The 144,179-nt window shown below is 40.6% G+C and overlaps 1 protein-coding gene across 4 annotated transcripts; it reads right to left on the reverse strand.

Annotated features, from left to right (window-relative positions):
• Window positions 1-44,795: 44,795 nt before the first annotated feature.
• Window positions 44,796-116,494, reverse strand: CHD1L (chromodomain helicase DNA binding protein 1 like). Of its 4 annotated transcripts, none has more exons than XM_040230876.1 (23): window positions 116,328-116,494; window positions 93,522-93,634; window positions 90,821-90,927; window positions 90,135-90,249; window positions 89,524-89,555; window positions 85,020-85,101; window positions 81,204-81,366; window positions 79,770-79,925; window positions 79,034-79,126; window positions 76,212-76,308; window positions 74,236-74,309; window positions 73,855-73,965; window positions 70,426-70,540; window positions 69,651-69,804; window positions 65,640-65,805; window positions 58,104-58,252; window positions 57,209-57,372; window positions 56,463-56,659; window positions 54,970-55,068; window positions 47,110-47,180; window positions 46,889-47,003; window positions 46,050-46,158; window positions 44,796-45,161 (listed from the first exon to the last, which is right to left on the reverse strand). In XM_040230876.1, exons 1-23 carry the CDS (start codon window positions 116,458-116,460, stop codon window positions 45,095-45,097), a joined length of 2,682 nt encoding a protein of 893 aa, XP_040086810.1. In that variant the 5' UTR covers window positions 116,461-116,494; the 3' UTR covers window positions 44,796-45,094. The 4 variants fall into 4 exon arrangements, with proteins under 4 accessions (XP_040086810.1, XP_040086813.1, XP_040086811.1 ...); XM_040230879.1 differs by having other exon boundaries at window positions 81,204-81,396; XM_040230877.1 differs by lacking the exon at window positions 116,328-116,494 and adding an exon at window positions 93,752-93,843.
• Window positions 116,495-144,179: the final 27,685 nt, after the last annotated feature.

Below are 144,179 nucleotides of genomic sequence, written 5' to 3' on the forward strand. Positions count from 1 at the left end.
AAAATGAATGAGACTTCCAAACTACGCAGCTTCCAAGGAGGTGACTTGAGGCCTACAGTAGACGTGTGTGAAGGTACAGGTGGAGAAGTTCCCTCTGTTTTCTCCATGCAGTGGCTGCTCTTTGCCCTCCAGGTGCCCGTTACACGGCAGAGGGTCTCATTTTTTTGTGGACACCAGAATCCATGATGCCATGGTTAAAATTCAAATTCCTGGGTCCAGTCTTAACAATTCCAATTCAGTGGTTTGATTCAATATCTAGGAATCTTCATTAAATTTTTTTAAAATTTTTATTGGAGGATAGTTGATTTATAGTGTTATGTTAGTTTCAGGTGTACAACAAAGTGATTTAGTTGTACATATGAATATATCCATATACAAATTCATATTTCCATTCTTTTTCAGTTTCTTTTCCCACATAGGTTATTACAAATTATTGAGTTGAGTTCCCTGTGCTATACAGTAGATCTTTGTTGACTGTTTTATATATAGTAGTGGGTAGGAATCTTCATTTTAAACAAGTACCTCGGGTGATTCCAGTACATGAAATCCTTGAATCACACTTTGAGAAATTTGGCAATGCCAGTTTGATGGCAACTTTCAGGGTTTTAAACATGCAACCAGCTAAAAATCAATCCTTCAAGCTATATTTAACTCATTTTATATATCTACATACATCAGATTATTTCATTTGTTGACTCAATTTTGTATTAAATACAAAAATGTCTTTTTTTGCATGGTGTTCAATTTCAATGCTGTTTTCTGATTTCACACCCAGCATTGAAATTGCTCCTGCTTAATAATTCTTAATGAATGTTACTGACTCTGTCCTCTGAGCAAACTTTTTTCTTTAGTAAATGATTTACTGCTGGTGACAGTCTGGTGATCTTTGCTTGTATCACTTGGCTAACTTAGTCATAGAGGTAGGAAAGAAATGTTTTGCTTTTTAACCTGTTACTTCTGTGCTTTTTAGGTCAGGCCTGCGTGCGTGTGTGCATGTGTGTGTGCTAAGTCACTTCAGTTGTGTCTGACTCTTTGCGACCCCATGGACCATAGCCCGCCAGGCTCCCCTGTTCATGGGATTCTCCAGGCAAGAATACTGGAGTGGGTTGCCATGCCCTCCTCCAGAGGATCTTCCTGACCCAGGGATCAAACCTGCATCTCTTACGTCTCCTGCATTGGCAGGCAGGTTCTTTACTATTTAGGTCAGGAGCAGGGCATAATAACATGCAACAAACAAAAATGTTAGGGTAAGTATGAAACTGAGAACCAGGAGTTCCAAATTATCTGTTTATCCTGAAAATAATAAAATCCCAGAATGCCAGAACTGGTAGAGATTTAGAGTCAATCCATCATTCAGTTCAGTTCAGTCATTCAGTCGTGTCCGACTCTTTGCGACTCCATGAACCGCAGCACGCCAGGCCTCCCTGTCCATCACCATCTCCCGGAGTTCACTCAGACTCACGTCCATCGAGTCAGTGATGCCCTCCAGCCATCTCATCCTCAGTCGTCCCCTTCTCCTCCTGCCCTCAATCCCTCCCTGCATCAGAGTGCTTTCCAATGAGTCAACTCTTCGCATGAGGTGGCCAAAGTACTGGAGCTTCAACATTAGGTTGGCTGTAATAATATGAACTGTTTATTAAGTAACTTCTATGTGTGGGGAATTCTATGTGCTTTGTATGTATTATTTCATCTAATCTTCGCAGCAACACTTGAGGAAGGGATCATTATTCCTAATCGAGCCAGGGTTTTAAGAACATCTCAATAGGCTTGATCAGTGAGGACAGTCAATTAATAGGGATTCATATAAAGCCATTTACCTGGCCTCCAAACGTGGCTGTGCAAGTTTGGGATGAGTGAGATTGGACTCCACAGAATTTTGCGTGAAATGACATGTGTGTTTTCACTGTGGCTGTAAGTTATTAATAAATAGGCAATAGAACCACTGCCAGAAAAGCTGTTTTCCTAAGCGTCAATAGATGGACAGAAATTTTGTCCACCCTTTTCTCTGCTCATTGTTCTGTGTGGTTGATTCCAGACTCCGCAGTTTATGAGAAATTTTGACCAACTAACCTCCAAAGGAGAGATACAGGGTCCTGAAAGACATTTCCTCTGAAGAACATATAAGGGAATGGAGGTTATTTAAAACCCTCTTAACATGAACCTACTTTGAATCCTTGAAGAGCTATGAGATGCACTCAGGAAGGGACAATGTGTGGTTCTGAGAACAGCAAGAAGTATGATGGATGGCCCTCATAGGAAGGTGAGTTTCAGCACAAGGTAAGGAAGCACTTTCCAACAACAAGGACTGTACAACAAGAGTATGGGGCCCTGTGTGAGGCAGCAGGCTCCCCCTCCCTGGAGCATCCATGAAGATGAACCACTTACCCGGGAAGTTTGGGAGGAGATCCATTCCAGGATGTGGGATTGGGTCCTATGACTTCTCAGATCCCTTCCAATTCTGAGAACTTATTATTCTGGTACCACAGATAGGTTTTAGAAAGTTACCGTATAAAAGACACTGAATCAGTGCTTTGAAGCACAGAAAATACGGCATGATTCTTCCATTCAAATTACCACCTAATGGATAAAAAGGTTCAAAAGTAAATATAAAAATGCATAGTTCCTATCTGCAGGAAAGGAATGGAGATGCAGAGAATGGACTTGTGGACACAGTGGGAGAAGGAGAGGGTTAGGCAAACTGAGAAAGTAGCACTGACACACACGAATATATACACTATCATGTGTAAAATAGAAAACTAGTGGGAAGTTGCTGTATAACACAAGGAGCCCAGCCTGGTGCTCTGTGATGACCTAGAGGGGTGGGATGGGGGGGGGCACAAGAGGGAGGGGACCTATGTATAATTATGGCTGATTTGCATTGTTCTATGGCAGAAACCAATACAACACTGTAAATCAGTTTTCATCCAATTAAAAATTAACACATATATATGGAATTTAGAAAGATGGCAATGAGAACCCTGTATGCAAGACAGCAAAAAAGACACAGATGTGTAGAGCGGACTTTTGGACTCAGAGGGAGAGGGAGAGGGTGAGATGATTTGGGAGAATGGCATTGAAACATGTATAATATCATGGAAGAATCGAATTGCCAGTCTATGTCCGATGCAGGATATGGCATGCTTGGGGCTGGTACATGGGGATGACCCAGAGAGATGTTGTGGGGAGGGGGGTTCATGTTTGGGAATGCATGTACACCCGTGGTGGATTCATGTCAATGTATGGCAAAACCAATACAGAATTGTAAAGTAAAATAAAAAAATTTAAAAAAAAATTAAATTAAAAAAATGCATAGTTCAACCTCCTTTTACAGCTGAGGTTAAAGTCAACATCTTTGTAGCTTCATTTATTGATGAAAAATTGAGATTGAGGGATAGAGTGGATATTGGATCAGGTGTTATACATAATAGAATGAAGATTCTATTATGGGGTGACATTAATACTATATTAAAGTGATATTTTATTCCGGGGTTTTAGGGATTCTGTATAACCCTTCCGTTTAAATGATTCGGATGGTTATAGACAAAAGATGAAGTAAACCAGAGAAAGAAAAGTAATATTGTGCAATGTCTATAGACTAGTCTCTAAATTCCAGTGGTCTAGGCTGTACTGTTTGGAGAAATTATTTCTCTAAGTGGGTTGGTTTGAATTGCATGGAAACAAAGCAGGCTGTTGGGCCCACTCTTTGTAAATACCTTCCACAAAACTAAACCCTCCTCCCTGATCCTACAACTATAGCAGGCAACAAGGAAAAGACAAGTACCAGTTGCAGTTTGCATGTGGACTTGACCTCTGCTACCTGCCATGGTTCTTCTCACTCCTGCGCACTAGATCCTGCCATCACGTGGGAGAAGAGGAGGAAAGATTGCCAAGGCTGCCCCTGGTAGGAAACAAAAGGAGAGAAGAGGAAACAAGAGAAGAGAAGAGAAGAGAAACAAAACACACTGAGACTGTTCTCTTTAAGAGCTTTACCCGCTGGTAACTGGCCGATCCAAACCTGGACTCCTCCTTTAGGGGAGAGTCTCCCACTGTATCCCAAGTCATCCTGTGAGAGGGCAGGAGACAGGGAAGTATTGGGCGAAAGAGAGCCCAAGAGGGTCTTGGACTTTATTCTCCTAGAGGTCAACATTGCTGTTTTATATCATGAAGTTAATGATTCCTGTTTCTAAGTTACCTTTGGTGTGTTCATCACACCTTTTTAAAATTAATTTTTATTGGAGTATAGTTGATTTACAATGTTGTTTCCACTGTGCAGCAAAGTGAATCAGCCATACATATACATATATCTCCTTTTTTTTGGATTTCCTTCCCACTTAGGTCACCACAGAGCACTGAGTAGGGTTCCCTGTGCTATACAGTAGGTTTTCATTAGTTCTCTATTTTATACACCATATCAATAGTGTATGTACATGAACCCCAATCCCCCAATTCATCCCACCTTCCTTACCCCACTTGGCATCCATATGTTTTGTTTCTACATTACATCTTTTTAAGGGCTATGAGCTCTTTGAATAAATGTTAACGAGTGGCATGGCTTAAGACTTGAACATTAGTTGGAATCTCAGAGAATTTTTTTGAAATACCTAGACAAGAATTTAATGATTATAAACTATGCAATAGGCATTCTGCATAAACTAATAAGTTACAAAATTTATTATAATAACCCTGTGATTCAAGGATTATTATTAACAAAAGGTTTTGTTTTCCATCACACTGAAGTTTCACACAAACATACTTCTGTTCATTCTGCGGCAAACTAAAAAATTTCTGAGAGTATAGTTCTTAGTAATCTGAGGTGTGTTTATGTTTCACATGTTCCTTCAATCTTGTGTCTTCTTTGCCAGTACCCAGCCTTGGGTAATTCCTCATGTAATTCTTCATGTTTGTTCTCTCTGCTGCCACCCCTAGGCAGCACAAAGAATTTCTGTGAGTAACAAATAGCTCAGTTGGTAAAGAATCCACCTGCAATGCAGGAGACCCTGGTTCGATTCCTGGGTCAGGAAGATCTGCTGGAGAAGGGATAGGCTACCCACTCTAGTATTCTTGGGCTTCCCTTGTGGCTCAACTGGTAAAGAATCCGCCCACAATGCAGGAGCCCTGGGTTTGATCCCTGGGAAGATTGCCTGGAGAAGGGAAAGGCTACCCACTCTGTATTCTGGCCTGGAGAATTCCAGTACAGTCCATGGGGTCACAAAGAGTCGGACATGATTGAGCAACTATCACTTTCATGGAGCCACACTCCTAGGGTTCACTCTGATATATGCACACTCTCCTGGGCAGGAGTCTCATTGCTCTTCATGTAATCACTTTACTCATCACTGTTAACTCCCTGATACATCCCTCTTAATATCAATTCTATATTTTTCCATACTCCCTAAACCTTCCACCTTTGACCCAACTCTTTCTCCACAACTTCATTCTTAGCAGATGGCCATTCTACTATAATCTGCACCCCCCCTCAAATGGATGCTCCTTGACTTTTCTTCATAGAGACTTGATCACCATAGCAACCACTGCTGGCTTTGGTTCATTTCCTCAGAAGCCCCTACTGGCAGAGATAGCTGAATCATGGAACTTTTGCAAGGAAATGCTGGGAACCCTTGTTTCTGAGGGCTGAAATCTCAAGGGCAGCTCTAAATTCAACTAACCAGAAAGAAACAGATCCAGAAGGACAAAGGGAAAGCAAAAGGGAGTCTAGAAATAGCCATCTCTTGTCCTGCCAGCTTCTTGAGGGAAGTCATAGGTTCTGTGAAAAAAACAGAGGTAGAGGTGAAATTTGAGAGCCTAATATCAAAAGACATTATGCCTTGTTTCTTGCATTGCTTTGAATGCATTAGTGTGAACTTTAAAGAAAAAAATGAATATCTGACACTGTTTATCCCTTCAGACTTACAGAGTTAAAAGATGGAGTGATAGTTTAAGCCTATTTAACAAACATTTGTTGTGGTCCTCTTTAGATAATGAAAAAGAATTAATCTAATATAGAATCTGTCCTAATGGGAGATATATACAGCTAGGGGAAAACAAAAAAGTTTCCAATTAGACTTAAGTCAGTTCTTACAGAGGCATTTCTGTCACAAAGCAGAAGCCTACATGGAATCTCCATGCATTTGGGGAATGCTGTCCAATAAAGAAAGCATTTAGCCTTTATAGCACATCCAAGTTACCAAGGCACTTCATTCTCTTTTGATTTAGTTCACCATGAGACAGTAGCTTCCTTTTAGGGGGCTCATCAGTCACAGTTCTTGGGTTTTTGAGTTTTCTCTTTCCTTCATCACCCTTATCCTTACTTCTACAGCAGGTGAGAAAGAAGCATTCTCTTGGCCAAATTTTGAGGACAAGTTTAGGCTACACAACAAAGCACTACAATAAAATAGAGTCACACTGTACCCACATAAGAACAAAGTACAGTGAAAACACAAGACGGGGCAATTTATGTTGTCCTGGGGACTTGAGAGAGGAAGGGCTGGCAAAAGCTTCATAAAAGAGACTATTTCAGCTGTATTTTGTCCTCCTCCTTTATTCCTAGGTAACATTTTAAATCATATTATCTTTTGGGGGAAATTTTTTTAAAATTTATTTTGATTGGAGGCTAATACAATATTGCAGTGGTTTTTGCCATACATTGACATGCATCAGCCATGGGTATACATGTATCCTGAACCCCCCTGTCCTGAACCCCACTCCCATCTCCTCCTTATCCCATCCCTCTGGGTTGTCCCAGTGCACTGGTTTTGAGTGCCCCGCTTCATGCATTGAAGTTGGACTGGTCATCTAATTCACATACGGTAATATACATGTTTCAATGCTATTCTCTCAAACCATCTCACCCTCGCCTTCTCCCACAGAGTCCGAAAGTCTGTTCTTTACAGTGTCTCTTTTGCTGTCTTGCATATAGGGTCATGTTACCATCTTTCTAAATTCCATATATATGCGTTAATATACTGTTAGTATACTGTTTTTCTTTCTGACTTACAGAAATTTTTCTTTTTAAGTTGGGAGAGAAGGGAAGCTATCCAGAAAGCTAATTCCTTTAAAATTCTTCTCAGCCTCAGTCTAGACTTGCCAGGGTCTCTGCTAGGTTATGCTCTTAGGTGGTGTTACTGAGGGTTGTGTGAGATATTCCCTCTCTATCCCAGAAGGCAGTAAATAGTTACTGATTCACTCTCCATATCCCTTAAGCTTGCATTACTTAATTTCTTTCTTCCCGTTAAATTATTGATAGGGAAAAAAAATCTCTTATTCTTTTCCTCAAAGTGTTTTGAAACGATCAAGGAAACTATCATCTTAAGAGTGCTGGAAACCTTGGGGACATATGGCATTCAAATATTAGAGAGAATCTCTAATGATATCATTTTAAAAATGTCTTTCATTATTCTGTCATGTCCTGAAATCCCAATCCCATAAAAGCATAACAGAAATGGGGTTGGGGATTTTACTAAATTAAAATTTGTAAAGGTTTGTCTGGTTTTCCTTACTTTCATTATTGTTCATTCCACATTCCAGAAAAAAAGTAAACTATTAGTTAAGAGTCACAGTTAGATAATTCTATATAGGAAGCCAAGGCTAGAAGTTCAAAATTTAACAGGGCTGATGAAATTAGAAAAGTATCAGCCATCAAAATCTCATTTCCCTTTGGCAGCACTTTCTATGAAACCCCCCCAAAAGTTTCTAGGGCTTCACCTATTATACTTAGAGTCATCAACATTACTGAAAGCACTTTAAAGGTATTAATTATCTTACTTACTTTCCTAATTAGTGATGGAGCACACCTCTGAAGAATCGGAAGGGGATGGGTATCAGGAACCCCTCCTTGATGACAGGAAAAGAGAGTTGATTTGTCCCAAGATATCTAAAGGCAAATTGGAAACAACAGCTAGACTCAGGTTTGGTTCAACCTGAAAAAAGAAAAATGCTACCTGATTCACTGACACCAAAATATTCACCTTCACTTACAAAATGATTTTCTTCCTGGCATAATTTTTTTTCCTCCATTCAGCCTCAGAGATAATACTAATGATTACCAGAGATGGTAGTGAAAGCCAAACTTAATCACCATAATTGACAATTAAGTTGGGTAACAACACAGAGACAGGTGATTTCACACAGGGCTAATGAAAATGGGCTATTAAAATCTGCACACGTTTGGCAGCAATTATGAGCTCCTGGAACCATTTGCTTTGAAATGTGCACATTTCACAGGCGGCTGCTTGCCAATGAGACAGCTCTGAGCAGGACCAAGAAAGAAAGAGGAAAAGGCAGAGTCACCAGAGATTTTTGTAGGTGCCATTTGCTTTCAGTGGTTTGCTGGATCTTTATTATTACATACCTGGTATTTTAAAGCCAAAGAAAAATGCTCACTTCACAGTTTTAGGGAATTATGACCCATTTTCCTACAAAACCGCAAGGGGACTGGCAGATGACAGGGAGCAGGCATGGACGAATGCCTAAGAGTTGAGTAGAATAGAGGGGGTCCGCGGAGTTTTCAGTGTGGGCTCTGTGGGAGAAAGCTGGGTTTCCTGTCTAGAGTGCATCAGAGACCCTTATTTTAACGATTCTCATAAAATGAAAGGGCTCCGACTAAAGGATCTGCCTGCAATGCAGGAGACCCGAATTCGATCCCTGGGTTGGGAAGATCTCCTGGGGAAGAGAATAGCTACCCTGTACTCCCGTATTCTTGCCTGGAGAATCCCATGAAGAGGAGCCTGGTAGGTGTTATAGTCCACGGAGTCACAGAGTCGGACTTGACTGAGCGACTAACACTTTCACATTTTTACAAAATGTAAAGTAGAAGTAATAATCCCTGCTTCCCAACTGACAGAGAATAGTCATCCTTAAAGGCACTTGGATTAAGAAGGTGAGGTTACTTGACTGGTTCAACACTATTACTCCTTTATATTCAGTCTGCCACCATTTTGCTAAAAGCCTCTCTCCATGAAGTTCATACTATCTGGATATACCAATTAGTAGGGAAGCTAATTAACTATTTTTAATAACAGGAAACCAGATGACAAAAAGAAGTTGTCTTAAGGCAATCTGGGAGTAACATCTATATTCAAATATGGTGATTGAATCTTATTTTTTATCCACTCTGATAATCTCTCTTTTAAATGATACATTAGGACCACTCATATTTTAAGTGATACTCCTTAACCTAATCCTTAATCTAAGTGATTATTGATATCACTGGATGAATACCACTATGTTTATAATTAGTTTATTGAACTTGTTCTTTTTATCTGCCCCTCTTTTTCTGCCTACTTTGGTTTTAACTGAGTATTTTGCATGATTCTATTTTATCTCCTCTGTTAGCATACCGATTACACTCACTTTTTGTGTAATTGAGTGTATTTTTTAGTGGTTGCTCTATAGTTTGCAGCTGCTGCTGCTAAGTCGCTTCAGTCATGTCTGACTCTGTGCAACCTCATAGACGGCAGCCCACCAGGCTCCACCATCCCTGGGATTCTCCAGGCAAGAACACTGGAGTGGGTATAGTTTGCAGCACACATTTACAATTAATTTGACTGCTTCTTCATGCTTAGTGGAGGTATCTTATAACAAAGTATTCCCAATTCCTCCCTCCCATCTCTTATAAAATTTTTCTCTTGTGTTTTATTTTTTATTTACTAAATTGATATATGTTGCTTTTTGTTTAACCCTTTACATGCCTCTCTGGCTGACATGCACAAAAGAAGAAAAACTGGAAAGGCCCAAAGCTAATAGAGTTATCAAAGACAGGTGAGAAATTTCTAGAAGTAAATGGTATGGTTCTGATCTAGAATAGCCTTAATATCAATAGAATTTAAAACTGTTCATTTGTGCATCACTTGAGAAGGCAAAATATGTGACAGTTCATCCATTTCTGAAGGAAGAACTTGGTGACAACAGATCTGAAGGAACAAAACATACATGCTGCTATCAACATTTCAGACTAGCTTTTTATGAATCAGTTATTTACCTGTTAAATATAGAATATACTGATAAATCATGGGCCCTAGAGATAAAAATTGCCTAGATATTCGATTATACCCGCACTGAGTGCATACTACAGCTTTCTTAAACGGCAGAGCCCTGTAAGTAGTATGCTGGCTTCCCGTCAAGCTCGTAGCCTCTCCCCTCAGCAGTAGCCAGTTTACCCTCAAAGGCATTATTCACTTCTCTTACAGTGTTTTTGATTTATGATTTATAGCATTTATAGCATTAATAGAAATAAAATATTTTTTATAAAAAATAAGGTTATAAAACATGATTTATAGCATTCCCTTTGATTCGTAGAGTTTCTTTCTCCTTGCTTATATTACTTATCTGTTATTTGCATGTTTTCCACTTTCTCCACTAGAATCCTTAACCTATAAATCAATTATTTTAAGTTCCTTCTTCAATAATTCCAAAATACATATAATATCTGAATCTGGTTATGTTGCATGCTTTGTCTCTTCAGATTTTTAAATTTTTTTGTCTTTTAATGTGTCTTGTGATTTTTGTTGAAAGTAGGTGTCTTTTTCTAGTTGATAAGTTTTCTAGTTTTCAGTAATCTGATTGTGGTATGGTATGTGTGTTTTGCTTAAGAGTTCACTGAGAAAAAAAAAAAGAGTTCATTGAGAGTCTTCATTCTGTGTGTTTATTCTCCACTGTCCCCCCCATTAGAAACTTTGAACCTTCAAATATTTTTCTGCCTCTTTATCTGTCTTTGACACTACAATTTTGGATATACTATACTTCTTTAACATTGTCCCACACTCACTACAACTTCTTTTTTCAGTCTTTTTTTCCTCTTCGATTCATTTTCGATAAATTCTATGTCTTCAAGTTTAATGAAAATTTCTTCTGTACTCTCTAATCTTCTATTAACCATATCTAGTAATATTTCTATTTATGATATTTTATCATCTTTTGGAGTTCCATTTATATTATATCTTCCATTTCTCTCCTTCTTATGTTCATATTTCTTTTCCTTTTTGAACATGTAAGAATAATTAAAATACATGTTTTAACGTTTTTGCCTCATTCCATCATCTCTTTCATTTCTGAATTTGTTTTGATTATCTGAATTTTATCCTGGTTCTCGGTCATATTTTCCTGTCCTTACTGTATTTTGTTTTTAAAGATTGTTGAAATTTGTTCTCAGAAGTTACTTGTGTTCAGTTTGATTCTTTTGAGAGTTGTTTTAAAATTCTTTCAGGATGAGTCTATAGTAGTCATTGCTCAAGGGCACTTGGACCCACTTTTAAATCATGGCCCTTCTCTTCATTTTCATGACTGTAACGATCTCCAGCCCAGTGTGATCTCCTAGGAATTCTTTGCCTTCTCCTAGTCACTGTTCTTTGCCTGGTATCTGTTCTTTCCCATTACCCTACCATACACAGACTTCTATTCAGCTATTGATTCATGAGGCCCATTATATATATTTTGGTAACTCTTCTGTGTGTCTTCCTCCTGTCAGTTACTCTGTGCAAAAATCCAAGATTCCTTGATTTTTTTTTAAATTTAACTCAGCAGTTTTCCATGCCTTTTTTTGTTTCTTCCCTGTGCCATATCCCAGGAATTGTCTCTAAGAAGAAAACTTAGGTGTGGTAGATTTCGCCTTATTTCTTTCAGAGATCACAGTTCAGAGCTTCCTGTTGTCCGATGTCGGAAAAGTTTTTTTCCTATATTTTTTCCAGTTTTCTAATTGCCTATTCTAGCAGCATAATTCTGGACTCAGTTTCTCACTCATGAACAGAAGCAGAAGATGCCTCCCAGTTTTTGGAGCTATTTCTCTTAAAGCTCATCTAAGAACTTCTACCTATATTATTACTAGCCAGAACATGTCATTACATGGCTGTTTCTAACTGCAAAGGCCGTTGGAATGTGTAATTGTTTAACTGAATACATTATGCACACACACAGATTCCCAATAAAACAGTATTCTGTTACATGGAGAAAATAAAGGAAAGGAAGAATTAATATTTTGGCAACTAGTAGTTCCTGCTATAACTCTTTATCTTGTTTTTATCAGTAATATAAAACTTTTAAATGGCTGCAAAATGTTTTACAATGTGAATATTATCATTTATATGTCCATTCCGCCTCTGTTAGTGGACACTTGTCTGTAGTTTGGGTTTTATGTTTTTGTTTGTTTTTTGTCACTACAAACCTAATTTACATACATACATTCTGTCATATATATACATGTATCTGAGATATTAATGTCTGATCTTACAACAACAAAATTCTTGCCTGGAGAATTCCATGGACAGATGAGCCTGGTGGGCTACAGTCCATGGGATCGTAAAGAGTCAGACATGACTGAGCAACTAACACTTTCACTTACTTTTACAGCAACAAAGAAAAGGGACGATTTTCATGAAAATACTAATTACCAAAACCTTGACCTAAAAAGAAAGAAGTAAAGAGCTAGAATAAACAGGACTAAGAAAGAAGAAAGAAAGAAACAGTGCAAGTCATGTCCAGCTCTTGCGATCCCATGAACTGTAGCCTGCTAGGCTCCTCTCTCCATGGGATTCTTCAGGCAGGAATACTGGAGTGGGTTGCCATTTCTTTCTCCAAGACTAACAAGACTAGGAAAAAAAGTAAATAGAAAAAAGAGCAAGTCCAAGTGGTTAGCAAATATATAAAAAGTCTCTGCCAGCACTGTATGTGTGTGTGTGTGTGTGAGAGAGAGAGAGAGAGAGATGTACAAACTGCTGGCAGTAGACATGATCACTCTAATTTCTGGTGAGATTATATTATAGTGTTGGTTGTTCAGTCATGTCTGACTCTTTGCGACACAATGGACTGTAGCCCACCACACTCCTCTGTCCATGGAGTTCTCCAGGCAAAAATACTGGAGTGGGAAGCCATTACCTTCTCCAGGGGATCATCATGACCCAGGGATCGAACTCGGTCTTCTGCTGTGTGGGCAGCCATCTGAGCCACCAGGAAGGTTTTACTGGAGTGATGTTAGAAACAATAGTAATCAGTATGACATAAAACCCAACCAGCCAGAAGTTTTGCTAACTCTAATAGAATAGATACTAGCTGTACACAAACGGTATGATCATTCTCTTGTTCAGTGACGAAAATCATCTGTGCATACATATATGTAAACATATCATTATGTATTTGTGCTCATATCTATGTAACAAATTCCACAGATTGGGAACATGCAGTATGTTGGGTGTGTGTACAGATGAGAAATCTGACACAAGTCTCATCTTTTCATTTTAAGAACAGTTTGATTTTTCTCTTTGGGAATTTATAAGATTTACCTTCATGCCTGGAGTTCAAGAATTTTAGCTCAGATGGTAAAGCATACGCCTGCAATGCAGGAGACCCAGGTTCAATCTCTGGGTTGGGAAGACCCCCTGGAGAAGGAAATGGCAACCCACTCCAGTATCCTTGCCTGGAAAATTCCATGGACAGAGGAGCCTGGCAGGCTACATTCCATGGTGTCAGGGAGTCGGACATGACTGAGTGACTAACACACACACACACCCTTTTGTGCCTGGAGTTCAAGAATTTTGTACTAGAATGTATGTCATCTTTTAATATAATATCTCTGAGTTTGGAGTATTTCTTTCATTTGATCTTACAGGTCATCCTATCCTTTAGTCTCATCCTATCCTAAAATGTATTATAAAATTTCAGTTCAAAAACCCATACTGTTAGTTCCAGGAAATATTTGGGGGGCATTCTAATTATTTTTATTTTCAAATTGTTGTCTATCTCTTTTGGCTGTTGCAGTTAGTAAGGGGCTTATTCAGAATGTTTACTTATCCTTCCCTCTCTCTGGCTGCTGGTCCCTCATAGGTATGATGTTACTTCTCTTGTCTCCTTAAACTAGCTATGTTCATCTGCCTTAAGTGGTGGAATAGTAGAAGGCATGAGTATCTGTCCCTGTGGGTCAGTAAGACAGGTTGTTGTCTGATTCCAGTCAGGTTACTATGAGGAAGCCTCTTTACCTTGCTTTCCTTAAGCTTTCCAAGTCTTAGGTATGGAAAGAAATCAGGAACTCAGTCACTTAATTCAATAGCCACTCAGTTCATTCTTCTTCATTAGTTGAACCAGTTTTAAAAAATTTTATAGCTTCATATTACTTCATTGTATGGTTGTGCCATAATTTTTCATTCTATATTCTATGCATGAATATTTAGGTGGCTTCAGTATTTTTCAGTTAAAAATAATGATTAAATGAATCACAAGCATTTATATTTTCTTCAGACATATATCTTCAGGGTATATTTCTAGAAGTAGGATGAATTGGTCAAAGAGTAAATGAATATGTAGTTTTGTTAGATATTGCCATATACAGGGAATTTGTATTTCCACTAGCAATATAATAATAGTGCCTATTTACTTATATCTCTAAAAAAGCTTGTCATCAAGCATTTGAAGTTTTGCAAATCTGGTAAGTGAGAAATGGTTTATAAGAGAGTGTTGAATTTCACTAATAATGCATGAAGTTGGGTATCTTTTAGGGTTATTCGTGTCTGACTCTTTGTGACCCCATGGACTGTAGCCTACCAGGCTCCTCCATCCGTAGGATTTTCCAGGCAAGAGTACTGGAGTGGGTTGCTGTTTCCTTCTCCAGGAGATCTTCCCAACCCAGGGATCGAACCCAGGTCTCCCGCATTGCAGGCAGACGCTTTACCATCTGAGCCACCAGGGAAGACTCAATAAAATTCTTGTAAGTTGTCTGCTCATATCTCTTGTCCATTTTTTTTTTGTCATTTCTTCCCTGGTATTTAAGAGTTTTTGGTATATGTCTATCTCACAGGTATTATTAATATTTTTCTGCCACTTTATCATTGTTTTGATTTTGCTTATTTTTTGTCATGAGTGGTTTTAAGTATTTGAATTTATCAATATTTATCTCTTTTGGATTTTGAGCTCTAGTTAGAAAGACTTTTTCAAAACCCAGTTTATAGAGGAACTCTCTCACATTTTCCTAGTATTTATATATTTTCATTTTTTTCTAGTTGTATTAACATGTAATTATTATATAACACTATGTAAGTTTAAAGTGTTCAGCATAATGATTTGATTTATACATATCATGAAATGATTATCACAGTAAGTTTAACGAACAACTTTCATCTCCTATTGATACAAAATTAAAGAAATAGTAAGTTTTCCTTGTGATGAGAACTCTTAGGATATACTCTGTTAACAACTTTCATGCATGGCATGCGGCAATGTTAATTAAATTTATCATGTTGTACCTTACATCATTGAAAAAAAAAAGATGCTGAATTAAAAGACGCCTGTTCCTTGGAAGGAAAACTATGACAAACCTAAACAGCATATTAAAAAGCAGAGACATCATTTTGCCGACAAAGGTCCATATAGTCAAAGCTATGGTTTTTCCAGTAGTCATGTAGGGATGAGAGAGTTGGACCATAAAGAAGGCCGAGTGCCAGAGATTTGATGCTTTTGAACTGTGGTGCTGGAGAAGACTCTGGAGAGTCCCTTGGACTGCAAGGAGATCAAACCAGTCAATTCTAAAGGAAATCAACCCAAAACATTCATTGGAAGGACTGATGCTAAATCTGAAACTCCAATACTTTTGCCAGTTGATGTGAACGGCCAAATCACTGGAAAAGACATTAATGCTGGGATAGATTGAAGGCAGGAGGAGAAGGGGGTGGCAGAGGATGAGAGATGGTTAGATAACATTACTGACTCAGTGGACATGAATTTGAGCAAACTATGGGAGATAGTGGAAGACAGAGGATCCTGGCATGCAGTTCATGCGGTTATAGAGTCGGACACAACTTGGCAACTAAACAATAACCTTACATCCATAGTGTTTATAACTGAAAGTGTATCTTTTGACTCCCTTCACCCAATTCCCCCTTCCTCACCCAACCCCGACCTCTGCCTCTAGTAACACATCTGTTTGCCAGATGGAAGGGTTCTGCTTTGTTATGTTTGTTTATTTTTTTAGATCCCACATGTAAGTGAAATCATACAGTATTTGTCTTTTTCATCTAGATCTGATTTTTTTGTGTGTGAGATATGCTTCCAATTTTCTTTTTCCAAATGGTTATCTGGTTGTACCGATACTGTTTATTATAAAGTTCATCATTTCCAGTAAGTTGAGATTCTACTCTAATCATACAAATTTTCATTATATTTCAAGGACCTACTTTTAGACTTTCAATTCTATTGTCAAGTAACAGTAGGACATTTATTTATAGAAATGTTACCCTATACTTTAAAATCTGCTTTTCTTATTTAGGCCTTCTTCACTAAATACTAAATACTGTGAAATTCAGTATGAAACTCTAAGATAGGTGTTAGCTCTTCTGTAAATTTTTGGTAGAATTCAGCTGTGAAGCTGTCTGGTCCTGGGCTTTTGTTTGCTGAAAGATCTGATTACAGTGTCGATTTCCATGCTTGTGATGGGCTTGTTAAGATCTTCTATTTCTTCCTGGTTCAGTTTTGGAAAGTTATACTTTTCTAAGAATTTGTCCATTTCTTTCAAGTTGTCCATTTTATTGGCATATAGTTGCCAATAGTAGTCTCTTATGATCCTTTGTATTTCTGTGTTTTCTGTTGTGATTTCTCCATTTTCATTTTAATTTTTGTTGATTTGATTCTTCTCCCTTTGTTTCTTGATGAGTCTGGCTAATGGTTTGTCAATTTTATTTATCCTTTCAAAGAACCAGCTTTTAGCTTTGTTGATTTTTGCTGTGGTCTTTTTTGTTTCTTTTGCCTTTATTTCTGCCCTAATTTTTAAGATTTCTTTCCTTCTACTAACTCTGGGGTTCTTCATTTCTTCCTTTTCTAGTTGCTTTAGGTGTAGAGTTAGGTTATTTATTTGACTTTTTTCTTGTTTCTTGAGGTAAGCCTGTATTGCTATGAACCTTCCCATTAGCACGGCTTTTACAGTGTCCCATGGGTTTTGGGTTATTGTGTTTTCATTTTCATTCATTTCTATGCATATTTTGATTTCTTTTTTGATTTCTTCTGTGATTTGTTGGTTATTCAGAAGCATGTTGTTTAGCTTCCAGATGTTGGAATTTTTAATAGTTTTTATTTTCCTGTAATTGAGATCTAATCTTACTGCATTGTGGTCAGAAAATATGATTGGAATGATTTCAGTTTTTTTGAATTTACCAAGGCTAGGTTTATGGCCCAGGATGTGATCTATCCTGGGGAAGGTTCTGTGTGCACTTGAGAAAAGGGTGAAATTCATTGTTTTGGGGTGAAATGTCCTATAGATATCAATTAGGTCTAGCTGGTCCATTATGTCATTTAAAGTTTGTGTTTCCTTGCTAATTTTCTGTTTAGTTGATCTAGCCATAGGTGTGAGTGGGGTATTAAAGTCTCCCACTATTATTGTGTTATTGTTAATTTCCCCTTTCATACTTGTTAGCATTTGCCTTACATATTGCAGTGCTCCTATGTTGGGTGCATATAATTTATAATTATTATATCTTCTTTTTGGATCGATCCTTTGATCATTATATAGTGTCCTTTGTCTCTTTCCACAGCCTTTATTTTAAAGTCTATTTTATCTGATATGAGTATTGCTACTCCTGCTTTTTTTTTTTTTTTGGTCTCCATTTGCGTGAAATATCTTTTTCCAGCCCTTCACTTTCAGTCTGTATGCGTCCTTGTTTTGATGTGAGTCTCTTTTAGACAGCACATATAGGGGTCTTGTTTTTGTATCCATTCAGCCAGTCCTTGTCTTTTGGTTGGGGCATTCAACCCATTTACATTTAAGGTAATTATTGATAAGTATGATCCCATTGCCATTTACTTTGTTGTTTTGGGTTCAAGTTTATATACCCTTTCTGTGTTTCCTGTCTAGAGAAGATCCTTTAGCATTTGTTGAAGAGCTGGTTTGATGGTGCTGAATTCTCTGAGCTTTTGTTGTCTGTAAAATTTTTGAATTCTCCTTCATTTCTGAATGAGATCCTTGCTGGGTACAGTAATCTGGGTTGTAGGTTTTTCCTCTTTCATCACTTTAAGTATGTCCTGCCATTCCCTTCTGTCCTGAAGAGTTTCTATTGAGAGATCAGCTGTTATCCTTATGTGAATCCCCTTGTGTGTTATTTATTTTCCCTTGCTGCTTTTAATATTTGTTCCTTGTGTTTGATCTTTGTTAATTTGATTAATATGTGTCTTGGGGTGTTTCACCTGTTTGGGGGGTTTATCCTGTTTGGGACTCTCTGGGTTTCCTGGACTTGTGTGACTATTTCCTTCCCCATTTTAGAGAAGTTTTCAACTATTATCTCAAGTATTTTCTCATGGCCTTTCTGTCTTCTTCTACTGGGACTCCTATGATTCAAATGTTGGGGCATTTCACATTGTCCCAGAGGTCCCTGGAGTTGTCCTCATTTCTTTTAATTCTTTTTTCTTTTTTTCTCTCTGCTTCATTTATTTCTACCATTCTAATTTCTAACTCTCTTATCCTATCTTCTGCCTCCGTTAGTCTACTGTTGGTTCTCTCTGGAGTGTTTTTTATCTCATTTATTGCATTATTCATTATTAATTGACTCTTTTTTATTTCTTCTAAGTAATTGTTAAACATTTCTTGCATCTTCTCAACCCTTGTCTCCAGGCTATTTATCTGTAACTCCATTTTGTTTTCAAGATTTTCGATCATTTTTATTATCATTATTCTGAAGTCTTTTTCAGGTAGACTCCCACTCCTTTTGATTCCCCCTTTTCTCCTCCAGCTCACCTCTATCTCCTTCCTCCCTCTTCTCTTCTCTATGGAACTCCATGAACCTCTCTGAGGGTTCCAGACTGTGGAGAGCACATAGGGAATTGTTTACTGGCTAGGTTGCTCTCTCCCCTTTTGATTCCCCCCTTCTCCTCATGGTCACCTCTATATTCTTCCTCTCTCTTCTCTTCTCCATGTAACTCTGTGAACCTCTCTTTGGTTTGGTGGGCATTTATCATGTTCTTTTACCTGCTGAGTATTTCTCTACCTTTTCATATTGTTTAGGTTGCTGTGTTTGGGGTGGCCTTTCTCTTTCTGGCAGTTTGTGGTTCCTCTTTCTTGTGGTTTCCTCCCTGTGGGTGGGGTTGCTCGAGTGGCTTGTCAAGGTTTCTTGGTTAGGGAAGCTTGCGTCAGTGTTCTGCTGGGTGGAGCTGCATCTCTTCTCTCTGGAGTGCAATGAGGTGTCCAGTAGTGAGTTCTGAGATGCCTATGGGTTTGCTGTTTGGGCAGCCTGTATATTGAAGCTCTGGGCTATGTTCCTGTGTTGCTGGAGAAGTTGCGTGGTATGTCTTGCTCTGGAACTTATTGGCTCTTGGGTGGTGCAATTTACTGTAGGTATGGAGGCTTTTGGATGAGCTCTTATTGGTTAATATTCCCTGGAGTCAGGAGTTCTCTGGTGTTCTCAGGTTTTGGGCTTAAGCCTCCTGCCTCTGGTTTTCAGCCTTATTCTTACAGTAGCCTCAAGACTTCTCCATCCATACAGCACTGATAATAAAACTTTTAGGTTAATGGTGGAAAGATTCTCTACTGTGAGGGACACCCAGAGAGGTTCACAGAGTTACATGGAGAAGAGAAGAGGGAGGAAGGAGATAGAGGTGAGCTGGAGGAGAAAAGGGGGAATCAAAAGGAGAGAGAGAGATCTAGGCAGTACTCTGTTCCCTAAGTGTTCTCGGCAGCCCACAGCACCCACAGAGATTCACAGAGTTGGGTTGAGAAGAGAAAGGGGAGGGACAAGATAGAGGTGACCTGGGGGAGAAAAAGAGTCAAAAGGGGAAGAGAGTAATCAAGCCAGTGATCACACTCCTAAGTAAAAATGGGTACTGAAGATTGGATTCTTAAATGTACAAAATTGATAACAAATACTATAAAGCAAAGATTAAAAATCTAGAGTAGAGGTTAGACTCTCAGAAATACAATATTTTTAAAAAATCATAAAATGTATAAGAAATATATATGAAGTTTGCTTTAAAAATAGGGTCTTTTTTCTTTTTTGCAAGGTAGTAGTAGGTTATAAAAATGAAAATAAAAGGAGTAATAGAGGATTTAAAAAAAGAAAATTTTAAATTAAAAAAAATGATAATAGTACAAATATATCTAGGAATTTCTCTGGAAATGTTGCGGGCCGTGTAGGGTCAGTTCAGTTTCAGATAGTTCCTTGTTCCAGCTTATAGGTCTCAAGATCTATAGGCTCCTTCCAATGTCGTCAGTGTTAACTACAGGGATTTTAATCTGTCACTTCCATAGCAGTCCCCTCTGTTTATTTGGCTTCTTCTGTTTGCAGGTCTCTTCAGTGTCTAATTTCCACCCTGACACAAGGAGGTGAAGGTGATCTCTTGTTTAGGCTCACTTGTTCAATCGTGCTGTGGGGAGGGAGGAACACTGCAAACAAATATCACTGGCATGTGCTCGCAGTATCTTGGCCACACTGGGTTTGCCTCTGTTCACGGCATTTATGCTTCCCCAGTCTACACTGCTCAGGCTTCAGGTTGCTCTGCAGGGAGCGGGCCCTGGGTTGCGTGCACTTCCCAGATCTAAGCCGCTCAGGTTCAGGTTCTTGGGCACTCCACAAAGGCGCAGACTTGGTTGGGCCTGCATTTTGTGCCTTTCTCCAGTTGGAGCAGCTCCAGAGACCGGGTGCCTGGCGAGCGCACTCTCCTCAGGTGCAGTGCGTCTTATCACCTCCCTGGTCCCAGCGCTAGGTCTCAGGTGTGCTGTGTGTCTCTTCTGAGGAGCTGATCTCTGGCTGCGACCCTCCTGGCAGATGTCAATCGTCCAGAATCTCAGTAACTCTTTGGTTAGAAACTGGAAGCCTGTTTGCAGTTTGGTAGGGATGCCCTCTCTGGGACCGAGTTTGCCCCTTCTGGCTCTGGCTGGCACCCGCCTGCCCCCTACATCTGGCGGGGAATGGGCCGGTCCGCAGTTGGCTAGCTCTTCTCTGGTATTCACTCAGTCTTTTGTTCTGTGAGCTGGCCGGCAGTGCCTTCAGTTCAGTTCAGTTGCTCAGTCGTGTCCGACTCTTTGCAACCCTATGAATCGCAGCACGCCAGGCCTCCCTGTCCATCACCAACTCCCGGAGTTCACTTAGACTCACATCCATCGAGTCAGTGATGCCATCCAGCCATCTCATCCTCGGTCGTCCCCTTCTCCTCCTGCCCCCAATCCCTCCCAGCATCAGAGTCTTTTCCAATGAGTCAACTCTGCATGAGGTGGCCAAAGTACTGGAGTTTCATCATCATTACCTCCAAAGAAATCCCAGGGCTGATCTCCTTCAGAATGAACTGGTTGGATCTCCTTGCAGTCCAAGGGACTCTCAAGAGTCTTCTCCAACACCACAGTTCAAAAGCATCAATTCTTCGGCACTCAGCTTTCTTCACAGTCCAATTCTCACATCCATACATGACCACTGGAAATACCATAGCCTTGAGTAGACGGACCTTTGTTGGCAGAGTAATGTCTCTGCTTTTCAATATGCTATCTAGGTTGGTCATAACTTTTCTTCCAAAGAGTAAGCGTCTTTTAATTTCAAGTCTGCAATCACCATCTGCAGTGATTTTGGAGCCCCCCAAAATAAAGTCTGACACTGTTTCCACTGTTTCCCCATCTATTTGCCATGAAGTGATGGGACCAGATGCCATGATCTTTGTTTTCTGAATGTTGAGCTTTAAGCCAACTTTTTCACTCTCCTCTTTCACTTTCATCAAGAGGCTTTTTAGTTCCTCTTCACTTTCTGCCATAAGGTTTGGCATAAGAGTGGGCTAGCAGTGCCTTAGGTTAGGGCTTTTCACGGGATAGTTCTCTCTCTCTCTCTCCTTTTCTTTTTTTCCCTCTCTCTCTCTGGCTATCCCACAGTTAGGTTGCTGTCTCACGTTAGCTCCCTCAGATTGCCCTCAGGGCATTCAGGCCTGGTCCTTACCCTAAGCAATGCAGCCTACTCTTCTCCGTTCAGCCCCCACTTGCTGGTGGCAGATGTGAGTGTCTGGGGTACTTCTCTGCTGGGAATTGTGTTTAGGTACATAATCTGTGGGTTTTATTTATTTATACTCCCCCCTCCAGTTATGCTGCCCCCCGAGATTTGAAAACTTCCCCCAGACCTGCTGGTGAGAGGGTTTCCTGGTGTTTGGAAACTTCTCCTCTATCAGGACTCCCTTCCTGGGACAGATCTCCATCACTAACTCTTTTGTCTCTCTTTTTATCTTTTATATTTTGTCCTACCTCCTTTCAAAGACACTGAGTGCCTGATGTCCTCTGCCAGTGTTCAGAAGTTGTTTTGTGGAGTTTGCTCAGCGTTCAAATGCTTTTTCAATGAATTTGTGGGGGAGAAAGTGGTCTCCCTGTTCTATTCCTCTGTCATCTTAGGACCGCCTCTGGAGAAGACTCTTGAGAGTCTGTTGGACTGCAAGGAGATCAAACCAGTCAATCCTAAAGGGAATCAACCTTGAATATTCATTGGAACGACTGATGCTGACGCTGAAGCTCCAATGCTTTGGCCACCTGATGTGAAGAGCTGCCTCACTGGAAAAGACCTTGATGCTGGGAAAGATAGAAGACAGGAGGGGAGGGGAACAATAGAGAATGAGATGGTTCAATGGGATCACCAATTCAATGGACATGAGTTTGAGCAAGTTCCGGGAGATGATGAAGGACAGGGAAACCTGGTGTGCTGCAGTCCTTGAGGCCACAGAGTCAGACACAGTTGAGTTACTGAACAAAAACTACAAGTGTGTGTGTGTATGTCAATACTACTTTCTCAATTTGTCCCACCTCCAGGACAATATTAAACAGTAGAGGAGGTAATAGGTATTTTCTTGGTTCTTGACCTTAGTAAAAATGGCTTAGTGTTTTCCCATTTAGTAAAATACTGGCTGTGGGAGTAAGGTGTATATATCTTATCATGTTCAAGCTGTATCTATCCATTCTTAATTTGAGTATTTTAAGAGTCTCCTGTACTATCAAGTGAGCTAGCAGGAAACACCCTAATTTGAGTATTTAAAAACATCAGAATGAATAGTGAAGTTTGTTAAAGATTTTCTTGGCATCTCTGGTAATAATCTTATGTTTTTCTCCTTCAATATTGTTAATATAGAGACAATAACCTGAATCTATACCATATATATAATTTGGTAAAATTCATCTTATTTCATGTGACTGTAAGTTTCTCTTTTTAAAATTTTGACCTTATTGAAGTATAATTGACATATAAAACTATAATGTATATCCATATAGATATTCAGTTCAGTTCAGTCACTCAGTTGTGTCCGACTCTTTGCGACCCCATGAATTGCAGCCCGCCAGGCCTCCCTGTCCATCACCAACTCCCGGAGTTCACCCAAACTCACGTCCATCCAGTCGGTGATGCCATCCAGCCATCTCATCCTCTGTCGTAACCTTCTCCTCCTGCTCCCAATCCCTCCCAGCATCAGAGGCTTTTCCAATGAGTCAACTCGTCACATGAGGTGGCCAAAGTATTGGAGTTTAGCATCAGTCCTTCCAAAGAACACCCAGGACTGAGCTCCTTTAGAAAGGACCAGTTGGATCTCCTTGCAGTCCAAGGGACTCTCAAGAGTCTTCTCCAACACCACAGTTCTAAAAGCATCAGTTCTTCAGTGCTCAGCTTTCTTTACAGTCCAATTCTCACATCCATACATGACCACTGGAAAAACCATAGCCTTGACTAGACGGGCATTTGTTGGCAAAGTATTGTCTCTGCTTTTGAATATGCTATCTAGGTTGGTCATAACTTTCCTTCCAAGGAGTAAGCATCTTTTAATTTCATGGCTGCAATCACCATCTGCAGTGATTTTGGAGACACCCCCCCCCCCCCCCCCCGCCAAATAAAGTCTGACACTGTTTCCACATCTATTTCCCGTGAAGTGAAAATACATGCCATGATCTTGGGGCTAGATGCCATGATCTTTGTTTTCTGAATGTTGAGCTTTAAGCCAACTTTTTCACTCTCCACTTTCACTTTCATCAAGAGGCTTTTTAGTTCCTCTTCACTTTCTGCCATAAGGGTGGTGTCATCTGCATATCTGAGGTTATTGATATTTCTCCTGGCAATCTTGATTCCAGCTTCTGCTTCCTCCAGCCCAGTGTTTCTCATGATGTACTCTGCATATAAGATAAATATGCAGGGTGACAATATACAGCCTTGACGGACTCCTTTTCCTATTTGGAACCAGTCTGTTGTTCCATGTCTAGTTCTAACTGTTGCTTCCTGACCTGCATATAGGTTTCTCAAGAGGCAGGACAGGTGGTCTGGTATCCCCATCTCTTTCAGAATTTTCCACAGTTTATTGTGATCCACACAATCAAAGATATAGCAAGAGAAATAATTTGAAATTATAGTCATTAAGTACAAAACAGTTAAGGACAGCTATATTTGTGTTACACCAATTATCAATGTGAGATAATTTTCTTTGATGCCTTGTCTTGAATTAAAACTTAACATTTGCCAATCCCAATTCTGGCTGTATTTCCTTGGCATGTATTTTCCATGTATTTTTATCTTATTATAATAAGGGAGGTAGTTGGCCATTTAATACATTGTTGTTCAGCACCTGTGCAGTTCTTGCTGACTGACAATCCAAATGTTAGTTGACTTTATTTCCATGTACATGCAAACCATATTATGATTCTGGCATAAAATTTATGAGAGAGGTAGATATTTAATTATCATCATATATACTATCTCAAGTGTTGAAATGGCTGTTTTCTCATTGTGTTTGTTAACATTTTTTAATTGGAGCACTGTTGCTCTACAATGCTGTGTTAGTTTCTGCTGAACAATGAAGAGAACCGGATAAATGTATACATATGTATATTCCTTCTGTCTTGGACTTCCCTTCCCGATGCCACCCATCTAGGTCATCACTGAGCACTGAGCTGAGCTCCTTGTGCCATACAGCCGGTTCTTACTATCTATATATTGAACACACAGTAATGTATTTCTGTTAAATTTAATCTCTCAATTTATTCCACCCTCCCTTTCCCACATTGTGTCCACATATCTGTTTTGTACATCTGCATCTCTATTCCTGCTCTGGAACTAGGTTTATTTGTACCATTTTTCTAGATTCCATGTATATGCATTAATATATAGTATTTGTCTTTTTTTCTGACTTCACTCTCTGTGACAGCTACTAGGTCCTCGCACATCTCATCAAATGACCCAGTTTGGTCCTTTTTATGGCTAAGTATTAGTTCATTGTATATATGTACTACATCTTTATCCATTCATCCGCTGATGGACACTTTAGGTTGTTTCCATGTCCTGACTATTGTAAATAGTGCTGCAATGAACATTGGGGTACACGTGTCTTTTAGAATTATGGCTTTCTCAGAGTATATGTCCAGTAGTAGGATTGCTGGGTCATATGGTAGTTCTATTTTTAGTTTTTAAAGAAACTTCCATACTGTTCTCCATAGTGGCTATATTAATTTACATTTCCACTAACAGTGCAAGAGGGCTCTCTTTTCCCCACACTCTCGTTTTGACTTGCATTTCTCTAAAAATTAGCAATGTTAAACATACTTTCATATGTCTTTTAGCCATCTGTATGTCTTCTTTGGAGAAATGTCTATTTAGATCTTCCACCCATCGACTGGTTGTTTTTTGATATTGAGACGCATGAGCTGTTAGTATATTTTGGAGATGAATACCTTGTCAGTTGCTTTGTTTGCAAATATTTTCTCCCATTCTGAGGGTTGTCTTTGGGTTTCCTTTGCTGTGCAAAAGCTTTTAAGTTTAATTAGGTACCATTTGTTTTTGCTTTTATTCTCATTACTATAGGAAGTGGGTCAAAAATCTTGCTGTGATTTATGTCAAAGAGTGTTCTTCCTACATTTTCTTCTAAGAGTTTTATGGTGTTTAGTATTTTAGGTCTTTAGTCCATTCTGGGTTTATTTTTGTGTATGATGTTAGAGAATGTTCTAATTTCATTCTTCTACATGTGGCTGTTCAGTTTTTTCCATCACCACTTATTGAAGAGACTGTCTTTTCTCCATTGTATATCTGTGCTTCCTTTGTCATAGATTGGGTGACCATAGGTGTGTGGGTTTATCTCAGGGCTTTCTATCCTGTTCCATTGATCTATATTTCTGTTTTTGTGCCATATTTTCTTGATTACTGTAGCTCTGTAGTATAGTCTGATGTCAGGGAACAGACTGAAAAATCCTTGCATCCCTGGGATAAATCCCACTTGATCATGGTGAATGATCCTTTTAATGCAGAGTGTGCTGAGAAAGAGGCTGCTATGGCAGGCCTCACCCCTCCCTTCAGGCACAATGGGTCATCAATGGTGGTGTCTTGCCCATGGTGAGCACACAAGGAGTGAGGCACCTATCGTGTGCCCCACCCCTCCCTCCACACCCTTTTATAGCAGGCATTGGCTGCTTCTGTGTAGGCAAAAGGAGATGTGAATCTCAGGCTGGGGAACTCAGGGCAGTAGCATGGAGCATCTATGCAGGTCTCTCTGGTGATGCCCAGAGTCTGAGTCCCCAAAACTGAGAGAATAAGACATCCACAGCAATGCAAAAGCATGAAGGGGTTTTATTTCTAGCTCGAGCTAGGGCTCCCGCCACATCCAACACAGTGGAGTGGAGCAAGAGCCCCGGGCTCAGATTTACAGCAGTATTTATAGGTTTTAGAACAAAGACAGAGAGTTGGCAAGGGCTGATTGGCTGCAGGGGTTTCCTGGTATTTACTAATTGGCTATTGGCTGCAGGGGGATGTCTTTTACATCCTGATAAACTCAAACCAGGTTATGGGGAGTATGCTGATTAGACAAGTCCTGGCATCCGCGGGGATGACCTCACTGGGCAATGACTCAGCTTTTCCCATGAGTCCTACCTTAGTCCCTGAAGCCTATCATGGCGTTTGTTAGGTCCCAACATTCCCCCCGTCTTTTGTTATACTGAGGAATCTTCCTCAGCAGTTTGGGGCAGGGCCTGATATTGCTGCCTAAGTACTAGTACCTGGATTGTATTGATGCGCTCCTTAACAAATGTGATAAGTCTATTTAGGATACAGGGGCCAAGAGTGAGCTTGGCCAGGGACTCCCTGATTACCCCTGAGTGATTCACATAAAAACAACGTTCTTCCCCTAACACAGCTATAGGCCCCCTAAGAGATTTCATACTCAAGATGCTTCTTGGGAATTGGGACGGAGGTCTCTTTCTTCTGTAACTTCTTCCTGCTGTGCATGGGCGTAGGCCTGCCTAGCAGAGCAGAAGTCTCTCTCTACCTGATCTAAGTTGGGGTTTTCCACATCTGAAACCAGCTTCTGTTCTTGTAGTAACAGCAACTTAGTTGGCCCCTCTCAGAGATGAAATAGACAAGGGCCAACAGGAGACCTAACAGGATGGTCATCTCTGGTCCCTGGAAACAGAAGGCAACATTTGGGGTGAGGGTTGCAGGGTTTGTGACCCTCTCTGATTGGTAGGTGGTGATGCAACAGAGCTGTGCTCCAGGAATCTTGTATTTAGTCTGAAGTTACCATCTTCCACCTGGGTGGGGGCTCAAAGACATTGTTATGCATATTTCTTGGAACCAGTACTCTGGAGGCTGTACCAACCTTTGATTGTTTCTGTTTTTGTATCCCCTCCCTTCCCCGATTAGCAATTGTTTGAATCCACGCTTTGGAATTCAGAGAAGGCTAAGGAGGCTGAACAAAGTCTATATCCTACAGATAAGAAATGGAGAACACAGAACAGATCTGTACTCCAGAGCTCCACAGAGTCCCGCTCAGTTTTAATTTTAGGGAACTAAGCAACTATGACTGTGATAACTTCCTGTTAAAATGGGGCATAGGACTGCCCCAGCTTGGAGCAATACAAGCTCTAATCTGAAAGCACACCCATAGCATCACCTAGTTATTTCCCAGGATATCTGAACCATAGCTACTCTATTTTAATTGTAAACTTTTCCTTAATAGCCAAAGCAGATTTCACTGTTAATGATGTCAGTGTTTCTCTAGGTACGAGAAGATGCAAGAATTGGGATTCATAAAATCTTTTCCTGAAAAGATCTAACTATCTGAAGGCCTGTTCTGCCAGTTTTTCCCAGAGCACAGAGTGCCTCATTTCTGATTTTCACCCTGAACTCCTTTCAGGGGCATTGAAAGTCGGCAGTTGCGGTGGCCATGATTTAATCTTTGTAGATGTAGATGGCGAGTGTCAGTCTTCAGTTGGCAGAGCCCCTTTTTGCTCATAAACTTGACCATGATTTTGAGAGGGGCATTTCATTTTATCCCATGGTGCTGAGAATGTCCATTCTCAGGTTTGGCAAAGATTCTGTTGACAGGCCACTCAATGTGCTGTTACTGGATTAGGCCATAAAACAGTATCCAAAATTCTCTGGACCACCTGTCTTATTTGCTTCTTGGTCCAGGAAAATATCCCTCCTTCTTGCTTCTTCTCATGTCTAGAGTTACACTATTACCATCATCGATCTCATATGGGACTATATATTATTCTATTAGAGGCCTCACACACATATTTGACAGTGTAAGAAACAGCAATTTTGTAAAACAGGTGAAATACAAATATTTAACATTGAATATTTCCCAGTTTGCATGAACCTGGAATTTATTGTTTAATTTAGAATTACTTGATTTTAAGTGCTTACCTTTTTTTAAGCCAAATAAATAGAGCTCATATACAAAAATATCACCAAGACATATTTAGACAGACACAGTGCAAGATCTAGCTTCAAGTCTTTTTTTTCCTTTTTTCTCAGTGTCAGATAAGTGTTCCTGAGAGCCTTGGTCTCAAGGCACAGGGAAAGAAAATCAAGTTCTAACAAAATGGCAGCAGGTCTAAACCACATGGTGGCCAGACAAAGCAAAAGTTCCTTCTCCAGGTGATCTTCTCGACCCAGGGATTGAACCCAGGTCTCCCATATTGCAGGCAGACGCTTTAACCTCGGCTCCACCAGGGAAGCCCTTAAATACAAAAATACAGTCTCTCAGAAAACCTCCTATAGAGACACAGAACTTCAGATCTAAGTACTAACATCAGTCATAAGGGACAAAGGAGTACAAGTCGCTTGCCCCATGATTACAGAGAAGAACACAGGAGACAAAATGAACACACAAAGAGCAGAGACAATGGCAGCACTCACACAGACACAACAAACAGATAACAAATACACATCAGCCGAGAACACAGCACTAGGTCTTCCTGGGCCCCCCTGAAACTTTCTTTCCCTCGAGGTAATCTTACCCAACAAGGCATCCACAGAGCCAGCCGCCTCCCCAGCACGATGCCGGGCCTCGGCCTTACGCTTGTCTTAACCAGAGAACAGAGCCAGCCGCCTCCCCAGCACGATGCCGGGCCTCGGCCTTATGCTGGTCTTAACCAGAGAACAGAGCCAGCCGCCTCCCCAGCACGATGCCGGGCCTCGGCCTTATGCTGGTCTTAACCAGAAGTAACACCGGTGTTCAGATATCTTTCCTCCTAGTGAGGAAACCCCTTCTACTGGGAGAGTGTTATTCTTCCCAGTTAAAGGGATCCCAGATGAGCCCCCAAATGTTATGCCCAGAGTCCGAGTCCCCAAAACTGAGAGAATAAGACGTCCACAGCAATGCAAAAGCATGAAGAGGTTTTATTTCTAGCTCGAGCTAGGGCTCCCACCACATCCAACGCAGTGGAGTAGAGCAAGAGCCCCGAGCCCAGATTTACAGCAGTATTTATAGGTTTTAGAACAAAGAGAGTTGGCAAGGGCTGATTGGCTGCAGGAGTTTCCTAGTATTTACTAATTGGCTAATCTTTATTGGCTGCAGGGGTTTCCTGGTATTTACTAATTGGCTATTGGCTGCAGGGGGATGTCTTTTACGTCCTGATAAACTCAAACCAGGTTACGGGGAGTATGCTGATTAGACAAGTCCTGGCATCCGTGGGGATGACCTCACTGGGCAATGACTCAGCTTTTCCCATGAGTCCTACCTTAGTCCCTGAAGCCTATCATGGGGTTTGTTAGGTCCCAACATCTCTCTTTTCTGCCACAAACTGGCTGCTGTACTCTCTTCTGAGCTTCTGAAGCTATCTGTCTTGGCTGATCTCCCTACATGTGAAGGGGCTTCCTAGGATGCAGGAACCTTTCTTCCTTCCCAGTTCCCTCCCTGTGGGGTAGGTCCCACCCCCTTTCTCTTTCATCCTATCCAGTTATATGAAGATCTTTCTTGCATCTTTGGGTGTCTGAGATATTCTGCCAGAGTTTAGCAGGTTTTCTATGAGAATTGTTCCATGTAGTGGTGTATTTTTTTATGTATTTGTGGGAGGAGGTGAGCTCTACATCTTCTATTCTGCCATCTTGATTCCTCCCTGTGGTTATGAGAAAGTGGTCTCTATCATTTATTTATAATTAATTTTATTTTTACATTTCTTTATTCTTCCATTTCCTTTTGGAAGAATTCCTGTTTAATTAAAAAAAAAAAAACAACTAAGTCATTCATCTGCTGTATTTATTCCACTATTTACCCAATCTTGAGTTCTTTTTTCATCTATTTTTCATATGTAATATTTTCATTTAACTTCTTCAATACTTCAATTTCATATTGCTGATAATCTTCCTTTAGGTCTCTGATATTTCTATTTTACTTATTATAAATTCTTAGTTTTTGTTATAATATTTTTTAAAATAGTTATTTATTTGGTGGCACCAGGTCTTAGTTGCAACATGTAGGATCTTTGATCTTCGTTGTAGCATGTGGAATCTTTAGTTGTGGCAGGCAAACTTAGTTGTGGCATCTAGTTCCTTGACCAGGGATCAAACCTGGGTCCCCTGCATTGGGAGCACAGAGTCTTAGCCACTGGACCACTAAGGAAGTCCCTGTTCTAATGTCTTTTAACGTTATTAATGTTTTCCACTAAGGCTATTTAAATTCTCAGATATGCAGTTATGAGCTATATTCCCCTAGGGATATTTGACTACTCTATATGTTAACATGCAGTGGAAAAGGCTAGATGTCCAGCTCTCAGCCCAGAAGTTTAGATCCTCAGCTTAAGAAGAGAGGAGGGGAATAAACCCTAGGGCAGAGAGCCTCAGGCATCACAGATCCACTGTCATGCTTTAAGGAAAATTTTATTCTACCTAGTAGTTCCTTAGATCTGAACTACATCTTTGAACTTTCATATTGGAAAACAGTATTGGGGGGAGGAAGCACTCCCTAGATTGTCCTCTACCAGCCCTGGAATTCAAAGGGAAAGGGGAGATGAGTAGATACCCAAGGCTGCTCACTCCCAGTCTGTGGGCCTCAAGAGGTTTTTGTCCTGCCCTGATTTTACCCCAGTGGGTATCTGGGTCCTTGTCTCAGATTTCTGCAGAGAGGTGTCAGGAAAAAATGGATCAAAGGAAAGGTCAGATCGGAAGGCTGGTGGCATGATTAGAACAGCTCTTCCTGAACAGCTTCCCACAACCACGCCAGTCAACTACCCCTATACACCAGTTCAAAACACATTCCACACCACTGGGATTTTTCAGGTCTATGTTATTTCTTAGATCTCATGCTTCCATTTTTAGTTCCTCCAGGGTTGATTCTGGAAGATACCCAGGTTAATGTGACATTTTGACAGGAACTAGTATGTCCTCTCTATTTTCAGTACAAATTGTTTGGAACTTGCAAAGGATGGATGCATAACATTCACACTAAGTTATATTAAGGATTTGGGTTTTTACCTGAAGAACAATGAGGAGCCATAGTAAGTTTTAAGATGAGTGATGACAGGATAGATTCTATTTTGAGAAGACTATGCTGGCTGTGAACAGTCAGAGTGGAGAACTAAAGTCAACACAAGGACAGAGTCAGAAAGCTTTTGTGGTTGTCCAGGTGAAGTATAATGGTTTACACTAAGATGATGGTGGAGAAGGAGCAAAGTGGATGAATTCAACAGATACTTAGGAAGTTAAATTGCAGGATCTTGATGATAGGTTGAATTTATGGGGGAAGAAATATCAAAGGTCACCCTTACACGGAATAGATATATTTGTCTGGAAGAAAGGGAAAGGACTGATATTAACTCAATTTGGGGTATGTAAATTTATGGTGCCTTTGAAATATTCAGAGGAGATGTCAAGTAGGCAGCTGAATATAATAGGCTTGGAATTCAGAGGAGACAGCTAAGCTGGAGACCTGAGAGGCTAACTCACAGATCTAAGTGGATGAAATAGCCTTGATAGAGAGTTCAGAATGAGAGGAGAGTTGGGGCCTGGGAATTAGCCTTGAGGAACTCCAACAGTTAACCGCTGAGTGTGTTGGGCTGAATTGTGTCTTTCAAAATTCGTATGCTGAAGCCTTAATCCCCAGGACCTCAAAACATGACTACTTGTCAGTTCAGTTCAGTTCAGTCGCTCAGTCGTGTCTGACTCTTTGCGACCCCGTGAATCACAGCACGCCAGGCCTCCCTGTCCATCATCAAATCCCGGAGTTCACTCAGACTCACGTCCATCGAGTCAGTGATGCCATCCAGCCATCTCATCCTCTGTCGTACCCTTCTCCTCCTGCCCCCAATCCCTCCCAGCATCAGAGTCTTTTCCAATGAGTCAACTCTTTGCATGAGGTGGCCAAAGTACTGGAGTTTCAGCTTTAGCATCATTCCTTCCAAAGAAATCCCAGGGCTGATCTCCTTCAGAATGGACTGGTTGGATCTCCTTGCAGTCCAAGGGACTCTCAAGAGTCTTCTCCAACACCACAGTTCAAAAGCATCAATTCTTCAGCACTCAGCTTTCTTCACAGTCCAACTCTCACATCCATACATGACCACAGGAAAAACCATAGCCTTGACGAGATGGACCTTTGTTGGCAAAGTAATGTCTCTGCTTTTGAATATGCTGTCTAGGTTGGTCATAACTTTCCTTCCAAGGAGTAAGCGTCTTTTAATTTCATAGCTGCAGTCACCATCTGCAGTGATTTTGGAGCCAGAAAAATAGTCTGACACTGTTTCCACTGTTTCACCATCTATTTGCCATGAAGTGATGGGACCAGATGCCACGATCTTTGTTTTCTGAATGTTGAGCTTTAAGCCAACTTTTTCACTCTCCACTTTTACTTTCATCAAGAGGCTTTTTAGTTCCTCTGTAGACAGTGCCTTTAAAGGGGCATTAAGTAAAATTGAGGCTATTAAGATAGGCCCTAATCCAAACAGACTCTTGGTGGAGTGAGGATGCAGAAAGTCAGAATGATCTGGGTTAAAGAGTGAGTAAGATGTGAAGAAATAAAACACTGTAGATGAAAAACACTTTTAAGGTTTGGCTGTGACAGGGAGGGAATAAGGATTTAGGGAGTTCTTTTTAATGAGTGACTTGACCTTGTTTATAAGTCAATGGAAACATTCTAAGTCAAAGAAGAAACTGAGTATGTAAGAGACAGTAATTGGTAGGATAATATTATTAAGAAGGCTGGTGGGGACAGAGTTCACAGAAGAGACGGGGCAGGCATGTGTGGCAGTTGACCTTTCTGTTTAATGTAAAGAAAGGATAGAAGGATGGCTGCTCATTTTCTAGCTGGTGAAGGTCCTAGGTTTTTAAGCAATCTTTGTTTCCTAAAATGAAGTCTCAGTTCAGCTTTGCCTTATAACTAGTGTCATTTCCTCTCATATTCTGGCATTTGGTTGGTTGGTTGGTTGTCTTATTTTCAGTGTGATTGTGAGTCTTCACCTTAATGCCATTGATATTTTAGTGAGAAGTCGGGAGAAGCTTCAAAGGGCAGTTGCTAGTCAGACACCATAAAAATGACAAGTTTCTACATTCTCAAGTTTTATATTTAAGTACTTAAGCCATCTGGAGTTTACAATGTATTCAGGAAGTCTAATATTCTTCCCAAGTTGCTAGCCAGTTACATTCCATTTCAATGCAATATCTGAGTACTTACTAATTGATTTGTGTGATATGAAAAATAAATGAAAAATCACCTTTCTCAAAGGCCTTAGGATTTGGCTGAGAACTAAATAAATACACCAATGAGTAAAATATGAGGTTAAAAATTAAGTGCCACAAATCCAGTTATCATTAGTAATTCAAGTACAGAGAGATTCGATTTTTCTGGATTCTTAAAGAATTAGACTGGACAGGGCATAATAGGGTGCTAGAAATAAGGGAAGAGGTTTAGAGGATAAAGATGGTCTAGGAAAGGACTAGAATGAGCAAAGGCCCAAGGAAGCAACCGTGGGATGTCTTTGGGAAATAAGGTTAAATTATGGAGGAAGACATGTAATGCTAGAGTGAGTTTATTCTTCACTTAGTAGCCAGCAAAATACAGAAAACACATTGGCAAAGAGATGGGCTGGGCTCTAAAATGGCTGATTCAAGCTCTAATTCAAGGATTAATTAACTTAATAGAATGTAGTTTAGGTTGATGAAACGAAAAGTAAAGTCACAGGTATGTTACAAAGTGAAGGTAAGTTTATAAAAAATTGAGAAAATATATAAGATGGTACACATGGTAAATTTCAAAGTTAAGTTCCTCACTATCTCAATAAGCAGGGAATTTTATTGATGTTTAGGGTATAAACTTCCCCACAAAAGCTCACCAGTGAACAAAATCTTGTATTATCCTCATGGACCTATGTTGGCCTCCTCAGATGGCATCAAAGACATTGCAGAAGAAACCGAACAGAACTCTCAGGATAAATAAAGTAGGTAGCTTCTCTTATTCTTCCTTCCCAGAGAGTGATACCGTCTGATGAGAAGAGCAAGGGGATTATGAGACAGGAAAGACATACGAAGATAAAGCAGAGCAGCATTTTTGACTCTGAGCTAGGAGAGGTCAAAAGGGAAACCAGGGGGGGTGCCACTAACGGGGGCCCATGTTTAAGGGAGAAGATGCTATGTTGAGTTTTCTGATCTACTTCTGTGTTGCTCCCCCCGCCCCGCCCCCCCTCAGGGAGCAGACAGTCATGACCAGAGCCTTGATCCAGAGAAAAACCCATGTGGCTGGAGCAAGGGAGACAGTATAGGGTGAAAAAGAAGTCCCTGTTTTTTCAAAATATCGCCTGTGTCCCTGAAAAAGGTCAGCTATGCTCCCTTTGGGAGTGAGTTCCTTGCTCTGATGCCCCTTTCAGATGTTCAGAAACCTCCATGGCTAGCTTTACACACTGCTATCTGAAGGAAGTACAGCTCTTCAGGAGGGTATACAGCTTTCAAACAATCAAGTTTTCTTTGCATCTGCTTATACCTTACCTGTTTGGACTTTGGCTGCTTCTGAACACCAGGCAGCTTATTTGTGCATTAGGTTAAATTTCTCTATGCTCTCCCTTGTTGGAGTTCCAGTTCTCCTTCTAAGATATAAGATGCCAGTCAAGAGGTTAAAGTTATTATAATCACCCAGGTGTCAAGGACTGGTGGTAAGAGTAATAGATTCTTGTTGTTTAGTTGCTAAGTCATGTCTGACTCTTTGCAAACCCCAAGGACTGCAGCATACCAGGCTTCTCTGTCCTTCACGATCCCTTGGAATTTGCTCAAACTCATGTCCATTGATTTGGGGATGCCATCCAACCATCTCCTTTGTCACTCCCTTCTCCTCCTGCCTTCAATATTTCCCAGTATCAGGGTCTTTTCCAATGAGCTGGCTCTTTGTATCAGGTGGCCAAAGTATTGGAGCTGGAGCTGGAGCTTCAGCATCAGTCCTTCCAGGGAATATTAGGGTTGATTTCCTTTAGGATTGACTGAACTCCTAGTTGTCCTAGGGACTTTCAAGAATCTTCACCAGCACCACAGTTCAAAAGCATCAATTCTTTGGCTCTCAGCCTTTTTTATGGTCCAACTCTCACATTCATATATGACTGCTGGCAAAAAACCATAGCATTGACTATACGGAGTAGAGTAACAGGAAGAGATAGGAGGCAATAAAAATAAAATTTTTTAGGAAAAAAATGTTAAAGAATGGGGCCGTCCTAAGATGGCAGAGGAATAGGATGGGGAGACCACATCCTTCCTCACAAATTCATCGAAAGATCATTTGAATGCTGAGCAAATACCACAAAACAGCTTCTGAATGCTGGAGGACTCCAGGCACCCAGAAAAGGCTTCGAAAGGAGGTAGGACAAAATATAAAAGATAAAAAGAGAGACAAAAGAGTTAGGGATGGAGACTCATTCCAGGGAGGGAGTTGTAAAAGAGGTTTCGAAACACCAGGAAACCCTCTCACTGGTGGGTCTGTGGGGTTTTGGAATCTCAGAGGGCAACAGAACTGGGAGGAAAAAATAAATAAAGCCCATAGATTATGCACCTAACTCCAACTCCCAGCAGAGAAGTAGCCCAGACGCTTGCGTCTGCCACCAGCAAGCGGGGGCTGAACAGGGACGCGTGGGCTGCACGCATAAGGACCAGGCCTGAATGCCCTGAGGGCAATCTGAGGAGCTAACGTGAGATAGCAACCCAAACCATGGGATAGCCAGAGAGAGGAAAATAAAGAGGAAAAAGAGAGAGAACGTTCCCTCAAAAAGCTCTAACCTAAGGCACTGCCAGCCTGCTCACAGAACATAGGACTGAGCGAATACCACAGGAGAGCTAGCCGGCATTGGACTGGCCCATCCCCCGCTGGAGGCAGAGAGGCAGGCAGGCAACAGCCAGAGCTGGAAGGCAAGGGGCATCCTCTACCAAACTGCGAGCGGACTTCCAGTTGCTAATCAAGTCATCCTGGGATCCTGGATGGTTGACATCGCCAGGAGGGTTGCAGCCAGATCAGCTCCCCGGAGGAGACACACAGCACACCTGAGAAGGCACTCCCGCTGTGCACCCAGGAAACCGAGAGGCTGGGATGGGGGAGTTGGTAAGATGCACCGCTGGCCAAGCAACTGGTCGCTTGAGCTGCTCGGACCTGGGAAGAGCACAAAACACAGGGCCAACTGAGTCTGTGCCTTTGTGGAGTACCCAAGAGCCAGAACCTGAGCAGTATACACCTGGGAAGTGCATGCAACCCAGGGCCCACCTTAGACAGTTCCCCTGCAGAGCAACCTGGTGCCTGAGCAGTACAGACCAGGAAAGCACATATGCCATGAGCGGGGGCAAACCCAGTGTGGCCCAGATGCTCCCCACACACACCAGTGATATTTGTTTGCAGTGGTCCTCCCTCCCTGCAGCACAGCTGAACAAGTGAGCCTAAATAAATGACAACTCTTGTATCAGGGCAGAAGTTAGATACTGAAGAGACTTGAAAACAGAAGAAGCCAAAATAAACAAAGACGAGGTTTGGAAGTGACAGGTGCAACAAATTAAAACCCTGGAGTTAGCATTGGCTACACTGGAAGGGACCTATAGACCGTGACCTATAGACCTTGAGAGGAAGTATAAGCTGGAACAAGGAACTATGCAAAACTGAACTGACCCCCCACTTCCCTCAACAGCTCTAGAGAAATTCCTAGATATGTTTTAATCTTTGCTTTTTACATTTGGTATCAATTCTATACCTTTAAGAATGCAATCTTTAGTATCCATTTTTACTTAGAAGTGTGATTACTGGCTTGATTGCTCTCTCCCCTTTTGACTTTCCTTTTTCTCCCCAAGGTCACCTCTATCTCCTCCTTCCCCCTTCTCTTCTCACTTAACTTTGTGAATCCCTTAGGGTGTTCTGGGCTGTGGAGAACACTTAGGCAACTGATCACAGGCTAGACCGGTCTCTCTCCTTTTGACTCCCCCTCCTCACCTCTTGGTCACCTCTATCACCTTCCTCCCTCTTCTCTTCTCTATGGAACTCTATGAATCTCTCTGAGTGTTCCAGGCTGTGGAGAGCAAATAGGGAATTGATTACTGGCTAGATTGCTCTCTCCCCTTTTGATTCCCATTCTTCTCCTCCTGGTCACCTCTATCTCCTTCCTCTCTCTTCTCTTCTCTAGGGAACTCTGAGAACCTCTCTGAGTGTTCCAGACTGTGGAGAGCACATAGGGATTTGATTACTGGCTAGACTGCTCTCTCCCCTTTTTATTCCTCCTCTTCTCCTCCTTGTCACCTCCAACTCCCTCATCCCTCTTCTCTTCTCCATATAACTCTGTGAACCTCTCTGGCTGTCCCCCACTGTGGAGACTCTTCTCACCATTAACCTAGATGTTTTATCATTGGTGCTGTATGGATGGAGAAGTCTTGAGACTACTGTAAGTATAAGACTGAAAGCCAGAGGCAGGAGGCTTAAATCCAAAACTTGAGAACACCAGAAAACTCCTGACTCCAGGGAACATTAACTAATAAGAGCTCATCCAAAAGCCTCCATACCTAGACTGAAAACAAGCTCCACCCAAGAGCCAACAAGTTTCAGAGCAAGACATACCAAGCTAATTCTCCAACAATGCAGGAATATAACCCTTAGCACAAAAATAAAGGCGGCCAACAGTCACACCAAACCCATAGACACCTTAAAACTCACTACTGGACACTTCATTACACTCCAGAGAGAAGAGATGCAGCTCCACCCACCAGAATACCAATGCAAGCTTCCCTAGCCAGGAAACCTTCACAAGCCACTCATCCAACCCCACCCACAGGGAGGAACCTCCACAAGAAAGAGGAGCCACAAACTACCAGCACACAGAAAGGCCACCCCAAACACAGCAACCTAAACGAGATGAAAAGGCAGAGAATATTCAGCAGGTAAAGGAACACGATAAGAGCCAGCTAAACCAAACCAAAGAGGAGGAGATAGGGAGTCTACCTGAAAAAGAATTCAGAATAATGATAGTAAAAATGATCCAAAATCTTGAAAACAAAATGGAGATGAATAGTCTGAGGACAAGGATTGAGAAGATGCAAGAAAAATTTAACAAGGACGTAGAAGAAATAAAAAAAGGAGTCAATCAATAATGAATAATGCAATAACTGAGATCAAAAGCACTCTGGAGGGAACCAACAGTAGAATAACTGAGGCAGAAGATAGGATAAGTGAGGTAGAAGATATAATGGTGGAAATAAATGAAGCAGGGAGGAAAAAAGAATCAAAAGAAATGAGAACAACCTCAGAGACCTCAATGACAGTGTGAAACGCCCCAACATTCAAATCATAGGAGTCCCAGAAGAAGAAAACAAAAAGAAAGGCCATGAGAAAATACTTGAGGAGATAATAGTTGAAAACTTCCCTAACATGGGGAAGGAAATAGCCACCTAAGTCCAAGAAACCCAAAGAGTCCCAAACAGGATAAATGCAAGGCGAAACACCCAAGACACATATTAATCAAATTAACAAAGATCAAACACAAAGAACAAATATTAAAAGCAGCAAGGGAAAAACAACAAATAACTCACAAACAGATCCTCATAAGGGTAACAGCTGATCTTTCAATAGAAACTCTTCAGACAGGAGGGAATGGCAGGACATACTTAAAGTTATGAAAGAGGATCTCATTCAGATATGAAGGAGAAATCAAAAGTTTTACAGACAACAAACGCTCAGAGAATTCAGCACCAACAAACCAGCTCTCTTCAACAAATGCCAAAGGATCTTCTCTAGACAGGAAACACAGCAAAGGTTTAAAAACGGGAACCCAAACAACAAAGTAAATGGCAACAGGATCATACTTATCAATAATTACCTTAAATATAAATGGGTTGAATGCCCCAACCAAAAGACAAAGACTGGCTGAATGGATACAAAAACAAGACCCCTATATATGCTGTCTACAAGAGACCCACCTCAAACCTAGGGACACATACAGACTGAAAGTGAAGGGTTGGAAAATGATATTTCATGCAAATGGAGACCAAAAGAAAGCAGGAGTAGCAATACTCATATCAGATAATATAGACTTTGAAGTAAAGGCCATGAAAAGACACAAAAGACACTACATAATGATCAAAGGATCAATCCAAGAAGATATAACAATTATAAATATATATGCACCCAACATAGCACTGCAATATGTAAGGCAAATGCTAACAAGTATAAAAGGGGAAATTAACAGTAACACAATAATAGTGGGAGACTTTAATACCCCACTCACAGCGATGGATAGCTGAACTAAACTGAAAATTAGCAAGGAAACACAAACTTTAAATGATACAATGGACCAGTTAGACCTAATTGATATCTATAGGACATTTCACTCCAAAACAATGAATTTCACCTTTTTCTCAAGTGCCCACAGAACCTTCTCCAGGATAGATCACATCCTGGGCTTATAAATCTAGCCTTGGTAAATTCAAAAAAACTGAAGTCATTTTAAGCATCTTTTTTGATCACAATCTGGTAACATTAGATGTCAACTACAGGAAAAAAACTATTAAAAATACAAACATATGGAGGCTAAACAACACACTTCTGAATAACCAACACAAAGAAGGCAATGGCACCCCACTCCAGTACTCTTGCCTGGAAAATCCCATGGACGCAGGAGCCTGGTAGGCTGCAGTCCATGGGGTCGCTAAGAGTCGGACACAACTGAGCGACTTCACTTTCACTTTTCACTTTCATGCATTGGAGAAGGAAATGGCAACCCACTCCAGTATTCTTGCCTTGAGGATCCCAGGGATGGGGGAGCCTGTTGGGCTGCTGTCTATGGGGTTGCACAGAGTCAGACATGACTGAAGCAACTTAGCAGCAGCAGAATAACCAACAAATCACAGAAGAAATAAAAATATGCATAGAAATGAATGAAAATGAAAACACAACAACCCAAAACCTATGGGATTCAGTAAAAGCAGTGCTAAGGGGAAGGTTCATAGCAATACAAGCCTACCTCAAGAAACAGGAGAGAAATCAAATAAATAACCTAACTCTACACCTAAAGCAACTAGAAAAAGAATAAATAAAGCACCTCAGGGTTAGGAGGAGGAAAGAAATCATAAAAATTAGGGCAGAAATAAATGCAAAGGAAACAAAGGAGACCACAGCCAAAATCAACAAAGCTAAAAGCTGGTTCTTTGAGAAGATAAATAAAGTTGACAAACCATTAGCCAGACTCATTAAAAAAAAAAAAAAAACGAGGGAGAAGAATCAAATCAACAAAATTAGAAATGAAAATGGAGAATCACAACAGACAACAAAGAAATACAAAAGATCACAAGATACTACTATCAGCAACTATATGCCAATAAAATGGACAACTTGAAAGAAATGGACAAATTCTTAAAAAAGTATAACTTTCCAAAACTGAAGTAGGAAGAAATAGCAAATCTTAACAGACCCATCACAAGCATGGAAATTGAAACTGTAATCAGAAATCTTCCAACAAACAAAAGCCCAGGACCAGATGGCTTCACAGCTGAATTCTACCAAAAATTTAGAGAAGAGCTAACACCTATCCTATTCAAACTCTTCCAGAAAATTGCAGAGGAAGGTAAACTTCCAAACTCATTCTATGAGGCCACCATCACCCTAATACCAAAACCAGACAAAGATGCCACGAAAAAAGAAAACTACAGGCCAATATCACTGATGACCATAGATGCAAAAATCCTTAACAAAGTTCAAGCAAACAGAATCCAACAACATATTAAAAAGATCATACATCATGACCAAGTGGGCTTCATCCCAGGGATGCAAAGATTCTTCAGTATTCACAAATCAATCAATGTGACACACCACATTAACAAATTGAAAGATAAAAACCATAGGATTATCTCAATAGATGCAGAGAAAGCCTTTGACAAAATTCAACATCCATTTATGATAAAAAAAAAACCCCTTCAGAAAGCAGGCATAGAAGGAACATATCTCAACATAATAAAATACATATATGATAAACCCACAGCAAACATTATCCTCAATGGTGAAAAATTGAAAGCATTTCCCCTAAAGTAAGGAACAAGACAAGGATGCCCACATTCACCACTACTGTTCAACATAGTTTTGGAAGATTTAGCCACAGCAATCAGAGCAGAAAAAAAAAAAAAAAAAATCCAGATTGGAAAAGAAGAAGTAAAACTCTCACTGTTTGCAGATCCTCTACCTAGAAAACCCTCAAGACTCCACCAGAAAATAACTAGAGCTAATCAATGAATATAGTAAAGTTGTAGGATATAAAATTAACACAAAGAAATCCCTTGCATTCCTATACACTAACAATGAGAGAACAGAAAGAGAAATTAAGGAAACAGTTCCATTCACCATTGCAATGAAAACAATAAAATACTTAGGAATAAATCTACCTAAAGAAACAAAAGACCTATATGTAGCAAACTATAAAACACTGAAGAAAGAAATCAAAGAGGACACAAATAGATGGAGAAATATACCATGTTCATGAACTGGAAGAATCAATATAGTGAAAATGAGTATACTACCCAAAGCAATCTATAGATTCAATGCAATCCCTATCAAGCTACTGATGGTATTTTTCAGAGAACTAGAACAAATTTCACAATTTATATGTAAATACAAAAAAACTCAAATAACCAAAGCAATCTTGAGAAAGAAGAATGGAACTGGAGGAATCAACCTGCCTGACTTCAGACTATACAAAAAAACTACAGTCATCAAGACAGGATGATACTGGCACAAAGACAGAAATATAGATCAATGGAACAAAATAGAAAGCCCAGAGATAAATCCATGCACCTATGGACACCTTATCTTTGACAAAGGAAGCAAGAATATACAATGGAGAAAAGACAATCTCTTTAACAAGTGGTGCTGGGAAAACTGGTCAACCACTTGTAAAAGAATGAAACTAGATCACTTTCTAACACCATACACAAAAATAAACTCAAAATGGATTAAAGACCTAAATGTAAGACCAGAAACTATAAAACTCCTAGAGGAAAACATAGGCAAAACACTCTCCAACATAAATCACAGCAGGATCCTCTATGACCCACATCCCAGAGTAATGGAAATAAAAGCAAAAATAAAAAATGGGACCTAATAAAAATTAAAAGCTTTTGCACAATGAAGGAAACTATAAGCAAGGTGAAAAGACAGCCTTCAGAATGGGAGAAAATAGCAAACGAAGCAACTGACAAAGAATCAATCTGAAAAATACACAAGCAACTCCTGCAGCTCAATTCCAGAAATACAAATGACCCAATCAAAAAATGGGCCAAAGAACTAAACAGACATTTCGCCAAAGAAGACATACAGATGGCTAACAAACACATGAAAAGATGCTCAACATCATTCATTATCAGAAAAATGCAAATCAAAACCACAATGAGGTACCATCTCACGCCAGTCAGAATGGCTGCTATCAAAAAGTCTACAAACAATGCTGGAGAGGGTGTGGAGAAAAAGGAACCCTCTTATGCTGTTGGTGGGAATGCAAACTAGTACAGCCACTATGGAGAACAGTGTGGAGATTCCTTAAAAAACTGGAACTAGAACTGCGATACGACCTAGCAATCCCACTGCTGGGCATACACACCGTGGAAACCAGAATTGAAAGAGACAAGTGTACCCTAATCTTCATTGCATCACTGTTTACAATAGCCAGGACATGGAAGCAACCTAGATGTCCATTGGCAGATGAATGGATAAGAAAGCTGTGGTACACATACAGAATGGAATATTACTCAGCTATTAAAAAGAATGCACTGGAATCAGTTCTAATGAGGTAGATGAAACTGGAGCCTATTATGCAGAGCAAAGTAAGTCAGAAAGAAAAACACCAATACAGTATATTAACATATATATATAGACTTTAGAAAGATGGTAACAATGACCCTATATGTGAGACAGCAAAAGAGACACAGATGTAAAGAACAGAATTTGGACTCTGTGGGAAAAAGTGAGGGTGGGATAATCTGAGAGAATAGCATTGAAACATGTATATTATCATATGTGAAATAGATCGCCACTCTAGGTTCGATGCATGAGACAGAGTGCTCACTGCTGGTGCACTGGGATGACCCTGAGGGATGAGATGGGGAGGGAGATGAGAGGGAGGGTCAGGATGGGGAACACATGTACACCCATGGCTGATTCACGTGAATGTATGGCAAAAACTACCACAATACTGTAAAGTAATTAGCCTCCAACTAAAATAAATTTAAAAAGAAAAAGTTCAGGAATCATGAAGTTAGTCTTCAACTAAATTGGTCTTCAATACAGATTCTCAATTGTTGATGGGTGAAGAAGGCAGGGAGGAAGGCAAATAGAACAGTACAACCCAGATGCTATCAGCACTGCTTTCCTTAGGTCATGGCCCCAGCTGAGACCCCTCAAGGTTCACTGAACCAAGGGCCCAGGCCTGAGGCTTCTCTAGGTATTTAGGGCCTCAAAGCAGCAGAAACCAGGTCGGTTGAGGACAGCCAGCCAAGACTGAGACTTCAGGTACAAAAATGTGAAAAGTCACAGCTTCTATGGTATCTCCTCCTCCAACTCCTTCTCTGGTGGTTCTCATCCCTCTGCCCTCTGCAGTCTGATATTTGCTGTCAGTTTTGTGCCACTTCCACAATTCCCTTCTTTTTATTTTTTTAAAATTTGTTTGTGCCAAGTCTTAGTTGAGGCACATGGGATCTTCCATCTTCATTGTGGCATACAAACTCTTAGTTGTAGCACGTGGGACCTGGTTCTCTGACAGGGATTGAACCTAAGCCCTCTGCATTGGGAGCGCAGTGTCTTAGCCAGTGGACCACTAGGGAAGTCCTCACAATCCCCTCATTTCTTGAAGCTGAACTGAATTTAATGGGAGGGGGAAAGGTGATTCTTGGTTTCTCTGAAGCCACATGTGTTCCTCTGGATCTGAATGCTGAACTGTATGAACAGAAGGCAGGAGGGACTCTGGTTGTCTGGATCAGCAATCTCTCTTCTCAGTCTTTTCCCTAGAGACCTGTCTTTCCAAGACACGAACTGACTGAAGATATTTCCTTCCCCCAGCGCCAACCTGTTCTATTTCCCTTCTCCTTAATGCACTTACCTTTCTCACCATAAAGAAGTCAGTCTGAGAGGAAGAAAACTAGATTGAGGGGAAAGCAAGCAAAGAAACCTTTAGAGAGAGAAAGGGTATTTATTATTACACAAATAGCTATGCATACTGGGGCACTGGCAAACTGCCAAAGGATATTCCCAAATAACTTTTGCATAGCTGTATTACAGGTATTACACATTCAGGAGAACAAAAGTAGAATTCAGAAAACAGTCTCTCAGAGGCCCACCAGATCCTGATTCCTTGTTGAAATACTCTATTACAGTGGCTTTGAGCAACTAGCTTTTTTTTTTTTCCCCAGCTTTTTCAGCTGGTTGCTAAAGGCTAGATCTGATGCTGAGCTGATTGTTAAGATACCAGCTATCCTGAGGATGAAGATGAGGCCTGTAGATGAAGGATGGCAGCCTTGCTTCTAGGAAAATAGTAGCTGAATACAGCGGTCAAGGAATATTTTTCATCACTTTAAAATCGACTTTATTAAAACTATTAGTTCTTTAGTAATTACTGAAATAATCACTCCAGAGGCATATGCCTTAATTTCCTTTTACCATATAATAAATCTTTTCAATATTGTTAGTACTTATTACTGTAGAATTATGATGATATACTAAAACACTCCTGATACTGTCTGAAGTGTGCAAATGTATAAAACCTAACTTCTCTGCTAAGTTTTTATAGTGATTTAAATAAACCCCCACCAAGTGAATTAATTTCAGTAATTAAGTAAAAGGAGGAAGTTTCTGTATAATTATAGCACTTGGTAAATTCAGCTTCTTCTAATAATTCTGGACTCAGTATTGTGGTTCAAACAATGCTAACTTACAGCAAGCAGATCACTGGAAGAAAATACTAGTCTAGTAAAACTAGATTATACCCTCATGGTCAAAATGAATTTCACACTGCTTAACAATACACTGAATTGGTTCAGAAATAAAATAGGTCACTTGTTTGCTTGCTTATTTTAGTGAACAGAGTGAAGTTCTTAGAACTTGGCCTTGGTCTGTGGGCCTGAAGGATCTCCAGAGAAGTGATGTGAAACAGATTCAACATGAGAGCAAATGGCAATTGTTCAATTAATTCCCCTCTTCATGTATCTTTCAGCTGTTGGCATGTAGAAGTGCTGGGGTGTGTTTATCTCCTTGGATATATACACGGTAGAAAATGCTTCTTAGTTTTTCCTCATTGAAGTGGAGGTAGAGTGAAAAACATGGCAGAAGAGGACTTGGTCTTGGATTAAAAAATGACACCAGAAAAATGCAAGATGTTGTCCCCTTCTGAGCTGAAAGTGCACACCATTAGGGTAATAAAAGGATACATGTAAGTTGGGATGCCTCTTGAAGCCAAGTGTTTCCGAATAAGTCGCTCAGTACCATACCAGTTAAAACCTTTCGTGGCATGTCCAATGCGTGGAAGATGGACACTTGCTGTTAAAAGAAAAAGATCATGATGTCTTCATTCATCCAATTGACTAATGTGTATAAGATATACATAGGAGATGATAATGTATTCTGAGTCACTTTGTTGTTTCCAATGAACAGAATGTATATAATCTTGGTGAGTGCCACTCAAAGCATATGATTATTATATAAGGAGTGACTGTAACATGGGAAAACTAATTCTATAGAACATGAGGACCTACATACAGGGTCTGGTAATAAGTAGGTACAATGGGAATTGAATATGATTGATGATTGAGATGTAATTTAAAAAGCAAAGATTCTTTAACAAGTCAATCAGTTTGACCAACTCTAAGACATGCTGGGTTTGGAAATAAAATTAAACTCAGGTCTTCTGGCAGAGAACTGTCTGCTAATGTAGACTGTGACTCTCTAAGAGGGGAAAGGATAAAAAAGCATTTCCCAACAGCATCTGGCCAGTTTACCTCATCTGTGGTCCTCTGCTTCCTCGTCTGTAAAATCATGATACAAATACCCAGAGGATGCAGGTGGTCCAGAGACAAAGAAGTGATCAAGGAAGGAAAAGGGCTTCAAGAATACAAGATGAGGAGAGTTATTTGTGTGGCTTCTCATACTGGGGCTTCCCTTCACCACACATATTGAATGGGATCTCGGCATTTCTCATCTCCCTTTAAAAATCACATCCTACGTTTGGAAACAAATTAATCTATTCCTGAGCACAAGTGGAAGGACTTACCTTTCCTCTTCTTTGCTGCTAAAAATATCTTCTTCAGGGCCTCTTCTAGGGCTGCCATCTTAATGCCAGACAGGACATTGGCACGATCTCGGTGCTGGGCCACAATCAAGGCCAACTAGGAGGAACAATCATTTACTGAGTGGGAGCAGGGGCAGTTTCCCGAGGAGGTGATGGGAGTCAAAGTTTAGCTCCAATAAATTGATGTGGTTTTCTTCACTTACCAAATCTTGCCCTTCATTTCTTGACTCTTTATCGTCAATAGGAAATAAAAGGACACCTCCCAAACTCAAATCTGAGGTAAAACAAGAAGCAGTAACAGAAAGAACATAAAGTTCACTACTCAAATCTGAGGTAAAACAAGAAGCAGCAACAAAAAGAACATAAAGTTCACTACAGAATGAGACCCCTGAGGAAGGGCTACTCTGAATTGTCCCTATGCTGTGCCTTTTCCAAAGCTACTCAGGTATAGGTAACAGTGGTGCCCTGTCTTGTTCCTGATATTAGAGGAAAAGTTTTCAGTTATGTGGAATATAATGCATATGTGGGCTTGTTGTATATAGCTTTTGGCTCAGTGGTAAAAGAATATGCCTGCAATGCAGGAGATACACAGGAGACTGGGGTTTGATCCCTGGGTCAGGAAGATCCCCTAGAGAAGGGAATGGCAACCCACTCCAGTATTCTTGCCTGGAGAATTTCATGGAAGAGGAGCCTGGTGGGCCCCAGGACATGACTTGGCAACTGAACAATGAAACAGAAAACATACTGAGGTATGTTCCTTCCATAACCAATCTGCAGAGGGTATGTCATCACGAATTTGTACTCTGCCAGATGCTGTCTCTACACCTATTGAGAGGATCACTTTTGTCTTTCATTCTATTAATGTGATATATAACATTTATTGATTTGTGTATGTTGAACCATCCCTGCATTGATTTGTGTATGTTGAACCGTCCCTACATCCCAGGAATAATTCCATGTGTGTAATCCTTTTAATAAGTTCCTGAATTTAATAAGTTCCTGCTAATATTTTGTTGAGAATTTTTGCATTGAAGTTATCAAAGATATTGGTCTATAGTTTTGTTTTCTTGTAGTGTCATCTGGCTTTGATACTAGGGTGAAACTGGCCTTGTAGAATGAGTTTGGAAAAGTTCCCTCCTCTTCAATTTTTTGGAAAAGTTTGAGAAGGACTGGCGTTAATTCTTGAAATGTTTGGTAGAATCTGCCAGTGAAGCCATCTGGTCCTAAAGTTTCCTGTATTGGAAAGTTTTTAATTACTGAGTCAATCTCTTTGCTCATCACTGGTCTGTTCAGATTCTCGAGTTCTTACTGACTCAGTCTTGACAGTTTGTAGATTCTATAAACTTATCTACTTCTTCCAGGTTATCTAGTTTGTTGGTGTACAATTATCCATAATAGTCTCTTATGATTCTATGTATTTCTGTAGGGTCAGTTATAATTTCTTTTCTGGTTTTATTTGGGTCTTCTCTTTTTTATTTTTATTTATTTTCTTTTCGATTTGTTTTGTATTGAAGCATAACTGCTTTACAGAATTTTGTTGTTTTCTGTCAAACTTCAACATGAATCAGCCATAGGTATACATATATCCCCTCCCCTTTGGACATCCCTCCCATCTCCCTCCCCATCCCACCCCTCTAGGTTGATTTGTATTTCTCTAATAATGAGCAATGTTGAGCATCTTTTCATGTGTTTGTTAGCCATCTGTATGTCTTTTTTATTCTCACTAAAGATTTATCAATTTTATCTTTTTGAAAACCTCTTAGTTCCATTAATCTTTTCTATTATTTTTTCTGTCTCTATTTCATTTATTTCTCCTCTAAACTTGATTTCCTTCCTTCTGCTAGCTTTGGGCTTAATTTGTTTCTCTTTTCTATTTCCTTGAGGGCTAAAGTTAGGTTATTTCTGATCTTTCTAATTTCTTAATACTGGCATTTATTGCGGTAAGCCTCCCTCTTAGAACTGTTTTTGCAGGGCCCCATAGGTTTTGGGATGTTGTGTTTCCATTTTTTTTTTGAGATATTCTTTGCTTTCCCTTTTGGTTTGTTCAGGAGTATAATGTTTAGTTTCCACATCTTACAGATTTTCCAGTTTTCCTCACTTTATTTCTAGTTTCATACCACTGTGAGCAGAAAAGATTACTTGGTATGATTTCAATTATCTTATTTTGCTAAGACCTGTTTTTTGCCCTATCATATGATCTATTCTTGAAAATGTTCCACGTGTATTTAGAAGAATTTATATTCTGCTGCTGTTGCATAGACTGTTCTATCGATACTTGTTAGGTCCATTTGATTTACTGTTTGGTTCAAGCCATCCTTTCCTTGTTCATTTTCCGTCTGGATGACTTACGTATTGCTGACAGTGGGGTACTGAAGTCCCCTATTATTGTTGTATTGTCTACTTCTCCCCTCATGTGTACTCAACTCAGTTCAGTTCAGTCGCTCAGTCGTGTCCGACTCTTTGCGACCCCATGAATCGCAGCACGCCAGGCCTCCCTCTCTGTCCATCACCATCTCCCGGAGTTCACTCAGACCCACGTCCATCGCGTCTGTGATGCCATCCAGCCATCTCATCCTCTGTCGTCCTCTTCTCCTCCTGCCCCCAGTCCCTCCCAGCATCAAAGTCTTTTCCAATGAGTCAACTCTTCACATGAGGTGGCCAAAGTACTGGAGTCTCAGCTTTAGCATCATTCCTTCCAAAGAAATCCCAGGGCTGATCTCCTTCAGAATGGACTGGTTGGATCTCCTTGCAGTCCAAGGGGCTCTCAAGAGTCTTCTCCAACACCACAGTTCAAAAGCATCAATTCTTTGGCGCTCAGCCTTCTTCACAGTCCAACTCTCACATCCATACATGACCACAGGAAAAACCATAGCCTTGACTAGACGGACCTTAGTTGGCAAAGTAATGTGTCTGCTTTTGAATATGCTATCTAGGTTGGTCATAACTTTTCTTCCAAGGAGTGAGCGTCTTTTGATTTCGGTGCACCAATGCTGGGTGCATATATATTTACACTTGTTACAACTTCTTGATGAATTGATCCCTTTATCATTATATAGTGACCTTCTTTGTCTCATTACCATTTTTGGCTTCGAGTCTATTTCTTGCAAAATAAATATAACTACTTCTGCTTTATTTTGGTTTCTACCAGCATGGAATATGTTTTTCCATCCCTTCGCTTTGAGATATATAATTAGGTCTTGTTTTTTATCCATCTAGACACTCTGTGCCTTTTGACTGATGAATTCAGTCAATTTACATTTAAAGTAACTATATATAAAGACTTACTAACGCCACTGTGTGCATTCCAGTTGTTTTGTAATTCCACTGTTTCTCTTCCCCTCTGTTTCTGCCTACCTTTGTAAACTGATTATTTTCTACAGTGGTATGCTCTGGTTCCCTTTTGTCTTTTGTGGATCTGATCTAGGTTTTTACTTTGTGGTTAATATGGGGCTTTACATGAAACATTTTATAGATAGAACAGTGTATTTTAGGAGGACAGCAACTTATATCCAATTGCCTGTAAAAGCTCCACCCTTTCACTCCTCCCTTTTATATTATGCATGTCACAATTTACCTCTTTGTATGTTGTGTATTCATTAGCAATTTATAGTAGCTGTAGTTACTTTTACTATTTTCCTTTAAGCTTTATATTATAGTTGAGTGGTTCACACACCATCTTAACACCAAGTTGGTTTTCTAAACCTTACTGTACATATTTTACCTTTACTAGTGTATTGTATACTTTAACATGCGCTCACATCACTGATTAATGCCTTTTCATTTTGGCTTGAAGAACTCCTTTCACCATTTCTTGCAAGGTAAGTCTAGTGGTGGTGAACTCCCTTAGCTTTTGTTTGCTGGGAAAGCCTTTATTTCTCCTTCATAGCTGAAAGATAACTTTGCTGTATAAAGTATTCTTGGTTGGCAATTTTGATCTTTCAACACTTCAAATATGTTATTCTACTCTCAGGACCTGTTTCTGCTAAGAAATCTGCTAATAATCAAATAGGGGTTCCTTTATACATTATATTCTTTTTTTCCCTAGCTTCCTTTAAGATTTTTTTTATCACTGAAAGTCTTGGAGAAGGTCTTTTAGCATCGCGATAACAGGGTGACCTATTAACTTCATGGACATGTAGGTTTTGTCTTTCCCCAGGTTGGGAAGGTTCTCAGCTACTATAAACTCTTTTTCCCCTTCTCCTTCTAGAAGTGTAATTATTCTGATTTGTGATTTCTTGATTCAGTCTCATAGCTTACACAGGCTTACTTCACTCTTTAAATTTGTTATTTCAAAATTCCTATCTCCCACAAGTCACTTATTCTTTCTTCCATATGGTTTCCCCTGCTATGCATGCATGCTCAGTCATGTCCAACTCTTTGTGACCCCATGGACGTTAGCCCACCAGGCTCCTCGGTCCATGGGATTTTCCAGGCAAGAATACTAGAATGGATCGCCATTTCCTACTCCAGAGAATTTTCCCAACCCAGGGATTGAACCCACATCTCTTGCATCTTCTGCACTAGCAGGTGGGTTCTTTACCACTGCACTACCTGAGAAGCCTACCTCGTTCTCTACTGCAGTCTTCATCTCATCCACTGACTTCTTCAGCTCTACAATTTGTTTGGGTTTTAAAAATTTCAATCTCTTTGAAAAGAAGTCACTATGTTAACATATTTTATTCCTGATTTTATTGAGTTGCCTTTTTGAGTCTTTTTGTAATTCACTGAGTTTCTTCATAACTGCTATTCTGAATTCTTTGTCAGTTAGATCACAATATTCTGTGCCTTTGAGCATGGCTGCTGGAGAACTGTCATCTTCTTTCTGTGATGCCATATTTCCTGATTTCATATTCCTGGTACTTATGCACTGGTGCTTTTGCATTTGAAGTAGCAGATATATCCTTAACTCAGTGCTCATTACCTTCAGCAGCAGACAGGGTATTACATTATATAGTATTGGTATTATCTCAGTTTTTTCTGTATGTTTGTGCTCCACTCTTCTTGCTCTGTCTTGTGGCCAAATTTTTTTCTGTTTTTAATCAGGTGATTACATTTTTTTTTAATTTTTATTTTTACTTTATTTTACTTTATAATACTGTATTGTGGCCAAATTTTTAAGCTTTTGTGTATTCTCTGATTTTTACAATTTACCAGGCTGGCTGGATACCTTTTTTCCCAGAAGGTGGAGCTATAGCTCAAGTCTGTGGATTCTTCCTTGCCTGCGGAACATGACCTATTTTGAACAGGATCCTGGTCTACCAGAGTTCACTTTCATGGATACACCAGGGAGCCTGCACAGGGAGCTGGCAGCAGAGCTGAGGGAAGGTGTGGGTTTAACACTTAGTGTGTTGGGATTGCCACACACCGGCAGGGAAATTTTCAGGTACTCTTGCATGAACTTTCTACTGAGCACGTGCCTTTGACACCATTTGAAATTTTTATCTGCCTCTTTCCCAATATCCTTCCCCCACCCAGGTGGGGAGCTACCACCTTAGTACTCCAGATGCTGGCAGAGAGAAATAGGTTTTTCCAGCTGCGTTCCACCTGGTGATGGCAGTGGCCAGAAAAATCAGCCCCTCGCAGTGTTTTCCTTGGCGGGCCACGGTTGGTGCTGGGAAAATTTCCCTTACCACCTATGCTGCACACAAACTCATGTTTTTTCTCTTTTCACCAATGATGTGCCAGATCTCCCTTCAGGAAGGATGGACTTCGGCAAGTTCCACGTGTGAGTACCTGCAAGGGCAACACTCACCTGTTTTTTGCCCTACTGCAGTGAGAGGGGTCTAGGCAGATTCACACTCTGCTGGTTCTTGCCTGTATGGAGATTTATCTGTGTCTTATCAGTTACAGTTGTGGGTGAGACTCCTCTTGGGTCTTCTAAAAGACCCACCAAGGCACTTTTGTTCAGGTGGGGATGTCTAATCCGTGGGGTTAAAAGAGGGATTAAAAAGAGGAATGTCTTTCGCTACCATGTCACTCCCTTCACTCCTGAATCTTTATGCTTTTCTACTTCAATGCTCCTCAAACACTGCCTACGGAGTATTCCTGTGGGCACTGGAGAGTGAATGCAAAACCCAGAAGTATCTGGGCTGGGAGGAGGTGGGTCACTATAAACTTAAAATTCCTTTAGAAGAGTCTGATGTTTGTTTTAAATTATTCAAATACTGTATTCTACTAAATATATTTGTATTTGTATATTTTCCTATCTCATCCAAATCAAATTCTCTAGAGAAATGTGTTAATTCTCTAATGTGAAATAGGCCTCGCATATTTCAGTTTGAACCTTTTGTCCTCTCAATCCATCCTGCATACCCCAATCTTTTTAAGTCATTCTAAAATACTGGGCTGGCCAAAAACTTTGTTCAGGTTTTTCCATATGATGGTATAGACAAACCTGAACAAACTTTTTGGCCAACCCAGTATTTGCTCTGCTATGTCATTCTTCTACCCAAATCTCCTATGTCTAGACATTGGATAAGGTCCTGCCTTAGAATGCCATCTCCCCGGACAAGTCATAAGTCATGTGCAGTCTTCTATAATGTGGCCCAAACTTCTCTTCTTTAAAACCTAACTTTATTCCTCAGCCTAAACTTTCTACTCTAGTCTGTCTAGCCTACACACCATTCCCCTAAAACATTCACTGTGTAACTACCTGGATCATTCAATACCCCATACTGGGACTGGTGGGGTTACAGGAGACACAAAGAAGAATGAGATATGGTTATGGACTCTCCTACCCTTTCTCTCCACCTCTTTAACCTCAACCCATCCTTCCAGGCCCAAGATAACTTTCACAACTTCCTTCAAACCCACATTTCATCTACCCTGCTCTACCCTATTCCAGTTCTCCTTCAGAAAAGAGTACACACTCCTATCTGTTTCCTTACTGATCATTTACACCTTAACTCTGTGCCACCAGGTTTTACTTTTCACACTTTCTTCAAAATGCTCCAGGGTGATGTGACTGCCCTTGGGGGGCAAATCCAGTGGCCTTTTCCCAGTGCTCATCCTCACTTCAGTGACTGACACTACAGACCACTTCTTGACACCTCTCCTCCCTTGGACCCCAAAACACTACACTGTCAAGGTTCTCTTATTTTTCTGACAATTCCTTCTTCCTTCTCCTAAATGGAGGTGTGTTCTCTGCCCTCCCATTGCTCCATCCTCTCTCCTTCAGGGTTTTAAACAAGGATCCAAATGGAGACTCCTCAGTCTGTATCTCTAGCTCCAGCCTCCCCTGAATTCTCTCCTTTTCAAACTGCCCAGTCAGTATCTAGATTGGGTTAATCATGGCAACACATATTAAACCCTGTAATGTGTTTTAGTAGAAAGACTATTCACTCTAAGTCCTTACATCCCTTTCTACATTAGAGAAGTGAGCGGAAAAACAAAGCTCGAAGAAATCTGAAGAGTTGGACAAGATCCTTTAACCTCTCAAGTTCCACAGGAAATAATCACAATAATGATTTTACTCCTCCTGCCACTTTGTGATTTCCACACATAAAAGGAGGTGCCTAGCCCCTTCTCTCTGCCGAGAGAACACCATTCAGCCTTCAAGTTTCCCCAGACAGCTCTGTTTCTGTCTCCTGGGAGTGTTACACCCCAGTCTGTGCTAACTCCATAATATAACCTCCTTCCTCTCAGCACCCAGCTCCTGTTAGCCCTTCAGTGGTATGTCTGATTTCTCTCCCACTGGTGTCTGACATTTCCAGGAGACATTCCCTCAAGAAGATAAAGTGAACTGGGTAAACAATGAAATGAACTTCAAGCCAATACTTCAACACGCATGCAGGGACTGACATTGATCAAAATACACATTCATTATCCTCATTATACTCCCATGAGGTGGATGGAAAAAGTATTATTTTCAAATTACAAATGAGAAGACAGGTACAGAGAGGGGGAAGGGATTGCCTCAAAGTCACATATCAACTAGCTTTAACTAATGACAGAATTCAGACTCCAACTAACTCTTCTGACCCCTCATCTAGTGCTTTTTAATGCACCTAATGTCCTCTCCCTCTTATTCCATCCTTAACCCTTCTCTCTGCTTTCCTCCTTACCTTTCATTTTTCCAGCCAACTCATATCTTTTTCTTGGCTCAGCAGATCTTGTTTCCAGAGCTGTGAATAAACCACCTCTGCCCCAGCGGCCAGAGTCATCTGATAGGAGAAAGAGAAGATTTTCTTCTATAGGAGGCAAAATCCAGTCCACAATTAAAAAAAAAAAAAGATATGCCAAGTATACTTGATTTTTCAAAGGGCAGAAACGACTATCTAATATCCAAGCATATACACACTGGACTTGTCAAGTATGTTTAGGTTTTCTGGAATATACTTGGCCATCATAACAGAAAAGCATCAAAAGAATCAGTGTTCTGAAAGAGCAGAAGCTCTGTAATCCTTCTGTAATTCCTGGAAGATGGCTAAGGAAGGATGTACAGTAGATGTAAAACCAGAAAGAGTTGAAGCATTGATAATACAACAGCTTACAACTCCCATTTCATAGGTAAGAAAATGGAAAGGTTAAATGACTTAGTCAAGCTGGTACTAACTAGAGCTGGTTAATACTCTGTATTGTCATTCGATCATACTATAAATATTTGTCAGTATTACATGTCAAGAACTCTTTTATGCTCTAGGGTTATACGAGTTGGGGCAGGGGGGAAATCTCTGCTCCCATGAAGTTTATTTTCTAGTTCAGTGAAAGTGTGAAAACAGAAGTGTTAGTCACTTAGTTGTGTCCAACTCTTTGCAGTCTCTTGGACTGTAGCCCATCAGGATCCTCTGTCCATGGAATTCTTCAGGCAAGAATACTAGAATGGGTTGCCATTTCCTATTCCAGGGGATCTTCCTGACCCAGGGATTGAACCCACGTCTCCTGCATTCCAGGTAGATTCTTTACAGTCTGGGCCACCAGGGAAGCCAGTTCAATGAAACACCATGTGACATATTATGTATATATCCGCTTGTTTCATTGTTTGTTCATTCAATGAAACAAACAAGCAAATACATACATAGTATGTCACATGGTGACGTGTCGTCAAGTAAAATAAGGTAAGAGAGTAAATAGAAAAACAGGGGTGAGGACGGGGTATGGGAAGTCAGGGGAGACCTCTCACTGAGATGTAGACATCTGAACAATGCTTGATGTGCCTAAGTGGGGAAAGAGCATTCCAGGAAGAGGAACTTGCCTGGGAAAAAAAAAGTGCAAATCTCATGAGGGAACAACATGTTTGGAGTTTCGCTTTTTCTCAAAGGATTTATTTGGCTTACAGATGTAGCCTCTGTGTATTCTCTTAAAAAGTTTGGGCAGGGAACAAGGCAGATATTCTCCCATTACACGATAAGGGAATTGAGGCCTGGAGAAGTTGGATTTGACTCTTACCTTTCCTCTTTACCTGGTTGAGCAACCCTAGTCTCCTGGTTCTAAAGTTCACACTCTTTTTGACCACACAAGGCTGCCCTAAGTCCAGTAATCACCCCTAAGACAGGGCTCTGCCTTGTCTGCCCAAGTTCTTGGCACCTTAAGGATTGAGGCCCCCACTTCTACCTACCTACGCAGTGCACAATGACAGCATCCTCCGCCCCAGCCTGGGGGTGGGTGACATCACCGCTTACATATCTGATGGAGGTTGAGTCTGGGTCCTCATACTCCAGTTGGGCAGAGCTCTCATCTTCCTCTTCCTCTGGTTCGCTCTCCTCGAAAGGCAGGCTGAAGGAATGGTAATTGTTGGACTCCCACCAGGCCATCCTTCAAGAAACCACAGGGGAGAGGAATTAACTGGGCCTATCACCATTTCCCTCAGAGCACATCCTGGGCCGCAATTCACTAACGGCGAGTGCCAAGTGGAGATGCAATTAGAAACTCACCCTGTCCTTCTGCCTGTTTGTAAATAAACAAGAAGCCTTACTGATTAGCCTAACTGCCTCCTGACTATACTTCAAAAATGAGCAGCCACCAGATGTCACTGTTTTTAAGAGCATGTGACTAAAAGGGACTGTTCAAGTAAACTACTCTTGTCAGACAGCTGCAATCAAGTCCTAAAATGTTCTCGCTTCAGCTGAATGCATCTTCTCTGCCTGAGGTACTTGGGACTGTTCTCTTAAGTAGATGGACTGCTAAGGTAAAAGTTTAATCTTTATAAAAGTATTCTGTTACCAGTGGGAACTACCAGCATTACAGACACTTTCTGCAGTTTTAAAGTGATGTTTGACCGTGGGCTCACTATGTAGTAGTGATCCCTTTACCAACTGTGACCCTCAGCTTTGTTAATAATACCATCCAATAACACACACGTACTTTTTCTTATGTTCTGCTTCTTCCTTCTTCTTCCTCTTCTCCTCTAACAGTCTCTTTCTCTTGGCCGCTGCTTCTTCTCTTCTCTTCCTTCTGTCCTCCAGTTCTTCTGGGCTCAAAATTCGCTTCCTTTTGGTGGACCCCTCCACAAGGCCTGGGATGGGAATCTGTAGGAAGAACAAGCTCCATAACCAGGGGTACTGGGGTCTACCTGTTCGTTCATGAGTCTCAGTCATCACACTGAGCAATGCGCTCAATATTTCACAATATTTCAGCATGGGTGGTGGGAAGTGCTGGCAAGATACTTCAGTTTACACATCTGGCAGGCATGGTAACCAGGATACTATGCTCTAAACTCAACCAAAGCACTGGCATGTCAGTATAGCAATATGTCATTTTGATTAATTTCATTAGGAATAAGATACTTCAGAAAATAACTTGTTTTTTAATTGAAAGGATGCCATTTTAGGTTTAACTAATTTTAATGGAAATATTTCTTAATGTATTTTAGCATTCAGTCTTAAACACAATATTCTAATATCATGATCACCTTAAAAATAACTAGCATTTAATGTATACAGACTAACTGCTAAATGCTACGGACATTACAGACATTGTTTATGATTGCCATCCATCCTTAATGACATAGGTCATGACTGTCAGCAGCAGGGTATGGTGTTTTGATGTAAGACAGTGATCCCTTCAAGGGTGGCTTACTATCACTTGCATTAAATGGTAAAATATAACCTCGTTATTATTTTTATGCCATCTTCTTATACTTTTTTCCAACAAATAGTTACATTCTTATTTCTTAACAAATCATTCTCAGCATCACTTTCTGTTCACTGTTATTGAAACTTTGGAAGAATTTATCCTCACATAAATTAACAGTTCTTACACTGCCTTTATGTCGGAGTAACCGGCCCTCTTGACTAGTCTTCTCCAAAAGGGTTTTCTGAAGATTCACCAGTTGCTCAAATGATTCTCTGTCTTCTTTACTAGGCTCCTTAGAATAATCTTTACCTTCAAATAAATACATGTGGTTTTCTAAAAACATAAAATACATAGAGAAATGTTAGATACTAAAGAAAACTAGATTGATTCTAGTCAAAGCAATAAGGAGGGTGAACAAGAGAATGGCCTGTATTCTAAATGGGCCAAGAATAGCTTTTGATGAAGGTACTGGAATTCCCATCCCACTAATGCTGATGGCTTTGGGATCCATCTGGGGATTTCATATATTTACTTTCTAAAGGAGCGAGCATGGCCAAAGCCCTTTTGGTCTATCTTCAGGTGGTCCGTAAGTCTCAGTTTGATGCCTGCCAAGTCCAGGATCACTCATCACTAATTCATTCCACACTATTCCCCAGCAGAAATCTCACTGACATTAAGATCTCCTAAATAAAGGTAACCAACAGCATACTTTTTAAAAATTACAAAAAGACTTTTAACACTCAGCCCTTCCCCCTTTTCTGTAATATTACAAAGATCAGGTAGAAAATCTATGAGGAAATAATCACAAAAATAATCCCTTAGATTTACAACTTTCTTCGTAGAGCTCTGAAGCATCTTCATGAGCCTCACCACAATCTTGGTATAATTAACCCCACTTAAGAAAAAGAGAAAATTGAGGGCTTCCAAGGGGGCTCCCAGATGGTAAAGAATCCAACCTGCCAAAGCAGGAGACACAGCTTTGATCCTTAGTGCAGAATTAGAGAGTAGCCCTCACTTGCCACAACTGGAGAAAAGCCTGTTCAGCAACGAAGACCCAGCACAACCATAAATAAATAAAATTATAAAACTCCTGAGTTATTAAGCAAGAGGGCATCAGAGGGCAGACACACTGAAACCATACTCACAGAAAACTAGTCAATCTAATCACATTAGGACCACAGCTTTATCTAACTCAATGAAACTAAGCCATGCCTATGGGACAACCCAAGACAGGGGGGTCATGGTGGAGAGGTCTGACAGAATGTGGTCCACTGGAGAAGGGAATGGCAACCACTTCAGTATTCTTGCCTTGAGAACCTCATGAACAGTATGAAAAGGCAAAATGGTAGGATATTGAAAGAGGAACTCCCCAGGTCAGTAGGTGCCCAACAAGCTACTGGAGATCAGTGGAGAAATAACTCCAGAAAGAATGAAGGGATGGAGCCAAAGCAAAAATAATACCCAGCTGTGGATGTGGCTGGTGATAGAAGCAAGGTCCAATGCTGTAAAGAGCAATATTGCATAGGAACCTGGAATGTCAGGTCCATGAATTAAAGCAAATTGGAAGTGGTCAAACAAGAGATGGCAAGAGTGAACGTCGACATTCTAGGAATCAGCGAACTAAAATGGACTGGAATGGGTGAATTTAACTCAGATGACCATTATATCTACTACTGCGGGCAGGAATCCCTCAGAAGAAATGCAACAGCCATCATGGTCAACAAAAGAGTCCAAAATGCAGTACTTGGATGCAATCTCAAAAATGACAGAATGATCTCTGTTTGTTTCCAAGGCAAATCATTCAATATCAGAGTAATCCAAGTCTATGCCCCAACCAGTAACACTGAAGAAGCTGAAGTTGAACGATTCTATGAAGACCTACAAGACCTTTTAGAACTAACACCCAAAAAAGATGTCCTTTTCATTATAGGGGACTGGAATGCAAAAGTAGGAAGTCAAGAAACACCTGGAGTAACAGGCAAATTTGGCCTTGGAATGCAGAATGAAGCAGGGCAAAGACTAATAGAGTTTTGTCAAGAAAATGCACTGGTCATAGCAAACACCCTCTTCCAACAACACAAGAGAAGACTCTACACATGGACAGCACCAGACGGTCAACACTGAAATCAGATTGATTATATTCTTTGCAGCCAAAGATGGAGAAGCTCTATACAGTCAACAAAAACAAGACCAGGAGCTGACTGTGGCTCAGATCATGAACTCCTTATTACCAACTTCAGACTTAAATTGAAGAAAGTAGGGAAAACTGCTAGACCATTCAGGTATGACCTAAATCAAATCCCTTATAATTATACAGTGGAAGTGAGAAATAGATTTAAGGGACTAGATCTGATAGGTAAGAGTGCCTGATGAACTATGGAATGAGGTTTGTGACACTGTACAGGAGACAGGGATCAAGACCATCCCCATGGAAAAGAAATGCGAAAAAGCAAAATGGCTGTCTGGGGAGGCCTTAAAAATAGCTGTGAAAAGAAGAGAGGCAAAAAACAAAGGAGAAAAGGAAACATATAAGCATTGAATGTAGAGTTCCAAAGAATAGCAAGAAGAGATAAGAAAGCCTTCTTCAGCGATCAGTGTAAAGAAATAGAGGAAAAGAACAGAATGGGAAAGACTAGAGATCTCTTCAAGAAAATTAGAGATACCAAGGGAACATTTCATGCAAAGATGGGCTCGATAAAGGACAGAAATGGTCTGGACCTAACAGAAGCAGAAGATATTAAGAAGAGGTAGCAAGAATACACAGAAGAACTGTACAAAAAAGATCTTCACGACCCAGATAATCACGATGGTGTGATCACTCATCTAGAGCCAGACATCCTGGAATGTGAAGTCAAGTGGGCCTTAGAAAGCATCACTACAAACAAAGCTAGTGGAGGTGATTGAATTCCAGTGGAGCTATTTCAAATCCTGAAAGATGATGCAGTGAAAGTGCTGCACTCAATATGCCAGCACATTGGGAAAACTCAGCAGTGGCCACAGGACTGGAAAAGGTGAGTTTTCATTCCAATCCCAAAGAAAGGCAATGCCAAAGAATGCTCAAACTACTGCACAATTGCACTCATCTCAAATGCTAGTAAAGTAATGCTCAAAATTCTCCAAGCCAGACTTCAGCAATACATGAACCATGAACTTCCTGATGTTCAAGCTGGTTTTAGAAAAGGCAGAGGAACCAGAGATCAAATTGCCAACATCTGCTGGATCATGGAAAAAGCAAGAGAGTTCCAGAAAAACATCTATTTCTGCTTCATTGACTATGCCAAAGCCTTTGACTGTGTGGATCACAATCAACTGTGGAAAATTCTTCAAGAGATGGGAATACCAGACCACCTGAACTGCCTCTTGAGAAATCTGTATGCAGGTCAGGAAGCAACAGTTAGAACTGGACATGGAACAACAGACTGGTTTCAAATAGGAAAAGGAGTACGTCAAGGCTGTATATTGTCACCCTGCTTATTTACCTTCTATGCAGAGTACATCATGAGCAACGCTGGCCTGGAAGAAACACAAGCTGGAATCAAGATTGCCAGGAGAAATATCAATAACCTCAGATATACAGATGACACCACCCTTATGGCAGAAAGTGAAGAGGAACTGAAAAGCCTCTTGATGAAAGTGAAACTGGAGAGTGAAAAAGTTGGCTTAAACCTCAACATTCACAAAACGAAGATCATGGCATCTGGTCCCATCACTTCATGGGAAATAGATAGGGAAACAGTGGAAACAGTGTCAGACTTTATTTTGGGGGGCTCCAAAATCACTGCAGATGGTGACTGCAGCCATGAAATTAAAAGACGCTTACTCCTTGGAAGAAAAGTTATGACCAACCTAGATAGCATATTAAAAAACAGAGACATTACTTTGCCAACAAAGGTCCATCTAGTCAAGGCTATGGTTTTTCCTGTGGTCACGTATGGATGTGAGAGCTGGACTGTGAAGAAGGCTGAGCACCGAAGAATTGATGCTTTTGAACTGTGGTGTTGGAGGAGACTCTTGAGAGTCCCTTGGACTGTAAGGAGATCCAACCAGTCCATTCTGAAGATCAATCCTGGGATTTCTTTGGAAGGAATGATGCTAAAGCTAAACTCCAGTACTTTGGCCACCTCATGTGAAGAGCTGATTCACTGGAAAAGACTCTGATGCTGGGAGGGATTGGGGGCAGGAGGAGAAGGGGACGACAGAGGATGAGATGGCTGGATGGCATCACTGACTCAACGGATGTGAATCTGAGTGAACTCCAGGAGTTGTTGATGGACAGGGAGGCCTGGCGTGCTGCGATTCATGGGGTCGCAGAGTCGGACATGACTGAGCGACTGAACTGAATTGAGTTATTAAGCACCTCCCCAGTTCAAATTGCTAATAAGTGAAGAAGCCAGGATTTTCTGAGTCTGCTGCCAATGTGCTCTTTTCAGTATACAACTGTGTCTATAGAAGGATGGAAAGATAACAGGCCAGCAAATAGTAACTACAGTAATAACATGAACGGTGATAGTGTGAACTTGAATAGCAGTTTATGCTGTCAGAGCACCTTCACATTTATAATCACATCTGATTTTTGCAACTGTGTAAAAGGGTAAAGTATACACTACTAGCACCACTTTACAGATGAGGACACAGAGACTCAAAGAGGTTGGGTAATTTGCCAAGACTGTGACTCACATGATAGAAGTCATAACAAGCCAAGCCTAGTAACTAGAGAGAGGTAAGACAACGATTCTAAATTGAAGCATATTTAATAGTACACATTACCAAAGAATGTATTTTCACAGCATTATAAAATCAGCTATGAATATAACTATGTTTTTCTCTAGAGAGTACAAAAGCAAAACATTTTCATTCTCAAGAGATCAACTGCTTCACACTTGTACCCAAATCCAACCAGCTGTAATTCTAATTGGCATTTGCTAATTAAATCAGCAGGGGGCTTTCAATGAGGTGCTCTATCAACAAGTGAGGAAAAAAGAGCCAAGAAGAGACAAATATGATCACATATGTAGCTGCATGTGATTCTCAACTTACAAACGTGCTTTAAAAAAAGACCCTGGCATTCAAGATAAAAGCCATTCTGCTTTTTAACTTTCATAGGGGATGCTGTAGTTATCAGTCTTTCATATTCATTTCCATTCTTTTAACCATGCTCTGTCTTCACTCTGCAGCCAAGAGAAGGTTGGAGACCACAGGCATGGACACTCATCTATATTCTGCCAATGGAACCACCTACCACAGACTGGACCTGTACTCACTGATCAAAGACAAAACTCCAAATTTTAATACAGCTGGGAAATCTTTCCTGGCAGCTGGACTGCCTGAAAAAATATATAAAATTTGGAAAACAGTGAAATTTTACTTTGTTCTACTAAACATTAGCAAAATAAGCTGAAATCAATCTAAATGAGTGCAGAAATGACTGCAGGCTTCAGTACTTAATGTAATAAAAATGCAACTTAAAAATAGGACCACATACATCTATTTCTCCTCCCACCTAAAACCTACATGGCAGTAAAGGGATTTTAAAAAGATATATGAGACAACAGTGGACAAAAAGTTCAACAACTTTTTAGAAAACTGTAAGTGGCTCAAGGGATAACAGAGCTAAAAGAACACTGGAAGTAAAACACAGGTGCCTGGTCAAGGGATGATTATGAGAACAGATCCTTTCAATCCTCCAAAAGCTCAGAACTTCCGTGGACAAGGAATCGCAGGGAGGGGTAACTGAGAGAAAGTCTGCACACCAAGTAACAGGAGCTAAAAAAATATATCGTCTATTAATGCATATATGCTTCTAGGGAGCACAGTGGTAGAGAATCTGTCTCGCAAAGCAGGAGACGCAAAAGGTGCAGGCTTGATCCCTGGGTCGGGAAGATCCCCTGCAGAAGGAAATGGCAATCCACTCCAGTATTCTTGCCTGGAAAATTCCATGGACAGAGGAGCCTGGTGGGCTATAATCCATGGGGTTGTAACTGAGCACACACAACATATGTATGTGGAATCTAGAAAAAGCCTTAGATAATCTTTATTTGCAAAGCAGAGATAGAGACAGAGAAAAAAACATATGGATACCAAAGGGTAAGCAGGTGGTGGTGAGATGGATTGGGATTGACATATATACACCACTACATATAAAATATTTAGATAACTAATGAAAACTGACTGTATAACACAGGGAACTCAGTGCTCTGTGGTGACCTAAATGGGAAGGAAATCTATAAAAGAAGGGATATATGTATACATGTGGCTGATTCACTTCACCCTACAGCAGAAACTAGCACAACACTGTAAAGCAAGTATACTCCAATTTAAAAAAAAAAGAAGTAACAGGAGCACCCTGAACCCCTTCATTCACGTTGTCTCCTCAATCTGAGCAAACTCCAGACCCTATTCACCTCTTCCAGAAAGATAGTAAAGGATTCGTCTTTGGAAAAATGGAGTTGCCCAGAGAAAAGGCTCCAAATACAGACATCTGGGAGGGCCCCTTCAGTGAGAAGGCCAGCTCACCAACCAGTGATGCTGGAATAAGCCCCAGGAATCCACATACCTGCTCAGGCCAGACCTGCCCATCAGCTCTGCATTTCACCTGCATACATGAACAGACAGCCAGGGCACACCAGACATTTCATAGAAACTACCAACAAGGACAAGACAAATACACAACACAGGGCGTAGAGGAATACTTTTTTAAAAAGCTATAATAAAAGTCCTCAGAGAGGATATTCTATCCCTGCAAACAGAACAGGACACAATTAAAACAAGCAGAGAATCAGAAAGGGTTCTTGAAGAATAAAAACAGGATGCTAATATTCAAAAATGTAAAAGCTAAACAATGAGAAAAGTTAAAGAGCAGTGTCTTAGAGAATAATGCCAGCTGTCTACATTCTGATCTTCCCAAACATCCTATAAAAACCATAGGGAATAACAATGACAACAAAGCCACCCTGAACCCATACCTTCTAAAAAGCTAGGAGTCAGAGAGTACTACAAATTTCAATTTGCAGGAAGGTAGAGAAATGAACATCCCAAATGAGCTGAATTAGCTCCCAAGCCCACAGTGGAGTCAGGCAGAGACTGCATGGAAAAGAGGCGGCAGGGTTCTAACAACATCAGACATAGATCAAATTTGTCCCCCATGAGGAGGACATATTCCAAGTGGGAAAATAATGAGGAAAGGTCTGCAGCCGGGAAGATCAGAGAAGCAACGGCTAAGGAACTGACAGGGAGAGACTAGAAAGTACTTGAAGGCAGCAATTTGGGAAGGCACTGCTTCCGGAGGTCGTGCCTTGACAGTTTGGTGGCAAAGGGAAAGAATGAAGCAGGTGATGGAAATTCAGGGTCCTACAGAAAAGAAAAAGACTCAAAACGAGAAGTCATGCCGGCCTACTCTTCACTCAAAATAAGGAAGCAGCACTGGGTAAAGAAACTGCCCTTCTCTGCATGAATGGAATAAAGTACTCTCGAATCAAGAAGCCCAGTAAGACTAGCAGACCTCTCACCCCATTCCACACTGAATTTGTGTTGCCACTGGTACAGACAAATAAATTCATTACAAAATAACCCTAAGACATCAAGGAACATCCTTACAAAGCTACCATGTGGAAAAAAACATTTCAAATCAGAAATCCAAATACTACAGAAATAGAAATATAGACATCTGCTGCTCTAGCTTTAGGTGGCCATGCCATTAGCTCTGTTCTTACCCCCCACTTACTTCCTTCCTCTGGCTCTCTGCTTTCTTCTTCTGTTGTAGGCAAGGCATCAGAGACCCAGTGGCCATCTTCTGTTTCTCCCAGGATAGATTCCAGGTCTAGTTCATGCATGGTGCTCCCCTCCGAGGACAGCAGTTTATCCAAACCAAATTTGAGTATCTCGCTCAACTTGAATGAAGAAAATAAGAAAGTCCAGTTGGCCTTCATGAAAACAAACATTGGGCACCAGTGATTTGCGAAGTGGCTTAGACACCAGGAGCATCCCTGTCCTGATGCTCAGCCTTTCTCCCCTCCCTGTGACAGATGACACCAACAGGGCTGTTCTGTAGTTGGATGATGGATGAGCAGAGAGGTGATAAATGACAGTCAGAGCCTAACTTTGACAATTCTCAATAAAAAGAAAATTTGACCCTCCAATCTTTGTTCTGAAGAATAACAGTCACTTCCAGCATTATCTTAGCACTTCTCACAGAGTTTTTCACAGGCATCCCCAGCGGTCACGTGAGACGTCACAGACCCTGTTAGCTACTCTCCTACCCCTCCTACTGCCAAACTTCTTGGAATGAGAAGGCTACACAGCATATTTCTTAAGTGACTTTCCTTTGGCAGTTTTGTTCCTACCACAGTGCTCAGTGGAAACCATCTTCACAGAAGACCAGTGACAACTGACCATTAGATGGGAGAGCCGTTTCTCAATTCTAATGTTGCTTGCTGGACATGCCTCTGGCATTGTACTACCCTGCTTCTCTTACCTGCTCTCTAACGAACCTTCAGCCTCTCCCTAGGCTTGTAGGAACCACCTAAAAAAGTTCAGATCATCTTTCCTAGCTGTAGTTTCCTCCTTTCAATTGCGTACTTCCCTAAGTGCTAACTGAGGCTCTGAACCAAGCTGCATTCACACTTTGGCTCATTTGCATCTTGCCTTTTTGGGTTAGCTATCTCTACGTGGTTTATTTTGTGAATAACTTGGAAATCTTACGATACTCTGTAACAACTGGAAAAAAATTTAGATAGCTCACTGGAAGAATTGAACAAACCTAGATACACTTACTTTTAACCTTGATATATACAAAAAACCACTGACTTTGGCAACTGGCTTCCTGCATAGCTCAGTTGGTAAAGAAAAAATAGCGCTAAGTTGTATCTAACTCTTGCCATCCCATGAACTGTAGCCTGCCAGGCTCCTCTGGGATTCTCCAGGCAAGAATACTGGAGTGGGTTGCCATGCCCTCCTCTAGGGGATCTTCCCGACTGGGATTGAACCCACATCTCTTATGTCTCCTGCATTGGCAGGCGGGTTCTTTACCACTAGCACCACCTGGGAAGCCCACGAGAAGAAATATATTACAGTAATTAAAGGCAAGGGCATGTGTTTGGAAGTTAGAGAGCCCTTGGATTGGAGTCTTAATGAACTAACATTCTTGGGCAAATTATTTGAAATGGGAATAAGGAGAGTGCCTACCTCATTCTTCTGTTATTCATATCATAGAAACAATTGGAAAGAACCACTTCATATGATACTTAGCACACAGTGAGCATTCAATAAATGTTCACTCCATCTGCCTCTGCCTCTCTCTGTTTCCTATTATTTTCTTCCTGAAGGATAACGAATCCGCTTCCTTCTTTGAGGATTTCATGATCCAGTACTTCTTAGATTTACTGAACCACAGTCACATCTTTGACTATTGGACTCTTTTTATTATACAAACCCTGCTTTCTCTGGAGATAAGGGAACTGGGGTGTTATCTTTGCTTCTGGCAACCAGAGATAACTTGCAGAGGCTTGGTAGGTTAAGAGAAAAATCAGAAGTAACTTTCTACTAACCACGAGCTGGGCGAGATTCTGACAGAGCCCCTCTCAAACAGCTAGGGGGGTGTCTATGTTCCCATTAGGATCTGGCCCATGGCACAGGGACATGTTTACAAAATCACATGGACATACCCAGCAGCCTACGTCACAGGGACACCATCACCAAATCCCCTGAGCCCTTCCCTAATTGGGAAAGAGTTCAAGCTTTTTATTGACAACTCCTCCTCCCACACCCAGAATGTGGGCACCCCAAGGCTCAGCCATTCATTCCCCTCACCAGACCCAATACTGAACTTGTCATTCACAAGGTTCTACAGAGAACTCATGCTTGGACTGTAAGAGTCTCTGCAGTCTGCCCATACCTTTCTCTCAAGCTGCCATCTTACATTTGTAACTGCCTGTTGGATAATGTGAACACACGTACAATCTGCTTTGCCACCAGCATGGACAAGCATGAGCACACCAATTGGGAACCAAAGAAAAAAACACAAGGGAAAAAAACCACACTTTGCACCTTAAGAGAAACAAGAACTAAACAAGTAAACATACAAAACCCAGGGTTACTTTCTAGTTCAAGTTCCAAAATAAATGAAACCTTGAGCCTTTCCTATAAGTTAATGACTTCCTAACCAAACCAACGTGAGCCCTGTCTTCTGCAAAGCAGACGTGTAAAGATATGCACTGGTCTTTGTGGATATAACCGTGTGAGAAAAGCCAGACTAACCAAACACTTGGCAATTCTGCTTTTAATAGTAATTTTTCCTTTTAAATACTTGTTGTATTTTCTGTTTGATAAACTAGTCCCTTTAAAGTCTACTCTTTTACAAACTTTTGCAAATGAAATTTTTATCTCTGAGCTTTTCCTCTAACAGTATTTTTTTAAATACGTTTTTACTGCAAACTCTAAAGCCTAAATTATCTTCTTCTTCCTAAATCTCTACCTAACCTTCTTGCTTCCTAATTTCTATCCTCCTCATTATCCAGGCTGAAGACCTTACAGACATCTTTAAATTTCCCATTCTCCCTAGCTTCCCACCTCTAAGCAGCAGCTCCTGTCATTTCTTCTGTAACATTGCTCACAACAGACACTCCCATTGCTACTGCCTATGTCAGAGGTTTATAACTCACTTCATGCCTGGATCTTTCCAGTATCCTAGAAGTCAGTCTCTCTGCTTCCAGCCCCTCATCTCTGGGTCAAAATGGGAGGACCTGGGCTATATCATAATATGGGTTCTAATTTAAACCCAAGAGCTGCTACAGAATATCTCCAAGTCCTCTCCCAGAAGAGTTTTCTCTAACATCTTCCAAGCCTGCATCTGCTTCCTAGCTGGTGTCTCCTCCTTTAAGCAATTAACTCTAGTTCTTTCATCTGTTTTTCCTACAGCATAATTCTGAATCCCTGATCTTGTCTACCCTCCTGAGTGTGAAGAAGGTGATGCAAAGCACTGATCAAAGGGTCTGGGGTTAAGATGGAGGTACAAGGTAAATCATTATTTATTATGCTGAGTTGTTTATTTTACCTAATTCTCCTAGGGCCCCCTGATGGAACCTGTGGTATTCTCATTTTCAGAAAGCAAAGGGTAAGCTATCTGCTCAAAGCAACACAGCCAGTAAGAGACAAGGCTTGGATCTGAATCCAAGTAAAAGGGATCCAAAGCCCATCCTTATTCTGTGTTCTGCTGCTTGTATTCACCATGCTCATCTTCACCCCCACAGCAGCCTGCATGTAGTACAAGTATTATGTGCATGCACGCCCAGCTGTGTCTGACTCTGTGACCCCATCGACCACAGCTCGCCAGGCTCCTCTGCCCATGGGATTTCCCAAGCAAGAAAGCCGGAGAGGGTTGTCATTTCCTCCTCCAGGGGATCTTCCTATGGCAGGAAGGAATCTGGCTAGGGAACAAATGTGTAGCAGGAGAGAGTGGGTGGTTAATTTATCCACTTTCTTGTTCATGGAAGCACTGACTAAAACCATGACATCTTCTAATGTGAAGAACAGGGACTTCCCTGGTGGTCCAGGGGCTAAGACTCCATGTTTCCAATGCAGGGGCCCCAGGTTTGATCCCTGGTCAGGGAACCAGGTCCCACACGCTGCAATTAAAAATTCCACATGCTGCAAACAAGACCCAGCAAGGCCGAATAAATAAATAAGTTAAAAAAAAAAAAAAAAAACCAAAACCAAAGTGAAGAACAGTTTGTCTTACCTGGAGGTCAGCATCCGCAGCAGTTTTCTGGGCTCCCAGAGTGAAATGGCCCCCTTCTATGATCATGTTGGTGAGCTGCAGCTTGGAGGCCGCTTTTCTATAGACAATCTCTTCCACAGTGTCTCGGCCAATCAGCCGAATAACTTTAACAGACCTGTAGAGAAATCACAGAAAACTAATATGCTAAAATAGAAGGGTCTGCAAAAAAGTACACAAGCATGCCAGGTCAAGACACAAAAAAGGAAACAAACCTAAAATGCCAGGTTCAGGGTACAACTAATGGGGGATTGTTGTACATGAACCTGAGTTATTTGTTAGAGAGAATCTGGCCTCTAATTCTCACTGAATCTTTCCAAAAGAGTCAAGGGAGGGATGACGAGGTGGTCATGATTGGGGTTCCTTATCTGTGGTAGAGGAAAACCTCTGTTAGATCTAAATCATCACCAGGTCAGAGAGTAAGACTTATCTTTTTATCTTAGGTCCATAAACCCATAACTTCATTTTTAAACTGAATCACACTGTAACTCAGGAAGGATGTTAAATAATTTCTCAAAGTTCCTCCTAGTCCTTTCACAATTTGACTTTGCTCTTTTTACCAAAGCAAGCCCCAGTCCAGTACTACTCTGGAGTCAGCAACAGAGATGGGCTAAAACCTACTGGTCTCTCACCGCCCAGTCTAGAACTGTTACCAGGCCACATTCTTCACCTTCCGCCCGAACTCAGAACTACTGAAGAGCCAAGGAAGTGGAACCAGAGCTATGCTTAAATCTCTCACTTGTTCTGGCCAATTCGGTGAGCCCGGGCAGCTGCTTGTAAGTCATTCTGAGGATTGAAATCACTGTCAAAAAAAATAACAGTATCTGCTGCTGTTAAGTTCATGCCAACTCCACCTGAAAAAAATACAAAAAAGAACACTGGCAGAAGCACATGGGCTAAGGACCAGACCAGGATGACACAAGGCCACAGCATTCAGATTGATACACTGAAAGCAGCCAAAATGACTGGCTTCATCCTTCAAACTGACACCCCCATCCTCAACTCTAGACAGAGCTTTGTAGTGGTTAAAAGTCCTACATGGGCTCTTATTACCTGAACCAGGAAAGTTCAACAACTGCAAGCAACGGAAATGAGTGGAGTGGGGTAAGGGGCAAAAGTAGGTACTTAAGTTAGCTCCCTGAATCCATTTTAAATCTCTTCTGTTTAAAAATTTTCACTGAAGTTTGTTTAGAATAGTCTGTGGAAAAGGACACATGCTCTTTCAGAAACAGTTTTAAATATGAGTGAGGTCTGCTGTGGGCACCAAGAGACCTCTTAATGTCCACTGCAAGTTACAACCAGGCAGCATGGGCTCTGACACAAGTTAATAAGAAGAGGAGATGTCATGTATTACACCCCCAAGCGGAGCAGGGGGGCTATCTCTCTCTGATTGGAGAAGACTTCAGTAATTCTCTTCTGTTATTTGTCTCCACATTAATTAAGGAGAAGGTAACCAAACCAACCAAAGGACAAAAACACTCTCTGGGACAACTTTCCAGTCTTTCTTTAGGAAAAGGGCTTTGGAGGCTCCTTGAATTATAGGAATTAATGAAAAGAACTATGAAGGCAAATTACAGCCTTCTCTTTGATTAATGTAGAAACAAGCACAAAATGGACTCCCTCTTGCCAGGGTCATTACAGCTCGTTGCTGAAACAAGCAAGCCTGAAATGACTTGTTCCAGGAGCCAGAACTAAGGACTAACTTCTGAGATGGGCTACTGCCTCTAAGCTAGACCTTAAGTCAGGCAGGAACATTCTAATTAAAGCCTTTATATAAGATTAAAGTTGGAATAAACAGATAATAAAGACTGATTACCGAGACACGCTAATATACTAAATAACAATGACAGCTACCCAGGTGTTATGCTTTACTTTCTGCAGGCACCATTCTGAAGTGCTTTACATATATTATCTCCTATAATCCTTGCAACAATCATGGGTACTCATTTTATAGATGTTGCAATGGAAGCACAGAGAGGTTAAGGGATGACTGGAAGCTGCAGAGATAGGAAGAGAAAGAGCCAGATTCAGTACCACATGGTCTGGCTTCAGAGCCTATGTTTTTTACCCACTATTCCATAATATTCCCAGGCACTTATTTCATTGAAGTGTTTTTAATTTTTTTATGAAATTTTTATTTCATAACATTTTTCTTCTTCTTCTTGGGTTACTGTTAAGTTCAGCTCTTCTTCATTAAAGGGTGATATTTTATAAATAAGCTATAGCCAGACTTGTCTGAGACATATTCATGAGCTCTCACTGCCACCTGGTGGCAATATGACTCAATCAGAAATACTTGAAAGTTGGAAAGAATCTTGAATAAATGATAATGATGCAAATCAACAACTAAAATGTGACAGCAAACAGGACAGCTGGTGTTTGGAAAAGGCTCAGGACTGCTCTGGCTCCTATGAGATCCCTCTGTTCTGACTAATTCCAAGAACGCCTGGGAGATTAGTTGAAAAGCAGAGATCTTTCTTCCTAATTTCAGATGTTTCAAACAATGCTGCTGAGTATGACGGTGTTGAAATCAGTAAGGCATCAGTTCAGTTCAGTCGCTCAGTTGTGTCTGACTCTTTGCGACCCCATGAATCGCAGCACACCAGGCCTCCCTGTCCATCACCAACTCCCAGAGTCCATCAAACTCATGTCCATTGAGTCAGTGATGACATCCAGCCATCTCATCCTCCGTCATCCACTTCTCCTCCTGCCTTCAATCTTTCCCAGGATCAGGGTCTTTTCTAATGAGTCAGCTCTTTGCATCAGGTGGCCAAAGTATTGGAGTTTCAGCTTCAGCATCAGTCCTTCCAATGCATATTCAGGACTGATTTCCTTTAGGATGGACTGGTTGGCTCTCCTTCTAAGATCACAGACTCCTCAGTCTCAGCCACTTATTATCAGGTTACCTAATCAGTCTCTCCTAAGACTACCCTAAGACAACTGTGACATGAATAAGTGGCTGAGATCAAGGGTGCAGTCTATGATCTTAGAAGCAAGTGGGACCAAATGAATTTCACTATATCTCTGTAATACAGATGAGACATACACAGGTAAAACAATCTCCTTATGGTCAAGGATTATATTCAACACTACTTTTTAATATCCTATAGTACCAGGCACTTAGTTCGCTCATTGGAAAAGACTCTGATGCTGGGAGAGATTGGGGGCAGGAGGAGAAGGGGACGACCGAGGATGAAATGGCTGAATGGCATCACGGACTCGATGGACGTGAGTCGAGTGAACTCCGGGAGATGGTGATGGACAGGGAGGCCTGGCGTGCTGCGATTCATGGGGTCGCAAAGAGTCGGACATGACTGAGCGACTGAACTGAACTGAAATAAGACTGAACTCTCTTTTCATAAATATACTGATTTCTCTTTACAATAGAGGACATACATCCTTTTAGAGCTCCTAATTCTATTCCATCAAGATTTAGGTGTACCAAGAAAGAGAGAGAGGAAAAAAAAAAAAAGAAACTTAAGATTCTGTGAATTCAAAATTAATTTAAGGTCTCCTTGTTCCATGACATGTGAATAAGAGCTGACATTATTTAAGTAAATTAAAGCACTCCATAAGTGGTATGGCACTACAAATGTCATATAAACTTATGACTTAAGTCATATATGGACAATGTTACAATTAATTCTAAAGAGCTGGAAATTTCATTTCAATCCCACTTTTTAAAAGCAGATTTTTTATTAAGCTTTCACAACACTTTCAGAGCTACCTGTCAGAAGAACAACTAGTAGGCAGGTTGCTATCTTGTTTGGCAAATTCATGGTTGGGAAGGAGAGCTGTCTCTATTGAGCATGACTAAAACTAAAATTTCTATACAAAAGTATAGAAATCTTTCAGGATGTTCACAGGCCAATGGTCAAGAGATCAGAATTACTTTCCAAAAACCCCAGGTTTTAGCCTTACTTCTCTGATGAGATGAAAGCTTAAATCAGTTTGACAGAAACGAGTACCATGCTAGAAGTCTAGTACAGTGATAAACTGATATAACCTACCTCAATTCCCCTCACCCCTTTTTTTACACTCCTCAGTAAAAACCTCGCCTTTCAGTGAATTAAGGAAAAATATTCTAATGATTAGGATTTAAATGTACTGTTTCACACTTTAATTTGTCTGCTTTCATCAAGGGATGAAAGGTAGGGATGTGGCCTACCTGCCCTGGTACTCAAGAGAAAAGTAAAGATGGGCTGCTGTCCAAAGTTCTTAATGGCCAAGTGTCTCTCTTCTCCTCTCACAGAACCATCCACACGCTCATAGCTGTAGCCTTCACACAGAGGGAGAAAACAGAGAAATAGAAACCATTTTCAATTACTCACTGTGGAGTAACACACTGTCTGCTCAAAACCAAACACCAATTTTGTCTCTTCTCATATATAGGCATGCCCCTACTGTAAGCCATCTTCCTTTGATTCTGAATAATATTCTTACACTGTTTTTCTCTGTAACATTCCCACACCCCAGATAATTCTTCACAGGCCCATCTGGACTGTTAAGTCTAAAAGTCTTGAGTAACTTAATGGCCAAGGGATGTCACCTCTATAATCCAGGTAGTCTTGGAGAATATCCAACATCTGGGTCATCTGAGAGAAAAGTAAAACTCGATGGCCTCTGGCAAGAAAAAGAAAAGGAAAAACTGCCAATTCCCATAGTATTTAGGGTGGATTTCCTGCAGGTGAAACTTAGCGAAGAATGCAAGTTTATAAAGAAATGAAATCCTGAAGTAAAACATAAATGTCAATCATTTACAGAAGCTTCTTCAGTAATGCGAAATGTTTTATACGAGGATGTAACTGCACCAGTAGCTGAGTCTTTACAGGACTTCTCACTAGTGCTGTAAGTGTTGGGATATTCCCAGGAGTCTGTGTCAATGCACCAGAGGGTGTAAGATGCCCTACATAACCAAGGTGCTTCTTTCCAGGATGGCAATTACTAAATGGAAAGAAACATACAGTTTTAACAGCAAAATAAAAGATATGTGAAGAGAAAAATGCAAAATTCGAATGTACAAAAAATGAAACAAAAACTGATGACCCTAAAGAGCTTGTGGTTGGCAATCAATAGCTCTTCTCTACTTTGGGGTAAAAGTCACTATCCTTTCAATTATAGCTTTATTGGTTGAAAATTCTAAGAAGCATCACTTTAGAGAAGCAAGAGGCAGGTGGCATTTCATATCCCACATGATACATAAGAAAACTTACATAGGGAGAGGAGAGAAGAAAGGAGGTGGCAAATGGATTAGGTCAAGGACAAATTCAAGGGAATTCCCTGGTGGTCCAGTTATTAGGGCTCTGCACTTTTCACTGCCAAGAGCCAGGTTTAACCAAAAGCTCCATGGTATGGCTAAAAAAAAAAAAAGCTTCAAACCTACAATCCCATGGTTATCAGCTATTAAGTTTGCATAAACAAAGAAGTACTGTATGGCACTGTAAACAACATTCTATTAGGAAAACTAATTTAATCTGAGTTTGTGATAGGTGTAGATGAACAATTATGAAAAACTCCTTCAAGACTCTAGCCTCAAATTGGTAGAAAAGGTATTGAACTTAAAATCCAATCCTCATCTAATCCCATTAGATTAGAACCTCATCTAATCCCAATTCTGTCATTTGCTGGCTGTGGTGGCCTCAGACAAGCCACTCAGCCTCTCTGGGCCTGTTTCATCACCTGTGAAATGAAAAGGTTGAAGAGAAGCTATTTACGGGTCCTTCTCCAACACTAGGACACTTAGAGGAGATACATCACAGCCTATAAAATACAATCAGGCATGCAGCTGTTTGACTTGCACATTCCTAATGTGGGATGCTTTTGCCAAATCTGAGGTTTTAGGTTGGTTCAGGCCTTCCTGAGTCAGTGGTCCCTAAGGAACAATTTAGAAATCCTTGGAAAACTGGGATTTTTTTCTAGACTGCTCTGTACCTCCGAGGACCAGAGGATTAGATACAGGCCAGACACCAGGCCACTGAACACTTAGCTAAATCTTTACAGGCCCCAAAAGTGGCTTAACTCTTCCAATACCCAACTTGCATCTCAGGGAAAGAGTCCCCGAGTTCTCCCTGAGTTCAAATCAAGCCTCACAAGTTAACAACAGTAAATATTTGCTAAGTACTTAATATGTGCCAATTCAAAGCAAGGTACACCAGCAGGCCTTTTAAAAAGAAACGTTTGAAAAAAAAAAAAAAGAAACGTTTGATGGTATCTTTGTCTTTGTAGAACTAAACGATACAGCTGGAGTGACATGGTTAATACAGCAATTAACCAGACAGCAGATTAAGGCAGACGTTGCCAACTGCTGGATTAGGATCCTAAGTGCTGTAGGAATTCAGGAAAGGAAAGGAAGATCATAGAGTGGATGGCATGGGATGAAGGGTGTAGCTGCAGAAAAAGTGGAGCTGAATCGGGGTCTTGGAAAAAAAGAGAACTGGGATTAGTCTCAAGAAATCAGTGAGTTGCTCATTATTCTGGTTTTAACAATCACCAGCTCAGAGTAGAAAATATGAACCTATCACCTACTTGGAATACAGGAATACCAACAGCTTATCCAGCAGGTGAAGTTTCCCACTAGCCTCAATCAAGTGGTCTCCAACTTCAAAAGGCTCTGGTTCCACACCTGGAAAAGAAAGAACCCATTCCCAGTAAATGTGTTCCCAGTTGGGGCAGACTCTGAATGGAGAAGCTGATGGTGAGGCTACAGAGAAGCCAAGATCCTTCTAACTGATAATGGGCCCAAATCTCATATCTCTTTGAGGCATTTCATAATTATTTGTTTATATTATGATATCAGCACTACCCAACATCAATCACAAAGCCTGGCACATCCAATAAACCTAAAACATGTTTACCCAAGGCACTCTTTGGGGAACTGAAGCACAAGGAGATGCTAAAGACCAAACAGACCCAAAACTGAAACCTTCAGGTTCTCACTCTAGAGAACAAATCAAGACACAGGGTTAGATATAAAGTAGTCATTCTCATGCTGAGGGCTTTTTTCGAAATCTACATGTTCCCAACAGCTCTTCGCATAAAAGAAGAGCTCTGACATGCATCTCATTAAGATTCTGTGACATTTTAAAACAATTCATATGGCCACTTGGCAAGGACTTCCTTCAAATGACTGCAGAAAAGCCTCTGCATTGATCATATCAATACTAGAGCCCTCACAGCATAAAATGCCTGGAACTGTCCCACAGGCTACCCATCAGAGTGAATTAAAAAAAAAAAAAATTGAATGAAAATGAAAACACTACATATCATGTATAGAATGCAGCTAAATTATTACTTAGAGGGAAATTTACTGACATCCATGAGATGAAATTCCCTCACAAAGGAGGCAGAGAAGGAGAAGACATAAGGCAGATGGAAAAGCAAGAGAAAGCATTGTCCCAGAAGCCAAAGGAAAACGGTGTTTCAAGAAGTGATCAACTGTGTCCAAGGTTTTGAGAGATTAATTTAAAAAAGTGAACTGATAACCATCAGTTGAGACACACAGAGAACACTGATGAACTAGGAATGGTGGTGACAAAAAAGGTTCACTGAATGGGATCAAGACAAAGGGACATCCAATCATAAAAAAAGTTTAGATTATGAGACAGCCCATAAAACAAGAGCCATGATTCTTCAAAACTGTCAATTTAATGGAAAAGTAAACAAAAAGCTGAGGAGCATTTCTAGATTACAGGAGAATAAAGAGACATGGCAAACGCACCGTAAGATCTCTGACCGGATCTTGAATTTGAAAAGAGCAAAGATGGACACAGGCAGATTCACAGGACAGAAGGACTCACATGATTTCCCATAAGTTTCATGTGACACAGGAAGCTCTCCAAAATAAATGAAGAGCCAGAAAAGTGGCAAATTTTAAATGCTTTTCTATCATAATGGAATCAAGATTGCCAGGAGAAATATCAACAACCTCAGATATGCAGATGATACCACTCCAATGGCAGAAAATGAAGAGGAACTAAAGAGCCTCTGGATGACGGTGAAAGAGGAGAGCGAAAAATCTGGCTTAAAACTCAACATTCAAAAAAACGAAGATCATCGCATCTGGTCCTACCACTTCATGGCAAACAGAAGGGAAGAAAGTGGAAACAGTGACAGATTTTATTTTCTTGGGCTCCAAAATCACTGTGGATGGTGCCTGTAGCCACAAAATTAAAAGACACTTGCTCCTTGGAAGAAAAGCTATGACAAAGCTAGATAGCGTATTAAAAAGTAGAGACATCACTTTGCCGACAAAGGTCTGTATAGTCAAAGCCATGGTTTTTCCAATAGTCACGTACAGATGTGAGAGTTGGACCATAACGAAAGCTGAGAGCCAAAGAATTGATGCTTTTGAATTGTGGTGTTGGAGAAGACTCTTGAGAGTCCCTTTGCCTGCAAAGAGATCAAAACAGTCAATCCTAAAGGAAATCAACCCTGAATATTCATTGGAATGACTGATGCTGAAGGTCCAATACTTTGGTCACTTGACGCGAAGAGCTGACTCACTGGAAAAGACCCTGATGCTGGGGAAGATTGAGGGCAGGAGGAAAAGGGGGCAAGGGAGAAGGAGATGGTTGGATGGTATCACTGACTCAATGGATATGAGTTTGAGCAAACTCCGTGAATGAAGTACAGGGAAGCCTGGAGTGCGGCAGTCCCTGGGGTCACAAAGAATGGGATACGACTTAATGACTGAACAACTAACAACAATTATACTGAACAAAGGAAGCAGTTGTGGAAAACGAACTACAGTATGTGAGGAGGCTGAGTGAAATGAAAATCATGTTTAACAAGGTCTGTTCGTGTGCTCAGCTGCTCAGTCCTATCCAACTCTTACCGAGGTCTGTTTACATAGAATTCTCTCATTCTCCAGTTTCTGCCCTTGAGGATAAACATGTTACTCTCCTTCCAGCAGAGGGAGGAGATGTTCATACTGGGAGGGGATGGGGGAATGGATATGCTATCATTTCTGGACCTACAGTTTTGGGGGTTGTAGTGTTTGGTTTTGTTTTTGCTATTGTTTCTTTTTTAAGTGTCCATAGGTCAAAATGATAACAAAATGCAGATCAGATCCTATCACTCCCCTGATTAAAATTCTCCTGTGTTTTCCCATTGTATCTAAAATAAAAATAAATTTACTTTAAAAATATAAAAGAAAAAGTCATAAGGGACGTTTAAAACTGAAGAAATCTGAATATGAACAATACATTAGATAATCAACATAAAAAATTAATGAGAAAATGGGGAAAAATAGATAGTAAATATAGACAAATCTTTTGAAGAACTTTCTATGAGGTTGGCCATAAAATGACAACAAAAAGTAATGCTGAGAAAAAAGGGCACTGCCTCACCGTCAAACAAATATGGGTGATCCACACACTTTCGAAGCTGGGACAGGACATTCTGAAGTTTAACTTTCTTTGCCATCTCATTTTCAAATGCATCTGAAATTTTAAAAAGAGAGAGAGAGATGGATCACTGAACAACAACAAAAAACCCTGCAAGTTTCCATACATAACCTTACTCATTTCAATAATGTATCTTTCAAATCTGTATCTCCCAAATTTCACCGAAGTGCATTAAGAACAGCACACTGATAAGAAGTTTTCTTAACCATCACCTTGTTTTAAGATGAAAAAGTAAAAGTGTTAGCTGCTCAGTCGTGTCCAACTCTTTGTGACCCTACTGTAGCCTGCCAAGCTCCTCTGACCACAAAACTCTCTCAGCAAGAATACTGGAGTGGGTTTCCATTCCCTTCTCCAGGGGATCTTCCCAATCCTGGAAACGAAGCCAGGTTTCCTGCATTGCAGGTAGACTCTTTATCATCTGAGCCACCAGGGGAAGCCCTTAAGGAAAACCAGGAGTGGGGAGATGGGGAGGAAATCTCACAAAGTCAACAAACAACAAAGTCAGAGTTATACTTTGACTGGCAAAGGTACTCTGCCAGTTTCACTCTAGCTGACCTGACTACTATTCAGAGTAAGAAATCCCATCCCATATTCTTGCTATACAAACTGAGTGAGATTATCAAATGCATAAAAATCACATCCTCATTAGTTTCTAAATGGACAAGTACCCTCTGATTACCTAGGTCTTTCATCAAAATGGCCTTGTAGTATTTTTTCTGTAGTGCTGACATGCCGTGGTATATCACTACTTCCGTCTTCCTGGGAAGCTCTGTGGCTACTTCAGCCTTTACTCGCCTCAGCAGAAATGGCTGCAAGAGTTTGTATAGTTCACTTGCTGTACAAGGAAAGAAAAAAACACACACAAGTAGTGTGGGACAAAAGCAAAACCAAGGCAATGAACTATTAGAGAACACACAACAGTTTACTTTTGTTTCTCATTTTCATACCAATTCTGCCTTCTAGGCCAGCAAGGTAATTTTTCACAGTATTTAGTCCTTCCTTGGATTCTTCTTTCCAACTTCTTCTGTTTCTTTCTAATAATCTCATTTGTACAGAGCTATTCTTTTTGAGGATACTTTTGTATTTGATCAGCATAACAGCTCAGAAATGTAGGCAAGTTGGTAACACTGTCCCTATTTGTATAACTAAGTGAAGTTCGGAGAAGTTAAATCCCTTATCCAAAGTCATACAGCTGGCTGCTAAAGGTGCTGGTACTCACACTTAGTTCTTTGACTTCCATACCCTTTTTCCTTCCTGAGCTGTTGGTAACTTTGAAAACTAGCCTAAACTGGAATTACACTGCATGCAGGATTGCCAGGTACAGAAAATAAAACTACAAGTGCCCAGTTAAATTTGAATTGATAAACAAATAATTTTTTAAAGATCAGTATGTCCTGTGTAATATTTGACTTGGAATATTTTATATAGCAACATTAAACATGGGAACAATCAGAGCAGGTTCCCCAGGTAAAATTCAATCTGTGGCATGGAGATTTCTGCTGTGAGAAGCCCTTCCAACTTATCCTCAGCTAGTACATACAGACCCACTAGTTGGCATGCCTATCAATTATTTTGAATAACAATCCTGGGATAATATCACATTGATAGACAGACAATTTTACAAGGCAGAGGAGCAAAGGTATGAGAGGAAAACTACGAATGACCATTGTACAAACCAGAATGGCTTCCTCCTTTACTTCCACCACCATCCAGCCCAGACTTTTGGTTCTTATGCACTGATAAAAGTATTAAAAGAAACACCAGTGCTATGGAACCCTGAATGACAGTTTCAGACTACGGCACCCACATATTGCTCTGCCTCAAGAAGTACCATGGGAAGTTATCCAAGTTCTCATAGAAATTACATGTTGGGGGAAAAAAAAAGTCTGCAAACCAGCAGATACTAGACAAACAAACAAAGAGAATCATGAACAGCAGGCACTGGGAAAAACAAGAGGACTCTGACATCACCTTATTTTTGTGCGGCTCTTTATTTCCTCAGAAGGGATTCTCTGGTTATGGATTCTCCTTCTTTTCTGTCTATAACCCTTTTGCCCTAGGGAAGTTGCTGGGCCCAGACCTCTTGGGCATGATTTGTAAAAAGGGAACTTGCCTGACTCAGACTCTTTCTCAATGTCCTGGTAGCGCTGAACAAAATCTTCCACCTGCTCCCTGGGAAAGAGATCAGGCTCCACAAAACTGAGGAGTGAGTAGAGCTCCTGGAGGCTGTTCTGGATGGGTGTTCCAGTCAACAGGAGGCTGAAGACAACTGAGAACTCAAATACACAAATGAATAAAGTGAAAATCTATAGTGCTGGAAAGCAAGACTGAGTGACCCGTCACAACCTTTACAGAGAGGCATGACTGAATGAAATGAATTCAGGGACATGAAATCAGAAAACTCAGGTTCCAAATGTATACAGCTGTTTGATGTAGGAAATAATACCTCTTCAGTTTCAACTATAAGAAGGGGATAATAATCCTGTGGAGGAGATACCATTTATAAAGTAAAATCACTTTGTGAACGCTAAAGTACTGATGAGTATTCAAAATGGTTACTGTTACGCAACCTATGCGGAAATTCAAGCACACACCATATACTCATGCAGTTTGAGAAGCCCAAAACTACAGCAGCAGGGCCCACCACTACAAGAAAGAAGATATATTTTTAAAAAACATCCTTTTGTAAAACTTAACATGTGTAGCCAATGCAAGACATCAAGAATTCTGGACATTTCTGGACTATATACCGCCCAAAATGGAAAGACACTTGTTAAATTTTGAGCAGAGGAATAAGAACACCATGAACAACAGACTAATGAAGTAAAGGTTAGGAAAAACGGTAACAACAGTTGTTAGGTCAAGCAAAGGACAGTCTCTTAGCTAACATACCAAGACCTTATACTACTTGAGTTAAATAATACAGCACAAAGAGAAAGCTATATCCTGTGTGTGTGTGTGTATATATATATATAAAACATGGCAATACATTATGTGTGTATATATGCATATATACACACATATATACATATATATACTGAATTCTGATATTATTTTTGGGGGGCTCCAAAATCACTGCAGATGGTGACTGCAGCCTTGAAATTAAAAGACGCTTAGTCCTTGGAAGGAAAGTTATGACCAACCTAGACAGCATAATCAAAAGCAGAGACATTACTTTGCCGACTAAGGTCCGTCTAGTCAAGGCTATGGTTTTTCCTGTGGTCATGTATGGATGTGAGAGTTGGACGTGAAGAAGGCTGAGTGCCGAAGAATTGATGCTTTTGAACTGTGGTGTTGGAGAAGACTCTTGAGAGTCCCTTGGACTGCAAGGAGATCCAACCAGTCCATTCTGAAGGAGATCAACCCTGTGATTTCTTTGGAAGGAATGATGCTAAAGCTGAAACTCCAATACTTTGGCCACCTCATGCAAAGAGCTGACCCATTGGAAAAGACTCTGATGCTGGGAGGGATTGGGGGCAGGAGGAGAAGGGGACGACCGAGGATGAGATGGTTAGATGGCATCACCGACTTGATGGACATGAGTTTGAGTGAACTCTGGGAGTTGGTGATGGACAGGGAGGCCTGGCGTGCTGTGATTCATGGGGTTGCAAAGAGTCGGACACGACTGAGCGACTGAACTGAACTGAACTGAATGTATTTTTATTTTTTTAACAATATTAGAGAAGGAAATGGCAACCCATTCCAGTATTCTTGTCTGGAGAATCTCACAGACAGAGGAGTCTGGAGGGCTACAGTCCACGGGGTCACAAAGAGTCAGACACGACTGAGACAACTTAGCACGCACACAGACATACATTTAGGTTTGGGTGTACGCATGTGCTGCGAAGAAGGTGGCAGCATGTACACCAAACGGTGACACGCACAGGGAGTAGGATTATTGGGGGCTTTTACGTTTCCTCTTGTGTTTCAATAATTTGATTTTGGAGGGGGTCATAAGAAGATATCAAAGGTGATAAATGAAATGATACAATCAATAAAAACTGTTTTCAAAATCTTTTGGGGGAGCACTTTCACTTGGTTTGTTTCTTTTTAAATTGTCTAATCAATGCCCACCCACTCATGCCGCTTGTAGTGCAACGTATTCACAATATTTCTAGTATGGGAAATGGTTAACAACGAATGTTTCCAATAACTAAATCACATTTTTACAATATGCTCAGAGAACTAAAATGGCCAAAAAATATGAAGTCAACAAGGATAACCAAGGTTGTCAATCACTAAAATGAAATTACACTATCACATGGATTAATATTTTAATTCAAAGCAGTGTTCATTTCAGCATCAAAAGTTATAATCGGGAAAAAGAAGCCTAGAGACAAATCTCTGCTTATATATAAAATTTTGGATGCTTTTTTGTATAAAATATTTTGCAAATATTTTCTACATTATTAAATATTCTTCTACATAATCTTTCATAATCTTTACAACCTTACTCTGTAAATATACTGTTTCATAATCTTTCATGGCAGCCTTACTCTGTAAATATACTGTTTCATAATCTTTCATGGCAGCCTTACTCTGTAAATATACTGTTTGGGTATAGCACAAATTGTACAGTATAATCAAGTCCTATATTGACATTTAGGCTTCTTACAAATTTTACAAACAAGCTGAAAACAGTATTTGGAAGAGGAGAAAATAAAAGGCAGTACCCTTCTCCCCACCTCTCAGCCCAGTCAATAAATGTGTTTTTTTCCTGACCAACTAGCTGTCTGCAGTTCAAACCTCACCTAAAAAGGAATACTCAGAAAACATAGAACAATCTCCTCTGAGCCTGTTCCTTACCAATAAGAAGAAAAGGCCCTGGAGCCAGCAACAGACTTTAGCTTCCCCACTCCACACACAGTCCTTTACTACACCTGCTTCTCTTCTCCCACTATAAATCAATAAACTGGCCTAGCAGCTGATGAAGCAGTACCTTAGAGTCTCTTGGGTGCCAGATATGACAATCTCTTGGGAAAGAGACAGTGTTAAAGAGTCCTTAAAAAGAAGGCAAAGGACACCACAGGGCAGAGGGGGCCCTACTAGGGGACAGCAATCTTTGAGTTCGGGGTAATAATAATAATAGTGGCCATATTTGCATTTAAACACTAAAAATCGTAACTTTTAACCACTAAATAAAGAATTCAGATCTAAGACTTTCCTCCAAATGACCTCTAAATTCATTAATTGATCTATTATAGGAAAGGGACCAAAATCAATGACGATTCCAGAAATTTACACACCAGGCCGCAGGAATTAACAAGCCTTTACTAGGTCAACAACAAGAAGGGCACTTCATACTCATAAGCTCTTCCACTGGCTCCTCAGAAAAGAGGGCAAATCTAAGGCTACAATGACATTTCTCATCTGCTTTGCCAGAATGATGCCGGAGAAGTGAATGGAGTAAGATCAAAGGTTTCATACTCAGAGAAGTATGACAAAGACAGGTGAGACTGAAGGGAATATTCAATGGCATGAAATTAGTCTCTTCATAACTCTGAATTGTCAAATTTTTTAAACAGGTAAATGGGGGAGTTGTACAATAAATATGTCAGATATGTTTGTTATTGCAGACAGAAAAACTACATTAAGATTATTTTTAAAGAAACTGAAAATCAAAAAGACAGTTGAAACATTTCCAAAAATACAGTTGAAACATTTCCAAAAATACAATGTATTATCCTGGGGTAGAGTCCTATTCATTTGACAACCAAATTTTTAATAAACATTATCTCTTATGTAAAAGATGAGAGAAATCAGGCCATGTTAAGTATTACTTCTGTCACCATAAAATGTTCATTGAACCCTGCAGAAATCTCACTAAAAAAAAATGTATCAATTTAATTGGCTCTATACAGAACCAAACTAATATTAACATTTTTTAAAAGGGAGTGATATACAAACTAAAAGTATCCTATGAGTTTACCTCTGAAAGAGTCTTATGCAGCAAGGAGCTTTGGTTTTTCAACCTGTGAGCTTCATCCACAACAAGAACACTCCAAGGGAAGCTGTGAGGGAAAAATCCATGTTTTCAGTTTTATATAACTCAAACACATATCTCACACCCAAAAGTCTTACTACAAAACTAAGACTTTTTCTGGGAAGACTAATATCAAGCCCATTCTGTTAGAAACACACCTAAATTGCCTTCTCCAAGAGCCAACCAAGTATATCAGGCAATATCTGGATAATGTAGTAAAATTAAGGGAATTCATTTTCTGAGATGGGAAAGTTCTATGCAATGAAGGTAGAAAAGAAGGCACTGGAGACAGAAAGCAAAAGGAAACACTTACGACCACTTACCACGTGCCACTTTAACATACCTAAAGCTTGGAGCTTTAGGTATGTTATTTAACCCGAAAAAATAAAATGAGTAGACACTATTGTGCCCTTTTTACTAACATGAATACTAAAGCTCAGAAAGGCAGATGACTCAGTCAAGGTCATAAAGTTAGTACGAGGCAGAACTAAGACACAGACCCAGAAGAAAAATCAAGACACAATGATGTCATAGTAGCGAAAAAAAAGTGTGATTTTAAAATGGGGACATGGTAGACTTCCCAGGTGGTACAGTGGAAAAGAATCTGCCTGCCAATGCAGGGAACACAGGTTCAACCCCTGGTCTGGGAAGATCCCATATGCTGCAGTACAACTAAGCTCCCGCACCACAACTACTGAGCCTACACTCTAGAGCGTGCAAGTCACAGTTTCTGAAGCCCATGTGCCTAGAGCCTGTGCTCTGCAACAAGAGAAGCCATTGCAATGAGGAGCCTGTGCCCTGCAATGAAGAGGAGCTCCTGCTCGCTGCTACTAGAGAAAGCCAACAAGCAGCAAGGGATATCCAGTGCAACCAGTAACTAGATAAATTATAAAAAATGGGGACACGGTGAACAGACCAAATGTCACAACAGGAAGATACATCACCAGCTCTGTTAATGTGGAAGTCACTGGTGGCTATGCCAGCACCCTTTGGTAGCATAACAGTTATGACCACAAATTCCCAAAAAGATATCCTCTGTATATACTCTTGGGAAGCTGCTTTGCCCACAGAAAAATTTAAAATATGTATGTATTAATATGTTCAAAGCTGCATTATTTAAAACAGCAAAAACATGAAAATAATAATAGGTCCAATAATGGGTGAGGAAATATAGCATTTTAAATGATAAATATGATTATAATTTAAAAGGCCTATATAACTAAAAAAGATATAAATATTATATATATTTATATAATATATATAATAAAAACCACACAAAAGACAATAAAGTAGAAGTTATAAGGCTCTTATCTCATTTGTAAACATTTTATAATCCCATTACATTATTCTTATACTTAAAAAACTAAATGTAGGGGACTTCCCTAGTGGTTCAGTGGTTAAGAATCCACCTTCCAACGCAGGTTTAATCCCTGGGCGGGGAACTAAGATCCCACGTGCTGCAGGACAACTAAGTCCATGGTCCACAACTGCTGAGCCTGTGCACCTCAACTAGAGACCCCAAGGGCCACAAATTACAGAGCCTACACACTCTGAAGCCTGTGAGCCACACCTAGAGAGAAGCTTGTGTATCGCAACAAAAAGCCCATGCATCAGCACACCACAACGAAAGATCCAGCAGGCTGCAACCAAGACCCTGACACAGCCAAAAATACATATATACTTTCATATTAAAAACAACTAAACGTACATACAAGTAAAGCAGAACACTGGAAAGATATATGGAAATTAAAATCCCTCAAATATTAAGAGGACGATCTTGAGCAGAGGTTGGCCTTAAACGAGGAGGAAGCCTTCTTCCTCTGAGGCCACAGAGAAAATCCAGAAAATGGGTACAGAAGCAGACAGCTAGGCCCATTCACCTACTGAGTGGTGCAGGTAGAGGGAAGAACTGGGTCCAAGAGAGGGTGCAGAAATCAGGATCACTCCTGCCGGGTAGCAGGAGTTGCACTGAAGGATCATGACAAGTAAGAGTCCAGCTGATCCTGGACACTGGTCACGGCATGACAAGGGTGTGAGCTCTTTTCAAGGGGCTACAGGACAGTGCCTGGCTCCTGTTTAAATTACCATTCAACACAGACTAGGTATTAATCTGTTAAGATCGTTACGGTATTATTATGGTATTAAGAGCTATATATTCAGATTTCTTTTTAAATTTCTATTCTTTTAATTTATTTTGCCACACAGTGTGGCATATGGGATCTTAGTTCCCCAACCAGGGATCAAACCCATGCCCCTGCAGTGGAGGCATGGGTTTTTCTTAGCCATTGGACCACCAAGGAAGTCTCAATATTCAGGTCTTTACATACAAAAGCAACCAATAAAAAGTGTGTTTAATGAATCAGACTACAAGGAGGTGGATTTGGGCTCAGTAACAGAAGGTTGTCAAATTACTCTCTAAAGGACATGCCAAGGGATGCTCCCTGGAGAGGAAGAGGTGGAGGGAATTCCAGGACTGAATGGAGAGTAGGAAAAGTAATTTATAATCCTCTTGATCCAAAGATTTTATAAGTTTATTGTCAAAAAATTTTCCTATTTTTCATATTGTTACATGCACAGTCTCAACCCTCCCTAATAAGCCTCTTTAGGGCTGAGATTGCATTACACTTTCAGGCTGTTCTCAGTATGCAGTACAGTCATACACAGTACAACCTTGCCAAACACATCAAAAGAACACAACTGTGTTCTTAGGAGTCATACTGAGTAAACATTATAAATGTCCCTTTACTACTTGGTTTCTTAAATTCACTTGGAATGGATTTAAGATAATAATCTAATATAGAAAGATTACATTTCTACTGAAAATGTGAAACTCCAGTGCACTTACTTTGGAAAGTTCTCTTTTAAAAAGCTCTACAACAAAGTGGGTTTGGATGTCTGCTTTGCCATTTACTAGCAATGTGCCCTGGGATCGGTCACACCTAAGCTCTTACCATTCTCATCTATAAAATGGATGACGATACCTACTTGTTAGGGTTTTCATGTTGATTCAATAGGATAATTTATGAAAAGTACCCAATAACATCTATATCCTAATCTTCTTGCCTTTTGAGACTCTTCATATATTGCCTAATATTATGGATATCTGTATACTTCTTATTAACTCTATTGGAGTTTATGTTCGCTTAAGGGTCACCATATGGTTTACTTTCCTGGTATTGCTGGTAACTCTCAGAACAATGTCTTTCCAGAGGAGAGATCTTTAATACATAGTAAGTTGGATATTGACAATAAAAAAGAAGTGAGAGGGAAAGCATATCCTTTTCTTAAGAAAAGTAAAGTAAATATGCGTACTGAAATGAAACACGAATGAAACAAAACCCTACATGGAAGTCATGAAATCTATGACTGAGTCTTTAGTGTTTCAAAATAAGATGAAAATAAAAATCCAACTCAGAAGAGCCTGGGTATGAAATAACATTTATAATATTGATAAAGCACTCTGTAAAAGTTCTGAATATTAAAGAAACAAACCCCACCTAACCAGATGTACACATGCTATGAGAATGAAACTGTCAATGTATCTTCTTATTTACCCAAAACTGAGCTCTTATTTATAAGGTAACTGTTGGCTTAACCACATACTGCAACACAGCATCCCTACCACTGTATAAAGTACCAGGTAGTATCAGGAGTTACACCTAAGTTTCCTATACTTTATGAGCTGATTTGAGACCTGTAAGCCAATAACTGGAAAGAAATTTACTTAAAAATCCCTTTCTAAAAAGCTAATTTTAGGGCTTCCCTGGTGGCTCAGTGGTAAAGAATCCACCTGCCAATGAAGGAGACACAGGTCTGATCCCTGGCCAGGAAGGTCCCACATGCTGCAGAGCAACCAAGCCCGTGCGCCACAGCTCTCGAGCCTGTGCTCCGCAACAAGAGAGGCCACCACGTGAAAAGTGTGTGCACCACAACTGGAGAGTAGCTTCTACTTGTCGCAACTAGAGAAAAGAAAAAGCCTGTGCAGCAACGAAGACCTAGCACAGCCAAAATAAATAAATAAAATTATTAAAAAAATAAAAAGTTAACTTTATAGCACTGATGGCTATTTTAGGATATTTCCAGAAAAAAGCTCAAATAATTCCCCTATGTTGTAGTAGAATTACCCACACAGCAGTCCTGACAGGCATCTATACAAGCTGTGATGTAAAGAATCTGGTATCTACTAACCGCCCACCACATACAGCTTATCTCACTTAATCCTCACAGCAGCTGTCTTCATTTTACAGATAAAGAAGCTGAGGTTCACAGAGGTTAAGTTAGGGAATCTATGCATACACAGCTAAGGAGTACAGGCTTGGACTGCAAGATTCCTGCCATACCACACACCCGGTAAGACTCAAGGATGACAAACCAGGGGAAAAATGTGAAGGAAAGACATAACCCTCATGACACATTCAGGACAATTTCTGAAGTAGTGCAACATACTCACGACTTTAGAAAAGATGCATCTTTCAAGCAAATCTGAAAAATTAAGGAAGACACATTGTAAAGGCTGATATTGATATACTTCTGACATTAATAAGCTAGTCTTTTATTAACTCTCCTAAACTATCGGATTTAGCTGTCTCATTCATTGACTATGTAAAAGAGTTCCGAGCATAACCTCTGGGTGGCAGCATCTTACAGACAAAGGGAGGCATGAACGCGTGAAAGGGTTTACTTACAGGAGTCTGGACATTATTAGCTTGAAGAACGAGAGCAGAAACGAGAACTAAGTATCTTCATCTTCCTTTCCCATCCTCTAGTAAAAGATGATGCCTCAGCCTATCCTACCTTCTACTCATCGGCCAAGAGACAGCTCAAGTGCTGCTTCCCTGGGAAGCCCTCCCCCTTGATCCACCAAGAAAGAGGGAGAAATATCCAACTAACAATACTTTTTTACTCCCTTTGCTCACAGGACCTCTGTGAGAATCAAACGAAACCAGACTTTCCTCCTAGAATAACATGAGCCCTCAAAAACACTAAATATAATCCCAGAGGATTCTACAACTTCTAAGGTCCCAGGTTAAGAATTCTGGCTGTAGAAAAACAAACAGATACCTCATAGGTAGTTAGCAGCACATGAAAACATGACTCCTGCTTCAGGTCTTGCTGTAGGCAGGCTCTCTTGTCCTTGTCACCTGCATATGTTACACAGGAAAGACCTGGAGCAAATCTGAATCCAAGAAAAGAGGTAGATGAACACAAACACAGAGCCATGGACAAGGGGTGCATGTCTGGAAAATGACATTTCATGGAAGGATTGCAGATGTACAGACCCCAGGATGCTCTGCAGCCAGAACGAGTCCTGAGACCCTGAAACCTCAACTAGAGTAATGGATAAACCTAAGGGTGACCAAGTCCCCATGTGAAGACGGAGAAGGGTCAGATGAACATCTAAAAGGACCTTGTGTTAATTCTTAAAAGAAAAATATTTTTCCACATTCCTATGAAATGTCACTGTATTACTATGAAAAGGATGTATCACTATGAAAAGGATGGTTTCTTCCTTGGTTCAGCAAAATTTACTAAAAATGAGTACTGACCTTCAAATTGCCAAAAGGCAATAAAAACATCCATTGGACCCTCCCTCATCTGATCCTCATTCTTTATCTACACTGCCTCAGGTCAGAGTTTTCTGGAAAAAATAAACTCACTGCTTAGGACAATATGTTGTTTTATCATATTTCACGTAGTACCCAGAAAAAAAAAGTAAAAAAAAAATTTCAACTACATCTACTCTGTACCTGTCCATCTCTTCTTTCCAGTTGCTCAAAACAGACAAGGGACAAAGAATCAGAAATGGTCCTTCATCATTTAATCTTCCTGCCAAATAAATGAAGAGTGCAATAGTCTGGAACACAGAAAAAGAAGGCAGTTTTGATCACCTTTCCGCATGAGAAATAATTATAAAGTTTCCACAGCCTTGCAGAGAACACCTATAACTGCATCAAAAAGAATAAAGTATAAACACAATCTATTAAACAAGACTGGCTTTACAAACAAATAATGTACAATCTTCCACACATTAGGAGAGTCATCCATTCCTAGAGTGAAATCAGGTAAGCTTTGATACAACTGCCAAAGACATTTATGGTACTCAATTACATCAACAGTCAACAAGCAATAGTGCTCAAAATTTATGTAACTGAACCTTTCATACAAAGGAAAGCATCAGGAACAGACAACAGAAAACAATGAAAACAATGCAAACGAGGCACAAAGTCAGAAGTGCTCTAAAAACACACGCTAGGAGAATCAAGATACGACTGTGAAGATGACCGACCACACCCTGGCCTCTGCTGTTGGCCAGGTCTCCTAAAGGAGGACGTTTTCCTTCCTTCCTAACTTCCCCCCACATGGGTTTATGCGTGCATGCTTGCACGCTAAGCTGCTTCGGTCTATCCAGCTCAGCAACCCCGTGGACTGCAGTCCGCCAGGCTCCTCTGTCCACAGGATTCTCCTGGCAGGAATACTGGAGTGAGCTTCTGTGCCCTCCTCCAGGGGATCTTCCCAACCCAGGGATCAAACCCGCATCTCTTTATGTCTACCTGCACTGGTAGGCAGGTTCTTTACCACTAGCATGAGGAGGGCATGGCAACCCACTCCAGTTTTCTTGCCTGGAGAATTCCATGGACAGAGGAGGCCTGGTGGGCTATGGTCCATGGGCTCGCAAAGAGTCAAACACAACTGAGTGACTAAGCACTGCATTACTACTAGCACTACCTGGGAAGCCCATGCACTAATGGAGTGCCCTCTATTCACCAGGCTCTATTCTGAACCCTGCTGCAGAACAGCTAACAAAGTAAACAAAACTCCCAGCTCTCCTGGGGCACACCTTCCAGTGAGGAAACTAACAATAAATAATGCCTCATAAACTCACGTCAGGGTCTAAACTGGAAATCTCTGTAAAGTCTGATAGCCTATTTTAGGACGTGGCTGTACACATTTTTGACTAGAGACGTTTCTTTAAAAGCTTGCCATGATAAATGGATACTGCACAGGAGGCTACGTGGAGGGCTCTGTACCTGAATTATAAGAGTCCACTGGCCTGCCTCCTAGAAACACTGGGATACTTCTCTTTGTTCCATATCTCTCAGTTCAGGAATATACTAGAACCAGGATTACTACCTGAGACATCTGAGGGTGAGAAATAGCTACCTTGGGGAACCATGCTCAGAAGTCATACTCTATCCTGAATAACCCCAAGATTGATGAGGTACACCTAGATTAAGGCATCGCCAACACGGTCAGGGGCTTCCTTGATAGCTCAGTTGGTAAAGAATCCACCAGCAATGAAGGAGACCCTGGTTCGATTCCTTGGGCAGGAAGATCTGCTGAAGAAGAGACAGGCTACCCACTCCAGTATTTCTGGGCTTCCCTTGTGGCTCAGCTGGAAAAGAATCCACGTGCAATGCAGGAGACCTGGGTTTGATCCCTGAGTTGGGACGATCCCCTGGAGAAGGGAAAGGCTACGCACTCCAGTATTCTGACCTGGAGAATTCCATGGACTGTATGGTCTATGGGGTCACAAAGAGTCGGACATGACTGAGCAACATTCACTTTCACTTTCAACATGTCAGACTAGACTCTGAGCAGAATTGTTCCAGGTTGATGTTTACTATGTGAGGTCAGACTTTTGGGGAGAGGTTAGTCCTTCTAAAAGGACTAATGGGAACTTCACTCACTCTGTGAGTTCAATGATGAAACCTTTGGAATCAAGAAACTTATACTTCCATGGTTTCTGCTCAATTGCCTCTGCTGTATACCCTGACTGCACTGACTTTCTTTGGTACACTACAGAGGAATAAACCTTGTGTGATGAACCCAAGGGGTATCTATGTCTGGACTTTCCATCAGTCCAAGACTACCACTGACCTCTGTCAACATGAGCTGTACTGGTGATTATCCTACTGGCAGGATCAATCTCAAGACAAAACCTGGTAATGCATGCCCAAGGAAGTCACGTCTGATTCTACCCAAGGAGGTAGGTCTGATTCCTACCACTGGAAGGCCAGGTCATTTTAGAAAACAGAGTACCTCCTCTGTAATTCTCTAGCATGCCAGAGAAATGGGAAGTAGCCCCACCACTGAGGGAGACTAATATTAAAAGTGATCCATTTAACTAGTAAAGTATTAAAGAGGGAAGAGCCAATTTGATCCCTGGGACAGGCATACTTGCTTTATATAGAAAATCCTGCCCATTAATTGTAATTCTATATGTCAAGGGTTAGATTAAAACAAAGGAAGCGACAGTTCAAAACTACCCCCATAATGAGAAAAGCCAAGTCCAAGGTCATGATCTCGTTAACAAAGGCTCAGGAATAAAAATACCTGTATACGTCCTAGTGTAAAAATACATCCCAATAGGTGGCAGCTAAAAACAGGAATGAGCTGTAAGGAGGTACTTCAGTAGAGGTAAACAGTACTCGCTCCACAGTAACATACCTGGCAGGTCTTACCCAAGCCCATCTCATCCCCCAGGATACAGCCATTCTGACAGTGGAAGCACTGGGCTAGCCAGTTGACTCCCTGCAGCTGGTAAGGGCGTAGACGGATCCCTAGAAATGAAAAAAAAAAAAACAAAAAAACAGCAAGCTGGAAGAGCAGACATTTCAGCACACACACAGGCTATGTTCAAGACCTTCAACCAAAGAACCCAGCCTAATTACCCATACCCCAAGCCTTAGTGGCCATATCTTTTGCTGAGAAGTTACAGATATGCAAATATTTGCTGACTTCCACACTATTTTTTGAACAAACTTTGCCACCACTATAGTCAAAGCCCTAAAACAGCCTGTCAGTGTTATAGGATCCACTTGACAGATGAGAAAATCAATCTGGGATCTGGCCTCCAGACTGCCTGAGTCTCATGCCAGTGTCCATTCTAGGAAATGAGGTTTTACTGATGCAAGGTAACAGCAAACAACAACACATGGTGATACACGTGTCTGCTTGCTTAACTGCAACCATTTAAATCTGCCATCAGATGCTAAAGGAAAAAAAAAAAAATCAAGACAGGACTAGATTAAATCAAGTTTGAATCCAGAAGCAGTGCTGTTAAGAATGGAAACAGTGTTGCACAGGAGGTGTTTACCAATGTACAAGGACAGCAGAAAATAGATGTCTGAAATCCACAGAGCTCCTGCTGCCTCTCTTTCTCTGAGGTGGGGGTGGGAGGAAACCCAGTTTCAGAGACTAGCCATATCTTCCCAAGGGGGAAAACCCCAAACATACTTTATGGAAAAACTATTAACAAAAGTAAAACTCTGGTTTGAACTTATCACCTTTAAAAAGAAACTGGGCAACATACAATTATAAAACATTTAAAAGATTAACAAGTTATTTTTTATGTAGGTATATAATTATAATTTTTCTCTAAAGATATTTACTTTATATATGTAATTTTTATTTAGAAAAGAAACAATAATTTAGTACATTAAAAAAAAAAAAACCTCCATAAAAATAAAAGGCAGACCTCCCTGGTGGTCCAGTGGTTAAGAATCCACCTGCCAATACCAGGGACATGGGTTCAATCCCTGGTCTGGGGAGATTCCACATGGTGCAGAGCAACTAAACTCCTGGGCCACAACTACTGAGCCTGCACTCTAGACAGCACTCTGGTGCTGCCAACTACTGAAGCCCACACACACCCAGAGCCCGTGATCTGCAAAAGAGAAGGCACTGCAATAAGAAGCTGTGCACCACGACCAGCGACTGCACTGCAACTAGAGAAAACCTGCACGCAGCAACAAAGACCCAGCGCAAACAAAAATAAAACTTTTTAAAAAGGCAAATGACAAGTGAAAAAAAGATACTGATGGCAAGCAAGGCAGATAAAGGATTACTATTTTTGAAATTAAGCACTTACTAAATACCAGAGAGAACAGTAAACAATGTACATTAATTTACCCAATTTAAAGCTAGTAACAATCCCATGCTAGGTATCATCCCCATATTTTATGTGGGAAAATCCAGAAAATTTAAAGATTAAAATATGAACCTTGGAGACTTCTGCTTTTGGGGAGATAGAGATGTTCTTTTCATCATTCTTCTTGATAATGCAACTAAAAATTCTGAATATTACAAAGAAAATGAACATAATAAGATGACTCTGAAAAGGTGGGGCCAAAGAAGGCAGACTGGTTAGTAACCTTGGGAGCCAGCAAACAACAGTTGTGAGTTCCCTGGGTTTCTTTTTGCCTCATATAGCCCAGACTTAGAGGTGAAGAAACTAACCACCCAGAAATGCCAATGTACACGTAAAGAAAAGTTTAACAAATGCCTGTTTCCATAGCCAAAGGAAAAAGACAGCCTAGAGAGACAGAACTTATAACTTTTGGACAATAACCACTCTAGTTAAGCCAAACACTAAAGGGAAAAATCTGCGGCCCCACCCCCAACAGCAAAGGCCAAATGGGAGCCTAGACCTCCACCCTCAAGAGGTTCAGTGAAGTTCCCATCACCCCTAGCAGGAAGGTACCAGAGACGGCTAAGCAGGCAGTCAGGATCTCCATCCCATTCACCAATAATGAGAACATCACACTTCACTTTTCCCTCCCCTGCAGTGTCAGTAGAGACCACACAGGAAGCCTGAACTTACATTCGTACTAGATCGTATGAGCCCCCTCCCCAACCGGCCCTACAGTGTTAAAGGAGGCCAGTGGAGACTCGGACACAACTGAGCAACTTCACTTTCACTTTTCACTCTCATGCACTGGAGAAGGAAATGGCAACCCACTCCAGTGTTCTTGCCTGGAGAATCCCAGGGACGGGGGAGCCTGGTGGGCTGCAGTCTCTGGGGTCGCAGAGTCGAACACGACTGAAGCAACTTAGCAGCAGCAGAAGTGGAGACTCAGGATTTTTATCACTGCCTAGGGTTAATGAGACCACCCCTAGCACAGTGCCCATGGGGACCAGATTAGGAGCTAGTACTCTTATTCTCACCCAGAAGTAAGGACAAACCCCCTCCCTATTCCCAGGTATTAAGAAAAGCTCAGAGGGGAAGTCTGATTTCTATTTCCACCTGGTAGTAACAAGGCAGCAACCACCTTTCCCTGTTAGAGCAGCACAGACAACTGAACAAAAGGTTTAAATGAGACCTTGAGTCTCAATATGTAAAGTAAGAACTTCCCTGGTGGTCCAAGGGATAAGACTTCACGCTCCCAATGCAGGGAGCCTAGGTTCAATCCCTGATGAGGAAACTAAGATTGCACATACAGAAACTCACTCTGCACACCGCAACTAGGGAAGCCCATGTGCCACAATGAAGACCCTGTGCAGCTAAAATAAAAAGAAAAAGTCCAGTTTTAATAAACATTCATTATACCAAGAACCAGGAAGATCTCAAACTGAATGAAAAAAGAATCCAGAGGTGCCAACATCGAGAGGACACAGGTGTTACACTTATTTTAAACCAGCAATGATAAAAGTGCCTCAAACAAGCAACTATGAACAGGCTTATTAAAATAATCGAAAAAAAAAAATAGCATCAGTAAAGAAACAGAAAGTACAAAGAAAAATAATATACTAACAAATACAATAACCGAAGTAAAAGACTCAGAAGATGGACTTGATAGCACAATAGAAAAGAGAAAAGAATCAGTGAACTGGAAGGCAGAACCACAGAAATTACTCAATCTGAACAGAGAGAAAACAGACTGAAAACAGAGCTTCAAGGAACTGCAAGTCTCTAAGAAAAGATCTACATTCATTCATTGGCATCCCAGAAAGAGATGAGAAACAGGACAGGGCTAAAAAAGTACTCAAAGAAAGAATGGCTGAAGAATTTCCACAATTTGGCAAAAGATCTACAGATTCAAAAAGCTGAATGAACTTCAAAGAGAATAAAAAAAATAAACCCAAAGAAATATATACCAAGACACATCATAATTAGGTTTCTAAAAACTTAAAAGAAAAGTATCTTAAAAGCAGTCAGAGGAAAATGATATAAATTACCAGAAGGAAAAAACCAAGAGGCCAACTGTCAGCTTTCTGCATATTCCAAAAAAAAAAAGAAAAATGCAATCCAAACACACCTTTATGATCCAACATATTCTGAGTTTCTAAAGTTCACCAAATGAATGGGATGTATCTCTGACTCCATTAAGAAGACTCCATATTTGGGGGAAAGGAATAGAGTCAAGTTCTCTCCTAATAAATTTCTGGGAAAATGAAAATTTTAACGTAAAATGAAAAACCATAATTATACTAGAATAAAAACATTTAGGCCATTAAGTACAAATTCAGATAGCAGTCCTTTCTACTGCTAAGCTGCTAAGGCGCTTCAGTTGTGTCCGACTCTGTGTGACCCCACAGACGGCAGCCCACCAGGCTCCCCCATCCCTGGGATTCTCCAGGCAAGAACACTGGAGTGGGTTGCCATTTCCTTCTCCAATGCATGAAAGTGAAAAGTGAAAGGGAAGTCGCTCAGTCATGTCTGACTCTTAGCGACCCCATGGACTGCAGCCTACCAGGCTCCTCCATCCATGGGATTTTCCAGGCAAGAGTACTGGAGTGGGGTGCCATTGCCTTCTCCGAGTCCTTTCTAAGCAGAATGCTAATGGCAAAACTTAAGATCTGACTACAAAGAATTATTAAACATCATCGATATACATACACACATGCAACAAAATCAAAAGACAAATAACACATTAGAAAACATATTCCCATTATACATGACACATATTTAAATTTTCAATGCAAGCAAAAGCCTACAAAGCAAACACAAACCTCAATAAAAAATGGTCAACAGCCCTTTGAGCATGCATATGGAGGCCTGTACAGGCACGTATGCTCCAGGCCAGCTTCAGGAACAGATGCTGGTGAGAGGAACACACGCAAAGGTGGGGCTGACACAGACAGTCCAGAGACCTAACCAGAGAGGTGTTGAGGTCTCCTGGGGGGCAGGGGTAGGCTACAGCTCACCATGGCTAGAGAAAGCACCAGGGCATTCTTTTTCTTTTTTATCTTTTATTTTTATATATTTTTTTTGCTGTTGTGGTTCTGTCTTGTTCCACTTTTATTTTTATTGTTCTCTTGTTCTATGTGTTTTAAATTTTATCTTATTTTTTGTCCTTTGGTATTGTTCTGCTCTTTTTCTGTTTATTGCTTTTTTTTTTTTTTGGCTGTGCCACATGACTTGCAGGGTCTTGGTTCCCAGGCCAGGGCTTGGATCTGAGACCCTGTGGTGGGGGCACTAACGCCAAGCCACTGGACTAATAGAGAACTTCAGATCTAGGGAATATTAATCAGTGTGAACTCTCCCAGAGGTCCTCATCCTAGCACCAAGGCCCATCTCCACCCAACCGCCTGCAAACTCCAGAGCTGGACCCATTTCTTGGCACGGATAGAGAAAATACAAGAAATGTTTAACAAGGACCTAAAGAATTAAAGAACAAATAGACAGTGATGAACAACACAATAAATGAAGACTCTCCTCAGAGGCAGAGAGGCAGGTGAGCAGTAGCCAGAGGCAGAAAGCAAGGAGCTGCTGCAATCTCAGCCCCAAACACCGCATCTCCCCCAAGCTGTGAGCAAGCCACCAGTCGCCACCCACGTGTTCCCAGGATCCTGGACACCACAGAGCTATAGAGGGTATCACAGCCTGAGACCAACTCCCCTGAGGAGATGCATGGCCCATCTGGGACGGTGCCCTCACGGTGCACCTTGCACTCGGGAGCCCTAGCACTTGGACCTGGCAGGCGCACACTGCCTTCAACTGTGGCAATCCCTGGCTGATCCATCCATTTCAAGGGCTCCCCACACACGCCAGCGGCACTTGTTTGCAGTGTCTCTGCCTTTCCACATCTTCCCTCATGGCTCAATCAGTAAAAAAGCTGCCTGCAATGCAGGAGACCTGGGTTCAATCCCTTGGTTGGGTGGGAAGATCCCCTGGAGAAGAGAATGGCAACCCACTTCAGTATTCTTGCCAGGAGAATCCCATGGACAGCGGAGCCTGAAGTACAGTCCATGGGGTCGCAAAGAGTTGGACACAACTTAGTGACTGACACTTTCACTTTCCGTCTCCACAGCTCAAGTGAGCCTGAATAAGTGGCCAGTTTCACCCCTTCATGTCAGGGTGGAGATCAGACACTGAAGAGAAACTTGCAAACAGAGGAGGCCAACCTAAGCAAAGAAGGGGGAACTGCCCCAGAAGTATCAGGTGCAAGATTAAAACCCTGCTGTCAAACTGAGACTGTGCATTTGAGGGGCAACTGTACCCGCTGGGAACAACTACAGCTGGAACAAGGAAATATCTGACACGGAACTGACTCCACACTGCCCACAACAGCTCCAGAGACATTCCTAGATATACTGGAGGACTTTCTGAGTAGGCAACTCGACTAGCAGGAACACAGAGGAATCACACGAACGTTCATCTAACTACCACCATATATATCCCTCTGCTTCTTATTGAAATATTTAAACGAAACTTTTTTCTTCATTATTTTTTTCAATTTTTAAAACTTTTATTATCTTTTAACGTCTCATATTTCAATTTCTATTTTTTTCCTCTCTTATTTTTCTTTTTTTTCCCTCATACTGTCCTAATACAGTTCTGTATTACTCCTTTAGCTTTTTTTATAGCCTACTTTCACCTTTCTAAAAAAAAAAAAAAATCTTAATTTTGAAATAAATTCTGTATTTTTACACTGTGCTTTTGAGAGTCTAATTTTTATTCCAGGTTCTTAATTTTTGCTTTTCTATCTTTTGTTATTAATTTTGTATCTTTAAGAGCCTAATTTTTTAGTACCCATTTTCACTTAGGGATTTGATTATTGGCTTGACTGCTATTCCCTTTTGACTCCTTTTTTCTCCTCCTGGTCACCTATTTCTCCTTCCTCCCTATTCTCTTCCCTATATAAACTGTGACTCCCTTTGGGTCTTCCTGGCTGTGGAGAGTTGTTTCATCATTAACCTACGGGTTTTGTCTTTTGTGCTATGTGGATGGAGAAGAAGTCTTGATGCTACCGTAAGATGTCAGGACTGAGACCCAGAGGCAGGAGGCTCAACTCCAGAACTTCTGACCAACATAAAACTCCTGACAACAGAGAACATTAAGACATGAGAGTCCACCCCAAACCCTCCATACCTACACTGAGTCTAAGCTCCACCCAAGAGCTAGCAAGCTCCAGTGCAAGACATCCCAAGCTAATCCTCCAGCAAAACAGAACACAATCTTGAACATTAACAGACAGGCTCCCCAACGCCGCAGCAAATCCACAGATACCCCCAAACTCTCTACTGGACACTGCACTGCCCCCAGAGAGATGAGATCCAGCTCCATTGACCAGAACACACACACAAGTTCACCCCATCAGGAAATCTTCACAAGCCACTGGTCCAACCCTACCCACAGGGAGCAGAATCCACAACTAAGAGGAACTACAACCCTCCAGCCAGAAGAAAGGAGACCACAATCACAGCAAACAAAATGAAAAGCCAGAGAAATACCCAGCAGGTGAAGGAACATGTAAAAACCCACCAAACCAAACCAAAGAGATAGAGTCTATCTGAAAAAGAGTTCAGAATAATGACAGTAAAGAGGATCCAAATCTTGAAAACAAAATGGAGATACAGATAGGCACACTAGACACATGGATTGAGAAGACGGAAGAAATGCTTAGCAACGATCTAGGAGAAATAAAGAATAGTCAGCAATGAGCAATGCAATGACTGAGATTAAAAACACTCTGGAGTGAACCAACAGTAGAGTACCTGAGGCAGAAGAAAGGGTAAGTGAGCTGAAGACAGAATGGTGGAAATAAATGAAGCAGAGTGGAAAAAAGATAAAAGAACAGAAAGAAATGAGGACAGTTACAGAGACCTCTGGGACAATGTTAAGCACCCCAATATTTGAATCATAAGCATCCCAGGAGAAGAAGACAAAAAGAAAGGGCATGAGAAAATATTTGAGGAGGTAATAATTGAAAACTTCCCTAAAATGGGGATGGAAATAGCCACCGAAGTCCAAGAAGCCCAGAGAATCCCATACAGTATAAACCCAATGAGAACACGGCAAGATACATATTAATCAAACTAACAAAAATTAAATACAAAGAAAAAATAATAAAATCAGCAAGGAAAAAGCAGCAAACAACTTGCAAGGAGACTCCCCATAAGGATAACAGTCAATCTTTCAACAAAAACTCTGCAGGCCAGAAGGGAATGGCAGGATATACTTAAAGTGATAAAAAGGAAAACCTATAACCAGGATTACTCTACCTAGCAAGGATCTCATTCAGATTCGAAGGAGAAATCAAAAGCTTTCAGACAAGCAGAAGCTAAGAGAATTCAGCACCACCAAACCACCTCTTCAACAAATGCTAAAGGATCTTATTTATACAGGAAACATCGAAAAAGGTTTACAGAAACAAACCCCAAACAAAATGGTAACAGGTTAATACTTATCAATATCACCTTAAACATAAATGGGTTAAATGCTCCAACCAAAACACAGAGACTAGCCAAATGGATACAAAAGCAAGACCCCTTTATATGCTGCCTACAAAAGATCCACCTCAAACCTAGGGACACATACAGACTCAAAGTCAGGGGCTAGGAAAAATATTTCATGCAAATGGAGACCAAAAGAAAGCAGAAGTAGCAATACTCATATCAGATAAAATAGACTTTAAAATAAAGACAGTTATAAGAGACAAAGGACACTTTGACAAAGAAGTACATAATGATCAAGGGATCAATCCAAGAAAAGAACATAAAAATTGTAAACATATATATGCACCCAACATAGGAACACCTCAATACATAAGGCAAATGCTAACAACTATTAAAGGGGAAATCAACAATAACACAATAATAGTGGGGGACTTTTAATACCCCATTCACACCGATGGACAGATCATCCAGGCAGAAAATTAACATGGAAACACAAGCTTTAAATGATACACTGCACGAGTTGGTCCTAATTGATATCTCAAAAACCAAAAACAATGGATTTCATCTTTTTCTCAAGTGCATGTGGAACATTCTCAGGATAGATTACATCCTGGGCCACAATTTAAGCCTTGGTAAATTTTTTAAAAAATGAGATCATTTCAAGCATCTTTTCTGATCACAGTTAAGATATCAACTACAGGAAAAAAACAAAAGAATAAAAGACACAAACATATGGAGGCTAAACAAAATGCTTCTGAACAATGAACAGATCATTGAAGAAATCTAAATGAAAATAAAAATATGCATAGAAACAAATGATAATGAAAATACAATAATGCAAAATCTATGGGATTTAGTAAAAACAGTGCTAAGAGGGACTTCATAGTAATACAAGCCTACCTCAAGAAACAAGAGAAACATCAAACAAACAACCTAACCTTAAACCTAAAACAACTAGAAAAAGAAGAAGAACAACAAAAAACCCAAAGTTAGTAGAAGGAAATAAATCATAAAAATCAGAATGGAAATAATAAAAAGGAAATGAAGGAGACTATAGCAAAGATAAATAAAACTAAAAGCTGGTTCTTTGAGAAGATATAATACACAAATTGTTAGCCACACTTGTCAAGGAAAAAAAGACTCAAATCAATGAAATTAGAAATGAAAATGGAGAAATTAAGACAGACAACATAGATATACAAAAGATCATAAGAGACTACTATCAGCAACTGTATGCCAATAAAATGGACAACTTGGAAGAAATGTACAAATTCTTAGAAAAGTATAACCTTCCAAAACAAAACCAGGAAGAAACAGAAAGTGTGAACAGACCAATCACAAGCATGAAAATCGAAACTGTAATAAAAAAATCTTCCAACAAACAAAAGCCCAGGACCAGATGGCTTCACAGGTGAATTCTACCACAAAATTTAGAGAAGAGCTAATACCTATTCTACTCAAACTCTTCCAGAAAACTGCAGAGGAAGGAAAACTACCAAACTCATTCTATGAGGCCAACATCACCCTGATACCAAAACCAGACAAAGATGCCACGAAAAAAAAAACTAAAGGCCAATATCACTGATGAACATATATGTAAAAATCCTTAAAAAAAAGTTCTAGCAAACAGAATCCAACAACATATTAAAAAGATCATACAGTATGATCAAGTGGGCTTATTCTCGTGCAAGGATTCTTCAATATTGGCAAATTAATCAATGTGATACACCATCTCAACAAACTTAAAAATAAAAACCATATGATTATTTCAGTAGAGGCAGAGAAAGCCTTCGACAAAATTCAACACCCATTTATGATAAAAATTCTCCAGAAAGTAGGCATGGAAGGAACATACCTCAACATAATAAAAGTCATATATGATCAACACACAGCAAACATTATCCTCAATGGCAAAATATTGAAAGCATTTCCTCTAAAAGCAGGAATAAGACAAGGATGCCCACTATCACTACTACTCTTCAACATAGTTTTGGAGTCCCAGCCACAGCTACCAGAGAAGAAAAATAAAAGGAATCCACATTGGAAAAGAACTGACTCTCATTGTGGATGACAGGATCCTCTACATAGTAAACCCTAAAGATTCCACTGGAAAATTACTAAACCTTATAAAGGAATATAGTAAAGTCACAGGATATAAAGTTAATACACAGAAATCCATTGCATTCCCATACTCTAAAATTGAAAAATCATAGAGAAATTAAGAAAACAAATTTACCACTGCACTGAAATGAATAAAATACTTTAGAATAAATTTACCTAAAGAGACAAATGCAAAGAAATAGAGGAAAACAACAGAATGGGGAAGACTAAGGATCTCTTCAAGAAAATTAGAGATAACAAGGGAACATTTCATACAAAGATGGGCTGGATAAAGGACAGAAATGGTATGGACCTAACAGAAGCAGAAGATATTAAGAAGAGGTGGCAAGAATACACAGAAGAACTGTACAAAAAAGATCTTCATGACCCAGATTAGCACGATGGTGTGACCACTCATCTAGAGCCAGACATCCTGGAATGTGAACTCAAGTAGGCCTTAGAAAGCATCACTACAAACACAGCTAGTGGAGGTGATGACATTCCAGTTGAGCTATTTCAAATCCTGAAAGACGATGCTGTGAAAGTGCTGCACCCAACATGCCAGCACACTGGGAAAACTCAGCAGTGGCCACAGGACTGGGAAAGGTCAGTTTTCATTCCAATCCCAAAGAAAGGCAATGCCAAAAAATGCTCAAACTACCACAAAATTGCACTCATCTCACATGCTAGTAAAGTAATGCTCAAAATTCTCCAAGCCAGGCTTCAGCAATACGTGAACCATGAACTTCCAGATGTTCAAGCTGGTTTTAGAAAAGGCAGAGGAACCAGAGATCAAATTGCCAACATGCGCTGGATCATGGAAAAAGCAAGAGAGTTCCAGAAAAACATCTATTTCTGCTTTATTGACTATGCCAAAGCCTTTGACTGTGTGGATCACAATCAACTGTGGAAAATTCTTCAAGAGATGGGAATACCAGACCACCGGACCTGCCTCTTGAGAAACCTGTATGCAAGTCAGGAAGCAAGTTAGAACTGGACATGGAACAACAGACTGGTTTCAAATAGGAAAAGGAGTATGTCAAGGCTGTATATTGTCACCCTGCTTATTTAACTTCTATGCAGAGTACATCATGAGAAACACTGGCCTGGAAGAAACACAAGCTGGAATCAAGACTGCCAGGAGAAATATCAATAACCTCAGATATGCAGATAACACCACCCTATGGCAGAAAGTGAAGAGGAACTAAAAAGCCTCTTGATGAAAGTGAAATTGGAGAGTGAAAAAGTTGGCTTAAAGCTCAACACATTCAGAAAACGAAGATCATGGCATTCGGTCCCATCACTTCATGGGAAATAGATGGGGAAACAGTGGAAACAGTGTCAGACTTTATTTTTCTGGGCAACAAAATTACTGCAGATGTTGACTGCAGCCTTGAAATTAAAAGACACTTACTCCTTGGAAGAAAAGTTATGGCCAACCTAGATAGCATATTGAAAAGCAGAGACATTGCTTTGCCAACAAAGGTCCATCTAGTCAAGGCTATGGTTTTTCCTGTGGTCATGTATGGATGTGAGAGTTGGACTGTGAAGAAAGCTGAGTGCCAAAGAATTGATGCTTTTGAACTGTGGTGTTGGAGAAGACTCTTGAGAGTCCCTTGGACTGCAAGGAGACCCAACCAGTCCATTCTGAAGGAGATCAGCCCTGGGATTTCTTTGGAAGGAATGATGCTAAAGCTGAAACTCCAGTACTTTGGCCACCTCATGGGATGAGTTGACTCAGTGGAAAAGACTCTGATGCTAGGAGGGATTAGGGGCAGGAGAAAAGGGGATGACAGAGGATGAGATGGCTGGATGGCATCACTGACTCGATGGAAGTGAGTCTGAGTGAAATCCGGGAGTTGGTGATGGACAGGGAGGCCTGGCATGCTGCGATTCATGGGGTCGCAAAATGTCGGACATGACTGAGCAACTGAACTGAACTGAAAGAGACAAAAGACTGTATACAGAAAACTAAAACAGTGAAGAAAGAAATCAAAGATGATACAAACACAGAAATATACCATGTTCTTGGATTAGAAGAATCAATATAACGAAAATGCATTTACTACTCAAAGCAATCTATAGATTCAGTGCAATCCCTATCAAAACTACCAATGGTATTTTTCACAGAACTAGAACAAATAACTTCACAATTTGTATTGAAACACAAAAGACCCTGAACAGCTAAAGCAATCTTGAGAAAGAATGGAACTGGAGGAATCAACCTTCCCAATTTAAGACTATACTACAAAGCTATAGCTATCAAAACAGTATGGTACTAGCACAAAGACAGAAATATAGATCAATGGAACAAACTAGAAAGTCCAGAGCTAAATCCACTCACCTATCCAGAGCTTACCTTTGACAAAGGAGGCAAAAATATATAATGGAGAAAAGATAACCTCTTCAACAAATGGTCCTGGGAAAACTGGTCAACTACATGTAAAAGAATAAAACTAGAACACTTTTTAACACTATACACAAAAATAAAATGCAAAATGGATTAAAGACCTACATGGAAGACCAGAAACTATAAAACTCTTGGAGGAAAACACAGGCAGAACACTCTCCATCATAAATCACAGCAAGATCCTCTATGATACACCTCCTAGAGTAATGGATATAAAAACAAAAATAAATAAATTGGACCTAATTAAATTTAAAAGCTTTTGCACAATGAAGGAAATCATAAGCAAGGAGAAAAGACACCCCTCAGAATGGGAGAAAATAATAGCAAACTAACCAAGTGACAATCTGCAAACTACACAAGCAGCTCACGCAGCTCAATATCTGAAAAACGAACAACCCAGTCAAAGGTGGACAAAAGACATAAACAGACATCTCTCCAAAGAAGTCATATAGATGGATAATAAACACATGAAAAGATGCTCAATGTCACTCATTATTCAGTTCAGTTCAGTTGCTCAGTCCGACTCAATCACCATCTTCAGTGATTTTCAGTTCAGTTCAGTCGCTCAGTCGTGTCGGACTCTTTGCAACACCATGAATTGCAGCACGCCAGGCCTTCCTGTCCATCACCAACTCCTGGAGTTCACTCAGACTCACGTCCATCGAGTCCGTGATGCCATCCAGCCATCTCATACTCTGTCCTCCCCTTCTCCTCCTGCCCCTAATCCCTCCCAGCATCAGAGTCTTTTCCAATGAGTCAACTCCTCCCATGAGGTGGCCAAAGTACTGGAGTTTCAGCTTTAGCATCAGTCCTTCCAAAGAGATCCCATGGCTGATCTCCTTCAGAATGGACTGGTTGGATCTCCTTGCAGTCCAAGGGACTCTCAAGAGTCTTCTCCAACACCACAGTTCAAAAGCATCAATTCTTCGGCGCTCAGCCTTCTTCACAGCCCAACTCTCACATCCATACATGACCACTGGAAAAACCATAGCCTTGAGTAGACAGACCTTAGTTGGCAAAGTAATGTCTCTGCTTTTGAATATGCTATCTAGGTTGGTCATAACTTTTCTTCCAAGGAGTCTTTTAATTTCATGGCTGCAGTCACCATCTGCAGTGATTTTGGAGCCCCCCCAAATAAAGTCTGACACTGTTTCCACTGTTTCCCCATCTATTTCCCATGAAGTGATGGGACCGAATGCCATGATCTTCGTTTTCTGAATGTTGAGCTTTAAGCCAACTTTTTCACTCTCCTCTTTCACTTTCATCAAGAGGCTTTTTAGCTCCTCTTCACTTTCTGCCATAAGGGTGGTGTCATCTGCATATCTGAGGTTATTGATATTTCTCCTGGCAATCTTGATTCCAGCTTGTGTTTCTTCCAGGCCAGTGTTGCTCATGATGTACTCTGCATAGAAGTTAAATAAGCAGGGTGACAATATACAGCCTTGACATACTCCTTTTCCTATTTGAAACCAGTCTGTTGTTCCATGTCCAGTTCTAACTGTTGCTTCCTGACCTGCATATACGTTTCTCAAGGGCAGGTCAGGTGGTCTGGTATTCCCATCTCTTGAAGAATTTTCCACAGTTGATTGTGATCCACACAGTCAAAGGCTTTGGCATAGTCAATAAAGCAGAAATAGATGTTTTTCTGGAACTCTCTTGCTTTTTCCATGATCCAGCGCATGTTGGTAATTTGATCTCTGGTTCCTCTGCCTTTTCTAAAACCAGCTTGAACATCTGGAAGTTTCATGGTTCACGTATTGCTGAAGCCTGGCTTGGAGAATTTTGAGCATTACTTTACTAGCGTGTGAGATGAGTGCAATTGTGCAGCAGTTTGAGCATTTTTTGGCATTGCCTTTCTTTGGGATTGGAATGAAAACTGACCTTTCCCAGTCCTGTGGGCACTGCTGAGTTTTCCCAATGTGCTGGCATATTGGGTGCAGCACTTTCACAGCATCATCTTTCAGGATTTGAAATAGCTCAACTGGAATGCCATCACCTCCACTAGCTTTGTTTGTAGTGATGCTTTCTAAGACCCACTTGACTTCACATTCCAGGATGTCTGGCTCTAGATGAGTGATTACACCATCGTGATTATCTGGGTCATGAAGATCTTTTTTGTACAGTTCTTCTGTGTATTCTTGCCACCTCTTCTTAATATCTTCTGCTTCTGTTAGGTCCAGACCATTTCTGTCCTTTATCAAGCTCATCTTTGCATGAAATGTTCCCTTGGTATCTCTAATTTTCTTGAAGAGATCTCTAGTCTTTCCCATTCTGTTCTTTTCCTGTATTTCTTTGCATTGATCACTGAAGAAGGCTTTCTTATCTCTTCTTGCTATTCTTTGGAACTCTGTGTTCAGATGCTTATATCTTTCCTTTTCTCCTTTGCTTTTTGCCTCTCTTCTTTTCACAGCTATTTGTAAGGCCTCTCCAGACAGGCATTTTGCTTTTTTGCATTTCTTTTCCAAGGGTATGGTCTTGATCCCTGTCTCCTGTAGAATGTCACAAACCTCATTCCATTGTTCATCAGGCACTCTATCTATCAGATCTAGTCCCTTAAATCTATTTCTCACTTCCACTGTATAATCATAAGGGATTTGATTTAGGTCATATCTGAATGGTCTAGTGGTTTTCCCTATTTTCTTCAATTTAAGTCTGAATTTGGTGATAAGGAGTTCATAATCTGAGCCACAGTCAGCTCCTGGTCTTGTTTTTGTTGACTGTATCAAGCTTCTCCATCTTTGGCAAATCAAAGCCACAATGAGGTGTCGTCTCAAGCTGGTCAGAATGGCCATCATCAAAAAGTCTACAAACACTAAATGCTGGAGAAGGTGTGGTGAAAAGGGAACCCTCTTACACTGTTGGTAGGAATGCAAACTAGTACAGCCACTATACAAAACAGTGTGGAGATTCCTTAAAAAGCTCAGAATACAACAGCCATGCTGCTGCTGCTGCTAAGTCACTTCAGTCGTGTCCGCTGTGCAACAGCACAGACAGCAGCCCACCAGGCTCCCCCGTCCCTGGGATTCTCAACACTGCAGTGGGTTGCCATTTCCTTCTCCAATGCATGAAAGTGAAAAGGGAAAGTGAAGTTGCTTAGTCGTGTCTGACCCTCAGCGACCTCATGGACTGCAGTCTTCCAGGCAAGAGTACTGGAGTCAGGTGCCATCATACAACTCAGCAATTCCATTGCCAGGCGTATACTCTGAGGAAACCAGAATTGAAAGAGACACATGTACCCCAATGTTCACTGCAGCACTATTTACAATAGCTAGGACATGGTCTGCAGTCCATGGGGTTGCAAAGAGTCGGACACGACTAAGCAACTTCACTTTCCCTTTTCACTTTCATGCATTGGAGAAAGAAATGGCAACCCACTCCAGTGTTCTTGCCTGGAGAATCCCAGGGACGGGGGAACCTGGTGGGCTGCCGTCTGTATATATATATATACACATATATACACACACGGAATTTTAAAAGATGGCACCAACGATAGATCCTACATACAGGGCAGCAAAGGAGACACAGACGTAAAGAACAGACTTTTGGACTCAGTGGGAAAAGGGAGAGTGAAGGATGATTTGAGAGAATGGCAGTGAAATACATACATCACCATATGTAAAATAGATGACCAGTGCGAGTCTGATGCATGAAGCCGGGCACCCAAAGCCAGTGCTCTGGAACAGCCTCGAGGGGTGGAGTGGGATTCAGGGTTGGGGGGACATGTGTGTAGTGTACCTATGGCCAACTCATGTTGATGTATGGCAGAAACCATCACAATATTGTAATTATCGTCCAATTAAAATAAATAAAAATGAAATAAAAAATACACTAGAAGGAATCAATAGCAGGATAACTGAGACAGAAGAATGAATAAGTGAGCTAAAAGGTAGAATAGTGGAAATAACTGCAAAGGAGCAGAATAAAGAAAAAGAATGGAAAGAAATGAGGAGAGTCTCAGAGACATTAAACTCACCAACGTTTGAATGACAGTGATCCCAGAAGAAAAAAGAGAAAGAGTCTGAGAAAATATTTGAAGAGATTATAGCCGAAAAATCCTCTAACATGGGAAAAGAAATAGCCATCCAAGTTTAAGAAGCAGAGTCCCGTACAGGATAAACCCAAGGAGAAACATGGCAAGACACACATTAATCAAACAAACAAATACTAAATTCAAAGAAAAAATATTAATGCAAGGGAAATGCAAAAAAAAGAATAATAATAATAACATACAAGGGAATCTCCACAAAGTTATCAGCTGATTTTTCAGAAGAAATTCTGCAGGCTAGAAGAGACTGGCAGGATATATTGAAAATAATGAAAGGGAAAAACCTACTTTACTCTACCTAGCAAAGATCTCATCCAGATTCAAAGGAGAAATCAAAAGCTTTATAGACAAGCAAAAGCTAAGAGAATTCAGCACTACCAAATCAGCTTTACAACAAATGCTAAAGGAACTTCTCTAGGCAGGAAACACAAGAGAACAAAAAGACCTACAAAAACACACCCAGAATAATAAAGAAAATGGTAATAGGAACATGTATATTGATAATTACCTTAAATGTAAATGGAGTAAATGCTCCAACCAAAAGAAACAGACTGGCTGAATGGATACAAAAACAAGACCTGAATGTATGGTTCATCCCTGGTGGCTCAGATGGTAAAGAATCTGCCTGCAATGCTGGAGACCTGGGTTCGATCCCTCGGTTGGGAAGATCCCCTGGAGAAGGAAATGGCAACCCATCCCAGTACTCCTGCCTGGAGAATTCCATGGACAGAGGAGCCTGGCAGGCTACAGTCCACGTGATCGTAAAGAGTTGGACACGACGGATCAACTAAGCACACAGCACACCAGAGACTTACTTCAGACCTAAAGACACATACAGGCTCCAAGTGAGGGGGTGGAAAAAGGCATGCCATGCACATGGAAATCAAAAGAAAGCTGGAATAGCAATACTCAGATAAAACAGACTTAAAAAGACTTACAAGAGACAAGGAAGGTCACTACATAATGATCAAGGGGTAAATCCAAGAAGATATAACACAAAAATATCTATGTACCTCAATACATAATGAAAATGCTAACAGCCATAAAAAGGAAAACTGACAGGAACACAATAATAGTGGGGGACTTTAACACCCAACTTGCACAAATGGAAACATCACCTAGACAGAAAATAAGGAAACACAGCTTTAAATGCCAATATAGACCAGGCAGATTTAATGGCTATTTATAGGACATTCTACCTGAAAGCAGCATATTACACTTTCTTCTCAAGTGCACATGGAACATTCTCTAGGATAGACAACATCATGGGTCACAAATTAAGCCTCAGTAAATTTTAAAAAACTGAAACCGTATCAAGTATCTTTTCTGACCACAACATTATGAGACCAGAAGTCAATAACAGGGGCTGCTGCTGCTGCTGCTAAGTCGCTTCAGTCGCGTCCGACTCTGTGCAACCCCAGAGACGGCAGCCCACCAGGCTCCCCCGTCCCTGGGATTCTCCAGGCAAGAACACTGGAGTGGGTTGCCATTTCCTTCTCCAATGCATGAAAGTGAAAGTGAAAGCTCAGTCGTGTCCAACTCCTAGCGACCTCATGGACTGCAGCCTACCAGGCTCCTCCGTCCATGGGATTTTCCAGGCAAGAGTACTGGATATAAAAAAAAAAAACACACACACAAACACAAGGAGGCTAAACAATGATACAAAATAACCAAGACATCACTGAAGAAATAAAAAAGCAAATTTAAAAATACATAGAAACAAATGAAAATACAATGACCCAAAATCTACATATGAAGCAAAAGAAGTTCTAAGAAGAAGTTCATAGCAATTCAATCCTACCTCAAGAAACTAAGAAAAAACTCAAACAACCTAACCTTATACCTAAAGCAATCGTAAAAATCAGAGCAGAAATAAATGAAATACTGAGTTGGCCAATGAATTCCTTTGAGTCTGTCCATAAGATACTCTGGAAAAACTTGAATTAACTTTTTGGCCAACCCAGTAGAAATAAAACAACAGCAAAAATCAATGAAACTACAGCTGGCTATTGATAAACCTTTAGCTGGACTCATCAAGGAAAAAAGGGACAAGATTCAAATCAATAAAATTAGAAATGAAAAATGGAGAAATTACAACTGACACCACAGAAATAACAAGGATCAAAAGAGACTACTTAAAGCAACTATTTGCCAATAAAATGGACAACATGGAAGAAATGGACAAATTCTTAGAAAGGTATCATCTTCCAAGACTGAAACAAGACTAAACCAATAGAAAATATAAACAGACCAATCACCAGTAATGAAATTGAAACTATAATTAAAAATCTTACAACAAACAAAAGTCCAGGACCAGAATGGCTTCACAGGCGAACTCTATCAAACATTTAGAGACAAGCTAATACTCATCCTTATCAAACTCTTCCAAAAAATTGCAGAGGAAGGAACACTCCAAAGCTCAATCTACAAGCCCATCATCACCCTAATACCCAAATCAGACAAAGATATCACAAAAAAAGAAAATTACAGACTATATCACTGATGAACACAGACACAAAAATCCTCAACAAAATACTAACAAACAGAATACAACAGCATATTAAAAGGATCATACATCATGATCAAGTCGGCTTTATCCTGGGGATGCAGGGATTCTTCAACAAATGCAAACCAATATGATATACCATGTTAACAAATTAAAGAATAAAAACCATATGGTCATCTCAATAGATGCAGAAAAAGCTTTTGACAAAATTCAACACCTATTTATGATAAAAATCCTCCAGAAAGTAGGCATAGAGGGAATCTACCTCAACATAAAGGTCATATATGAAAAACCCACTGCAAACATCATTCTCAATGGTGAAAAACCAAAAGCATTTCCTCTAAGATCAGGAATAAGACAAGGATGTCCACTCTCACCACTATTATTCAACATAGTTTTGGAAGTCCTAGCCATTGCAATCTGATAAGAAAAAGAAAAGGAATCCAAACTGGAGAAAAAGAAGCAAAAGTGTCACTGTCTGCAGATGACATGAAACTATATACAGAAAATCCTAAAGATGCCAGCAGAAAACCACTAGAGCCAATCAATGAATCTGGTAAAGCTGCAGTATACAAAATTAATACACAGAAATTTCTGTTACTCCTACACACTAACGATAAAAGATAGGAAAGAGAAATTAAAAAAATAAAAATCCCATTTACTACTGCAACAAAACATATAAAATACCTAAGAATAAACCTACCTAAGGAGGTAAAAGACTGGTATTCAGAAAACTATTAAGAAACTGATGAAAGAAATCGAAGATGACACAAACAGGTGAGAGATATACCATGTTCTTGGAAGAATCAATACTACCCAAAGCAACCTACAGCTTCAATGCAATCCCTATCAAATTACCAATGGCATTTTCCACAGAATTTTTAAAAAAAATTTACAGTTTGTATGGAAACACAAAAGACCCCAAATAGCCAAAGCAATCTTGAGAAAACAAAAGGGAGCGGGAAGAATCAGACTCTCTGGCTTCAGATTATACTACAAAGCAACAGTAATCAAGACAGTATGGTACTGACGCAAGAACAGAAATATTAGATCAATGCAACAGGATAGAAAGCCCAGAGATAAACCCACATTCCTATGGTCACCTAATCTATGACAAAGGAAGCATGTAAATACAATGGAGAAAAGACAGTCTCTTCAATAAGTGATGCTGGGAAAACTGGACAGCTACATGTAAAAGAATGAATTAGAACACTCCCTAACACCATACACAAAAATAAACTTAAAATGGATTAAAGACCAGATACTGTAAAACTCTTAGAGGAAAACACAGGAAGAACACTGACATAAATCACCGCAAGATCTTTTTTGACCTACCTTCTACAGTAATGAAAATAAGGACAAAAATAAACAAATGGGGCCTAACTAAACTTAAAAGCTTTTGTACAGCAAAGAAAACCATAAATGAGACTGAGCAACTTCACTTTCCACTTTCATTCATTGGAGAAGGAAATGGCAACCCACTCCAGTGTTCTTGCCTTGAGAATCCCAGGGACGGGGGAGCCTGGTGGGCTGCCATCTATGGGGTCACACAGAGTGAGACATGACTGAAGCAACTTAGCAGCAGCAGCAGCATTGGCATGATATACAAAAAATATATATATCAATCATGGCTTCTTCTTGATGAGAATATAATTGCTAAATTAATATGTATATTTATAAAGAAAACATGAATGTGAGAGCAAATTAGAAGGCAAGTTATCACTTCAAATTCTGTAAATGTAGAAATAAAGCTTCTGTTCAAACTTAAAAAAAAAAAAAAAGAAAACCATAAATGAGATGAAACAACAATCCTCAAAATTGAAAATATTTGCAAAGGAAATAAATGACGAGATTAATCTCCAAAATAAAAATAAAAAATGAAAAAATCAGCCTGTACCTACTAAATATGCAACCCACTCCAGTGTTCTTGCCTGGAGAATCCTATAGACAGAGGAGTCTGGCAGGCTATAATCCACAAGGTCACAAAGAGTTGGATATGACTGAAGTGACTTAGCACCATGTACGCACTAAATATATTGAAGAAGACTAAATGACAATAAGGAAAAAATTTATGGTTTCATAAAAATGAAAGCCCATTTTTGCACTTCTCCCTCAGTCCTGGCCCCACCCTGGAAAAGAGAGAGAAAAAGAAATTATATATACAAACATATGCATGCATGCAAAGGCCAAGGACTGTCAGGAAACATGATAGTATGTCATAGAATTATGTATATTACTGTTTTTCTTTATGCATAGAATATTACCCTAAATGTTTTACAGAAAATATGTACTACTTCTGTTAAAAAGGAAAAAATCAGAAGAAAAAGAAAACACAAAGAATTTTTAAAAATACAAAAAATAAAAATGAAAAAATGAAAATTCAGTAAGCATTTTTAACCAAAGAATAGTTTCTCAGAACATTAATTTATTCAAATAGAGATAGGAATTTCAAGTTACAATATTAAATGGTTATTCCTCTGAGTATACTTATTTTCTACTTTTTCCTTTCTCCACACTTCGCACTTATCCATGCCCACCACCAAACTTCCGTATTGGTCTATTTACCTCTTCATTCACTCACTCTAATTCTTCCAGGTAAACTTGCAATCTCGTACCTATCTTCTCAATTTTACTATAACAGCACTGGTCCATGTGTATATTTCTCCAGGTGAATTATCAACAGTCCAGTATCAATGTGCACATTTGATCTAGCCTTCTCTCACACATCGTAACAAACCCAAAAACACATGCAAGGACAGGCAAACACACAAGCACGTATAAACTTTGGCTTTATAAACAGATAAACTTTACACCAAACACATAAGCATCAGACCATAAATTCACATGTAAATGGATAACACTCCTTACGAGCTTCCCGGGTGGCTCAGTAGTAAAGCAACCGGACGCCAAAGCCGGAGACGCAAGAGACATGGGTTCGATATCTGGGTTGGGAGAGTTCCCTAGAGAAAATGGCAACCCACTCTAGTATTCTTGCCTGGGAAATCCCACGGACAGAGGAGTCTGGTGGGGTACAGTCCAGGGGGTCGCAAAAGAATAAGACACGACTTAGCGACTAAACAACAACTCTCCATCCTGCGGTCTCCATCCAGAAACGCGCTCCGCCTCCCTGCCCGAAGACCTCAAGGGGATGCAAGCTTGGCGTTTCTAAGGTTCTAGGAAAGGGCTACTACAAATAAAACAGTTACACGCAGAAAAGCGCTGATGAACTTTGCTTAGTTGCATATTTCAAGTTATAACGTTGGAGGAGAATTAACCAGTGGAGAAAGAACTGTGCGAGCCGGATAAACGAAAAAGAGAACTGAAGCTCGGAGACGAATTCTGATCGCTTTACAGAAGCAACTAATTAAACGCCCCAAGCTAGGCCTCCAAACCCACCGGAACACAAACTTGAAACCCACACCCTTGGGCGCCAGGACGGTCTCCGCTTCTTGAGACCTCTGGGACAGGGGCCTCAACAAGTTCCCCCTCCCCAGGGCTGGCGCGCCGGGCAGCGGGAGCAGCGGTAGGGGAGTTCCATTTCTCCCGCGTCCGCCCGCCGCGCGCGCAGCGCAGGCGGGGCAATGGCCACCCTGCACCAGGCGGGGTTCCTCTCCGCCCAGCCCCGCCGCAAGGGCGGGAAGGGAAGGCCCTGCTGTCCGTAGGTCTGAAACCGACGGGAAGGTCCACCCTCGGCGCCGCCGGACCGTTCCTGACACCGGGTACAGGGGCCCGGGCGAGGAGAGTCCCAACGAGTCGGCCGGTGTGGGCGGAAGTGCGCCTGAAGCCACTGACCTGTGAGGCCCCACTGCCGCAAGTCCTCCTCCTGCACCCGCTCCCGCGGCGCCTCGGCTCGGTTCTCGCGCTGAAGAGCCAGAAGAAAGCCAGGCATGTCGCCCTCCGGGGTCGCAGCGCCCGCACGCTCCATCCAGCCCGGCGAAGCGCCGCCCCGCGCCGCCGCCCCGCCCCTCGAGCTTCCTTCCCGACGCTCTCTGCCAGAACCCCCGGGCGCCGCCGAGGCTAGAGGGCGCTCCTGCTCTGAGTTCTGGGTGCCGAGGGTGCTCGAAGGCCCTCTACCCGCTGTTGAATGCGTGCAGCCGGGTGCACGTGGGGCCGCTCACACGTCGGCCTCTGGCTGAGCTTATGTCCGCTCTAAACGACTGATCACCTGAAACGCTCGTCATTCACTTGTTATTTAAACAACATTAAATGTGCTCTGTTGGCTTCTGGGGTTACAGCTCTGCCTTCCAGCGATTTTCAGCAACATTGTAGAGTTCAGTTTACAGTATTAATAAATTGGTTTGGGCCCTGAAATCCTTACTTACTCCCTGTAGTCTGTAGGCCAGAACCTCTGAATGGTAGTAAATTAAACTTACGAAGAATGTCATAGCCACAGTGGATTTCTCAAGTGAATTACAGAGAGCAAATTGAAGCGATGTGTAAGACAGCGAGTCACCATGACTCAGCATCAGCTTTGATTGAATGAAATGGCAACTCACTCCAGTATTCTTGCCTGGAGAATCCCAGGGACGGAGGAACTTGGTGGGCTGCCGTCTATAGGGTCGCACAGAGCCTGACACGACTGACGCGACTTAGCAGCAGCAGCAAGTTGTAGTAATTTATGATTCACTTCAGTTCCGTTCAGTCGCTCAGTCGTGTCCGACTATTTGCGACCCCATGAATCGCAGCACGCCAGGCCTCCCTGTCCATCACCATCTCCCGGAGTTCACTCAGACTCAGGTCCATCGACTCGGTGATGCCATCCAGCCATCTCATCCTTGGTCGTCCCTTTTTCCTCCTGCCCCCCAACCCCTCCCAGCATCAGAGTCTTTTCCAATGAGACAACTCTTCACATGAGGTGGCCAAAATACTGGAGTTTCAGCTTTAGCATCATTCCTTCCAAAGAAATCCCAGGGCTGATCTCCTTCAGAATGGGCTGGTTGGATCTCCTTGCAGTCCAAGGGACTCTCAAAGGTCTTCTCCAACGCCACAGTTCAAAAGCACCAATTCTTTGGCGCTCAGCTTTCTTCACAGTCCAACTCTCACATCCATACATGACCACAGGAAAAACCATAGCCTTGACTAGATGGACCTTAGTTGGCAAAGTAATGTCTCTGCTTTTGAATATGCTATCTAGGTTGGTCATAACTTTCCTTCCAAGGAGTAAGTATCTTTTAATTTCATGGCTGCAATCACCATCTGCAGTGATTTTGGAGCCCCCAAAATAAAGTCTGACACTGTTTCCACTGTTTCCCCATCTATTTCCCATAATGATTAGTAGTGTACAAATTGCTGCATTTATTGATGCAGTTAGAGTTACTCCCTTAAGAGCTTTCTGTGGTTTTCTGATGTAACCCACCCAATAATCCTATAAATAGGTACCATAATTGTCCCTACATGACAGCTGAGGAAACTGACTTGGAATGGTAATTGAACAAAGCTAAGCAGGACCCATAGGAGAAGGCAATGGCAATCCACTCCATTGTTCTTGCCCAGAGAATCCCAGGGATGGGAGAGCCTGGTGGGCTTCTGTCTGTGGGGTCACACAGGGTCGGACACGACTGAAGTGACTTAGCAGCAGCAGCAGAGCTGGACCCACATACTATTCTCTGGGTAATATAAAAATACTAAATTCCCATTTAGGTTAATCTTGGCGCTTCCACCTTCAGTAAACACAGATTAAAGTTGTACCCCCCACATCTCCACCCCCTATAAATAAAGGGTGAAAATTGCTACAAAAGACATGCCTTTCAGTTGATTTATTCATAAAAATGCTCAACACCTTCAGTAAACACAGATTAAAGTTGCACTCCCCACATCTCCACCTCCTTTAAATAAAGAAGAGAATTGCTACAAAAGACATGCCTTCCAGTTGATTTATTCATAAAAATCCTCAAAGCATTGCAAAGCTAATGTTGAGTCTTGAGTCATTCTGTCTCAAAGATGTCTGACTGAACATCTTTGTGCCAAGAACTCTTTTGGCCCTGGAGACAAAGGCCACTAATTCCATCTATAGAACAATTAAATAAATTATATTGTTTATATTTTAAATTAGGGTTATGTTTTAAAAGGAGGAGAAAGTGAATGGGCTTCCCTGGTGGCTCAGAGGTTAAAGTGTCTGCCTGCAATTCGGGAGACCTGGGTTCAATCCCTGGGTCGAGAAGATCCCCTGGAGAAGGAAATGGCAACCCACTCTAGTATTCTTGCCTGGAGAATCCCATAGACAGAGGAGCCTGGTGGGCTACAGATCATGGGGTCCCAAGGAGTTGGACATGACTGGGGGTTATGTTTTAAAAGGAGGAGATTAGTGATAAGCAAATAAAATCAGGTAGTGATAAATGCTAAGTTGAAAGAGAAACAGAGTTGAAGGAGTCTTTGGGCCTAGAGAAAAAAAATGACGGTCTCAAAGGCCCTTGCTGAATCATCTAACTTTGGAGAAAACAAAACCGAACTTTAAGTCCCACCCTGATGCTCTGGGCCTGTTGCATCCACCTGGGACTTATCACCCGCTGCCCAAAACTTCCCACCCCCTGTTCAATTACAAATGCCATCTCAACCAAAGATTACCCAAAACGTCCAGCCTGACTAACGTTTCCCTTATCGCTTAACCTCCCTTTAAATATGACGCCTCCCTGATCCCTCTCGTGCTCAGCCTGGTCATTTGGCCGACTGTCACCCCTCCTTGCCTGAATAAAGGTAACCTGCCTCCGTTGAGGTCATCTCTCCTTTTCTGCCGGAGCTATACCTCATTCTTATTCTTGGTACCGAAACCCAGAGAGGGCGAGGCACTTGTCTCTTTCTCTCTCTCTCTCCCCCTCCCTCTCGTTGTTTTCCCTTTTCCTGGAACCTGGGAACGGGAACACACACGGAGCTCACTTTCTGCCAGGGCTCATAAATTCCCCTCGAGGACACCTAGTGCCTTCGTGAGAGGTGCAAGCCTTGTGCTAAGGTTTTATTGGCACTTTGCGTACCCCGAGGCCTCTGGCACTGTCCGCTTTCTCTCTCTTTCTCTCTGACGACCTCCGGAATAGGGAAGTCTTGCCATTCGACTGTTCTACGTGCAACACTCCACTCAAGCCAGCCCCTAGATTAAGGTAAGATCTGGACAGTGTTCTAGAGGCGCCGTAGAACCCAGTCCTCTCCGGGTCCCCAGGACCCCCAGCCTAAGGCTGCTCTGTGGGCGAGGGTGGGGAACACTCCACCTCGACACAGAGCTGTCTTCTCACGACTCCTATTGCGACTACGAGTGATGACTCAAACTCTCAGTAGGAGCCTCTTCTTGCCTTTCAATGATGGGGTCTGGCCAGTCTGTCCCAAAATATTCCCCTCTGGCCTGTGTTCTTGAAAATTTCAAATCGCTCTTACTCACTGAACTCAAAGCTAACTGCTTGAAACAACTCTGTATACAGATCTGGCCTCAAGACCGCTTCCCTGTATTCGGGGCATTTGACTTTAACATTCTTCAAAATCTCACCGACTTCCTTAAACAGAATGGCAAGTGGTCGGAGGTCCCATATGCCCAAGCCTTTTGAGCCCTTCAGAGAGGGCCCTCCCTATGCAAGGCCTGTTCCACCCATGAGGTCCTTCTATGCACCTTGCCTCCCAAGCAAAAGGGCTCGTCTTCAACTAACCACCCATCTCAACCTTCCGCATCCCTGGAGTTCCACTCCCTACCTGCCACCCTGCCATCTCTCTCTTCCCACCTCATGCAACTCACCTACTGACTCCGAAACCTCTCCTGACTCCCCCTCAACCCCGCTACCCCATCTCCCATACTCCTCCTCCTCCCTTCCTTCCCCTCTGCCACACGGTCATGGTCACGTACCCAACACATGTTTCCCCTGAGAGAGGTGGCAGGACCAGAGGGCCCCACCCAAGTCCGTGTGCCATTTTCACTGTCAGACATGACCCAGACAGAAGAAAAGTTAGGATCACTTTCTGAGAATCCTACCAGATACAGAAAAGAATTCCTGAGACTCTTACAGGCCTATAACCTCACACGGAGTGATGTATGTTATATCCTAAATGTCAAGGCTATGTTTTTCCTGTGGTCATGTATGGATGCGAGAGTTGGACTGTGAAGAAGGCTGAGCGCCGAAGAATTGATGCTTTTGAACTGTGGTGTTGGAGAAGACTCTTGAGAGTCCCTTGGACTGCAAGGAGATCCAACCAGTCCATTCTGAAGGAGATCAACCCTGGGATTTCTTTGGAAGGAATGATGCTAAAGCTGAAACTCCAGTACTTTGGCCACCTCATGCAAAGAGTTGACTTATTGGAAAAGACTCTGATGCTGGGAGGGATTGGGGGCAGGAGGAGAAGGGGACGACCGAGGATGAGATGGCTGGATGGCATCACGGACTCGATGGACGTGAGTCTGAGTGAACTCCGGGAGATGGTGATGGACAGGGAGGCCTGGCGTGCTGCGATTCATGGAGTCGCAAATAGTCGGACACGACTGAGTGACTGAACTGAACTGAGGGAGAAATATCAATAACCTCAGATATGCAGATAATATCACCTATATGGCAAAAGGCGAAGAGGAAATAAACAGCTGCTTGATGAAGGTGAAAGAGTAGTATGAAAAAACTGGCTTAAAATTCAACATTCAAAAAACTAATCTCATGGCATCTTAGTTTTCTTGGGCTCCAAAATCACTGCAGATGGTGACTGCCACCCTGAAATTGAAAAATGCTTGCTCCTTGGAAGAAAAGTTATGACAAACCTAGACAGCATACTAAAAAGCAGAGACATTACTTTGCCAATAAAGATCCATATAGTCAAACCTATGATTTTTCCATTAGTCATGTATGTATGTGCGAGTTGGATTGTAACGATGGCTGAGCACAAAAGAACTGATGTTTTTGAACTGTGGTGTTGGAGAAGACTCTTGAGAGTTCCTTGGACAGCAAGGAGATCAAACTAGTTGATCCTAAACCAAATCAAACCTGAATATTCATTGGAATGACTTATGCTAAAGCTGTAGCTCCAATACTTTGGCCCCCTGATGGGAAGAGCCAGCTCATTGGAAATGACCATGATGCTGGGAAAGACTGATGGCAGGAGAAGGGGACAAGAGGACAAGATGGTTGGATGGCATCATTGACTCAATGGACATGAGTTTGAGCAAACTCTGGGAAATTGTGAAGGATAGGCAATACTAGCATGCTGCAGTCCATGGGGTCACAAAGAGTTGGGCACGACTGAGCGACTGAACGACAACAGCAAAGGCAGAAAATGTACCTGCACTTAGACAGCTTCGATTCTGTGATGGAGACATACAAAATTGGGGCTACAAATGAGTTATCAGGTAGTATTAGTGCTAATAAGATGGTTAAAAAAACAGGTAATGCAATTAAGAGCAGGGCTGAGGCGCAGCTCTGTATAGAAAGAGTTGAAGAACATGTCACTAACAAGATGACATTTGGGCTAAGATCTGAATGATGAGAAGCCAGCTCTGTGAAATCAGGAAGGGCCATGTTCAGGCAGAGAGACCACAAGGGCTAAGACATTGAGGTGGGGTTAGCAAGGGAGTAAAAGATTTTTTTGATTGGTGAGGGTGCACTTGAGAGGACTGTCATTGACTGGATAGAGGACAGAGGGAAAGGGAAACACTGAGACTGACTCCCAGGCACTTCTGTCTTAGGCAACTGGATGGATGTCAGGAGAAGGGAACAAGAGGACAAGATGGTTGGATGGCACTGAGACAGAAAATAGATGAGATAAAAGCTAGTTTGAGGAAGAGAAGAAAATGACATACTTTGGGATATGTTAAAAATTTGACTGTACCTAGAAGAGTGTCTATTACATAAGAAGTCTTATTGAATGTTTGAATGAGGTGCCTGTTCTAAAAGCCAGGACCTAGGATTGTTATCCCCTGGAAAAGAGCATGGCAACCCACTCAAGTATTCATGCCTAGAGAATCCCTGGCATGAGCCTGGTGGGCTGTGATCCATGGGATTGTTACAACTTTGAGGTATAGAGAGGATCTTTCACAATGGGCAAACTAAAGCACACAGAGTTTGGGCAACTTGTGCAATGTTTCCCAGTGAGTCAGTGTTGACTTCCAGAATAAAGTGTGACCCCAGTTTCTGTTTCATTCAAGTTATATAAGTTCAGGTTCTATAAACATGGTATTCTTATTAATGCTTTGTTTGTTTAAATCATGGAGACACAACCTCTGGTAACAGCAAACCAATAAAGATAAATGATATTCAAACTATGCCAGTGATGGATTTTGGCATATGCCAACCCTACCAAAACGTGTTTGATCAAATACAGGTTATGAAAAAGTTGTGTCTGCTGTCTGATATGTCCCTGCTCTGTTGGAGCACAGCAGTACACCAGCTAGCAGCATCTAATGAGTCAGATATGGAGCCTGAGTGAAAGTTGTGATCCTGGGTCAATATCTGGATAGATCTCTTCCTGAGCACATGGAATTAGACCTTTGGGTCCAGATTAGGATTAGGTCAGTGAGTAACTAAAAAATAAATAAAAATCACTGCACTAGCATGAAAGAGACTGGGTTTCCTTTCTCCCTTGAAAGGAAATACCGTATTTTGCCTTTCAATGCAATTATACAACTTTGGGATCAAATGTGTGTGTGTTAGTGGCTCAGTCATGTCCAACTCTTTGCAATTCCACAGACTGTGCCCACAAGGCTCCTCTGTCCATGAAATTCTCCAGGCAAGAATCCTGGAACATGTTGCCAATTCCTTCTCCAGGGGATCTTCCCAACCCAGGGATTGAACCCAGATCTCCCGCATTGTAGGCAGATTCTTTACCATCTGAGCTACTAGGGACGCAAATAACACATAGTAAACAAAAAATCCAGAATAGTAGTCAGCCATTAAAAAGAATGAAGTAATGCCATTTGCAGCAACATGGATGGGCCTAGAGAGTGTCATACTAAGTGAGGTAAGTCAGACAGAAAAGGAGAAACATCCTATGACATCCCTTTTATGTGGAATCTAAAAAGAAACGATACCAATGAATTTACAAAACAGAAAGAGACTGACAGACTTACAGAATGAACTTATGGTTGGCAGGAGGAGGATGGAGGGAAGGGATAGTTAGAGAGTTTGTGATGGATATGTAGGCACTGCTATACTTAAAGTGTATAACCAACAAGGACCTACTGTATAGCACACAGAACTCTGCTCACTATTCTGTGGCAGCCTGGATGGGAGAGGAATTTGGGGGAGAGTGGATATATGTATGAGTCCCTTCCCTGTTCCCCTGAAACTATCACAACATTGTTAATTGGCTATACCCCAATACAAAATAGAAAGTTAGAAAAGTAAATAAATAAAATAAAAAAAAAATAAAATCCAGAATTCCAGGGGAGAAATAAATTAAAGACATTTCACATTTTAGCATATCAACAAAGTAAGTCTACTTTACAAGACTCTTGCCCAGTCACTTCAGAAAATTGTTGGTAGCCTTTACTATCAAGGGTAAGGGCATAATAACACTGAAATTATTATTAAGGAAATCTTTGAGAACAAAATCTAAAGGTTGTGAACTTGAGCCATGCACTAAAATTTGCCCATAGATCTTTTGTTGACAGGACTGTGTTTATTTTCTTTTTTAGTTATTGATAAATGTCCTTTGACTGTCATACCTTGCCATCCAATTAGTCACATGTGATTTCACTCTTCCTGTTCTTCACCCAGAGGTATAATATTTATGCATAGCTAATCCCCAAAGTCCTTCAAGTTTTCCAACCCTGGAATTTAACTTTTGTCACATTTCCACAGAAGGGTCAAGAAATCTCAGTAATAAAGTCACGATGTCAAATGTTTCTCATGACTCAGCCTACACTGAGTAACTTTAGACAAGGTGGACTTAGTACCTGAAGCTACAGTACTAAGAACCACCTTCTGCTGTGGTTGACAAGAACCCAAAGCCATCTCATGCCCTCACCCAACAAAGCTGGGTCTTGGGTTTGAAAAATAAGCACACGTGTTGCACACATATCTGTATTCTGAGACACTGTTGTAACCTTGATGCAAGGGAGCTCTCCCACCCCTCAAAACTGCATGTGAACTCTTAGTTATGACAAGTGAAATCTAGTTCCCCAACCAGGGATCAAACTGGGCCCCTTGTATTGGGAATGCAGAGTCTTAGCCACTGGGCCACTAGGAAATCCCTGAATTCCTTATTTAGTATTATCTATATACTGAAGTTTTGAATTTGCACATGTAAGACTTTTCCTTCACTGTTCTTAGATTTTTATGTCTTATTTATGAATGCCTTTCTTTTCTCCCAGGTTATACAAATATTTTCCTATATTTTATCCTATTTTTCTAGAGTTCTGTGTTTTATGTCTATCTCTGGAAATTGATACAGTGCAAAATCAGGACCTAACTTTAACTTTTTCCCCAAATAGATAATAAACATTATTTATTGATAATTTATTTTTTCTTACATTGATTAGAAATAGCATTTTTACTGAAACTAAATTCCTTTTTATACATGAGGCTATCTTTTTATACAAGTAATACCACACTGCTTCAATCACTATAATGTTAGTTTTTTTAAATTTTGTTTTCAGTTTTTGTCTTTCTTTTAATTTTTTCAAATATTTTCTTTGCTAGTATTCAATATAAATTTGAGAATCAATTCATCATGGCCCATGAAAAATTCCACTGAAATTTTGACTGGGTTGCCTTGACATTACCAATTAATGCTGACAGGCAAACAATAATTTTTATAATACTAAGACTCCCTCTCTGGGAACAAGATATTTATTCAAGTCATATTTTATGTCTTTTAGTCAGGTTTACTGTTTTCTTCAAATAGATCTTGCATATTACTTTTTGGTTTATTCTTAGGAGATGTTTAGTTTTTCTTGCTATTGTTAATGGGATCTTTTATTCTCTTACTTTTTTTAATTGATGTATAGAAAAAATACCAATTTGTATATTTTGCCCCTTTATTGAACTCTTTTTAGTACAAATAGTTATTCAGTTGGTTATTCTAGATTTTTAAAATAACCACTTATGTCCATCAACAGATGAATGGATGAAGAAGCTGTGCTGTGGTACGAATCTACAATGGAATATTACTCAGCCATAAAGAGAATACATTTGAGTCAGTCTTAATGAGGTGGATGAACCTAGAGCCTGTTATACAGAGTGAAGTAAGTCAGAAAGAGGAAAACAAATGTCATACATTAATGCATATATAAGGAACCTAGAAGATGGTACTGATGAATCTATTCGCAGGGCAGGGCAGAGGAGCCAGGTAGGCTACAGTCCATCGGATTGCAAAGAGTTGCACGTGACTGAGCAACTTCACTTCTTGAATGGAGACACAGATGTGGAGAACAGACTTGTGGACACAATAGAGGAAGAAGTTGGGACAAACTGAGAGTAGCATGGAAACATATACACTCCCATATGTAAAACAGACAGCCAGTGGGAATTTGCTGTATGACCCAAGGAACTCACACTGAGGCTCTGTGACAACCTAGAGGGGTAGGATGGGGTAGGAGGTGTGAGGGAGGTTTGAGAGAGAGGGGACCTATGTATACCTAAGGCTGATTCATGTTGATGTATGGCAAAAACCAATACAATATTGAAAAGCAATTATCCTTCAATTAAAAATGAATTTTTTAAAATTTCACTTATAAAAATATTATGACATGTTAGTGTGACCTTTAGTATATGGTTTAAAAGGTAAAATAAGTTTGTTTTCAGAGTGAGAATGCATCAGCTATGACTAACAGAACTATAGATAACAAATAAAAGATATGGGCACAATATATGGATAAATAGCAACTATCCTATTTTATTGCACTACCACCCATTAAACTGTAGGTTATATAGACTTTCAGTTTGACCCAAGAAGAGTCCAACCTCTAGTATATTTCAACTTATTTATCTATTAATTGTTTTAAAGTTTACATGTAGCAAATTCACTCTTTTTGTTTGTATATGTTTGTATTATCGTATATTTTGCCCCTTTATTGAACTCATTTTAGTACAAATAGTTATTCAGTTGGTTATTCTAGATTTTTTAAATTACCACTTACATCCACCAACAGATGAATGGATAAAGATTTTTGTTTTGTTTACTGTTTTTTGAGTTTTAATAATATATAGATTCTTATAACTACCACCACCACAAGCAGGATAAAGAACAATTCTAACACTCCTTAATCAGTTTCTTAACCCAACCTTAATCCCTAGAAACTATTGATCTGTTTGTCATTACTATACTTTTATCTTTTCTAAAATATCATGCAAATGGAAATATACATTAAGTTACTTTTAGAGACTGGCTTGTTTCACTTAGCATAATGCATTTCAGATTCATCCATGGTGTTTGTGTATTAATAGCTATTTCTTTTTACTGATGAGTACCACTACATTGTATGACAATTCCACAGTTTATCTTTTCATCTGTTGAGGGACATTTTGAGTTGTCTTCAGTTTTTGGCCGTTATGAATAGTACTGCTATGAACCTGTGTACAAATTTTTGTGTGGATATGTGTTTTCATTTCTCTAGAATAAATACTTATTAATAGAAGTAGGATTGCTGGGTAACATTGCAGGTATTTGTTTAATTTTTTAGAAACTATCAACCAGATTCTATTTTCCAGAATCATTATTCTATTTTGCATTCTCACAAGCTAGGTAGAAGAGTTCAAGTTGCTATAGATCCTCACCAGCATTGGGTATTGTCATTAAAAAAAAAAATTTAGCCATTATAGTAGGTGTGCAAGAGTTTCCCATTTGGTTTCAATTTTCATATATGTAATTACTAATGGGTTCATCATGTGTTTTTTGCCATCCGTGTATCTCCTCTGGTGAAAGTGAATGAGTTAAAGTCACTCAGTCATGTCCAACTCTTTGCAACCCCATGGGCTACACAGCCTATGGAATTCTCTGGGCCAGAATACTGAAGTCGGTAACCTTTCCCTTTTGCAGGGGATCTTCCCAACCCAGGATTGAACCCAGGTCTCTTGCATTGCAGGCAGATTCTTTACCAGCTGAGCCACAAGGGAAGCCCAAGAATACTGGAGTGGGTAGCCTATCCCCTCTCCAGCGGATCTTCCTGACCCAGGAATCGAAACAGAATCTCCTGCACTGCAGGCAGATTTTTAACCAACTGAGCTATCAGGGAAGCCCTCTCGGGAAGTGTCTGTTCAAATCTTTTGCCCTCTTTTTTTTTTTAATTGTATTTTTTTCAAGTTTTAAGAGTTCTTTATATATTCCATGTAAAAGTTCTTTGTCAAATGGATGATCAGTACATTTTCTCCCAGTCCATGGCTTTTCATTCACTTAATGTCTTTTGAGGAGAAAAAGTTTTAACAAAGTCTAATTTTTCAGTTTGTTCTTCTATGGATCATGCTTTTGGTTTTGTATCCAAGAAATGTTTGCCATATCAAAGAAATGTTTGCCCTATCCAAGAAATGTTTGCCCTATCCAAGAAATGTTTGCACTATCCAAGGTCATGAAGATTTTCTTCAATATTTTCTCTAAGAGTTTTATATCTTATATCTGGTCTACTATCCATTTTGAATTCATTTTCTATATAAGTTATGAGACATAGGTCAAGGGTCACTTTTATTTTTTTTTTGCATATGGATGCCTCATTTTTCCAGGATCATTTGTGCAAAAGCCTGTCTTTTCTCCATTGAATTGCCTCTATGCCTTCACTAAAAATCAATAGACTGAATTTACAAAGGTTGTTGCCCTAAAGGTCCAGGAGTGAGCAATGAGAATGAAAACAGAACATGAAACCTGGTGCAATGGGTCGGGGGACCTGCAGCCTCTATTGGACTGAGGTTCAGAGTCCACTCTGAGTCCAGCTTTTATTCCTAATGGCAGACTACAAAACTTTCTTTGATTCATCTTTCCCAAGAAGCTACATTGACATAGTCCAGATCTTGTTTTTACCCCAGGCTGTTTTCTTTTGGGATAGTCTCGGAAACAATCAGCAAGTCAAGTGTTCCAAGTTCCATGCTTTCATGATGCCCGTCATACTCCCTCTGGGTCTGGCCTTGGGTTCTGTAACAAGGTTATTATCCTAAGAAAACATGAAAAATAATCATCAATACAGTTTCCTGATATATGCTGTTTTTCCAGGTGCTATTTCTATGAAATTTCTCAAAGCTGTGAAAGTACATTATTAGAAATTCTCACTACAAAAGGTCAAATTCTGGAATCTGTTCTGTTCCACTCATCTATCTGTCTATCCTTTTACCAATACCACTGTCTTCTCTATTTCGATTCATGATATATCTTAATGTGAGTCTTCCAACTGTGTTCTTGCTTTTCAAAATTGTTTTGACTACTTTAGTTTCTTCACATTTCCATATGAACTTTAGAATTATCTTTTGTAAAGATTTGCAAAGAATTCTGCTGGGATTTTAATTGGGATTGCATTAAATCATTATATTAACTTAGGGAGAATTGACATCTTAACTATACCGAATGTTTCAGTCATTGAAAATGGTATGCCTCAATGTCTCACCATTAATTAAGGTCTTCTGATTTATTTCATCAACATTCTTTTTTTTATTTTCAAAATAAAGGTCCTATATATTCTATTATAATTATACCTGTTTCATTTATGAAGAGCTATTGGTGCTATTTTTGATTTTGGGATTCCAATAATTTATAAACAAAAATCAACCTGCATTTCTATATATTTTTACATTGACCTTTTTAATACTGCGAACTTGCTAATCACTTGTAGATTCTAGTAGCTTTTTGTGTAGATTCCTTGGAATCCTCTACATGGACAAATGTATTCTCTGCAAGTAGGGACATTTCCTCCTTCCAGTTTAAATACCTCTCATTTCTTTTTCTTATTTTGTTACACCTTCTAAGATTTCTAATACATTTATGTCTATAAATTGGAATCAATATTTTGTAGAATATGAAATAAGAATCAAGTTTTGTGGGTATTTTCCACACAGCACCACTTATTGATAGCTACTTTTCCAACTGCTTTCTAGTGATAACTTCATCATAAATTAAATGTCTTTATGTGCATGAACCAGTTTCTGGATTCTCTATGGTGTCCTATTCAACTATTTGACTATTATTACACCAACACAACATAATTATAGTTTAGTACAGCATGTCTTCTATTTTTTAAACAAAGAGAACTACTGAAAAAAATTTTTTAAGATTCCATTTTTTCAGACTTTGCTTTTTTAGAGCAGTTTTAGCTTCATAGCTAAATTCATAAGAGGTATAGAGATTTCCTTTATACTCCCAGCTTCCACACAAGCATAGCCTACTTCATCATCACTATCCCCAGAGTGGTACATTTGTTACAATCAAAGAATCTACATTGACACATCATTATCACCCAAAGTCCATAGTTTACATTAGGGCTCACTCTTGGTGTTGTATATTCTATATGTTTGAAGAAATATATAATGACATGGATACACCATTACAGTATCACACAGCGTATTTTCACTGCCCTAAAACTCCTCTGTGCTTCACTCATTCATCCCTCTTTCCCTCAAACCCCTGACAACCACAGGTCATTTAAGTATCTTCATACTTTTGCATTTCCCAGAATGTTGTATAGTCAGAATCATATAGTATGTAGCTGTTTTAGCCAGGATTCTCCAGAGAAACAGAACTAATCGTATGTATATAATATACATATATATATAAAGAGAGAGAGATAGTAAGAGACTTATAATGAGGGATTGGTTCAGTGACTATGGAATCTGAGAAATCCCAATGTCTGCCATATGCAAGTTGGAGCATAGGAAAGCCAGTGGTGTAGTTCTAAATTTGAAAGCCTGAGAACCAGGGAAGCCCCAGTGATTTAAGCCATAGTGCAGTCCAAGAGCCCAAGAACAAGAAGCACCCATGTGTGAGGGCAAGAAAAGATGGATATTCCAGCTCAAGGAGAGAGCAAATTTGCCCTTCCTTCACCTTTATGTTTTATTCAAGACCTCAATGAATTGGATAATGCCCACCCACATGGGTAAGGGTGATCTTCTTTACTCAATCTGCCAATTCAAATGCAAATCCCATCTAGAAACACCCTCACAGACACACTCAGGAATTATGTTTTACCAGCTGGGTACCCATTTATCTGGGTATACCTTATTTAGCCCAGTCAAGTTGACACAAAGTTAACCGTCACAGTAGTCTTTTCATTTTAGTTTCACTTAGTAAGATGCATTTCAGTTTCCTCCATGTCTTTTTTATGGCTTGGTATTTAATTTCCTCTTAATATTAAACAATATTCTGCTGTCCAGATGCACTACAATTTATCCATTTGCCTACTGAAAAACATCCAATTTGCTTCCAAGTTTCAGCAACTACAAATAAAGCTGCTATAAACACTTGTATTCACAAAAGACTCCAAATAGCCAAAACAACTTTGAGAAAAAAGAACAAAGCTTGAGGAATTACACGTCCTGATTTCAAACTATATTAAAAAACCTACAGTAATCAAAACACAATGGTAGTGGCATAAAAAGAGACACATAGACCAGTGGAAAAGTATAGAAAGCTCAGAAATAAACTCACATATACACAGTTAACTGATCTTTGACATGGGTGCCCATGGTTACTGTCTTCAATAAATGGTGCTGGGAAAGCTAGATATCCACATTGCAAAAGAATGAAATTGGACTCCTCTCTTATATCACTCACAAAACTAACCTGAAATGGATTTATGACTGAAATGTAAGACCTGAAATCATAAAACTCTTTGAAAAAAATATAGGGAGAATCTCCTTGACATTGGTCTTCGCAATGATGTTTTAGATAATCCAAAAGTGCAAGCAACAAAAGCAAAAATAAACAACTGGGACGACTGCCAGGGTCCAGCCCTGGTGGATCCAGGGAATTTGAAGTGGGGTCGGAGTCAGCGTCTGAGGAATTAATTGCTTAATTAAAGATATGGAGGGAGATTAGAAAGAAATAGTGTAGTAGGAAAATAAGTGGAGAAAAGATGCTGAATAACTTGGTTTACGTGAAAAACCAATACAACTCCAAGACAAGGTGTTTGCACCATCTACATAGGCCACTGGCACCTGCTTGAATAGCAGAGGGTGCTCCGCCTTGGGCTCCCTCTTGTGTGGGTCTTAGAAGCCAGGGCAAGTATGTAGACATGGCAAGCCTCCACGCTCCAGATGGGAATTCAGCCTGAAAAGAAGAGAATGAGAAAAGACCACAAGGGGGAAACCAGTCTTTCCAAGAACTGGTCCATTTCTTCATTTTCCAAATCCACATTTATACTTTTAGTTATACATAGAGATAAATGTGTTCTCAGCATATCTTTGTTCTTTCAGGGGTCTTACATTTGTTTTACAATATCTTCTGGTCTGGAGACCGATTAACATTTTTATGGCCCCACCTTTCTTTCTATTGATAAAGCTTAATCAATCAGAAAACTTGTTCCCCTTAAGATCTATTTAGTCTTAAGATAGTGATAAAGTTACATTTTTACATGGACACAGTGATTTATAACAAAGAAAGAGGAGTACAGTGATCTATAACAAAAGAGAAAATTCATTAACTCAAAGTCAAGTATTGCTAACATCAAAACTACTATATTTCCTTTTCTACATTCCAATTACATTGATTAACATACTCCCAGGTGCCTAAGGATATGGAGGCCTGGCGGTAATCATTAACTTAGCAATGAAACCCTGCACCAACATGATTTTTATCTTTAGAAAAACCCAATGCTGACTAAGACTTTCAAAATACTCCAAACTCTCTGTGCTGTTTATGGCTGAAAGGTTGTAAACAATCATGTACATAGTAGCAAGAGTGTGGATAATCCTATCACACAAGCTAGTCTGCCAGCAGAGAGGTTTGACCTGAGACACCCTTGTCATGCCCAGGAGATTTGTTATCTGGAGTCCTAAGTTAACTCCTTTACAGAGAGAGGTGGTGGGGGATAGCCCCCCATAAAGTCAGAGGTGTAGGTAAGAGCATAAAGCAGTAAAGTAGGCAACTCTGGTTTTGGGGGTAGATGCTTGGGAACAGGGAGTCTCCTGAGGCTCGATCCCACATTTGCGTATGCCAAGGCTCCTTCCTCATGAACTTTGCCATGGGCGCAGTTCCTCACGCTGGCTCCCGGCAGATGGCATCACACCAAAAAGCTCTACAGCAAAGAAATAACCAAGAAATGAGAAGACAACCTACAGAATGGGTGAAAACATTTGCAAACCATGTATCTGATAAGGGGTTGTTATCTAAAATATATAAAAAACTCATGCAACTCAACAGCACGGAAACAAACAATCTGATTTTTAAAATAGGCAAAGAGCCTGAGTAGACATTTTTCCAAAGAAAATATACAAACGGTCAGTTCAATTCAGTTCAGTCGCTCCGTCGTGTCCGACTTTTTGCGACCCCATGAATCGCAGCACGCCAGGCCTCCCTGTCCATCACCAACTCCCGGAGTTCACTCAGATTCATGTCCATCGAGTCAGTGATGCCATCCAGCCATCTCATCCTCTGTCGTCCCCTTCTCCTCCTGCCCCCCATCCCTCCCAGCATCAGAGTCTTTTCCAATGAGTCAACTCTTTGCATGAGCTGGCCAAAGTACTGGAGCTTCAGCTTTAGCATCATTCCTTCCAAAGAAATCCCAGGGCTGATCTCCTTCAGAATGGACTGGTTGGATACCCTTGCAGTCCAAGGGACTCTCAAGAGTCTTCTCCAACACCACATAGATACATAAAAAGGTGCTCATTACCAAAGAAATTAAAAGACGCTTACTCCTTGGAAGGAAAGTTATGACAAACCTAGATAGTATATTCAAAAGCAGAGACATTACTTTGCCGACTAAGGTCCATCTCGTCAAGGCTACGGTTTTTCCAGTAGTCATGTATGGATATGAGAGTTGGACTGTGAAGAAGGCTGAGCCCCGAAGAATTGATGCTTTTGAACTGTGGTGTTGGACAAGACTCTTGAGAGTCCCTTGGACTGTAAGGAGATCCAACCAGTCCATTCTGAAGGAGATCAACCCTGGGATTTCTTTGGAAGGAATGATGCTAAAGCTGAAACTCCAGTCCTTTGGCCACCTCATGCGAAGAGTTGACTCATTGGAAAAGACTTTGATGCTGGGAGGGATTGAGGGCAGGAGGAGAAGGGGAGGACAGAGGATGAGATGGCTGGATGGCATCACTGACTCGATGGACATGAATCTGAGTGAACTCTGGGAGTTGGTGATGGACAGGGAGGCCTGGAGTGCTGTGATTCATGGGGTCGCAAAGATTCAGACACGACTGAGCGACTGAACTGAACTGAACCAATAACAATCAGGGAAATGCAAATCAAAACCATAATGAGATATCACCTCATACGTGTTATAATGGCTATTATCAAAAGAAATATATGTAAGAAATAAAAAATGTTGGCAAAGTTGTGGAAAAAGGGAAGTCTTGCACATTGTTGGTGGGAATGTAAATTCATACTGCTATTATGGAAAACAGTATGGAAGCTCCTCAAGAAATTAAAAGTAGAACTATGATAAGATCCAGAAATTCCACTTCTACATGTGTATCCAAAGGAAGTAAAACCAGTATCTGGAAGAGACATGCACACTCATATTCATTATAGCATTATTCACCATAGACTGGGTATGAAAACAACCTAAGTGTCTGCCAACATATAAATGGAGAAACTGTGTTATATTCACATAACACTAGGGTATTATTTAACCATAAACAGGGCATCCTGTCATTTGTGACAAGACAGATGAACCTAGAAGGCATTATGCTAGGTGAAATACACCAGAAGGGAAAGATAAATATTGTATGCCATCACATACCATGAATTATTATATGTGGAATCTAAAAAAAAAGTTGAGCTCATACAAATAGAATAGAATGGTGGTTACCAGGGGCTAGAACATAGACAAAACGTGAAGATGTTGGTCAAAGTGTATAAACATTCAGTTATAAGATGAATACGTCCTGAGGATCTAACTTACAGCATGGTATATATATATATATATATATATAATATGTAATTATTAATAATTCTGTATTGGATACTTGAAATTTTCTAAGGAAGTAAATGAAAAGCATTCTTCACCACACACACACACACATACAAAGTAACTACGTCAGGTGATGGAAGTGTTGATTAACTTGATTGTGGTAATCATCTCACGATGTATGAATACAACAAATCATTATGGAATATACTTTAAATATATATAATTTTATATTTGTCAATTATACCTCAATTGCTTGGTGACTCAGACAGTAAAGAACCCACCCACAATGCAGGAGACCTGGGTACAATTCCTGGGTTGGAAAGATCCCATGGAAGAGGGCATGGCAACCCACTCCAGTAGTCTTGCCTGGAGAATCCCCAAGGACAGAGGAGCCTGGTGGGCTACAGTCCATTGGGTGGCAAAGAGTCCAAAATGACTAAGCAAGTAAGCACACACACATACCTCAGTTACGCTGGGGGCTCAGCATGGAAATCTGAGTGCAAGTTTACATATGGATGAAAGTTTTCACCTCCTTCAAGTAAATACTGACACTCATAATTGCCAGACACATGGTAAGAATATGCATAGTTTGTAGGAAACCTGCAGTGTGGTTGTACCATATTACATTCCCATCAGCAATGAAAGAGTGTCTAGCACTGTAGCCTTGCCAGCATTTGGTGTCATCAATGTTCTTCGTTTTTGGCCATTCTCATAGATATGTAGTATTATCTTATCGTGATTTTAATTTGCATTTGCCTGATGAAATTCCACCTGAGCTGTTTCAAATCCTGAAAGATGACGCTGTGAAAGTGCTGCACTCAATATGCCAGCAAATTGGGAAAACTCAGCAGTGGCCACAGGACTGGAAAAGGTCAGTTTTCATTCCAATCCCAAAGAAAGGCAATGCCAAAGAATGCTCAAACTACCACACAATTGCAATCATCTCACACACTAGTAAAGTAATGCTCAAAATTCTCCAAGCAAGGCTTCAGCAATACATGAACCTTGAACTTCCTGATGTTCAAGCTCGTTTTAGAAAAGGCAGAGGAACCAGAGATCAAATTGCCAACGCCTGCTGGATCATGGAAAAAGCAAGAGAGTTCCAGCAAAACATCTATTTCAGCTTCATTGACTCTGCCAAAGCCTTTGACTGAGTAGATCACAATCAACTATGGAAAATTCTTCAAGGGATGGGAATACCAGATTACCTGACCTGCCTCTTGAGAAGCCTATATGCAGGTCAGGAAGCAACAGTTAGAATTGGACATGGAACAACAGACTGGTTCCAAATAGGAGAAGGAGTACGTCAAGGCTGTATATTGTCACCTGCTTATTTAACTTCTATGCAGAGTACATCATGAGAAACACTGGCCTGGAAGAAACACAAGCTGGAATCAAGGGAGAAATATCAATAACCTCAGATACGCAGATGACACCAGCCTTATGGCAGAAAGTGAAGAGGAACTAAAAAGCCTCTTGATGAGAGTGAAAGAGGAGAGTGAAAAAGTTGGCTTAAAGCTGAACATTCAGAAAATGAAGATCATGGCATTTGGTCCCATCACTTCATGGGAAATAGATGGGGAAACAGTGGAAACAGTGTCAGACTTTATTTTGGGGGGCTCCAAAATCACTGCAGATGGTGATTGCAGCTATGAAATTAAAAGACGCTTACTCCTTGGAAGAAAAATTATGACCAACCTAGAGAGCATATTCAAAGGCAGAGACATTAGTTTGCCAACAAAGGTCCATCTAGTCAACGCTATGGTTTTTCCAGTGGTCATGTATGGATGTGAGAGTTGGACTGTGAAGAAAGCTGAGTGCCAAAGAGTTGATGCTTTTGAAGTGTGGTATTGGAGAAGACTCTTGAGAGTCCCTTGGACTGCAAGGAGATCCAACCAATCCATTCTGAAGGAGATCAGCCCTGGGATTTCTTTGGAAGGACTGATGCTAAAGCTGAAACTCCAGTACTTTGGCCACCTCATGCAAAGGGTTGACTCATTGGAAAAGACTTCAATGCTGGGAGGGATTGGGGGCAGGAGGAGAAGGGGACAACCGAGGATGAGATGGCTGGATGGCATCACTGACTCGATGGACATGAGTCTGAGTGAACTCCAGTAGTTGGTGATGGACAGGGAGGTATGGTGTGCTGGGATTCATGGAGTTGCAAAGAGTCAGACACGACTGAGGGACTAAACTGAACTGAACTGATGACATATGATGTGCAACATCTTTTCATATGCTTATTTGACATCTGAGTTCTATCCCTGGGACAGGAAGATCCCCTGGAGAAGGAAATGGCAACTCACTTCAGTATTCTTGCTTGAGAAATCCCATGAACAGAGGAGATTTGTGGGCTACAGTCCTTGGGTCACAGAGTTGGGCACAACTAAGCAACTGAGCACTCAACTCACACCATAACTTCTTTGATGAGCCTTGCTCTATTTGAGGTGCCTAGGAAAGTCAAGTGGGCCTTAGAAAGCATCACTAGGAACAAAGCTAGTGGAGGTGATGGAATTCCAGTGGAGCTATTTCAAATCCTGAAAGATGATTCTGTAAAAGTGCTGCACTCAATATGCCAACAAATTTGGAAAACTCAGCAGTGGCCACAGGACTGGAAAAGGTCAGTTTTCATTCCAATCCCAAAGAAAGGCAATGCCAAAGAATGCTCTAACTACTGCACAATTGCACTCATCTCACACGCTAGTAATGTTCAAAATTCTCCAAGCAAGGCTTCAGCAATACGTGAACCTTGAACTTCCAGATGTTCAAGCTGGTTTTAGAAAAGGCAGAAGCACCAGAGACCAAATTGCCAACATCCGCTGGATCAAGGAAAAAGCAAGAGAGTTACAGAAAAACATCTATTTCTGCTTCATTGACTATGTCAAAGCCTTTGACTGTGTGGATCACAATCAACTGTGGAAAATTCTGAAAGAGATGGGAATACCAGACCACCTGACCTGCCTCTTGAGAAATCTGTATGCAGGTCAGGAAGCAACAGTTAGAACTGGACATGGAACAACAGACTGGTTCCAAATAGGAAAAGGAGTACGTCAAGGCTGTATATTGTCACCCTGCTTATTTAACTTCTATGCAGAGTACATCATGAGAAACGCTGGACTGCAAGAAACACCAGCTGGAATCAAGATTGCTGGGAGAAATATCAATAACCTCAGATATGCAGATGACACCAGCCTTATGGCAGAAAGTGAAGAGGAACTAAAAAGCCTCTTGATGAAAGTGAAAGAGGAGAGTGAAAAAGTTGGCTTAAAGCTGAACATTCAGAAAACGAAGATCATGGCATCCGGTCCCATCACTTCATGGGATATAGATGGGGAAACAGTGGAAACAGTGTCAGACTTTATTTTGGGGGGGCTCCAAAATCACTGCAGATGGTGACTGCAGCCATGAAATTAAAAGACGCTTACTCCTTGGAAGAAAAGTTATGACCAACCTAAGATAGCACATTCAAAAGCAGAGACATTGCTTTGCCAACAACGGTCCGTCTAGTCAAGGCTATGATTTTTCTAGTAGTCATGTATGAATGTGAGAGTTGGACTGTGAAGAAGGCTGAGCACTGAAGAATTGATGATTTTGAAGTGTGGTGTTGGAGAAGACTCTTGAGAGTCCCTTGGACTGCAAAGAGATCCAACCAGTCCATTCTGAAGGAGATCAGCCCTGGGATTTCTTTGGAAGGAATGATGCTAAAGCTGAAACTCCAGTACTTTGGCCACCTCATGAGAAGAGTTGACTCATTGGAAAAGACTTTGATGCTGGGAGGGAATGGGGGCAGGAGGAGAAGGGGACGACCGAGGATGAGATGGCTGAATGGCATCACGGACTCGATTGATGTGAATCTGAGTGAACTCCGCGAGTTGGTGATGGACAGGGAGGCCTGGCATGCTGCGATTCATGGGGTTGCAAAGAGTTGGACACGACTGAGCGACTGAACTGAACTGAACTGAACTGAGGCTAAGTTTTTAAAATCAGCTACAGACACACACACACATTTCTACACCTTGAGATTCTGATTGGAACTACATTGAATCTGAAGACTGAATTGCAGTGACCTGACATCCTTGCAATATTGACTCGTAACATGGTATCCTACGTCACTAATTTAGGTCTCTGTAATTTCTTCCAATATTTTTTCCATTTCCTGCATAGAGTATTTGTATGTCTTTTGTTAGGTTTATTCCCAAGAATTGATATTTTCATATGGTATAAATGGTAACATTTCAAAATTTTCACTTTGTACTCTTTTTAAAAGACTATTTGCTACTTAAAACAATACTTTCAATATATTATGAGCTTCATAACATGGTGACATAACATATGACATTGATAACACAATATTCAGGAAAGATCAATAAAATTATGATTATACTATTGTAAGGCTTTAGTACACTGTCAAATGATTAAGTACCATTTCAAGATAGAAAGTAATAAATAAAGGATGCGTGTTGTAATCATTAGAGTAATACTAAGTATATATTGGAGAAGGCAATGGCAACCCACTCCAGTACTCTTGCCTGGAAAATCCCATGGATGGAGGAGGTTGGTAGGCTGCAGTCCGTGGGGTTGCTAGGAGTCGGACACAACTGAGCAACTTCACTTTCACTTTTCACTTTCATGCATTGGAGAAGGAAATGGCAACCCACTCCAGTGTTCTTGCCTGGAGAATCCCAGGGACGGGGGAGCCTGGTGGGCTGCCGTCTCTGGGGTCACACAGAGTCGGACACGACTGAAGTGACTTAGCAGCAGCAGCAGCAAGTATATATTATATGTAAAAAGACAATAAAAGAGGGAAAATGGAGAACTAAAAGATACTTGACTAACCTGAAAGCAAGCTGAAAAGGAGAAATAACAACAACAAAAACAAGTAACAGGTGGAAAAAATTAAAAGGCAAATATGGTATACTTTAAGCCAACCATATCAGTAATTGTGAATTTAAATAGACTAATTGCTCTTTAGGATGGAGAGGGTGATGGCACCCCACTCCAGTGCTCTTGCTTGGAAAATCCCATGGACGGAGGAGCCTCGTCGGCTGCAGTCCATGGGGTCACTAAGAGTCGGGCACGACTGAGCGACTTTACTTTCACTTTTCACTTTCATGCATTGGAGAAGGAATGGCAACCCACTCCATTATTCTTGCCTGGAGAATCCCAGGGACAGAGGAACTTAGTGGGCTGCCATCTATGGGGTCGCACAGAGTCAGACACGACTGAAGCAACTTAGCAGCAGCAGCTCTTTAGGACGTCCCAAGTGGCTCAGTGGTAAAAGAATCTGCCTGCCAGTGCAGGAGACACGGGTTTCATCCCTGGGTCGGGGAGACTCCCTGGAGAAGGAAATGCCAACCCACTCCAGTATTCTTGCCTAGGAAATCCTATGGACAAAGAAGTCTGGCGGAATACAGTCCATGGGGTCACAAAAGAAGCAGACACAACTTAGTGACTAAACAACAATAATAGCTCTTTAAAAGAAAAAGATTTCAGACTATTTTTTTAAAGGACCCAAAAATATCCTGAGTACAAGAGACTTTAAATATAATAGATTTAAATATAAGTAACTGGAAATAAAACACGGAAAAAGATACTCTGTGAAAAGAGCAACCATGTGAAAACTAATGCAGTTATATTATTAATGGTCAAAGAAGATGTTAAGGAAGAAGTAACAGAGGGAAAAAAAGAAATTCATAATAATTAGAAGATAAATTCCATAGAAGAAATACATAATCCTAAATGTGTATGCACCTAATAATATAACTTCAAAATTTAGTAAGCAAACAATTGACAGAATTGTATGGAAAAGACAAACCTAGAATTAGAGTTGGAGATTTTAACATACCTCCCCAGTAATCAATAGAAGAAACAGACAAAATATTAGTAAGGATATAGAACATTTGAGTAACAATACCAAGCAACATAACTGATACTGATACTCAACAGCTGTAGATTGCATCATCTTTCCAAGTGCATATGGAACAATGAACAAAATATATCATATACTGAGCCATAAAACTAGTAGTCAATTTCAAAGCATTAGAATCACATGAAATGTGTTCTTTAACCACAGAAAAGTTAAAATGGAAATCAACAACAATAAGATATCTATTACCGAACCAAAATTTGGGTCCACTTGCCTACACACAGGAAAGCCAATCTGCTGACACCAGGTTGTGATGAAGCAAACTGCAGCATGTATTGTAAGGTGCCATATAAGGAACCCTGGGGGAGGAAATGGCAACTCACTCCAGTATTCTTGCCTGGAGAATCCCCATGGACAGAGGAGCCTGGCGGGCTACAGTCCATGGGGTCACAGAGTTGTACATGACTGAAGCAATCTAATTAGCATGCATGCATATAAGGAACCCAGGAACAGTGGGTTTCAGCAATGTAATTTTAAAGACAAGGTGAGGGAGTGGCAACCCAGCGTAAATGACCAGCTCCTGCAGAATTCTCTGATTGGCTGATGGTGAGATAACAGGGTGGTGTCATAGGGTTTAACATTGTCAATCCTTAGGCCCCAGGAGGTCTACAGGTTACAGGCTTATGGTCATCAAGTTAATTTCTTCCATTTGGTGGGAGTTTTAGCATCTGTAAAGCAACTTAGGAAATGTGTGTCAGATATAATTATCTAAATACTTCAGAGGAGCTAAAACAGAGGATATGAGGAAGGGGTTTGTCAGGAGAATGACCCATAGGGTCCTGCTTGTTTACATATCTAGAAAACCCCAAATCATCTGGAAATCAAGTAACTTACTTCTAAATAACTCATCCATCAAAGATGAAATTACAATAGAAATTATAGAATATTTTGAAAGTAACAGTAATGAAAATACAACATATCAAAATTTGTGAAATGCAGCTGCAGTAGTTCTTTAATGGAAACTTGATGAATTAATGATCTCAACAAGCAAAAAGAGGATAAAAAGAAAGTCAGAAATTAATGAAACAGAAAACAGATATAAAATAGAGAAAATCAATGAAGGCAAAAGATGGTTCTTTAAAAACATTAATAAAATTGACAGAATTAATAAGGAAAAGAGTGAGAGGGAAAACAGATATACCTAATATCAAAAATGACTAGGCCATGACCCACCTCCTAGACTAATGGAAATAAAAACAAAAATAAACAATTGGAACCTAATTAAACTTAAAAGCTTTTGCACAATGAAGGAAACTATAAGCAAGGTGGAAAGGCAGCCATCAGAATGGGAGAAAATAATAGCAAATGAAACAATTGACAAAGAATTAATCTCCAAAATATACAAGCAGCTCATGCAGCTAAATACCAGAAAAATGAACGACCCAATCAAAGAGTGGGCCAAAGAACTAAACAGACATTTCTCCAAAGAAGACATATAAGTGGCTAATCAACACATGAAAAGATGCTCAACATCACTCATTATCAGATAAATGCAAATCAAAACCACAGTGAGGTACCATCTCACGCCCGTCAGGATGGCCATTAAAAAGCAAACAATAAATGCTGGAGAGGGTGTGGAGAAAAGGCAACCCTCTTACACTGTTGGTGGGAATGCAAACTAGTACAACCACTATGGAGAACAGTGTAGAGATTCCTTAAAAAATTGGAAATAGAACTGCCATACAACCCAGTAATCCCACTACTGGGCATATACCCCGAGGAAACCAGAATTGAAAGAGACACATGTACCCCAATGTTTACTGCAGCACTGTTTACAATAGCTAGGACATGGAAGCAATCTAGATGCCCATCAGCAGAAGAATGGATGAGGAAGTTGTGGTACATATACACAATGAAATATTCAGTTCAGTTCAGTCGCTCAGTCGTATCCGACTCTTTGCGACCCCATGAATCGCAGCACGCCAGGCCTCCCTGTCCATCACCAACTCCCGGAGTTCACTCAGATTCACGTCCATCAAGTCAGTGATGCCATCCAGCCATCTCATCCTCGGTCGTCCCCTTCTCCTCCTGCCCCCAATCCCTCCCATCATCAAAGTCTTTTCCAATGAGTCAACTCTTCACATGAGGTGGCCAAAGTACTGGAGTTTCAGCTTTAGCACCATTCCTTCCAAAGAAATCCCAGGGTTGATCTCCTTCAGAATGGACTGGTTTACTCAGCTATAAAAAAGAACTCATTTGAGTCAGTTCTGATGAGGTGTATGAAATTGGTGCCTATTATACAGAGTGAAGTCAGAAAGAAACATCAATACAGTATGTTAATGCATATATATGGAATTTAGAAAGATGGTAATGATGACCCTATATGCAAGACAGCAAAACAGACACAGATGTAAAGAACAAACTTTTGGACTCTGTGGGAGAAGGCAAGGGTGGGATAACTTGAGAGAATAGCACTGAAACATGTATATTACCATATGTAAAACAGATGACCAGTGCAAGTTCAATGCATGAAGTAGGGACCCAAAGCCAGTGCTTTGGGACAACCCAGAAGGATGGGGTGGGAAGAGAGGTGGGAGGAGGGTTAGAAAGGGGGGACACATGTACACCTGTGGTTGATTCATGTCAATGTATGGCAAAAACCACCACAATATTGTAATTAGCCTCCAATTAAAGTAAATTAATTACTTTTTTAAAAAAAAGGAATGACAGAGGCAACATCACTATAGATGCTGCATACATTTAAAAAATTATATGAGGATTCATGAATAACTTTATGTTAATAAATTTGACAACCTAGATGAAATGGGAAACTTTCTAGAAAAATACAACTTACAAAAATTTTGAATAATTCTGTATCTTTTAATGAATTAAGTCCATAATTTGTAACATTCCATTAACAAAAATGTCAGATCCAAATGGTTACACTGGTAAATGCTACCAAACTTTAAGGAAAGTGATGAACAATCCTAGAAAAAATCTTTCAGAGAAGCCAACAAACCTTAATACCAAAGACCTACCAAAGACATTACAAGAAAAAAATTACAGACTAATATCCCTGGAGACTTCCTGGTGGTTCAATAGTTAAAAATCCGCCTTACAATGCAGAAGACATCAGAGATGTGGGTTGGATCCCTCAGTCAGGAAGATCCCCTGGAGAAAGGCACTGGCAACCCACTCCAGTATTCTTGCCTGGAGAATCCCATGGACAGAGGAGCCTGGTGGGCTGCTGTCTGTGGGGTCGCAGAGTCAGACATGACTGAAGCTACTTAGCACACACACAAGGAGAAATAAAATCCCATCTGTCTTGAGGCAAGTAAGCCAGTGAACTGCAACTACTGAGTCATATGACCCAGCCTGCACTCTGTAGCCCAAGCACCAAAACTAGAGAAGCCCTTGCGCCACGCTGAAGACCCAGCATGGCCAAACTAAAAAAGAAAGAAAGAAAGAATATAGATGGAAAAAAATTCCAAATGAAATACTAACAAATCAAATACAGTGTTATATAAGAATGATACATATAATGGTTTTGTGAGTTTATTCTAGAAAGACATAACTGGCTTAACACTTTAAAAAATCATTCAATATAATTTTAACAATGTGATCATCTTGAAAGATATGCAAAAGGACTTTCCTGGTGGTCCAGTGGTTAAGAATCTGCCTGCCAATGAAGGGGACATGGGTTTGACTCCTGGTCCAGAAAGATTTCACATGCTGCAGAGCAACTAAGTCCATGTGCCATAACCACATTGCTCACATGCCACAACTTTTGAAGCCCCTGCACCCTAGAGCCTGTGCTCTGCAACAAGAGAAGCCA

The sequence above is a fragment of the Oryx dammah genome, unplaced genomic scaffold, assembly GCF_014754425.2.
Source record: "Oryx dammah isolate SB20612 unplaced genomic scaffold, SCBI_Odam_1.1 HiC_scaffold_28, whole genome shotgun sequence".
Taxonomy (NCBI): Eukaryota; Metazoa; Chordata; class Mammalia; order Artiodactyla; family Bovidae; genus Oryx; species Oryx dammah.

Bases quoted from the DNA above. Each gene is read 5' to 3' on its own strand.
- CHD1L (XM_040230879.1), bottom strand. From the start codon at position 116,460: ATGGAGCGTGCGGGCGCTGCGACCCCGGAGGGCGACATGCCTGGCTTT. The intron at 79,926-81,203 runs GCAAGTTCCCTT...TTCCTTGTACAG, and splicing joins TGAGAAAGAGTCTGAGTCAG to CAAGTGAACTATACAAACTC. The intron at 57,373-58,103 runs GTAAGAACTGTT...TTCTTCCTACAG, and splicing joins TACTCCGACATAAAGGCAGT to ATTCCCATCCCAGGCCTTGT.